General features: G+C 39.2%; 7 protein-coding genes and 4 long non-coding RNA genes across 12 annotated transcripts; 5 read left to right on the top strand and 6 right to left on the bottom strand.

Annotated features, from left to right (window-relative positions):
• Nucleotides 1-14,556: 14,556 nt before the first annotated feature.
• LOC110903367 lies at nt 14,557-18,094 on the bottom strand. Its single transcript, XR_002571874.1, has 6 exons — nt 17,967-18,094; nt 17,635-17,786; nt 17,278-17,465; nt 16,745-16,869; nt 15,661-15,728; nt 14,557-14,747 (listed from the first exon to the last, which is right to left on the bottom strand). It is a non-coding gene; the product is annotated as an uncharacterized LOC110903367 (long non-coding RNA).
• A 3,437-nt stretch (nt 18,095-21,531) lies between these two features.
• On the top strand, nt 21,532-24,273 carry LOC110901940. The gene is made up of 5 exons (XM_022148695.1): nt 21,532-21,774; nt 21,864-22,115; nt 22,603-23,379; nt 23,428-23,815; nt 23,924-24,273. Exons 1-5 carry the CDS (start codon nt 21,532-21,534, stop codon nt 24,271-24,273), a joined length of 2,010 nt encoding a protein of 669 aa, XP_022004387.1.
• A 2,499-nt stretch (nt 24,274-26,772) lies between these two features.
• On the top strand, nt 26,773-27,973 carry LOC110901939. Its single transcript, XM_022148694.1, has 2 exons — nt 26,773-27,318; nt 27,401-27,973. Exons 1-2 carry the CDS (start codon nt 26,773-26,775, stop codon nt 27,971-27,973), a joined length of 1,119 nt encoding a protein of 372 aa, XP_022004386.1.
• A 28,414-nt stretch (nt 27,974-56,387) lies between these two features.
• LOC110903366 lies at nt 56,388-57,497 on the bottom strand. Its single transcript, XR_002571873.2, has 2 exons — nt 56,805-57,497; nt 56,388-56,719 (listed from the first exon to the last, which is right to left on the bottom strand). It is a non-coding gene; the product is annotated as an uncharacterized LOC110903366 (long non-coding RNA).
• A 208-nt stretch (nt 57,498-57,705) lies between these two features.
• LOC110903365 lies at nt 57,706-60,557 on the bottom strand. 2 transcript variants are annotated; one of them, XR_004873965.1, is made up of 5 exons: nt 60,478-60,557; nt 58,354-58,433; nt 58,222-58,269; nt 57,854-57,926; nt 57,706-57,777 (listed from the first exon to the last, which is right to left on the bottom strand). It is a non-coding gene; the product is annotated as an uncharacterized LOC110903365 (long non-coding RNA). The 2 variants fall into 2 exon arrangements; XR_002571872.2 differs by lacking the exons at nt 57,706-57,777; nt 57,854-57,926 and having other exon boundaries at nt 57,933-58,269.
• A 6,509-nt stretch (nt 60,558-67,066) lies between these two features.
• On the bottom strand, nt 67,067-67,393 carry LOC110901937 (cyclin-dependent protein kinase inhibitor SMR6-like). Its single transcript, XM_022148693.1, has one exon. It carries the CDS (start codon nt 67,391-67,393, stop codon nt 67,067-67,069), a length of 327 nt encoding a protein of 108 aa, XP_022004385.1.
• An 849-nt stretch (nt 67,394-68,242) lies between these two features.
• On the bottom strand, nt 68,243-70,174 carry LOC118484687. Its single transcript, XM_035980511.1, has 3 exons — nt 69,776-70,174; nt 69,337-69,586; nt 68,243-69,250 (listed from the first exon to the last, which is right to left on the bottom strand). The coding sequence occupies exons 1-3, from the start codon at nt 70,146-70,148 to the stop codon at nt 68,500-68,502; spliced, it is 1,374 nt and encodes a 457-aa protein (XP_035836404.1). The 5' UTR covers nt 70,149-70,174; the 3' UTR covers nt 68,243-68,499.
• Nucleotides 70,175-72,124: 1,950 nt separating this feature from the next.
• LOC110899713 lies at nt 72,125-73,326 on the bottom strand. Its single transcript, XM_022146608.2, has 2 exons — nt 73,045-73,326; nt 72,125-72,956 (listed from the first exon to the last, which is right to left on the bottom strand). Exons 1-2 carry the CDS (start codon nt 73,235-73,237, stop codon nt 72,565-72,567), a joined length of 585 nt encoding a protein of 194 aa, XP_022002300.2. The 5' UTR covers nt 73,238-73,326; the 3' UTR covers nt 72,125-72,564.
• A 12,033-nt stretch (nt 73,327-85,359) lies between these two features.
• On the top strand, nt 85,360-85,988 carry LOC118479236 (formin-like protein 5). Its single transcript, XM_022146607.2, has 2 exons — nt 85,360-85,456; nt 85,551-85,988. Exons 1-2 carry the CDS (start codon nt 85,360-85,362, stop codon nt 85,889-85,891), a joined length of 438 nt encoding a protein of 145 aa, XP_022002299.1. The 3' UTR covers nt 85,892-85,988.
• Nucleotides 85,989-87,476: 1,488 nt separating this feature from the next.
• On the top strand, nt 87,477-88,108 carry LOC110899712 (wiskott-Aldrich syndrome protein family member 2). Its single transcript, XM_022146606.2, has 2 exons — nt 87,477-87,661; nt 87,749-88,108. Exons 1-2 carry the CDS (start codon nt 87,478-87,480, stop codon nt 88,000-88,002), a joined length of 438 nt encoding a protein of 145 aa, XP_022002298.2. The 5' UTR covers nt 87,477; the 3' UTR covers nt 88,003-88,108.
• A 7,311-nt stretch (nt 88,109-95,419) lies between these two features.
• On the top strand, nt 95,420-96,072 carry LOC118484686. Its single transcript, XR_004873964.1, has 3 exons — nt 95,420-95,575; nt 95,648-95,816; nt 95,982-96,072. It is a non-coding gene; the product is annotated as an uncharacterized LOC118484686 (long non-coding RNA).
• Nucleotides 96,073-144,179: the final 48,107 nt, after the last annotated feature.

The following is a 144,179-nucleotide window of genomic DNA, read 5'->3' as shown; positions in this document are numbered from 1 at the left end:
CATTACTAAGTCAACGGCCCTTTAACCGGAATTTCATGTGCCACAGTGTGAGGTCCAATTAAAATTTAACATCAGCCATTTACTACTAAATTGATTTGATCAAATAAATTAGTTACAAACATCACATGAAAACTCAAGGATTCGGTCCAATGGCAACAAAGGAATTCTTTTATCTATCAACCTATACTACTTCCCTACCTACCAACCATATAGCATTTGATCATACATCATCACATAGGATAATCATACAAATCTGTATATAATCAATCAAACATTTACATCAAAAATATCAACAAAGACTAAGAGCAGTTTCACTAACCAGAGGTCCTATCGAATGAACGGATGCTCGAAGGGGGAAAGGGGATAGCTACTGCCGATCAAACAATTGAGAGGGGGGGGGGTTTCTCCTGCTGCTGTATGTAGATTTGAGAGAAAGAGATAGGGAGTAGAGTTTGTTATGATTTTTAAACTAAGCAGGATTCGTTTTAGAGTATAATTCGTATGCCATATCTATAAGAATTAGGGTGTTGGGCTGATTAGTCCATCTAAACAAACAATGAAAGAGTTGGGCCGGTTAGCTAAACAATAAATATGTTGGGCCGATTACCTTTTAAACTAGACAACAAAGGTGTTGTTAATTATTAATCAATCAGTATTAAAACGAAATGGGTTTGGGCTCATTATTAGGAGTGGGCCAAGGGGAGGAGAGGCCCAAACGGCCATGAAATGCATAAACGGCATAAACGGTTTCGCGAGTGATTAAATGCACGAGAACATTTAAGGAGTCAACCTTGTAGATATGCGCTGAAGAGTTGTGAGAGTTACGTAATACTAACCTGAATATTCGGGTTGTCACATAGCAGCCTATATTTAGACTGCTTAGCTTACGGACCGTAAAGGGTTAGGCTTACGGTCCGTAAGGGAGTCCCAAAACTTGCTATAAATAGCCGACCTTGGCATTAGAACAGAGGTGTTAAAACGTTGCACAAACCTTCTGTGAACGTTGAGTTATTCCGAAATCAGTCTAAACACACACACACGATCACGAGGTGCTGCCGCAATCAGGGTAATAACTCGATCGCTATTACGATTCAACGTCCGATCGATTATGACTATCCAACGATTGTCCGAGTGCTGCTCAAATTGAGCTTGTACTTTGTTATTCATTGTGATTTCAACTTGAATGTTTGAGTGCTGTTCGAATTCAGACTATGCTTTGTCATTCGTTGTGAATCCATTGGATTGTTAAGTATCGCACTTGATAATAGCTGTGAGGGTTTAATCTCGTGAATTGACGTAACTGCTGAATTAGTTACTAATCCCGTTTGTGTGTGCATTGTTATTTAAATTAGGTTAGCAGGCTAATCAGTAAAGCTTATACTCTGCTCATAAATCTGCAATGTGAGTCATTCCTCTTTTATAAACTCTTTTCTCACAGTTTGTGAGTCATTCTCTTTTTATCAACTGTTTTACAAAGCTCCAAGTTATTTTCAAAGTTATAGTTACAGTGATTAAGTCTATGTAATCACCAAGTTACAGCCGGTATGTGGGGTTTTGTATACATTACTTATTTCCCGTCACACTTGGACAAACGGGTGGCCAAGGGGTGATCTGACCACAGTCACAGACACCATTGGACAAATGGGCTAGCCAATGGATGGTCGAGTGACAAATACTGTGGGTAGTTGGTTTGATATCAGAAACATTGTAATTCCCCTTAATACTGTAGATTATAACAAATGTGTCGTTTTCAGTAAACTGAATGATTCACTCAGTATTTCCCCGCTGACAAAACCTTTTTCAAACATGTTTCAGGTGATCTGGTATGAGCAAAGAAAAGTGCCGTGGAGCACTCCCAGCTTAGAAAAGTGGCTCAATGTAAATAAATAAATGAACATGTTTTGAAAATAAAGATTTCCCTGAGAAATCACAGTATTGTAAATTTTGGGAATTTATCCCTAAGTTATGAAACGAGCAGTTTAAATTATTAAAAAGATCCTGTTTTAAAAAGACTTCCGCTGTCGCCTAAATTAAATACCACGGGATTCCTGTCCCGCGGCTCCTGAAACGGGTCAAACCGGGTCAGGGGCCGTGACAGGAAAAGGTGGTATCAGAGCCACTGTTTTAAGCTTACTGATTAAGCTCATTATTTTAATTAGGAAAATTTTCTTTTTCATTCTGTGAATATATGTGTATCAACTGATTAATTGTTAAAATTACAGTATGGGTAAACAAAAGATTTCTGCTATCTACCGCAAATTAGATAGTACACCCAAAGAACAGGGAACCTCTTCTTCCAAAACTTCCGTCAATTTAGAAGAAGGAATCTTTGTCCGTAAGGCAAATTATGAAAACCCACTTACACCGGAGAAAAGGAATTCAATCCTTAGAAAAGGTCAAGAGAAAAAGAAACCCCGAACCAAAAGAGTGAGGTTTAACCCAGAAATTCAGGAAATTAGCAATTATCCACCAGGGGAAAATAACTTAGATGAAAAATGGGCAAATCTGTATCTGCTCGCTACTGTAGCAGAAAATGCAAATCTTTAAACTCTAAATCTAGAAATATTTACTTCCTAGTAAATAAATAAATAAATCTGAGTGTGTTCTGTTTGCTGTTATGTTGTACAAACTGGTGTGCAATAAAAATGTTTATTTGTTAAGCTTTGTTCCAAAGTTTTAACTTAACATTTTGTGCATTTTGCATATATGCCGTACAGCATGAATGAGATGTCGGAAGTATTTCAGAACCTCAACCTCTATCCTGTGCCAATTGAAGTCTCCCACAACTTCACTGGTTACATTGCTGACATAGAGGAACCGCTGGAATTCCAAGCTCCACCGCTGGAAAAAGCAAAACCTAAAAAGAAGAGAAGATATGTAGGGTGGCGAAAGGTGCGCCGAAGGAAACCTAGGAGAATCCCTAAAATAGAAAACCCTGTGAGTGTGAGCAAGGGAAAAGAAATAGAAACCGGAGAAAGTTCCAAGCCAGCAGAAATAGGGATAGACCTAAAGCAAAAAGGAATAGAGATCGGAGAAAGCTCTAAACAGTCTGAGGAAATCACATTCCAGGACGAAATAGACCGCCTACTGGATAATTGTGATATTCTAGAGCCTATTAACGATAATCTCTTTTCTTATCCTGCTACAGCCCAATTCCCAATAAACCTAGGACCAGCTATTCCAGACCCACTAGTTCACACTCGACCATTAGGCCAAATGGAAGAATGGTGGACCAATGACTGGCAATTCCAAAATATAGTTAATAGTCCCTATAGTTTTCTCCCACAGTTTGATCCAGAACCTATCCCTAATCCGCCAATGAGCTATGAAAATTTAGCTGAACTACGTCAGTTTGGTGAAGAACTGATAGGCACCGGGAATAGGATCCGGGAAATGGGGGAGCAAATCTCTTGGAAGTACGACGAGAGAGAGCGTCGTTACTGAAACTGCCAGTGAACCAAAAGATAGGAGGGGTTTGGAGAAGTTTGTTTGTATTATAACTAATATAGTAAAACTGACTTTGTAAAATGGGCAATAAAACAATGTAAGATAAAAGTGTGTATTGAAGCAGGTATAATATATAAAACAAAACAGAAGTCGAGGCATCGACAATTTTGGCTATGCTTGCATGTTATACTGATCTATGTGTTTATCTGTGATTTTGTTATCAATAATTAGGCACTAATAAATTCTATTAATACTAAATTAGCAGATGGAAAACGCTAATAGTGAACCAGTTAATGAAGTAAATCAGTCCGAACAAAATCAGGAAGATCAATATATAACTAGACAAGATATTGAACACTTTATTGCTCAAGGGATAGCCAATGCTATTCCAGAAATCGTGGCTGCTGTTCAGAAACCTGCCGAACCACAATTAATTCCTAGTAAACGTATTCCGGAAGATAACGGCAGTAACAGCATAAACGGAGGCGGCAATCATGACGATCATGATCCGCAACAGGCCCCACTCCCTAAGAGAATGAAAGCTGCAACGCCTGGTTGCACTTACAAAGAATTTCTTGCCTGTAAACCCGCAGAATTTGCAGGTAATGAAGGGGCAACTGCAACACTGCGTTGGTTAGAGAAAACCGAGGCAGTAATTGCAATAAGTAAATGTGCTGAAGAAGATCAAGTGATGTATGCATCAAACTTGTTCAAAGAAGGAGCGCTAGAATGGTGGAACACGGTGCTACAAGCAAAAGGAAGAAGGGTGGCCTATGCGATGAATTGGGAAGAATTTAAGAGTCTTGTCGAAAGAAAATTCTGTCCCGAATACGAGAAGGAACAAATGGCAAACAAGTTCCTGAGTCATCGTATGCTAGGTGTAGACTGTCGAGGATATACTTCAACATTCTTCGAATATGCGAGAGTGGTACCTTCCCTGGCTTCGCCAGAACCGGTACTTATTTCCCGTTATATTTGGGGATTAATTGGAGAAATCCGTAACATTGTTAAAGCTGCGAGACCACGCACAATTGATGATGCTGTGGAATTAGCTAATACCTTAACCGATGAACTAGTCCGCACCAAAGAGGAAGATCGCAAGAAGGAATTGGCTCAGAAGATTACCCAAGGATTTCGTATGGGTAATAGTAACAATAAGTTCAAAAAGAGGGGAACAGGGCAATCCTCATCACCTCCTTTCTGCAGAAATTGCAAAAAGAAACACTATGGACAGTGCAATATATTTTGCAACTTCTGCAAGGCGAAAGGACATCGGGAAGAAGACTGCAGAAGGAAAACAAGAGTCTGTTATAACTGCAGAGAAACGGGACACTTCCAATCTAAATGTCCTAAGTTAGCTAAACCAGCAGACAGTAGAGCTAAAACGACTGAAGGAACTACTAAGAAAAATGCGCGAGCATTCCAGCTGGCCACTCAAGAAGCCGAACTCATTCCAGACGTGATAGCGGGTACGTTCTTAGTGCATAACGTCTATGCAAAAGTATTATTTGATTCTGGTGCAAACCAAAGTTTCATTAATACTGCATTCTGTCAAGCTCTTAACTTACCTCTAAATACCCTTAGGCAGATCTTTACTGTTGAAACGGCAGATGGAAATTCTGTCAACATAGACAAGATTTTGCAAGAAGTAAAGATAGAATTGTTAGGTCATAAGTTTTCTGCAAACCTGTTACCTATGAATTTAGCCGGATTCGATGTAGTGTTAGGAATGGATTGGTTAATAGCCAACCATGCTTGAATCCTGTGTGATAAGAATTCCGTAGAAATCAATACCCCCACAGGAGAAGTAATTCTAATTACAGGAGATAGACCTCGAGAGCCACTGAAATTCATTTCAGTAATGAAATTGGCTAGTTATTCAAGGAAACAAGAAATGGTGTATATGATTTCTGTAATCATTAACACTAAAAGTAAGGAACTTCAGGACATCCCTATAGTTTCAGAATACCCAGGTGTTTTTCCAGAAGAATTACCTGGTTTACCACCTGATAGGGAAGTAGAGTTTAGAATTCATTTAATTCCAGGTACTGCACCAATAGCTAAAGCACCTTATCGATTAGCACCTACTGAAATGCTAGAATTGAAAAAGCAATTAGATGAATTACTAAGCAAAGGATTTATACAACCTAGTTCATCCCCTTGGGGTGCGCCAGTGTTGTTTGTGAAAAAGAAAGATGGATCGATGAGAATATGTATCGATTATAGGGAATTGAATAAAGTTACAATTAAGAACCGATACCCATTACCTAGGATTGATGATCTTTTTGATCAGTTGCAAGGAGCTAGGTATTTCTCTAAGATAGATTTAAGATCTGGATATCATCAATTGAAAGTACAAGAGGAGGACATACCTAAAACTGCTTTCAGAACTAGGTATGGTCATTATGAGTTTACAGTCATGCCCTTTGGATTAACAAATGCTCCAGCCGCATTTATGGACATGATGAATAGGATCTGTAAACCATACTTGGATAAATTTGTAATCGTGTTCATTGACGATATACTCATTTATTCCAGAAGTCAGGAGGAACATTGTGAGCACTTGCATGCACTCTTAACATTGTTAAGAAAGGAAAAGCTTTATGCCAAATTCTCGAAGTGCGAATTCTGGCTACAAGAAGTACAATTTTTAGGTCATATGGTGAATCACGAAGGAATTCACGTAGATCCTGCTAAAATAGAAGCAATCACGAATTGGAAAGCTCCACGAACGGCTATGGAAGTTAGAAGTTTTCTAGGATTAGCTGGATACTATAGACGATTTATTAAAGATTTCTCTAGGATAGCTATACCTTTAACTAAGCTAACCTGTAAAGCCGTTAAGTCTGAATGGGGATCTAGACAAGAGGAAGCCTTTAGGATTCTAAAGCACAAATTGACAAATGCTCCAATTTTAGCTTTACCCGAAGGAACCGATGATTTTGAAGTATACTGTGATGCTTCAAAATTAGGATATGGATGTGTGTTGATGCAACGAAAAAAGGTAATTGCGTATGCCTCTAGGCAATTGAAAAAGCACGAAGAAAATTATACGACTCATGACCTAGAACTAGGAGCTATAATTTTTGCTCTTAAAATTTGGAGACATTATCTGTATGGAAGTAAGTTTACTATCTATACGGACCATAAGAGTTTAAGGTATATATTTGGGCAAAAAGAGTTAAATATGAGGCAAAGAAGGTGGATGGAAATCTTAAGTGATTACGACTGTGATATTCAATATCACGAAGGAAAGGCAAACGTAGTCGCAGACGCCTTAAGTCGTAAGTACCATGAAAAGCAAAAGCGAGTCCATGCTCTTAGGTTAAATCTACAATTAGATTTAATGGAACAAATAAAGAAAATTCAAGGAACGGTAATCAAGGACGATGCCGAAGGAATGAAAGGTTACCTAAAGAAATTAGAACAAGGAAAAGATGGAATTTGGAGATTCCACAAGAAACGAATTTGGGTACCTAAGCAAGGAGAATTAAGAAATAAGATTTTAGAAGAATCTCATAAATCTAGATATACTGTACATCCAGGAAATAATAAGATGTACCAGGATTTAAGAAATAATTTTTGGTGGATAGGAATGAAAAAGGATATAGTCGAATACGTATCTAAGTGTCTAACCTGTTCACAAGTTAAAGCCGAACATCAGAAACCTTCAGGACTACTACAACAGTTAGAAATGCCTGTATGGAAATGGGAACTCATAACAATGGATTTTGTTACTAAGTTACCCAAAACCAGAAAAGGCAATGATGCTATTTGGGTAATTGTGGATCGATTGACCAAATCAGCTCATTTTCTACCAATGAAGGAAACCTTTAGAATGGAAAGGTTAGCCAAGTTGTATGTAGATGAAGTAGTATCCTTACATGGAGTCCCACTCTCCATTGTATCGGATAGAGATAGTCGTTTTACTTCCCGTTTCTGGACAAGTTTTCAAGAAGCAATGGGAACTCGACTCAATTTAACTACCGCATATCATCCTCAAACGGACGGACAAAGTGAAAGGACGATACAAACCCTGGAAGACATGCTCCGAGCATGTGTAATTGACTTTGGTGGTAATTGGGATAGCCATTTACCATTAATTGAATTCTCCTATAACAATAGTTATCATTCGAGCATCGAAGCTGCTCCATTCGAAGCACTGTATGGACGCAAGTGCAGAACTCCCGTTTGTTGGACAGAGATAGGAGAAAATCAATTATTAGGACCAGAGATTGTGCAAGAAACTACTGATAAGATATCGCAAATCAAGGAAAGACTGAAGACTGCTAGAGATCGTCAGAAGAGCTATGCAGATAGTCGCCGCAGGCCGTTAGAATTCCAAGTCGGAGACAAAGTACTATTAAAAGTATCTCCTTGGAAGGGAGTAGTACGATTCGGTAAGAAAGGAAAACTGAGTCCCAGATATGTTGGACCATTCCCAGTGATCCAACGAATAGGACCAGTAGCTTATCGGTTACAACTACCAGAAGAGTTATCTGGAGTACATGATGTGTTTCATGTATCCAATCTCAAGAAATGTTTATCAGATGAATCCCTGGTAGTACCTCTTCAAGATATAGAGGTAAATGAAAAACTGAAATTCGTAGAGAAACCTCTACAAATAGAAGATCGGAAAATCAAGTTTCTCAAACATAAACGACTAGTGCTAGTAAAAGTCAAATGGGAATCCAGGAGAGGACCAAAATACACTTGGGAACTGGAATCAGAAATGAAGCGAAAATACCCTCATCTATTTCAGTAAATCTCGAGGACGAGATTTTTCTTAAGGTGGGGAGGATGTAACAACTGCCATTAAAATCAATAGTTATGACAATAATTAGTCAATAAGAAAACCCTAATTGAGACACCCAAGTAATTCTGCACTAGCCCTAAAATTTTCAGAACAATCGGAATCAGGATCAGGGCCCCTAAAACTCGAGGGGGGCAAACCCTAGTTGATAATTATCTAAATTCAAACGTTGCAAACTTTTGATTGGCCAATTCCATTGATTCACCCAAGCTAGTCCCGAGCCTAGTGTCACGATCCGCCTAAATACAAAACTTTTTTCGCAAGTTCCGGAAGATTCTGGAACACTAAAGAGGTGTCTAGGGCTGCCCGGAAGTTTCCGGAATGGCCTACAAGTTGCTGGAACATCTTGGCGCCATCGGAAGACTCTAGATCAGCCAAGAATTCTCTAGAAACACCTTGAAAACACTTGATATTTTGCAAGAAGGCTCTAGAAATCAACTTATAAATATCCAAGATATTATGTAAAGAATTATCTAGATGGAGAATAATCTAGAACTAGGAAGGACTAGTATAAATAGGATAATGGGGTCTCATTTGGAGATCACCCAACATCTTAGCAAGTTATCACACTTGTACTTGTAAACTCTCCTTTGTAAACATCTTGTAATCAATACAAAGTTGTTTCTTTGTAAACAATACTTGTAACCATAACCCGATTCACTCAATACACTACATCGTTGGGGCACATAGCTTAACTTAGATAGATTCTAAGTCGCTACACGTGAGTTAGAAGTTTACTCCGTGACAAGTGGTATCAGAGCGGGACGATTCATTCGGGATGGCAACCGAAACAAAAGGCGATGAAAGACGCACAACTAAGAAAGAACGAGAGGCAACATATGATAAGCGCATTGGTGACACCGAGGTGGCGGTCACTGAATTGGGTGCGCAACTCGACCTTGCATTCCAACGAGTACAGGCGTTGGAAACTGATTTCGAAACTTTCAAAGACGACGTCAAGTCTCTCATGGGAGTTTGGCGTCACGAGCTTACGACATTGTTCAAGGAGGAATTGTCGAAGCTACGAAACGAGGTGGAGAATAGTATTCGAGATTGTCACCACAGCTTCTTGGACCTAGAAGCAAAAGTGAAGGAAAATAAACAACTAGTTGTGCATTCAGCCAACACCGATCTCTTCACTCCTAGAGTCGAGATCCCAAAGCCAACTCCATTCCTTGGCAAAAGAGAAGCACGAGCGGTTGACGACTTTGTTTGGGAGATGGAACAATACTTGGGAGGAGTGCAAATCAAGGACGATGCCACCAAAATCAAAACGGCCAGCATGTACCTAAAAGACACGGCAGCACTATGGTGGAGACGTCGATACACGGACATCACCAAAGGTACGTGCACTATTAACACTTGGGCTGAATTTGTCCAAGAACTAAAGAAACAATTTTACCCGGTCAATGCTGAGCACGAAGCTAGGAGCAAATTGAGAAAGCTCAAGCATACCGGAACCCTCAAGGACTATGTCAAAGAATTCACAACACTTGTCCTTGAAATCCCTGATCTATCGGAAAAGGATTCCCTTTTCTACTTCCTCGACGGATTACAATATTGGGCTAGAACAGAATTAGACCGTCGCAACGTTCAAGATTTAGCTACAGCAATCGCCATAGCTGAAAGCTTGATCGATCTTAAGGAAAAACGTCCAATTAAACCCGTTGTCGAAGAACCTGATGACGACATAGGTGGGGGAGCAAAACCAAGTTACACTCGAAGGACGGAAGGTCCAAAACCCCCAAGATATAACAACAACCAGTCCGCAAGGAGAGGATGCTTCATTTGCGAAGGGTCGCACGATGCACGCGATTGTCCAAAGAACTCTAAGTTAACAGCCCTCATTAGGACTGAAGATGATGAAGCCGAGGGTAGCGAGGAGGCTCGTCTAGGAGCAATGCAACTTCAAGTCCTCAATGCTTTAAGTTTAACCCAAAGGAAGCCGTTAAAAATGGTTCAGGACCCCTCGAGAAAAGCCAAGGTTAGTCATTCAAATGGAGAGCCAAAAGGTCTTCGGTTCGTAACTCTTGAGATTAACGGAGAACAAGCAAAAGCTCTAATCGATACCGGAGCCAGTCACAATTTCATTACCCGGGACGAGGCCAAAAGACTTGGTTTGCGGATCACTTCCAAAGAAGGACTAATGATGAAGGCTGTTGGCGGGGAACCTAAGTCAATCGAAGGCGTAACCTATGACGCCAAAGCCAAGATCAGGACATGGAAGGGCAAAATTACTTTCTCAGTCATTCCCATGGACGACTACAAAATTGTGCTCGGGTTGGCATTTTTCAATAGGTCCAACGCCATCCCCGATGCATTCCTCAACACCTTGTACCTCATCAAGGACAAGGAGGTTCACACGGCACCCATGGAGACGGATACAAGGCACCGAGGCAAAACCTTATCCGCTATGCAGATCGTGAGAACAAAGAAAAGACCACGTAAGCGACACGACGAGGGCGTCGTGAATTTAGGTGGGGGAGAATGTCACGATCCGCCTAAATACAAAACTTTTTTCGCAAGTTCCGGAAGATTCTGGAACACTAAAGAGGTGTCTAGGGCTGCCCGGAAGTTTCCGGAATGGCCTACAAGTTGCTGGAACATCTTGGCGCCATCGGAAGACTCTAGATCAGCCAAGAATTCTCTAGAAACACCTTGAAAACACTTGATATTTTGCAAGAAGGCTCTAGAAATCAACTTATAAATATCCAAGATATTATGTAAAGAATTATCTAGATGGAGAATAATCTAGAACTAGGAAGGACTAGTATAAATAGGATAATGGGGTCTCATTTGGAGATCACCCAACATCTTAGCAAGTTATCACACTTGTACTTGTAAACTCTCCTTTGTAAACATCTTGTAATCAATACAAAGTTGTTTCTTTGTAAACAATACTTGTAACCATAACCCGATTCACTCAATACACTACATCGTTGGGGCACATAGCTTAACTTAGATAGATTCTAAGTCGCTACACGTGAGTTAGAAGTTTACTCCGTGACACTAGGCAGCCTATATTTAGACTGCTTAGCTTACGGACCGTAAAGGGTTAGGCTTACGGTCCGTAAGGGAGTCCCAAAACTTGCTATAAATAGCCGACCTTGGCATTAGAACAGAGGTGTTAAAACGTTGCACAAACCTTCTGTGAACGTTGAGTTATTCTGAAATCAGTCTAAACACACACACACGATCACGAGGTGCTGCCGCAATCAGGGTAATAACTCGATCGCTATTACGATTCAACGTCCGATCGATTATGACTATCCAACGATTGTCCGAGTGCTGCTCAAATTGAGCTTGTACTTTGTTATTCATTGTGATTTCAACTTGAATGTTTGAGTGCTGTTCGAATTCGGACTATGCTCTATCATTCGTTGTGAATCCATTGGATTGTTAAGTATCGCACTTGATAATAGTTGTGAGGGTTTAATCTCGTGAATTGACGTAACTGCTGAATTAGTTACTAATCCCGTTTGTGTGTGCATTGTTATTTAAATTAGGTTAGCAGGCTAATCAGTAAAGCTTATACTCTGCTCATAAATCTGCAATGTGAGTCATTCCTCTTTTATAAACTCTTTTCTCACAGTTTGTGAGTCATTCTCTTTTTATCAACTGTTTTACAAAACTCCAAGTTATTTTCAAAGTTATAGTTACAGTGATTAAGTCTATGTAATCACCAAGTTACAGCCGGTATGTGGGGTTTTGTATACATTACTTATTTCCCGTCACACTTGGACAAACGGGTGGCCAAGGGGTGATCTGACCACAGTCACAGACACCATTGGACAAATGGGCTAGCCAATGGATGGTCGAGTGACAAATACTGTGGGTAGTTGGTTTGATATCAGAAACATTGTAATTCCCTTTAATACTGTAGATTATAACAAATGTGTCGTTTTCAGTAAACTGAATGATTCACTCAGTATTTCCCCGCTGACAAAACCTTTTTCAAACATGTTTCAGGTGATCTGGTATGAGCAAAGAAAAGTGCCGTGGAGCACTCCCAGCTTAGAAAAGTGGCTCAATGTAAATAAATAAATGAACATGTTTTGAAAATAAAGATTTCCCTGAGAAATCACAGTATTGTAAATTTTGGGAATTTATCCCTAAGTTATGAAACGAGCAGTTTAAATTATTAAAAAGATCCTGTTTTAAAAAGACTTCCGCTGTCGCCTAAATTAAATACCACGGGATTCCTGTCCCGCGGCTCCTGAAACGGGTCAAACCGGGTCAGGGGCCGTGACAATTCTTGTCCATTCTTAGGAATGTTGATAGTTATTGGCACCTAAGTCACGGTACACTAAATCCGTTAATCATTTATCCAATTAGATCAATTCAAAAACTTGTAGAAAACTAGGTTTGTAATTACCGAAACCGGGTGTGAACCCTTTTTCTCATTCTTGTTTAAGTTATCAATTGTGTTCTTGCATTTCTTAATTTCTAGTAGATAATCAATCCAATTAATTTAGTGAACCTTGTTCAACATCTTTTCAATAAACAAAAACCATAAAAACAATTTAGCAAGCCTCATAAAAGTGACAACTATTACAATTCATTCAAACTCTATTCGCAAACCACATAGTATTCGTGGTTCGACCCCTTACTACCACTAGCTAATTGTTAAGGGTAATTAGGTTTATAAATATTATCTTTGACCGGAGCGCGACACTCCGATCACCTAACCCAATACAAATACGATTGCCCAATCAACTCAATGATTTAAGAGTCAGAAACCCTAATCTGAATCAAGACTGTGTCTTTCTTGATTTCGAAACAAAACCCGCAACTTTTAGGATAAGATTATTTGTTAACTACTGTGTTCATCTAGGCAAATATGAGGACAAAAAATTACCCCATTCCATGTTGATAAACTGGTTAAAGTTAAGTTACAAAATTAACTAAAACAATTTCATTTTTATTAGTAGTTGATATTAGAAAGACCAAGGATACCATACCTGCTAAAGTCGCAGGAAGACCCGGCGTTTGATTACCGCATCAACTCATCTAAATATAAGGCATTGCTACCAATCATATTACCCCTGCAGCAACTGTGTCTTTATAAATAATCTATGTATAAGACTATGTTATTGATTTTAATCCTTGACAATATAAAAAGGTTATATTTAAGAACATTCTTTGTTACAGTTGTGTATTAACATTTAAACACCTCGTAATATAAGCAAAAGCTTTTTGCAAGATTCATGCTAATGGAAGTTTTATCATCAGCTATTGTACTTGTATACATTACTTACAACCACAGTGTACAACATCATTAAAAATGAGACATGATTAATAATTTAAAAATACCTGATCACCAGAATGAGAGGGCATGGATCCTTCTAAGCTTTCGTTTTCACCATGGTATCACTTCCTTTTATATTCATGAAAATCCACTAAAGAATGTTGAATATAGATAGTAGCCAAACCAAGAATGCGATTCAAAGGTCTCGAATAATAAAAAGCTTCAGATTCACTTGTCTTAATTGAGATTGATTAAATCAATGACCTAGAGTTAACTGATCCGGTCTTTAAGAAACCAAAACATTTAGGTTCAGAATCTAAAGGAACTATTTCAGCTTTAACCCAAATTATGAGTCGTTCCTATTCGTCTCCCATTCTCCTTAGCAATTGTCAGTTGGTCACACGTGTACGGTAAACGAATAAAACCCTCTATTTACAATTAACAACCTGGAAGTAGTGAATAAAACCCAAATTATGGACACGCTTTTGATTTACCCGTATCTTTCTTTTCATTCATCTTATCGTCTATTACTGATAAGAGTGTAGTTTGTAGTCTATCGATAAACTACGGTAGACTAGCTTCTAAGGCTTTTCCGACTTCCTCGGAAATGGTAGCTTTCATCTCCTTAGTTACACGATATGTTGATTCTTTTCCGGTTTCACCGGCCATTTCTTTAACTGAAATGTTCACAATAGTTAATCAAAACTATTTAATTTATTTCCACCTTATTACATGGAAATTTATATTACACATACTTAATCACAAGTAATGTGTGTTTCTTTTTAGGTTCGGTCAAGTACATATCTTGCCTTACCTTTCTTACTTAGTGTATTTCCCGGATTCGAGCATAATCATACACTCCTCCCATACACTTTTCATATGTTTTTCATCATCTAATTCTATAAATCTAGACTCCTTTATAAATAACTCTTACCGGATATCTTGATCAAGCTTTGAACACAACACGCTTTGTCTTAACGAGGCTCTGATTACCAACTTGTAAGACCCTTAAGACCATTTAATAATTTATATGATATAAATTGCTTTCAAAGTGTCGTTTTTACAAAACACTAACACAACAACAACTACATAGATTTTAAACCTTCAAACAATCCTTATTATAATTATTACACATAAGTTTCATAGCAAAAGAAACTATTTTATTAGCGGAAGCTTTATAAGTTGCGTGTTCGGTCCTTGTACTAGCTTGATCTTCATCCGACCTATTCCATGAGTTACCTAATCACCAAAACACTCAAATTCATTAGTTATGAATGCTAAAAAGTTGTATATATAAGTTTATATGAACAAAACAACAATCAGCAACTAAATTTCCGCACTGGTAACCCGTCGCGTGGCGCGACGGGATGAAGGCATAGGTGTCACGTGACACGACAAGCGTCGCGGCCCGTGACGGTCTTACCGTTTAGGGCACGACGAGCCATCCATTTCGACAGAAGGTGCAGTTTTGGAAACCTGCACATTCCCAGCTCAATACCATTTTACTAAAACAATCATAACTTGTTCGTTTCTAGTCCGATTTAGGTCACGTTTATTTCTACGCGACCGTAACAAGACCATCTACATCATGGAGTAAAAATCCAACATCTGGTTAAACAATTTTTCTTATTTTAAACACTGGGTTTATAGGGATTTTCCTAATTATTCAACCCGTTTACATTGACGAAGTATAAAATGTACTTATAAGCTTGAAACTGCTATAAGGGCTACACCTTCACATACTTTTACGTTACGACACATTATACTAAAAACTCAAGTGTCGATAACAAGGTACCTAAGTCCAAATTGTCTTGTTTAACTTAATTAGCGACCTTTATCATTTTAGTCTACCAAAGTTTAATATTTTGGTGATTTTGACCTGTTTGATTTTACTAGCGAAAACCATCGCCCTTTTTGAATCAAACATGTAGTTTTCGAGTTTAATTTGACTCGTTCAAACTTGTAACTGGAATCCACCACTTTCATCATCTCTATATTTTCGAATTTTCGAATTTTCTACTTATTCTTGTTTAGATACTACAAACGAAATCCTTCGTTTTAGTATTATCCAACCATATAATGAATTGATTATCATTCAATTATTAAACATAAAAGTGCTAACCAAGATATTACGAAGCGAATAGCCACGTACCTTTCAAAGCTTTCCTTTTAAGCGGTTATCCGATCTGCCTTGCCCACTCGATGATCCACCCAAATCACCTATATAATTCAATCCGAATATATTGTTTAGAACTCATGGTTCGATGTTCAACCTTTCATACTTTTAATTACTCGATTGAGCGATTACTTCATAATTTCCAAGTAATCCAATTCACTTAGACATTTTATCAAACATCTTAAAGGCATAATCATTATAATACCATTTTCATGTTCATGATTAACTACTTAACCATATCAAAACATCATTTATTTGCTAATATGATTAAAATACCAAAATTGACACTTGAACTTGCATCATAGCTATCATTTAACTTCAATATCACAAGAATTCAAGTAATCCCCACAAAACCCGTATCACACCTATATGACAATCATTGAAACAAATAGGGTATGGCATGAATTAATCAAAGTGTTGTATAAGACTTATTTCTAGACTTGTATCCATCCTAATTTAACCATAACATCCATCAATTCACCAATAATTTATGTTAGATGAATTCATGAATCATCAAAACATCTTCATCTCAAAAGTAAGAATACCTTTTGATATACTAAGGATGAAGATCACTTATTTAGCCTTGAATCACCTTCAATTTGGTTTTGATTCTTTGATTTTGAATGAAATTGTAGAATCTAGGGTTTTGAAAAGGATGGAGCTCGTCCCTGGGGTTTTGGTTCAATCAGGACACATACAAATGTGTGTTCTGATGTTTATCCAACAATTAATCAAAAGAACTTTCAAAATTTTCACCTTTAGCCCCTCTGGTTTCCAAGTTTTATAGAAAGGGTTAAATACTTTGATTTCCCATCTTTTCTGTTTAGATTTTTAACTAGGCTAATTATTCCTAGTTTCTATTCTCATTGTTTTATTATGAATTTTATAACCTACACATGTACACAAACATATATAGTTTAAAAATTTAGGGGTGTTACACCCCGTCACTTGGATTCTTGTTTACTGGGAGAGATTCACCTGTAAGAGCTGACTGCAAAACGTATCAAAAGTGAATAACCAATTCAACTATACGATTAAATAATTAAGTTGAAGTTATTACTTGATCAATATTTAAAGGATCTCCTTGAAGCAGACGTGCATCGACAAGAATAATGTCACCTAGCTTAATACTGATGATGTCTCGAGGTATGCATCCTCTTCATTCCATTTCCCATTGCACAAAACCTAGTGAGGCCAATTATATTATATCAAAACAACATTATTTAATGAATATAGAAACACATCAAGTGAGTTAAAATTATCTAAATCTATATAACTATACATAACCCTCTAAAACATTATTTACGTGTCAAAATGTTGGTATTACACGTTTAGAATCTTGCTAAACTCATGCCAGTTAATCTAGAGTCCACACACACCGGTGCGTGCGCACATATTCAAGCATACACAGACCACTATAAATGTTCACACAATCAAATTAAGAGTGCATTTGAGTCCCTTCACAGCAACGCAAGTCTACCTTCATGCTCCATCACATTTTCTCTGTACGATAACCTAATACAAATTAATATACAAAATGAAATCACATTCGGTAATTAAATTCTGTTAGGACTACAGTAAGCAGAATCAAACCTTCAAATCGGCAGAGAAGACTTTTCGTCACTGACCATCACGGACAACTCAAATTTGCTAAAAAACACTTTCTTGTATGGATTTTGCATATAAATTCTGATACTCTCTTGGCATATCAACATATAGGAGCTCCTCCAAGGTACCACTTTCATAGCCTCCGCATAACTTCCACAGTAGAGGAGTCACCTCTGATGTCACATTTACATGCATATATCATATCAGAATACAAACAAACAGACACTTAAATTTGCCTAAAAAAAGAAAATCATTTAAAAATAGTTAAGTCTTCATTGAATGAATTTTGAAAATAGGTCCGAAACAAAGTTCCATACATTACAAACCAGAAAAAAGTCATACCAAAGCCCCAGCCTGGCTTCTTATTGCTGGCTTCTTATTGTTGAACACCATTTGAAATAAACAACACTATGAGTATTACCCTCTGTTTGTCACCTAATCCAACACCTTTGCTGCCCAGTTGCATTAAATTTTCCTACTTTCGATCCAATTTCCTACGGTATAAACTCAAACCAAATTACAAAACATGAAAATCCAAGATATTCATCTTAATAAAAGAAGTAATAAAATAAAAAATCTTTAATAAAAAAGAAAAATCTAATGTCTAATCGTTCACATCACTAATTACACTTTGGGAATATGGTTAGAGATATAGAAAAACGAATTCTACTTACTATCTTAAAAGGAGGGGTGGGTATAAAGGACTCTTCAGTCCAACATATATCTTCGCTTACTTGTTGGTTCCCAAAATGAAAGAAATCCAAATCCCCTAGAGCGCGTTTTCTTTCATTGTCCCACATAACTCTTGCATGACCTACCAACATCCAAAAATACAATTAGTTAAAACAGTATATTTTATTTTCATCATATATAAAGTTGGAGAAACCACTATCTGACCTATCATCCCCAATTTGCTTCCTTCCAACTTAATATGCAACAGAGATTCAAAATCAAATTGAATTTCAATGAAAAAAACTTAAGATCACAAACATGCATTCAAGCAGACAATGAAAGAAAACGATTGAAGATAAACATCCAATAATTATGAAACCCTACCTGATCTGAGAAATTGAGAATTTAAACTCTAGCCCCGATTCAAACACCCACAAACCCTAAAAATGAGACTTGGTTGCGGATTAATGGCGATTGAACAACAAAACTGAAAAACGATTCCACGGCTTTTATAAAATATATCAATGATTAACATATTAAACACTGATTAAAGAGAAAGAATCAAAGGATTATCGGATTACATCATTAGACATAGAAGAAAACGTACCGAGAGTTCTTGTGTTTGAGATCTAGGGATTTCTGAAGCAGGTATGAGATCGCTATGTGTATTAGGGTTTCTGAAGTGGGTGCAAGAGAAAGATGGTTTTGATTATAAGCAATAATAATGGAAACGCATTCATAATTTTGTAGAAGAATTTCAACTGATTGATAATTGATTGGGTTTCCATGTGAAGATTCTTCATTAGGCGGTTTCACAAGTGAGGAGAAAGGAGGAAAAAGCATTTTGTCGCTCAAAACTCAATTATCAGCCCAAGTAGCAATGCCACATCATAGTTAAATAGTCAAAGTTATTTTGCTTTAATAATAGAGATAGATAATCTTTTTTCCTCTTACACGCCATGTCCCGCCCTCATGCTTTTTTTCCACGCCACAATGCTGACTTTGTTGGCACATGACGTTTCACACCCATTCTTCATGCCCTTCCACACCGTGTGGTCTAAGCCTAAGCTCAAATCTAAAAATAAGCTTATTAAATAAATTAGCATGAGCTTGAGCTTTATTTTAGAAGCTCAAGTTAACTTACCGTATAAATTAGACTAAAATTATAATATATAGTAATAAATTTTATACATATAAATTATGATAAATAAAACAATAGTTAATTTATATATTAATTTTATAACTAAAAATACATACAAAATATTAGAAATAATAAACTAACCAATAAATAATAACAAGCTAGTCGTGTCACTCCTATCGTAAACTTAAACTTAAACTTGAAAAATCACTCGCTAACCAAATTTAAGTTTTAAAAACAATATATTGAAACAAGCACAACCTAAAGCTAGCTAGGCTCAACTTTTCTTCGAATCCTAATCCAAACGATTCTTCCAGTTACTTGTTATTATAACCCCCAAATCCTACATTATAATCTTAGTAACTAGAAGTTTGGGATTTGATGAGGCTGAGTCTCCGGCCGAGTCGTCCCCGTTGGCGTCGTCGCCGGTGGTCAGGGTGCCGGACTTAGGGGATCGGAAAGAAGTGTTTGAAAATAGCGAGGGGTTGAACATTGGGACTGGTCAGTTGGGTGAAGACGAACTGGTTGGCTCGGCTGCCAAGGGTGATGGGATTTTTGGAATCTTAATTGGGAGAATTTTTACAGTCATAATCCCTCGGGATCGGGTACTGGTTGTGGTCCCACTGACAAAGGGGAGGTGAATAATGATTTTTTCTTTTTTAAGTCTGGGAAGAAATCTAAGAGGTTTAGGAGGAAAGAGGCTAAGGGGCAGGCTTCTGGGCCACGGGGTAGTCCAAGCTTTGATTTGGGCCAAGTGACAATGTGAGGCCCACTAAGAGGAATAGAACCCAAGAGGTAATGAACAGTGACCCATTCTCTTTGGATCGCTTGCTAGGTTTAATGAAGGACAAGATAGATAAGGGGGTCAGCAGTCATTTGCGTGTTCCAAGTAAGGTGGTCTCTCAGTCGTCCCCTTCGGGTGGAGCCCCTTTTAATCTCAATCACAAGGTTGTTTCCGATGCTTCCTCTCCCTCTCATATCCAGGAGTCGGCTGAATCAGACAATTCCGACGGAGGTGTTAACAGTAAGGGCTTGTCCGCTGATGAGGAGGCTTATGCGACTGTGAAGCTGGGTGTTCGTTTAGGCATGGATCTGGAAGAACGTGAAGGATTGGTGAAGAATGTTATCTTGGGCAAAGGTATTAATGCGTCTCTATCATGAATTTCTTATCTTTGAATGTTAGAGGGTTGGGGGGAGATGAGAAAGCTAGATGGATCAAAGGTATCAAGGTTAAATTCGGGATTAATTTTGTTGCGTTTCAAAGGACGAAATGTGTTCCTATGGACGTGTCGGTTGCTGCGAGATTGTGTCGGTTGAGTGGGTCAATTCGTCGGGTCAGTCGGGGGGCCTGCTTTATTTATGGGATAAAAACTAGTTTGAGTTCGGAAGGTCCATCAAGGATAGGAACTTTCTGGTCATCAGTGGTAAAATCAAAGGGTATGGGCATCGGTTCAATATCGTGAATGTTTATGCTCCGCAGGACATCAAGGCTAAGAAGGCTCTTTGGGATCGGTTGTTGAGTGTGGTTGATAACTCGGCTGGGTTGTCGATCTTGCTCGGTGATTTCAACGCGGTTCGGGCTCCGGAGGAAAGGCTCAATACTCGCTTTATCCCCTCATGTGCGAGTAATTTTAATTCGTTTATCTTTGATGCTAGGCTGTTGGAGTATGGCATGAAGGACCGTAAATTCACGAGATGGGCAAACAAGGGTAGGAAACTCAATAAGATCGACAGGATCCTCGTATGCTCTGGTTTCTTCAGGTTGTGGCCAAAGGCCGGCTTGAGAGCCCTTCCTAGGCATCTGTCGGATCACAGTCCTATTATTTTGATCACCAAAACTTTGGCCCCTAAACCGTTTAGAGTGTTCAATTCTTGGATTGGCCGCCCGGGATACGAAGAGACTGTTAGAGAAGCGGCTCATTCATTTGTGTGGGATGGGCCGGCCGACCTTTGCCTGCTTAATAAGTTTGAGTTTATTAGGCTTCGAGTGAAAAATGGAGGGACGACATGTTAAAAAAGGAAAGGGATTCAGAGGCTGTCGCTAGATCGGAAATTGAGGATATGGAGATTTTGCGGGAAGAAAGAGGGTTAAGTGAGGAGGAGAAATGGATTTTGTCGGAAAATACTAGGTTGGTTCAAGAAATCGAGGAAAATAGAACTAGAGATTTGCGGCAGAGGTCGAGGGTTAAGTGGGCTAAGGATGGCAATGAGAATTCTAAATTTTTCCACTCTATAATTAACAGTCGGAAGGCGACCAAAACTTTGGCCCCTAAACCGTTTAGAGTGTTCAATTCTTAGATTGGCCGCCCGGGATACGAAGAGACTGTTAGAGAAGCGGCTCGTTCATTTGTGTGGGATGGGCCGGCCGACCTTTGCCTGCTTAATAAGTTTGAGTTTATTAGGCTTCGAGTGAAAAATGGAGGGACGACATGTTAAAAAAGGAAAGGGATTCAGAGGCTGTCGCTAGATCGGAAATTGAGGATATGGAGATTTTACGGGAAGAAAGAGGGTTAAGTGAGGAGGAGAAATGGATTATGTCGGAAAATACTAGGTTGGTTCAAGAAATCGAGGAAAATAGAACTAGAGATTTGCGGCAGAGGTCGAGGGTTAAGTGGGCTAAGGATGGCGATGAGAATTCTAAATTTTTCCACTCTATAATTAACAGTCGGAAGGCGAGTAACAAGATTCACGGTTTGAATATCAATGGCTCATGGTACTCGAAACCGTCGATTATTAAAAGGAATGTAATGGATTTTTCCAGGATAAGTTTAAAGAGGAGTTGAGTTTTCGGCACGCAGTGATCTGCGATAATATTAAGAGGATTAATCCAGAGGAGGCCTCTAGTCTGGTGGCGGGTTTTAGTAGCGCTGAAATCAAAGCTGCGGTGTCGGACTATGGCAGCGATCGGGCCCCTGGCCCGGATGGTTTGAATTTCAAGTTCCTTAAGCACTTTTGGGATATTTTTTATTCGGATTTTGTCCAGGTCCTGAATGAGTTTCATTCTAGTGGTTCGGTTAGTAGAGGTGTGCTTCTTCTTTTATCACGCTTATCCCCAAAGTTCGTGACCCGACTTGTCTTAATGAGTATCGGCCGATCAGTTTGTTTGGAGCTATCATCAAGGTGATTTCCAAAGTTCTTGTGAATCGCCTCAAAAAGGTCCTGGGTTCAGTCATTTCGGACTGTCAATCAGCATTTTTGAAAGGGAACTTTATCATAGATGGGCCCCTAATCTTAAACGAGACCGCTAGCTGGTTAAAAAAGAACAAAAAAAAGGCGTTCATGCTAAAATTAGATTTCGAGAAAGCCTATGATAATGTTTTATCTCGGCTTTGTCTCAAATGGGTTTCCCTCCTTTGTGGTGCAAGTGGGTTCATGGTATTTTGTCTTCGGCTAGAGCTGCGGTTCTTGTCAATGGTTCCCCGACGTTCGATTTTCAGTGCCAGAAGGGAATGCGGTAGGGGGTTCCGTTATCCCCGTTTCTATTTCTTGTTGTGATGGAGGTTCTTTCGAGCCGCTTGATTAAGGTTTTCGAGATTGGTGCAGTCGCTGGTGTTCGGCTTCCGAATTCCGGCCCTTCTTTGTCTCATCTTCTCTTTGCGGACGATGCGCTTATTATCGGGGAATGGTCGGAGGAGAGTATCCTCAATGTGGTGAGGATCCTCAAAGGTTTTCATATCTGCTCGGGTCTCAGAATCAACCTAGCTAAGTCAAACATTTATTGTATAGGCGTTTCTATCTCCGAGTTGGATTCGATGGCGTCGATGGTTGGATGCAAGTCGGGCCAGCTTCCGTTGAAGTATCTTGAGCTTTTAGTAAGAGCTAACATGAAGCGTACTGCTAACTGGAGGTCGGTATTTGAGCTTTTTGAGTCCAGGCTTTCGTTGTGGAAGGTGGCGGTGCTTTCTATTGGGGAGAGAGTCACACTCATCAAGTCAGTTATAGAATGCTTACCTAATTACTTTCTCTCGTTGTATAAAGCGCCCGTGGGAGTTCTGAAGCAACTCGAGTCTATTATCAGGAGATTTCAATGGGGCGGAACGGGTAACTTAAATAAATTGAGTTGGGTTTCATGGGAGCGGGTGGCTTCTCTTATTGATTGTGGTGGGCTCGGCTCCATAAACACCTCGCTTCTTTTGAAATGGGCTTGGCGATTTAAAACTAATAAGGACAGTCTTTGGGTTAAGGTCATCTCGGCTATCCATGCGTCCAAAAGGAGCGGTGATTTTCTCCCGGTTAAGGTGTCGTTAGGAGGAGTGTGGGGTAACATCGTTAAATTGGTTTCTAGGTCGGTTTATGCTGACGTTCGATTTTGGAATTTGTTATAGGGGATCATTGGTGATGGGAAGGATGTGGCTTTCTACTTGGATCCATGGCTTGATAGGGGTCCTCTTAAATTTCGATATCTAAACCTTTACGAGCTAGAACTTGACAAGAACTGTGTTGTTCGTAATCGGATCATTAGACCGGTTTCAAACCCGGATGCTAGCTGGAAGTGGAAGAGACCCCCGGATAGCAGTGTGGAACTGGCTGAGTGGTCGGCCCTATGCTCCCAACTTCGTGATGTTGATCTGTCTGATGCTAGAGACAAGTGGCGGTGTGAGGGTGAAGAGTCAGGAGAGTTCAGTGTTGGGTCTGTCAAGCGGCTTTTGGCTTCCAATATCGATAGTAACGAGAGGTTTGTTTGTGAGTGGTGTAAATGGGTTCCGTTGAAATGTAATGTGTTTGCTTAGAAGGCAGAGATAGAGAGATTACCTACAAGGGTGGAGCTTAGGAAGCGGAATATTATGATTCCGGACATCGGTTGTCCGGTGTGTGATTCAGGGGAAGAGACGGCGATGCATTTGTTTACGTCGTGCAGTCTTGCGATGTCTATCCGGTCTAAGGTCAGCATATGGTGCAAGGTTCCTTTTTTGGTGGCCTTTTCGTTTAAGGACATCTTGGAGGCTCATTGGTTCAGCGGTTTGAAAGGAAAGGATCAAGCAGCTTATCAAGGCATTGTCATCATTGCTTGCTGGCTGATTTGGAAGGCTAGGAACAAGCGGGTGTTCAGCGTTAAAGTCCCGAAGGCCGATGAGATTTTCTGCTCGATCAAATTGCTCGGGTACCTTTGGTTTAGAGATAGGTCCAAGTGTATAGATGTTTCATGGGAAACTTTGTGTAATTTTGTATAGTTTGTAGCTGTTTTGGCCATCCGCTTTCTTGGACAGGCCGTTTTTTAATGAAGTTCTCCTTAAAAAAAAATAATAATCCTACTAAAAAAAAGGTCCTATTTTTACCCTCAAATTAAAACACACGCAACTCCCAATAAATTCCATCAAACCCACGTCATCAACTAAAAACCAAAGTACACTCCGTTCCTGTCTTCCTGATAACACAACCCACCCGTGACTCCACCACCAACTTCAATGGACTTCACCGCCGGCGAAGACCACCACCACAACCAACAACCCATCGACCACCTCCTCTCCATCCTACTCCTCCTGTCCGACCAAATCCGTCACGCCATCACCATCACCAACTCCAAATCCTACAAACTCGAGTGCACCGAAGTCGGTAAACTCATCGACCACCTCTCCAAGATGCTCCGCTCCTTCGTCCGGTTCACTGATGCGTACCGGATTCGAGATCGGCAACGAATCTCCAAGAATGTAAACAAAATACATAAACTTTAAATGCAAATTTTCTTCTCTGCCATTCTCAATTACAAACAACCTTTAAATACTAAAACAAATTGCATGGAAAGGAAACGTGCATGGAGAAACATGGGCCACGAACTACTAAATGCATGCATAACTAACAAATAACTAATCCCACTAAGTGGAAACATGGAAATATGAAATAAACGTGGGCAGAGGTAATCGTGGGTTTTCCGGGTCAAGTCGGGTAGACCGTATCAATACCCGCCCCTTTAACACGGGTCGTGTCCTCACGACCCACAGCAGTCCATGGCTGTTCCGTTGGTGGTTCGAACAACAAGAATTGAGGTGTTTTGCAACGATGGTCCGGCTGAAATTTTTCGTCACAGTGGAAGCATAGACCAGCGGCTTTCTTGGCTTGCATTTCTGCTTGAGTGAGGCGCTTGATTGGAAGAGATGATGTAGAGTGTGGGGACGAAACATATCCAACAGTGGACTCAATTACACCGGCAGTGAGCTTGTCTTCAATTAAACGAGCTAATCCGTAAGTTTGATGCAGCGTGTGAGGATGATGGATTGCTAGTTCGCTTTGAATGTCCGGTTTAAGTCCGGAGATGAAACAATTCTTTAATGTCTTGGGGGATAAACCGATGACCCGGTTAGCGAGTCATTCAAACTCAGTTTGATACATGGCAACGGTGGTTTTTTGCTGGAGTTTGAAAAGAGTCGCCTGGCGATTCTCATAGGAAGAAGGACCAAATCGGAGTTCCAAAGCTCTTGAAAGTTCCGGCCAAGTTACGAGTAACCTATTGTTCGAGAGATACTTGTACCAACTTAGTGCGTCACCGGTGAAATAGAACACCGCTAGGTAGAGACGTTGGTTCATTGGAATGTGGTAGTAGTTGAAGTAGTTATCGGCTTGAAGCCAATCTAACGGGTTAGAACCATCAAATGTAGGTAGCAGATTTTGGGAGGGTGGGGCTGGGTGTTACCGGGTGGGGGTGGTGGTGGTGGCGGTGGCGGTGGTTGATGACCGGGTGGTGGTGGAGGAGGAGGGGGTGGTGGTGGGTTGGACGAAGAACCGATCTCGAAAGAGGTCGTTTCCTTGTCCTTGACAAAGGCGGCTAGAAGATTGTTACTAACTTCCAACTGCTGGTTCATGGTTGCCTGCAGGGATTCAAACTGAGCCTTGGCCTGAGCAGAAGATTTGGCTACGGTGGTGGCATTAGTTGAAAGGAACTGATCGAACCTCTCAAGTAGATCCTGCAAGGGGTCGTCAATGGTGGTTGTTTCTTTGCGGGGAGGCATGACGGAGTCGAGGAATGAAAGCACCAAATGATGCGTACCGGATTCGAGATCGGCAGCGAATCTCCAAGAATGTAAACAAAATACGTAAACTTTAAATGCAAATTTTCTTCTCTGCCATTCTCAATTACAAACAACCTTTAAATACTAAAACAAATTGCATGGAAAGGAAACGTGCATGGAGAAACATGGGCCACTAACTACTAAATGCATGCATAACTAACAAATAACTAATCCCACTAAGTTGAAACATGGAAATATGAAATAAACGTGGGCAGAGGTAATCGTGGGTTTTCCGGGTCAAGTCGGGTAGACCGTATCATTCACCACCACCACCCCCTCCTTCTACGACCGCCCGGTCCGCCGCGTCTTCTCTGACCTCACCCGCAACCTCACCTGTGCCCTAACCCTTGTACGGAAATGCCGCCGGAGAAGCATCTTCCTCCGTGTCGTCACCATCTTAAGCACTAGCAAATTTAGAAAACTTTTTTCACTTCTTTACGCTTCCATAGGTGACTTAAAAAGTGGTTAATTAGTATATACGATGTTGGTACTGATAAATCTGATACTGGTGTTGTCTTATCTTTACCTCCAATTGCGAGTAATGATCCGATTATTGCTTGGGTTTGGTCTTATATATCTTCACTTTATTTAAGCCCGTTGAGTGTTAAAATTGAAGTAGCTAACGAACTCTGTTCCTTGGCTAATGATAACGATAGAAGTAAGAAAATGATAGCGGAAGAAGGCGGGATTCCGCCTTTGTTAAAGCTCTTGAAAGAGGAATCGAATTTCGAAGCGCAAATCGCGGCTACGGTTACCCTTTTTAATCTGGTTAATAACGAAGATAGAGCTAGGTTGGTTACTAGTGAAATCGGGGTTCCGGTTATAGTACAGTGTTTACATAAGGCACCGATTTGGGTACAAGTTTTGGTTGTGAAGTTGATTGCGAGAATGGCGGAGAACGATGAGGTTTCGCAAGAGGCGTTTGCTAGAGAGAATGTGATTAGACCGCTTGTTACGCTGTTGTCGTTTGACATGGCTGATAATTTGTATGAACGGCGGAGTATTCATTCGGTTTTTAAGATGAATAAGATTGGTTCGATGACGAGTTTGTCGTCTGCGACGACGACGTGGTCGATTAACAGGAAAGAGAGGGAAAACGAGCCGTCTGAGTTGAAACGTGAGTTGAAAACGTGTTGTGCGAGGGCGTTATGGATGCTTTCTAGAGGTAATCTTGCAAACAGCAAGTTGTTAACCGAGACAAAAGGGTTACTAGTTCTCGCTAAGCTTATAGAAACCGAAACCGGTGAACTACAGACCAGCTGTTTGATGAATGTCATGGAGATTGCAACCGCAGCGGAATCGAATCCCGAGCTCAGACGCTTTCAGGACTAATTCACCTGCCGCAAAAGCGGTCGTGTATCGGCTTTTAAGGTTGATCCAAGAATCCAAAATAGCTGGAATCAAGATTCCAGCTATTAAATCAATCGGGTCACTGGCCCGGACTTTCCCAGCTCGGGAAACGCGTGTGATCGGCCCGTTGGTCAAACAACTGAGTCACCAAAACCCTGATGTGGTAACAGAAGCCGCGATTGCTTTGGGGAAGTTCGCGTCCCCTGATAACTTTCTTTGTACGGAGCATTCGAAAACGATTATTGAATTCGATGGCGTGATTCCATTGATGAGATTGTTGAGAGGGAATGAAAGAACACAACATCATGCATTGGTGTTATTGTGTTATCTTGCAATGCATGCTGGAAACAATGAGGCACTTATGCAGGCAAGAGTATTGACAGCTTTAGCAGGGGCTGATAAGTCAATTGTTGGTCAACATTCTCAGTTGAGACAGTTGATTATGGAAGCAATTCATCAGCTTAATATGTATCATGCTGGTGTTATTCCTTCTCAAAGAGTGTCACACTCACCTTGAAGAATCTGAGGTAGTTATTATGGTTATGCTGTAAATGTTTAGTAATTATTAAAGTGTGTATTATGGTGGACAAATTGGTAATTTAACTGGAAACAAATCTAGTGAAGGTCTCAATATTATCCACTTTGACTTGTTAATAAGCTAGTATCAAGCATTAATCTTTGACACCTGTTGAGAAAAGTAACATTTCAGTTATAACCACTGATGAGTTCTGATTAAATAAGCAAACCATTGTTTGAGGTTAAACAAGACAAACAGCTGATGGAACTCTAAGCACTGCTTGTGATCAAACACTGATGGTGATTAACAGCTGAGAGTAACAACTGATGATGGTAAAACAGCTGCTGTTGAAATAAGCAGTAGATAGCGAATCAGTAGTTTGAACTGTTGTTGAGGAGTAGATCAGTGATTGAGGTATTGGAGAGCAGTTGTTTAGATACAAGGTCTGATACTTACATTCTTGTAAGTTCAGGGGGTGTTTGTGGAAATTCTTACAACGGATAGTTGTAACTGAATTTTGGGCGTTTAGTATAAATAGGGGTTTGAAGTAGTGTGTAGATACTTCATTACTTTCAATTTCTTTGTAATTCTTTTCTTGTAATTCAATTTCTGATTCAATAAGATTCAATCGTTAATCGTTGATTCAATTCTCTGGGTCAATTTCTGGGTTGTTTTTCTAACAAGTGATATCAGAGCCATTGGTGGCTCAATTAAAAGAAATTGATGTTTTATTCCGCAATCAGAGATCAAAGATGGTGTCAACGAACTTTGAATTGGAGTAATTTGATGGGAGGAATGATTTCAGTCTATGGCGTGTGAAGATGAGGGATCTTCTGGTTCATAATGGTGTGGTAGATGCGCTGAAAGGAGAAGATAAACTTCCTGAAGGCTTAACTGATAAAGAAAAGAAGAATATGCTCGAGAAGGCTCATAGTGCAATCATATTGAGTCTTGGTGATCGAGTTCTTCATGAAGTATCAAAGGAGACGTCTGCTGCGGGGATTTGGGCAAAGTTGGAGTCATTGTATATGACTAAATCTTTGGCAAATCGGTTGTATTTGAAGAAGAGGTTGTATACATTTCACATGACATCTGGAAAGAGTCTTGAAGATCATACAGATGAATTCAACAAGTTGATTTTGGATCTTGAAAATATAGAGGTGGCATTGGATGATGAAGATCAGGCCATAATATTTCTCACTTCTTTACCATCATCATATGAACACTTTGTGGATACATTGATGTATGGTAGAGATTCTCTATCTATGGAAGATGTATTGTCTGCCTTGAATTCAAAAGAATTGAAGAAGAGGTCAGATTCTAAAGAAGAAGGTGGAGATGGCTTGTATGTGAGAGGAAGGTCAGATCAAAGGAATTACAACAGTGGCAGCAGAAATTCCAGGTCAAAATCCAAGTCAAGATTCAAGAGGAGATGTTTTGTTTGTAATTCAGAAAAGCACTTCAAGAAAGACTGTCCAGAATTCAAGAAAAGAAAAGGTGAAGGCAGTTATTCAAGAGGTCAAAGTAGTAATTACTCAAAGGGGCAGAGTAGTCATGTAGATTCTGATGATCAGTCAGAAGGAGGTTATGACAGTGCTGATGTTCTTGTGGTCACAAGTGAATGTGCTCAAGAAAAATAGGTAATGGATTCAGGGTGTTCATTCCATATGACACCTCTGAAAGAAGCCTTCAAAGAATTGAAGATGGTGGACATGGGGTCTGTAAAGCTAGGAGATGACAGGCCTTGTCGGATTCTTGTCATTGGTACAGTGACAATGAAGACAGAATCTGGCATCACGTTTGATCTCAAAGATGTGAGGTATATCCCTGATCTTAAGAGAAGTTTTTTATCTCTTGGTACTTTAGAGAAAATGGGATATCATGTTAGTCTTAGAGACGGAAAGGCCAGGGTTATAAAAGGGTCTATGGTGGTGCTCAGTGGTACTATAATCAAGAACAACATTTACATGTTGGATTGTAAAGTTGTTGATGGAGTGGCTGCTATGGCAAGTGAAGAAGGTGATGATGAAGCCCTGAAGTGGCATAAAAGACTTGGTCATATAAGTCAACAAGGCCTGATTGAGTTGTCCAAACAACAAGTTCTTAGTGATCTAAAGAACTGTGATATAAGCTTTTGTGAAAGCTATGTTTTGGGCAAACAGAAAAGAGTAAAGTTCAGCAAAGGAAAACATAGTTCTAAGGGAGTCTTAGACTATGTTCACTCTGATCTGTGGGGGCCTGCAAGAACAGAAACCTTGGGAGGTGGTAGATACTTCTTGTCCATCATAGATGATTACTCAAGAAGAGTGTGGGTTTATGTGCTTAAAAACAAGAGTGATACTTTCAAAAAGTTTCAAGAATGGAAAGTATTGGTGGAGAATCAAACTGAGAAGAAAGTGAAGAAACTCAGAACAGATAATGGGCTGGAGTTTTGTAATCTTGAGTTTGATAAATTTTACAAAGAAAATGGTATAGCCAGACACTTAACCATTCCTGGTACTCCACAACAGAATGGTTTGGCTGAAAGAATGAACAGAACTTTATTAGAAAGAGTGAGGTGTATGTTGGCAACCTCAGGAATGCCAAAGAAGTTCTGGGGTGAAGCTGTATCCACTGCAGCTTATTTGATCAATAGATGTCCTTCATCAGCAATTCAGATGAAGACACCTATGGAGATGTGGTCAGGTACTAAACCTGAGTATGAAGATTTAAAAGTTTTTGGTTCTTTGGTGTATTCTCATGTGAGTGATGATAAGTTGGATCCAAGATCTCAAAAGTGTGTAATGCTGGGATATACTGAAGGTGTAAAGGGATACAGGCTTTGGAGGTTGCAAAATCCAAAGGTGATAGTGAGCAGAAATGTTCAGTGCAGGGAGAATGTCCTGTACAAAGATGTTATAGAGTCAATAAACAGAAGTGTATCCAAGAAAGATGATCTTCAGTTTGAGGTGGAGCCAGTGTTAAACAGCCAAAGGTGAATGTTGAAAGGTCTGGTGCAACACAGGGTGAAACAGGTCAAAGTGGAAATCCTGGTTCAAGTCAGGATGAGACAAGTCAAAGTGTACCAAATTTGGAGGATTATATTTTGGTGAGAGACAGGTCAAAAAGGAGAGTTGTGAAACCACTGAGGTACAGAGATCAAGAAGATATTTCTGCAGTTGCCTTTGTAGCCGCAGAGAATGAAAGCATCTATGAACCGCTAACTTTTGAAGAAGCTGTTAATTCAGAAGATAATCAAAAGTGGTATAAAGCAATGGATGAAGAGATGGATTCTCTATACAAGAATGGTACGTGGGAGTTGGTAAACAAGCCTAAAGACCAGAAGTTGGTGTCTTGCAAGTGGATCTACAAAATTAAAGAAGGTGTCAAACTAGGAGAAGGTCCAAGATACAAAGCAAGACTGGTGGCTAAGGGATTTACTCAAAAGGCAGGTGTTGATTACAATGAGATCTTTTCTCCTGTAGTCAAACATGTCTCAATTAGAGTTATCTTGTCCTTGGTTGCATCATTAGATCTGGAATTGGAACAAATGGATGTAAAAACTGCATTTTTTGCATGGTAATTTGGAGGAGAAGATCTATATGGCACAACCAAAGGGGTATGAGGTCAAAGGCCAAGAAGATAAGGCATGTTTACTGAAGAGGTCCTTGTATGGACTGAAGCAGTCTCCCAGACAGTGGTACAAAAGATTTGATGAATACATTGTGGGCAGTGGTTTCAGCAGAAGTCCTTATGACAGCTGTGTGTATCATAGGGAGTATGACAGGGGTAAATTTGTCTATTTACTCTTATATGTTGATGATATGCTAATAGCTTGTGAAAGCAAAAGCCAAATAGAAGAAACCAAACAACTGTTGATGAGAGAGTTTGAAATGAAGGATTTGGGGAAAGCCAGGAAGATACTTGGTATGGAAATCCACAGAAACAGGGCAGAAAAGGTGTTAACACTGTCTTAATCTTCTTATATTGAGAAAGTGTTGAAGAATTATGGAATGGGAGAATGTTGTCACACCCCAACCGATGGCGGAATCATCGGGGCGCGGCACTGAGCGAAACAGATTGTTCAGAAGTTTCCACAACAACTATCATACAATTCAGTTATATAACACGTCCCATACCGTGTCCCAAACAATAACAAGTTATCATAGAAATCAACTAAACAATATGGGAACTGTTCCGACAACTCAGATTCTTAATTATTACAGACCGAATTTAAATATTGTTTTAAGACTTCTAGACGGCTAACTGTAGATCTTACTGACTACAGGTGCCAGTACAAGATCTACAGATAATTATGGCCCTGGAGCAGGTATGTGGACACTGTCCTAAGGTCACAGGCTCCTAGAAGCTTATTATTGCCTCGCTTCCCTAGCACGCTAGTAGCTTAAACACCTGTCACATACGTTAAAATAAAAGTCAATACATATAATGTAAAGGTGAGTACACAAGTTTGATATAGCATAATAAGTTCGAAAAGTTTGCGCATAACCAAGCACGTACACAAGGGCAAACGATGCATGTAAATTATCAACATGGGACCATCGATACCAACGACTTCGGGTTGACTGTCCGAGACAGTTCGCAATACATGATTACCACTGTAATCCATGCAAGTAATTGTCCTTAGCAACCCCCGTGTGAACGGGTGCTGAGTCCAAACTATAGTACTACGTTGCTAAAGCAGGTAGATAGCACTCCACGTGTAAACATAATAAACAGCAATCATTTAGTCAAGTAATACATGCAAGTAGGTTAGCGTTCAAATAGTTTGTGTTGTTCGTGAATTTGATAGATTACGTATGTAACACCCAAAAGTGCTGAAAGCAAAAAGGGATCGAGTATACTCACAGTGGTTGATCGTGGATTGAGAGGAGCACTGAGAATAGATTAGCCTGAATAGTTCGATAACAATACAATGAGTAATGCGGGAAAAGTGAACAGTGGAAACTGGATCGGATAGACCATTCGATCGGACGGCTGTTCGATCGAGTGGGCTGTTCGATTGGGTTAAAGTCCGTTCGAACGTCCCGTTCGATCGGCCGGCTGGCTCGATCGGCTGGTTCCTTCAAGTGGATTGTTTCTTCCTTTGATGTGAAGGATGTGTTTGTGTATGATGGTTTGTACTACCTTTCAAGTTGGCCGATCGAGCAGCCCGTTCGATCGGTTGGTCCAACCGATCGGTTAGCAGCTGAGGTTTGGCAAAGTGTCACTCGATCGGGTGGCATGCTCGATCGGGTGACATTCCAATGTTTCGAAAAGGTTAAGTGTTGAAGTATAGTATCTCATGATTCGAGCAGTAATGTTCAATCGAGTGGCATAGTCGATCGAACAGTACCTCGTCAATACTACACTTTTGTGAGTTGGTGGGTCTAAGTGCTAGTCGATCGGTTAGCCCGGTCGATCGGCTGGTGTTGTTCGATCGGTTGGGCTGTTCGATCGAACAGCCTAGCCGTTCGGCCAGCTTCTCGATTCGGTTAACCTATCACTTAACACTTGGTTATTCCCGTTAATTGTTGATGTTTTAGAGATATTTTGACTACGAGTTGAACCACAAAGCTGAAGTCCCTACTTAGTCTACTGACTCGAGCAGGAATCACCCAAGCTCGGCCAGAGGCGGTTTGGAACTTAAGTTTAACGTTTAACCCGAAATCGGTATATCTCTCGGTAGAACCCGAATCTTGCACCATGTGTTTGTTTAGAATGGTTTATAAATCGGTTCAAGCTTCGTTTTCACCGGTTTGAGTGTAAAAGAGTTGAAAGATAGATGAAAACCCATCTTCCAATCCTTTCCCACCGTGAAATGTTAAGATCTTTGGTAGATTTTAGGTTATTTATGTGGAAATCGGTTAGATCTAAGCTATTCATGGTGGAATGATGTCAAAACTTAGTGTTCTTGAAGAACACTTGATGACATCACCCAAGAACACCTAGATCTTGGTGATTTCATGGATGAAATCCAAGTTTTGAAAGATAGAAAGATGGAGAATCGATTAATGAACAAAAACGTACAAGGATTAGAGCGAAATACTTACCGGTTTGAGAGAAATCTGAGATTTAGTGAGAAGAAGAGGCTGGTCGGTCAGAGCTTTTCCAAAAGTGGAAAGTTTGACAAGGACAGCCCTATTTATAGGCTTCCAAAAGAGGAAAGGGTCAGCTGATCGAACAGCATCCCTGATCGAGCGGCTGCCCGATCGAACAGCCTGTTCGATCGGCTAGCCTGTTCGATCAGGTTGCCCTGTTCGATCGGCTTGCCTGGTTTTGAGTGTTTCGCGACGATTTTTGATATTTCGAGTTCGATAGTTGAGGAGTAGAGTAGGATAGAGTTTCTATTCAATTACTTTCAGTAGTAGTCGGGACTATATTTAACATACCAGCATCCTTACAACCTATTTTCAGAGTCGGTTTCGATTGAGTTTGATTATCCTTCGATTCTTGATTGATTTGATTGATTCACCACACCCTTTAACATAAAGTAAGCATGCACAAGTAACACGTAAGGCACACACACACGTATAAAAGCATTAAAATTATCCACACTTGAGTTCGATGATTGATTTGATTAGCTTGATTATTGATTGACTAGCTTTATTGCATTGTTACTTCCTATCATTCACAGTCGGTCGTTGATTCACAGTTCGATTATCGGCCGATCAGTTTGATTATACAACACCTACTCCAAATAATATGAAAATCAAAATGAAACTAAAATGAAATTAATCTTTATTGATCTTTAATTCCAATAACAGTCAACCCTTGACTTTGACTTTGACTTTGGGAAAACACGGGGTGTTACAGTCTCCCCTCCTTTAGGGAATTTCGTCCCGAAATTAGGCCGAGAACCGTACATCGCCGTGTGATTTTACCAATTTGATGCTTCAGATCTATCTGAATAACTGCGGGTACTTGGCCTTCATGTCACTTTCGAGTTCCCAAGTGAACTCCGCGCCTCGTTTGCCTTCCCATCGTACTTTTACAATAGGAATGCGAGAGCGTCTGAGTTGCTTGGTCTGTCGGTCCATGATTTCGACAGGCTTTTCCACGAAGTGTAGCGTCTCATTGACCTGAAGATCGTCGAGTGGTATTATTGCGTCGTGGTCGGCTACGCATTTTCGAAGGTTTGAAATATGGAAGGTCGGGTGGACATTGCTGAGTTCCTCCGGTAATTCGAGTTTGTAGGCAACTTTACCGATCCTTTCCAGAATCTTAAAAGGTCCAACAAATCGAGGCGCAAGTTTCCCTCTTTTGCCGAATCGGACTACTCCCTTCCAAGGTGATACCTTTAGGAGCACGTAGTCGCCAACTGCAAATTCGCGGGGCCTGCGTCGTTTATCGGCGTACATCTTTTGTCTGTCCCGGGCCTTCACCAAGTTTTCCCTTATCTGGTGGATCTTGTCAGTCGTTTCTTGCAGAATCTCGGGCCCAGTCAATTGTGAATGACCGACCTCGTGCCATACAATAGGCGAGCGACATCTCCTACCATACAAGGCTTCGAAAGGTGCCATTTCGATGCTGGAGTGATAGCTATTATTGTACGAAAATTCGACCAACGGTAGGTGTTTGCTCCAACTACCACCAAAATCGATAACACACGCACGGAGCATGTCTTCAATAGTACGAATTGTTCTTTCAGTCTGCCCGTCGGTTTGCGGGTGGAATGCGGTACTCAAATTCAGCGTCGTACCAAGAGCTGCTTGAAAAGTTTCCCACAATCTCGATGTAAACCGAGCATCGCGATCAGAAATGATGTCTCGAGGCGTACCATGATTCTTAATGATCTCGTCGGTGTAGATTTGGGCTAACTTGGCCACCTTATAGTCTTCTCGTATTGGCAGAAAGTGGGCTGATTTGGTTAGACGGTCGACTATAACCCAAATACTGTCGTGACCTGATGGCGTGGTCGGAAGCTTAGTTATGAAATCCATAGCTATGCTTTCCCACTTCCATACGGGTATCGGCGGTTGTTCGAGTAAGCCTGAAGGTCTTTGGTGTTCAGCCTTGACTCTTGCACAAGTTAAACAGCTACCAACATATAGAGCAATATCCCTTTTCATCCCAGGCCACCAGTACTTGTAGCGAAGGTCCTGGTACATTTTATCCGCACCGGGATGAATGGAATATCGGGATTTGTGGGCTTCGTTCATGATGATCTTTCGCAAATCTGTCCTCCTCGGAACCCAGATTCGGTCCAGATAATAGAATATCCCGTTGGCTTTGCTCACGAGCTGAGTTCCATCGTGATAGATTCGTTCTTTCTTCAACGTACGCTCGTTAAAGCAAGCGTGTTGTGCTTCGCGGATGAGGGCTTCGAGGTTATACTGAGCCTGGATGTTTCGAACACTTATCACGTAATTCTTTCTGCTGAGGGCGTCTGCAACTACATTCGCCTTGCCTGGGTGATAACGGATCTCACAGTCGTAATCGTTGAGGAGTTCTACCCATCGGCGTTGACGCATATTGAGTTCTCTCTGGTTAAAGATATGTTGTAGGCTCTTGTGATCGGTGAAGATCGTACACCTTGTACCATACAGGTAGTGTCGCCAAATCTTTAAGGCAAAGACAACTGCGCCTAGCTCGAGGTCATGGGTTGTATAGTTCTTCTCGTGGACTTTGAGCTGTCGAGATGCGTAAGCTATAACCTTGTCTCGTTGCATGAGAACACAGCCAAGTCCAAGGTTTGAAGCATCACAATAGACAACGAAGTCATCGCTTCCGTCCGGCAGTGTAAGAACTGGTGCATGGCACAGCATGTGTTTGAGGGTTTGGAAAGCAGTCTCCTGCGCGGTTCCCCACACAAAAGGCTTGTCCTTATGAGTAAGGGAGGTAAGCGGTACAGCAATCTTTGAGAACCCTTCGATGAATCGCCGGTAGTAACCAGCTAATCCGAGAAAAGAGCGAACTTCTGACGGATTCTTTGGCGTAACCCATCCCTTGACTGCCTCAATCTTTGCAGGATCAACGTGTATACCCCGACTATTCACAATGTGACCCAGAAATTGAACTTCCTCCAACCAGAACTCACACTTGGAGAATTTGGCGTAGAGTTGGTTTCCCTAAAGCAACTCGAGAACCAATCGCAAATGCTGCGCATGTTCGGCCCTCGATCTGGAATAGATCAGGACATCGTCGATAAATACAATGACGAAACGGTCTAAGAACGGTTTACACACGCGATTCATCAGATCCATAAAGACCGCGGGTGCGTTGGTCAAACCAAAAGGCATGACAACAAATTCGTAGTGGCCGTATCGGGTTCGAAAAGCGGTTTTGGGTATGTCTTCCTCTTGAATCCGCAACTGATGGTAGCCTGAACGTAGATCAATCTTGGAGAAACACTGAGCACCTTGTAATTGGTCAAACAGATCATCGATTCTTGGTAAGGGGTATCGGTTCTTGATGGTCAGCTTGTTCAATTCCCGGTAATCGATGCACATTCGGAACGACCCGTCCTTCTTTTTGACGAAAAGGACTGGTGCGCCCCATGGAGAAGTGCTCGGGCGAATGAAGCCTTTTTCAAGTAACTCTTGGAGTTGGTTTGAGAGTTCTCGCATCTCAGATGGAGCGAGTCGATACGGAGCTTTGGCCACTGGGTTGGCTCCTGGAATAAGGTCGATTCGAAAGTCGATATCCCGACTTGGAGGTAATCCAGGAAGATCATCAGGGAATACCTGAGGAAATTCTCGGACAACGGGAACATCCTTGACTTCAACTTTCCTTTTCTTGTCCGTCTCTGCTACAACAATGTTGGCCAAGAAGGCTCGATATTCCTTGCGGAGATATTTGCGAGCTTGAAGACATGACATGAGCTTTAGATCTTTTGCAGTAGTTTCACCATAAACACATAGAATATCACCACTAGCTAGCACAAAACGAATCATCTTATCGGAACACACAACTTCAGCATGGTTTTCACGAAGAAAGTCCATGCCTACTATGACATCGAAACTTCCGAGCTGCATTGGAATGAGATTAATCGGGAATATATGATTGTTGAGCTCGAGAGTACAATCACGGAGCACAGAATTGACAGCAATGGTTCTTCCGGTAGCGACTTCTACTTCGAAGGGTGACGAAAGATAAGAGCGCTTACGTCTAAGAAGCTTCTCAAATTCAAATGACACAAAGCAGTTATCGGCTCCAGTATCAAACAAACATGATGCATATATACCATTCACAGGGAACGTACCATTGACCACGTTGTTATCAGCTTGGGCCTGGCGTGCGTTGATGTTGAAAGTTCTGGCGTGAGCGGCTTGTTGTTGGGGCTGCTGTTGTTGTTGCTGGGGTTGTTGGGCTTCTTGTTTCACCACTCTGTTCGGGCACCGGTTTGCGAAGTGGTTAGGGTCACCACATGCAAAGCAGGTCCGAACATTGTTTGCCGGGGCCTGTGCAGCTTGAGGAGCTTGAGGAGCTTGAGGAGCAGGTAGCAGGGCTTGGTTAACAGCGGCTTGAGCTTGCGTTTGACGAGGACCATAGCGGCAATTTGCAGTGAAATGCCCGTAAACGTTGCAGTGGGCACAGTAACGGCAGGCCACACCCACCGGGTGATGATAAGAGCATGTAGCACAGAGTGGGTGGGGGCCGGTGTACGCACGCTTAGCCGGCGGCGCATTGATCACTGGCGCAGTGCGCTGTGGTTGTTGCTGTTGTGGCGGTACTGACTGAAGAGGAGCAGCATTGGTTGCGGCGGCGCAACTCTTGTTCTTCTTTCTTCTTCTCGAGGACTTGGAGGCTTGAGCAGTAGGGTTGTCGGTTGATGCGGCAGTAACTTGATGCAACGACTTGGATGGCTTATCCCAGACACCAGCCTTAACTCGCTTGTCATTAATCTCGGCAGCGAGTAGGTAGGTTTCCTCGATTGATGCGGGTTTGGCGGCGAACACAAAATCTGCGACACAATCCGGAAGAGCACGGATGTATTTCTTGATGGTCATCTCGGGAGTCTTGACCTGGTCTGGACAGATAATGCTCAGTTGTTTGAAACGGGCGGTGAGACCAGCGTTGTCGCCCTCTTTCTGCTTGATGGTCCAGAACTCATCCTCCAACTTTTGGCGTTCGTGGGGAGGACAGAACTCGTCCAGCATGATAGCCTTCAGTTCCTCCACGTCAGCTCGTAGGCAGCGTCGTTCCCGCGCTTATTCCTTTCGGCTGTCCACCAGTCCAATGCCCGCGACTGGAAGACACCGGTAGCATTGAGAGTTCGAAGATGATCCGGGCATCCGCTTTGACGAAGGGTAACTTCCACAGAGTCAAAACCAGTGAAATAAGCCTGTAGGGCCCTCTTCACCGGTGAACTCCTTCGGTCCACATGCCTTAATTGCTTGAAACTGAACGGAGCTTTGCTGGATTCAGTGAGGGTTCGGGATTCTTCCGACGACTTGCTGGTGTTTTCGTACAACCTCACTGACAGCTTTTGCTACAGACCTTGAGATGAGCTTGGCGAGACGTCGGTCTCTCTTTTCCTGACGGGAAAGGTTTTGGCGAGTTTCTTGATGATGACGACATGGTCTGCAATAGACATCGCCATAGGGCTCACACAACGAATTCGAATCTCGCACGTCTTAGTTTACTAAAGCTTAGATCACGTCGCATCTCACGTCACGTAACACATATAAACACATAAGCACATAATCATAGGGCACATAAGCACAGAAGCAATTAGAGCAATAAGCATTAGCAAATAGAGCACTTAATTTCTAAACACGACGCACTTTATCACAGGGCTGTCAGAAAACAGAACCTAAAACACAAGTCGAGTGTCGTTGTTTGCATATCGGATAGCATCACATGTATCGTCTAACTAGTCGTATAGCGTAGCAAGCACACTGGTTTCGTTTAGATCACATCAACAGGGGTTTGAATCGAGATACAACAAGTCACGGCAGATTGATAACAATGGAGCATCAAGATCTTAAAACACAAAGGATTATAAACAAGAAGGATTTGGAAGGACTAACCATGCACAACTAAATGTTGTCGTCACTTTCGCCAGGGAACATGTTTTGAGATCTTGGCATTATGAAGCGCTCCCAGACAGTGGTCAGGTGTGAATCCAATTGGCTGGGATAAATAAGTCGAATATGCAAGGTTGGTTCATAGCTCAGATTTCCTTGTGACAGGAAATTTTCTATTACGGTTTAGCTTGATTGATATTTCCTTTGTTGAAGAAAAGCCAAATGATTGCAACAATTTGTAGAGGCAGAATTTTCACCTAATCGAAGACTTTGGGGAGCGGAAAGATAGTATGGGAACACAAAAACAGGCAATAACTGGTGTCTTTTAAACATGTCTAGGTCTTAAGACAGCGATGAAGATCGTTTACCTAATGCCAGATGTTGTCACGTCACCCCAACCGATGGCGGAATCATCGGGGCGCGGCACTGAGCGAAACAGATTGTTCAGAAGTTTCCACAACAACTATCATACAATTCAGTTATATAACACGTCCCATACCGTGTCCCAAACAATAACAAGTTATCATAGAAATCAACTAAACAATATGGGAACTGTTCCGACAACTCAGATTCTTAATTATTACAGACCGAATTTAAATATTGTTTTAAGACTTCTAGACGGCTAACTGTAGATCTTACTGACTACAGGTGCCAGTACAAGATCTACAGATAATTATGGCCCTGGAGCAGGTATGTGGACACTGTCCTAAGGTCACAGGCTCCTAGAAGCTTATTATTGCCTCGCTTCCCTAGCACGCTAGTAGCTTAAACACCTGTCACATACGTTAAAATAAAAGTCAATACATATAATGTAAAGGTGAGTACACAAGTTTGATATAGCATAATAAGTTCGAAAAGTTTGCGCATAACCAAGCACGTACACAAGGGCAAACGATGCATGTAAATTATCAACATGGGACCATCGATACCAACGACTTCGGGTTGACTGTCCGAGACAGTTCGCAATACATGATTACCACTGTAATCCATGCAAGTAATTGTCCTTAGCAACCCCCGTGTGAACGGGTGCTGAGTCCAAACTATAGTACTACGTTGCTAAAGCAGGTAGATAGCACTCCACGTGTAAACATAATAAACAGCAATCATTTAGTCAAGTAATACATGCAAGTAGGTTAGCGTTCAAATAGTTTGTGTTGTTCGTGAATTTGATAGATTACGTATGTAACACCCAAAAGTGCTGAAAGCAAAAAGGGATCGAGTATACTCACAGTGGTTGATCGTGGATTGAGAGGAGCACTGAGAATAGATTAGCCTGAATAGTTCGATAACAATACAATGAGTAATGCGGGAAAAGTGAACAGTGGAAACTGGATCGGATAGACCATTCGATCGGACGGCTGTTCGATCGAGTGGGCTGTTCGATTGGGTTAAAGTCCGTTCGAACGTCCCGTTCGATCGGCCGGCTGGCTCGATCGGCTGGTTCCTTCAAGTGGATTGTTTCTTCCTTTGATGTGAAGGATGTGTTTGTGTATGATGGTTTGTACTACCTTTCAAGTTGGCCGATCGAGCAGCCCGTTCGATCGGTTGGTCCAACCGATCGGTTAGCAGCTGAGGTTTGGCAAAGTGTCACTCGATCGGGTGGCATGCTCGATCGGGTGACATTCCAATGTTTCGAAAAGGTTAAGTGTTGAAGTATAGTATCTCATGATTCGAGCAGTAATGTTCAATCGAGTGGCATAGTCGATCGAACAGTACCTCGTCAATACTACACTTTTGTGAGTTGGTGGGTCTAAGTGCTAGTCGATCGGTTAGCCCGGTCGATCGGCTGGTGTTGTTCGATCGGTTGGGCTGTTCGATCGAACAGCCTAGCCGTTCGGCCAGCTTCTCGATTCGGTTAACCTATCACTTAACACTTGGTTATTCCCGTTAATTGTTGATGTTTTAGAGATATTTTGACTACGAGTTGAACCACAAAGCTGAAGTCCCTACTTAGTCTACTGACTCGAGCAGGAATCACCCAAGCTCGGCCAGAGGCGGTTTGGAACTTAAGTTTAACGTTTAACCCGAAATCGGTATATCTCTCGGTAGAACCCGAATCTTGCACCATGTGTTTGTTTAGAATGGTTTATAAATCGGTTCAAGCTTCGTTTTCACCGGTTTGAGTGTAAAAGAGTTGAAAGATAGATGAAAACCCATCTTCCAATCCTTTCCCACCGTGAAATGTTAAGATCTTTGGTAGATTTTAGGTTATTTATGTGGAAATCGGTTAGATCTAAGCTATTCATGGTGGAATGATGTCAAAACTTAGTGTTCTTGAAGAACACTTGATGACATCACCCAAGAACACCTAGATCTTGGTGATTTCATGGATGAAATCCAAGTTTTGAAAGATAGAAAGATGGAGAATCGATTAATGAACAAAAACGTACAAGGATTAGAGCGAAATACTTACCGGTTTGAGAGAAATCTGAGATTTAGTGAGAAGAAGAGGCTGGTCGGTCAGAGCTTTTCCAAAAGTGGAAAGTTTGACAAGGACAGCCCTATTTATAGGCTTCCAAAAGAGGAAAGGGTCAGCTGATCGAACAGCATCCCTGATCGAGCGGCTGCCCGATCGAACAGCCTGTTCGATCGGCTAGCCTGTTCGATCAGGTTGCCCTGTTCGATCGGCTTGCCTGGTTTTGAGTGTTTCGCGACGATTTTTGATATTTCGAGTTCGATAGTTGAGGAGTAGAGTAGGATAGAGTTTCTATTCAATTACTTTCAGTAGTAGTCGGGACTATATTTAACATACCAGCATCCTTACAACCTATTTTCAGAGTCGGTTTCGATTGAGTTTGATTATCCTTCGATTCTTGATTGATTTGATTGATTCACCACACCCTTTAACATAAAGTAAGCATGCACAAGTAACACGTAAGGCACACACACACGTATAAAAGCATTAAAATTATCCACACTTGAGTTCGATGATTGATTTGATTAGCTTGATTATTGATTGACTAGCTTTATTGCATTGTTACTTCCTATCATTCACAGTCGGTCGTTGATTCACAGTTCGATTATCGGCCGATCAGTTTGATTATACAACACCTACTCCAAATAATATGAAAATCAAAATGAAACTAAAATGAAATTAATCTTTATTGATCTTTAATTCCAATAACAGTCAACCCTTGACTTTGACTTTGACTTTGGGAAAACACGGGGTGTTACAGTCTCCCCTCCTTTAGGGAATTTCGTCCCGAAATTAGGCCGAGAACCGTACATCGCCGTGTGATTTTACCAATTTGATGCTTCAGATCTATCTGAATAACTGCGGGTACTTGGCCTTCATGTCACTTTCGAGTTCCCAAGTGAACTCCGCGCCTCGTTTGCCTTCCCATCGTACTTTTACAATAGGAATGCGAGAGCGTCTGAGTTGCTTGGTCTGTCGGTCCATGATTTCGACAGGCTTTTCCACGAAGTGTAGCGTCTCATTGACCTGAAGATCGTCGAGTGGTATTATTGCGTCGTGGTCGGCTACGCATTTTCGAAGGTTTGAAATATGGAAGGTCGGGTGGACATTGCTGAGTTCCTCCGGTAATTCGAGTTTGTAGGCAACTTTACCGATCCTTTCCAGAATCTTAAAAGGTCCAACAAATCGAGGCGCAAGTTTCCCTCTTTTGCCGAATCGGACTACTCCCTTCCAAGGTGATACCTTTAGGAGCACGTAGTCGCCAACTGCAAATTCGCGGGGCCTGCGTCGTTTATCGGCGTACATCTTTTGTCTGTCCCGGGCCTTCACCAAGTTTTCCCTTATCTGGTGGATCTTGTCAGTCGTTTCTTGCAGAATCTCGGGCCCAGTCAATTGTGAATGACCGACCTCGTGCCATACAATAGGCGAGCGACATCTCCTACCATACAAGGCTTCGAAAGGTGCCATTTCGATGCTGGAGTGATAGCTATTATTGTACGAAAATTCGACCAACGGTAGGTGTTTGCTCCAACTACCACCAAAATCGATAACACACGCACGGAGCATGTCTTCAATAGTACGAATTGTTCTTTCAGTCTGCCCGTCGGTTTGCGGGTGGAATGCGGTACTCAAATTCAGCGTCGTACCAAGAGCTGCTTGAAAAGTTTCCCACAATCTCGATGTAAACCGAGCATCGCGATCAGAAATGATGTCTCGAGGCGTACCATGATTCTTAATGATCTCGTCGGTGTAGATTTGGGCTAACTTGGCCACCTTATAGTCTTCTCGTATTGGCAGAAAGTGGGCTGATTTGGTTAGACGGTCGACTATAACCCAAATACTGTCGTGACCTGATGGCGTGGTCGGAAGCTTAGTTATGAAATCCATAGCTATGCTTTCCCACTTCCATACGGGTATCGGCGGTTGTTCGAGTAAGCCTGAAGGTCTTTGGTGTTCAGCCTTGACTCTTGCACAAGTTAAACAGCTACCAACATATAGAGCAATATCCCTTTTCATCCCAGGCCACCAGTACTTGTAGCGAAGGTCCTGGTACATTTTATCCGCACCGGGATGAATGGAATATCGGGATTTGTGGGCTTCGTTCATGATGATCTTTCGCAAATCTGTCCTCCTCGGAACCCAGATTCGGTCCAGATAATAGAATATCCCGTTGGCTTTGCTCACGAGCTGAGTTCCATCGTGATAGATTCGTTCTTTCTTCAACGTACGCTCGTTAAAGCAAGCGTGTTGTGCTTCGCGGATGAGGGCTTCGAGGTTATACTGAGCCTGGATGTTTCGAACACTTATCACGTAATTCTTTCTGCTGAGGGCGTCTGCAACTACATTCGCCTTGCCTGGGTGATAACGGATCTCACAGTCGTAATCGTTGAGGAGTTCTACCCATCGGCGTTGACGCATATTGAGTTCTCTCTGGTTAAAGATATGTTGTAGGCTCTTGTGATCGGTGAAGATCGTACACCTTGTACCATACAGGTAGTGTCGCCAAATCTTTAAGGCAAAGACAACTGCGCCTAGCTCGAGGTCATGGGTTGTATAGTTCTTCTCGTGGACTTTGAGCTGTCGAGATGCGTAAGCTATAACCTTGTCTCGTTGCATGAGAACACAGCCAAGTCCAAGGTTTGAAGCATCACAATAGACAACGAAGTCATCGCTTCCGTCCGGCAGTGTAAGAACTGGTGCATGGCACAGCATGTGTTTGAGGGTTTGGAAAGCAGTCTCCTGCGCGGTTCCCCACACAAAAGGCTTGTCCTTATGAGTAAGGGAGGTAAGCGGTACAGCAATCTTTGAGAACCCTTCGATGAATCGCCGGTAGTAACCAGCTAATCCGAGAAAAGAGCGAACTTCTGACGGATTCTTTGGCGTAACCCATCCCTTGACTGCCTCAATCTTTGCAGGATCAACGTGTATACCCCGACTATTCACAATGTGACCCAGAAATTGAACTTCCTCCAACCAGAACTCACACTTGGAGAATTTGGCGTAGAGTTGGTTTCCCTAAAGCAACTCGAGAACCAATCGCAAATGCTGCGCATGTTCGGCCCTCGATCTGGAATAGATCAGGACATCGTCGATAAATACAATGACGAAACGGTCTAAGAACGGTTTACACACGCGATTCATCAGATCCATAAAGACCGCGGGTGCGTTGGTCAAACCAAAAGGCATGACAACAAATTCGTAGTGGCCGTATCGGGTTCGAAAAGCGGTTTTGGGTATGTCTTCCTCTTGAATCCGCAACTGATGGTAGCCTGAACGTAGATCAATCTTGGAGAAACACTGAGCACCTTGTAATTGGTCAAACAGATCATCGATTCTTGGTAAGGGGTATCGGTTCTTGATGGTCAGCTTGTTCAATTCCCGGTAATCGATGCACATTCGGAACGACCCGTCCTTCTTTTTGACGAAAAGGACTGGTGCGCCCCATGGAGAAGTGCTCGGGCGAATGAAGCCTTTTTCAAGTAACTCTTGGAGTTGGTTTGAGAGTTCTCGCATCTCAGATGGAGCGAGTCGATACGGAGCTTTGGCCACTGGGTTGGCTCCTGGAATAAGGTCGATTCGAAAGTCGATATCCCGACTTGGAGGTAATCCAGGAAGATCATCAGGGAATACCTGAGGAAATTCTCGGACAACGGGAACATCCTTGACTTCAACTTTCCTTTTCTTGTCCGTCTCTGCTACAACAATGTTGGCCAAGAAGGCTCGATATTCCTTGCGGAGATATTTGCGAGCTTGAAGACATGACATGAGCTTTAGATCTTTTGCAGTAGTTTCACCATAAACACATAGAATATCACCACTAGCTAGCACAAAACGAATCATCTTATCGGAACACACAACTTCAGCATGGTTTTCACGAAGAAAGTCCATGCCTACTATGACATCGAAACTTCCGAGCTGCATTGGAATGAGATTAATCGGGAATATATGATTGTTGAGCTCGAGAGTACAATCACGGAGCACAGAATTGACAGCAATGGTTCTTCCGGTAGCGACTTCTACTTCGAAGGGTGACGAAAGATAAGAGCGCTTACGTCTAAGAAGCTTCTCAAATTCAAATGACACAAAGCAGTTATCGGCTCCAGTATCAAACAAACATGATGCATATATACCATTCACAGGGAACGTACCATTGACCACGTTGTTATCAGCTTGGGCCTGGCGTGCGTTGATGTTGAAAGTTCTGGCGTGAGCGGCTTGTTGTTGGGGCTGCTGTTGTTGTTGCTGGGGTTGTTGGGCTTCTTGTTTCACCACTCTGTTCGGGCACCGGTTTGCGAAGTGGTTAGGGTCACCACATGCAAAGCAGGTCCGAACATTGTTTGCCGGGGCCTGTGCAGCTTGAGGAGCTTGAGGAGCTTGAGGAGCAGGTAGCAGGGCTTGGTTAACAGCGGCTTGAGCTTGCGTTTGACGAGGACCATAGCGGCAATTTGCAGTGAAATGCCCGTAAACGTTGCAGTGGGCACAGTAACGGCAGGCCACACCCACCGGGTGATGATAAGAGCATGTAGCACAGAGTGGGTGGGGGCCGGTGTACGCACGCTTAGCCGGCGGCGCATTGATCACTGGCGCAGTGCGCTGTGGTTGTTGCTGTTGTGGCGGTACTGACTGAAGAGGAGCAGCATTGGTTGCGGCGGCGCAACTCTTGTTCTTCTTTCTTCTTCTCGAGGACTTGGAGGCTTGAGCAGTAGGGTTGTCGGTTGATGCGGCAGTAACTTGATGCAACGACTTGGATGGCTTATCCCAGACACCAGCCTTAACTCGCTTGTCATTAATCTCGGCAGCGAGTAGGTAGGTTTCCTCGATTGATGCGGGTTTGGCGGCGAACACAAAATCTGCGACACAATCCGGAAGAGCACGGATGTATTTCTTGATGGTCATCTCGGGAGTCTTGACCTGGTCTGGACAGATAATGCTCAGTTGTTTGAAACGGGCGGTGAGACCAGCGTTGTCGCCCTCTTTCTGCTTGATGGTCCAGAACTCATCCTCCAACTTTTGGCGTTCGTGGGGAGGACAGAACTCGTCCAGCATGATAGCCTTCAGTTCCTCCCACGTCAGCTCGTAGGCAGCGTCGTTCCCGCGCTTATTCCTTTCGGCTGTCCACCAGTCCAATGCCCGCGACTGGAAGACACCGGTAGCATTGAGAGTTCGAAGATGATCCGGGCATCCGCTTTGACGAAGGGTAACTTCCACAGAGTCAAACCAGTGAAATAAGCCTGTAGGGCCCTCTTCACCGGTGAACTCCTTCGGTCCACATGCCTTAAATTGCTTGAAACTGAACGGAGCTTTGCTGGATTCAGTGAGGGTTCGGGATTCTTCCGACGACTTGCTGGTGTTTTCGTACACCTCACTGACAGCTTTTGCTACAGACCTTGAGATGAGCTTGGCGAGACGTCGGTCTCTCTTTTCCTGACGGGAAAGGTTTTGGCGAGTTCTTGATGATGACGACATGGTCTGCAATAGACATCGCCATAGGGCTCAACACAACGAATTCGAATCTCGCACGTCTTAGTTTACTAAAGCTTAGAATCACGTCGCATCTCACGTCACGTAACACATATAAACACATAAGCACATAATCATAGAGGCACATAAGCACAGAAGCAATTAGAGCACATAAGCAATTAAGCAAATAGAGCACTTAATTTCCTAAACACGCACGCACTTTTATCACAGAGGCTGTCAGAAAACAGAAACCTATAACCACAAGTCGAGTGTCGTTCGTTTTGCATATCGGATAGCATCACATTGTATCGTCTAACTTAGTCGTATAGCGTAGCATAGCACACTGGTTTCGTTTAGATCACATCAACAGGGGTTTGAATCGAGATAGGATAGCAACAAAGTCACGCAGATTGATAACAAATGGAGCAATCAACGAATCTTAAAACACGTAAACAGGTAAATCATATAAAATCAACAAAGCAACACTCAAAATCGGAAAATGGTTTGTCTGCGGCTACTAGACTTTGACTAACCATGGCAACTTAACTATTCACAGTTGACTTGTCGTCACTTTCGACTCTAGGGGACATGTTTCTGCCTCGATTCTTGGGCATTATGCATGCGCATTCTAGGCCATACTCGTGAGTTCAGGTCGTTGGAGTCCGTCAATTGCCTTGGCGAGATAAAATAAAGTCGGAATAACTGCCAAGGTTAGGGTTTCACCCCTAGCTCAGCAATTTCTTCCTTGTTTTAAGAAAATCTTAGAGGAAAATTTTCATCAAATTACGGGTTTCAGCCTTGATTTGGTATAATTCTCCCCCCGTTTGTTGATAGAAAATCGCACAAAATGATTGGCAACAATTTGTAATTTAGGCAGGAATTCGCGGGTTTCACTCCTAATCCCGTCCAATACTACAAAATTTGGCTCGGAGTTCGGATGTAATGATAGAATAGAAGGAAACAACATAAAATAAGCACATAAACTTGGTCTCTTGGTTCCTAACTATAGTCTAGGTCTCTAAGACAGCGATCCGGACTAGATCGTGTCTAACCTAATTCCCTATAGTTATGGCTCTGATACCAATCTGTCACACCCCAACCGATGGCGGAATCATCGGGGCGCGGCACTGAGCGAAACAGATTGTTCAGAAGTTTCCACAACAACTATCATACAATTCAGTTATATAACACGTCCCATACCGTGTCCCAAACAATAACAAGTTATCATAGAAATCAACTAAACAATATGGGAACTGTTCCGACAACTCAGATTCTTAATTATTACAGACCGAATTTAAATATTGTTTTAAGACTTCTAGACGGCTAACTGTAGATCTTACTGACTACAGGTGCCAGTACAAGATCTACAGATAATTATGGCCCTGGAGCAGGTATGTGGACACTGTCCTAAGGTCACAGGCTCCTAGAAGCTTATTATTGCCTCGCTTCCCTAGCACGCTAGTAGCTTAAACACCTGTCACATACGTTAAAATAAAAGTCAATACATATAATGTAAAGGTGAGTACACAAGTTTGATATAGCATAATAAGTTCGAAAAGTTTACGCATAACCAAGCACGTACACAAGGGCAAACGATGCATGTAAATTATCAACATGGGACCATCGATACCAACGACTTCGGGTTGACTGTCCGAGACAGTTCGCAATACATGATTACCACTGTAATCCATGCAAGTAATTGTCCTTAGCAACCCCCGTGTGAACGGGTGCTGAGTCCAAACTATAGTACTACGTTGCTAAAGCAGGTAGATAGCACTCCACGTGTAAACATAATAAACAGCAATCATTTAGTCAAGTAATACATGCAAGTAGGTTAGCGTTCAAATAGTTTGTGTTGTTCGTGAATTTGATAGATTACGTATGTAACACCCAAAAGTGCTGAAAGCAAAAAGGGATCGAGTATACTCACAGTGGTTGATCGTGGATTGAGAGGAGCACTGAGAATAGATTAGCCTGAATAGTTCGATAACAATACAATGAGTAATGCGGGAAAAGTGAACAGTGGAAACAGGATCGGATAGACCATTCGATCGGACGGCTGTTCGATCGAGTGGGCTGTTCGATTGGGTTAAAGTCCGTTCGAACGTCCCGTTCGATCGGCCGGCTGGCTCGATCGGCTGGTTCCTTCAAGTGGATTGTTTCTTCCTTTGATGTGAAGGATGTGTTTGTGTATGATGGTTTGTACTACCTTTCAAGTTGGCCGATCGAGCAGCCCGTTCGATCGGTTGGTCCAACCGATCGGTTAGCAGCTGAGGTTTGGCAAAGTGTCACTCGATCGGGTGGCATGCTCGATCGGGTGACATTCCAATGTTTCGAAAAGGTTAAGTGTTGAAGTATAGTATCTCATGATTCGAGCAGTAATGTTCAATCGAGTGGCATAGTCGATCGAACAGTACCTCGTCAATACTACACTTTTGTGAGTTGGTGGGTCTAAGTGCTAGTCGATCGGTTAGCCCGGTCGATCGGCTGGTGTTGTTCGATCGGTTGGGCTGTTCGATCGAACAGCCTAGCCGTTCGGCCAGCTTCTCGATTCGGTTAACCTATCACTTAACACTTGGTTATTCCCGTTAATTGTTGATGTTTTAGAGATATTTTGACTACGAGTTGAACCACAAAGCTGAAGTCCCTACTTAGTCTACTGACTCGAGCAGGAATCACCCAAGCTCGGCCAGAGGCGGTTTGGAACTTAAGTTTAACGTTTAACCCGAAATCGGTATATCTCTCGGTAGAACCCGAATCTTGCACCATGTGTTTGTTTAGAATGGTTTATAAATCGGTTCAAGCTTCGTTTTCACCGGTTTGAGTGTAAAAGAGTTGAAAGATAGATGAAAACCCATCTTCCAATCCTTTCCCACCGTGAAATGTTAAGATCTTTGGTAGATTTTAGGTTATTTATGTGGAAATCGGTTAGATCTAAGCTATTCATGGTGGAATGATGTCAAAACTTAGTGTTCTTGAAGAACACTTGATGACATCACCCAAGAACACCTAGATCTTGGTGATTTCATGGATGAAATCCAAGTTTTGAAAGATAGAAAGATGGAGAATCGATTAATGAACAAAAACGTACAAGGATTAGAGCGAAATACTTACCGGTTTGAGAGAAATCTGAGATTTAGTGAGAAGAAGAGGCTGGTCGGTCAGAGCTTTTCCAAAAGTGGAAAGTTTGACAAGGACAGCCCTATTTATAGGCTTCCAAAAGAGGAAAGGGTCAGCTGATCGAACAGCATCCCTGATCGAGCGGCTGCCCGATCGAACAGCCTGTTCGATCGGCTAGCCTGTTCGATCAGGTTGCCCTGTTCGATCGGCTTGCCTGGTTTTGAGTGTTTCGCGACGATTTTTTATATTTCGAGTTCGATAGTTGAGGAGTAGAGTAGGATAGAGTTTCTATTCAATTACTTTCAGTAGTAGTCGGGACTATATTTAACATACCAGCATCCTTACAACCTATTTTCAGAGTCGGTTTCGATTGAGTTTGATTATCCTTCGATTCTTGATTGATTTGATTGATTCACCACACCCTTTAACATAAAGTAAGCATGCACAAGTAACACGTAAGGCACACACACACGTATAAAAGCATTAAAATTATCCACACTTGAGTTCGATGATTGATTTGATTAGCTTGATTATTGATTGACTAGCTTTATTGCATTGTTACTTCCTATCATTCACAGTCGGTCGTTGATTCACAGTTCGATTATCGGCCGATCAGTTTGATTATACAACACCTACTCCAAATAATATGAAAATCAAAATGAAACTAAAATGAAATTAATCTTTATTGATCTTTAATTCCAATAACAGTCAACCCTTGACTTTGACTTTGACTTTGGGAAAACACGGGGTGTTACAAATGTAAACCTGTTACAACTCCTCTTGCAACTCATTTTAATTTGTCAAAGAAAGATTGTCCTCAAACAGATGAAGAGGAAGAATACATGAGCAAAGTTCCATATGCAAACACTGTTGGGAGTCTGATGTATCTCATGGTCTGCACAAGACCTGATATTGCATATGCTGTTAGTGTGGTGAGCAGGTATATGGCTAATCCTGGTAAAAATCATTAGGCAGCAATGAAATGGATTCTCAGGTATTTGGCTGGTACAAAGAAACTTGGTTTAAAGTTTGAAAATCATGCTGAAAAGGAGAACATGGTCAGTGGTTATGTTGATTCAGATTATGCAAAAGACAAAGATAATGGCAGATCAATAACTGGTTATGTGTTCTCAGTCATGGGGAATGTGGTGAGCTGGAAGTCTCAGTTGCAGCATGTTGTGGCACTATCCACAACTGAGGCTGAATTCATATCTTTAACTGGAGGGGTAAAAGAGTCTTTATGGTTAAAGAGTATGGTTGCTGATTTGGGAATCAGGTTGGATGGTGTGGAGGTGAATTGTGATAATGAAGGTGCTGTTCAGTTGTTGAAGAACAGTGTTTTTCATGAGAGAACCAAACACATCAATGTGAAGATGTTTTGGATCAGAGATGTGGTAACTTCTAAAGACGTGGTGGTCAAGTGGGTTGGAACAGATGTTAACCCAGCTGATGTGATGACCAAGGCTTTGCCAGGTGCAAAGTTTACATTTTGCTTTAACTCATTAAGTTTAGGTTAAACTGAATTGTTACTTAGGTGGAGATTGTTGAGAAAAGTAACATTTCAGTTATAACCACTGATGAGTTCTGATTAAATAATCAAACCACTGTTTGAGGTTAAACAAGAAAAACAGCTGATGGAACTCTAAGCACTGCTTGTGATCAAACACGGATGGTGATTAACAGCTGAGAGTAACAACTGATGATGGTAAAACAGCTGCTGTTGAAATAAGCAGTAGATAGCGAATCAGTAGTTTGAACTGTTGTTGAGGAGTAGATCAGTGATTGAGGTATTGGAGAGCAGTTGTTTAGATACAAGATCTGATACTTACATTCTTGTAAGTTCAGGGGGTGTTTGTGGAAATTCTTACAACGGATAGTTGTAACTGAATTTTGGGCGTTTAGTATAAATAGGGGTTTGAAGTAGTGTGTAGATAGTTCATTACTTTCAAATTCTTTGTAATTCTTTTCTTGTAATTCAATTTCTGATTCAATAAGATTCAATCGTTAATCGTTGATTCAATTCTCTGGGTCAATTTCTGGGTTGTTTTTCTAACACCGACACAAAAACATATAATAAATCCGACACGAAATGGACCAGTTGAGACTGAGACTGATGCTAAATGGGTTAAAGTCGTATATGGGTGAACAAGACTACCATGTTTTATACACGGGTAGCATCTAAGTTGAGCTTCCTCAGACTATGTGTTATGGGGCGTTTTATAGAGGTTTCAAGAGGAAAAAAGGTTGTGCCACGTAAGCAACCATATCTCAGCTTCTTCGAATAGTGTCCCTATTCTGGTTACCATGCCCCTAATCCCCCGCCTCAAGTTCGCCTTCTTTACCATTTCACCTGGTCTTCAAATTGTATAACTTTTATTTTCTTTACATAATTTTACATATATCTTATTTATTTTGTTAATTTTTTATTTATTTATTCTATGTTATTCGAGACTACCTTATTTTTCGAATTCACAAAAACCAGCCCGATAAACACTCTTCGAGTCCTCATGACTTTAGCACCAAAATTGTACTTCATGTAGTTATTCTTATTATTCAAATATTTATGTAGTTGCCGATATTTTTTTCAAATGTTGAATCATATCCAATTTAAGAAGTTGAGATACTATTTGGCAAAAGTTTCAAAACCATTAATGATAACAGAACCAAACACTACCCAAACAGCCAGACTTGGAATCAAGATCTGTGATTACGCATGCGAACACAAACACACATAAGATCTAATAAAGAACTAGTTTAATACCCGTCCGTTGGACGGCTTACGCTAACAACGTAACAAACAAAGATAATGTATATTGAGTGTGTTCGGGAACACTTCTCCTTTTCTTCTTTACCATATCCTTTTTTGAAAAGGTTGCAACCATCTAAATTTTCTTTTTCTTCTTTTCAAACCACTAAAACTCATTCTCAAAACACATTATCCAAACACTACAAAGGGATAGGGCCTGTGAGATCTGTTGTGTGTAGATCAGCCCCTTTATCCATCGAAAATAGTATATATTCTAAGTTTAGAACATCAGAATGTGAAGAAAAGACTTCCACATCATCAGACAAAAGGGTGGGTGGTGGACTTGTATATGCACCATTTTAAGTTAGCATAGACTGGTATACCTTCAACAAACCCATTTATAAAAAGATTGATAAACAAAAGCCAAATCATCAGGATTTGAATTAGCTAGTTACATGTGGACACGAAATACAAGAAAATGTACAGTCCTTGAAGAACAACAAAGCGTGGAAGCGAGTCATCAATTTCTAAACCATTAGGAGGTGGTGGTTCTCCAGGTAGTGCGATCCATCTCTATCTAGCGGATTAGACAACTTTTTAAAGTAAAAAAAACATAGTAAGATATGGACAATCAACAGCATATGATCTTGCGATAGATGCTTTCAACAAAGATCAGAAAAGAGAGTGCATAGGGATTATAATATTAAACATTAAAACTAAACTACCTAGTGCTAACATATACTTATATATGATGTTTCCAATTGAGCTAATGTGCTGAATATATTATAGTTAGAGAAAAGATCCTTTAAACTTCAAGTACCTGGTTAGCCATCAATACCTCTGCATTGAAGGAAACAAAATAATTAAAGAAGAGAACAAAATCAAGATTTAAGGATAAAAAATAAAGTGGAGTACAAATATCAGTAATAGAATGTTCTAAAATAGGGGTGTGAATTTCTGACACGACCTGAATCAAACACAAAATTCGCGGGTTTGGGTTTAGTCTAAACGGGTTCGGGTCAATTTTAGGTTGAACCCGCCAACCCGTTTAGCTAAACGGGTAAGGTTCGGATCAACCCGGTCGGGTTGACGGGTTGACCCGTTTAACCCATTTCGATAATATTATATTTTTTACAATATCTTTTATGTTATAAACTAAATTTGGTGTGTATTATATGCTATACTTATAACTTAAAAATAGAAATTGACATAAGATTTTATGATTTTAATGTAATTTTATTATCTAATTTGTGTTTTTTTAGTAGATGTAAATTTTAATATATTCATTTTTGAAAAAAAAAATAAAAAATAAAAAAATTCGGGTTGAACGGGCCGGGTTCGGGTCAGCCTGCGAATATTCGGGTCAGGTTCGGTTTCATATGTATGAAACGATTTTCGGGTTCGGGTTCCTCTAAAATTTTCGGGTTCGGGTTGGGTTGAACCCGTGAACACGACCCGTTTAGCACCCCTATTCTGAAACAAAGACCCACATACCTTTTTTGTACCATACACTCTATAAAGATAAGCATATATCACGGTTAACCACAAGCCAGAAGTCTGCGACAATATTAAAAGGAACAAAAGTTATTACAAAATAACAATGTTCATGCAGAAAGCCCCCAATATACTCTGTAAAATCAGTAGGTCCTTGTCTTCTATGCAACTATGTATTGCGTTTCAAGAATGTGTGTGGCAATTATCTGTCCACCACAAGGCAACTTCGATTGCTTGTGTTTGCTTAAGAGCCTTAAAATCCTCAAAGAGAACATTAGTAGTAGAGATATTTGGGAGTGGGGTATTTGTAACAACTTTTCCGTTTGATTTAGCATATGGTTAAAAAATTTACAAAGAAAAGCAATCCTTGGGTTAACATGCTGTACTTTATTAAGGCAATCGGAGCAATCTCGAACAATATTCCTTGTTATATGTGTCAGCTTCATCCGCACCTGTACTGGTTTCAGTTGATCCGACAACCAAAAATAAAAAAATTTAAACTTTCGGTTAAAAAAATCAAAATTCAATGATACCTTCAATCAAATACGAACCAATCCAAGAAAAACTAAAAGAAAGAGCATAATAGCTATGATACTTTCAAATATGAACAAAAGCCGACCTGTGATCGGGAGGCTCAACGACGAGGATTGCAGGGATTTCTTTTATTCTTCAAGAATAATTCAATTGAAAATAGAAATTTTGTATGTGGCTTGTACATTATATAACAATACTGAAGTGATACCACTACCCAAGTTTGTAGGAGGATTAAGTTGAATTGTAGAGATCATGGGTAGGAAAAGGTGGAAGTAACCACCAGCTAAGCTAAGAAAACCGTAAATAACCGCCCTGAACCGCCATAAGAGCAGTTATTTTTGGGAGTTTAATACCCGTCCGGCGGACGGGTCACGTTGAACAACGTAACAAACAAAGATAATCAATATGAAGTGTACACAAATTTAAACAATTTTACACACAAAAGCACCATTCTCTTATTTATAAAAGGAAAACGAACGTCAACAACTTACAACCACAAATCCATAGAAAGTAAAAATGGTACTCTCAGTCTCAGCACTACATCAGTTATTTATGCAAAATCCCACGAAGTGTGAACTGTAGATAAGATACAAGAGTAAAGATCAAGAGATACTTTTAAGCTAGAGGGGACAATTTCGTCAAGGGGTTAAAGTTAAAAAGTACAACTAAAAAGGAACCGGACCAAAAGGGTCATAGATCGAACGGGTGATTACAACCTCTTAAGTTATTTTATTCGAAAAAGGTGATCATGATACAGCAATAGTTATGTAACTAATTCAGCAAAATAACTATTTACAAAATTAAATATATTTATAAAAAGTGTTGACTTTTCAACCCAACACAGATGCTAGTCAATCTTTAGAGCTTGTCTGCCGAATAGATGCTACTCATAGTCTTTTAAACCTACCGAATGAAAACACACACCTTGATGCGTCTTGGGGATCTTCAGTAGACCAAGAAAGCATGCCTTTGAACTCTTGCATAACTTTGTCAATCTCATCAAGACCACATTTCAATATACGAAACTGTATATTGCAAAAGATGACAACACAATATTAAAACTAAATTATAAACATCATATAAAAAGATAAATAACTTTAGCTATTATACATGAGAAAGGAGGACAATTGACTTCGCTTTCGTGTACTATCTTGACTGATAGGTCATACTGTCCCTTACTATTATTGCCACGAATCGCACTTCGTAAGTTGAATAAAGTACGAAACCTCCGAAGCATTCCTTGAACTAGCCTAATCTTTTCCACACCTCTAGTTAAAAAGTTTAAAGATGTTTTTCAAGTAGGGGTGCAAAGAACGATTAGCCATCGAAGAAACTCCTTGGATGGAACGACACACATATGAGGTCCCTGAGTCCCTTATCTTCCTGCAGCATGGCAAAGATTGCATACTTCCAAAAGATAATCATCTTCTTTCTGTTTAGAAAAAGAAGATATATTTACAGTTAACAAAGAAATGAATATAATATGCTTCTACGACTATAATAGACACTATAATTTGTATGTTGCTATATCATTATATCACGTTAGAGGAAATATAATGTTACATTCTAATCCCTCTAATATAATATAATAATAAACTATGTCTAATACTTGTTAAACAAATTGTGCTAATTTTAGAAGTCATGGCTCATATAGCAAGAAAAGAGTAACTGACTGCCTGGCTTAATTAGCATCACTTAACATTGATAGCTTAATAATTCAAGTAAAAAATGTTCCCAATATCAAAAAAAAAAAAAAAAAAAAAAACACTTTGTCACCAGGAAGTGGTTGCACATGTTCGTGACTTGGAGCATCATGCTAAAATAACTCCTCAGTAGCCAATGTCTTTACTAAAGCCTGCAAATGAGAAGAATAATCTGAATGTGTTACTTCTTAGAATTCTTGAAGATGAAATTTACACTTCTGGTTTGAAAATATAGCAGTTTTTCAACCATTTAAATTGGGTCGATTTGGGTTTATTTTTATTTCATATGCGCCAAATAAAAATACTTACCTAAGTGAATGGGTCAAACGAGCTGAATGTCATGTTGTATGCCCGAGACATCAACAATACATCTAAGTAACCTACATAAAATAAAAAAAGATCACACGAAGGTGTAAAACATTTAAAAAGATAGCTGCAATACAAGTAACCACTCACATTCCAGAAACTTGAAGATAGCATTTGGACCAATGCTAGACAAAGTTTTAGAAGTGTCAAGATTTTTAACTTCCTGTAATTGGAAAACCCCATTAGAAGTGTCAAGTCAGTGAATGAATGAACCAAACCATTATACTTAATTCAGACTGCAAAGCGTCATCGGCTTCGTGTCTACCATCAACATATGTCTTCGACATATAACTAAGCCAAAGAGTCCAGAGTATTAAGAGCACAAAGAAACTAAAAAGTAAGAAAAATCTGAATCTTAGACTTTTAGACGGACTTGGTTGCATAAAAAGTATACCCATGTGCGAGTCAACTACCCGTCCAGCTTAAATAAGGATATCATATAAGAACCAATCACTTACTCTTTCACCCAAATTACATGTACAAATCCAAATTAAATAGCCTTGTTCCTGCAACTCATCAAGTGACAATTAATGTGTAATTAGATAAAAAGTATAATGATGATATAAAAAAACAGCAAGATAAGAACATACTTGACACCGATTCTGTTCGGCTTCACGTTATAAGATCTAATGTAAGCCTTCTCTGATGTTCCACTCAATCTTATTGCAGTCTGCTGACCAAATAGCATTTGATCAAATAGTTATTACAAATATATAATCACTTTGATCCATGATTAAAGAGTGTCAATTATCAACCTTAGAATTGAAACACTAATATTATACTTGATGTGCATGAAGTGTGTTATATTTTTGATGTATATTTAAGCCCCTTTTACACTTTTAGCCAAGTTTTAAATTTATAAAACACGATATTTACTAACACTAAACACACATATGGGCAAGTGCACCCATCGTGGACGTAGTATAGTGTTGGTAAGATACCGAGGTCGTCCAAGGACACAAGAGCTTTTAATACCGGTTTATCCTCAACGTCTAATCAAATCAAAAAGTGAGAAAAATGTTTTTTAAACTAAGAAAATAAAAAGTAACTAAATGTTGAAAAATAAAATAAAATAAAAAAGATAGACAAGATGAATCACTTGGATCCGACACGTGTATTAGTATAACCTTTGATTATTTTCGCACTTTTGCACTTGTTTAAGAGATTATCTTAGTTATTGTAGTAGGCCCCTCTTTTGAAGGCGACGTTACCCTCAACCCAGTAGTTTGAGTCAGCAAGGATACAATCCTAAAGGGTCGGATTATTGAAAGATAATGAATTAAGTTATTAATGCAAATTGTGGTAGGCCCCGCTTTCGGCGGTGACGTTACCCTCGGCTAAGTAGTCTGAGTCAGCAGGGATACAGTCCTAAATAGCCGGGTTATAGTATTAATAGTAGTTAACTTATGAGGGGGTCAAAGAGTTTGGATCCCCGCCATCCAATACCTATGGGCATTGAAGGAGATCCTACTAAATTTGACCCAGGTCCCAAGCAGGACCTCTAAACGCTAAACAAGGGCAAGACCCTTACGAAACCGTTCCCTTAACCCCCGACCAGGTAGCCAACATACCTCCATATAGACCGTGGAGATATGAATGGTGAAAATCTTTTATTTTATATAGACAGTAAAATAATGCCAAGACACCACGGACAAACGATAAGGAAAGATCACCTTCAACATAAGCAACTAATTATTAAAGTCATTAATACAAAACCAAATAAAAAGTGCAAAAGATTGAAAATAAAAAGTATTATACTAAACACTTGTCTTCACCAAGTGATGTAAGAGACTTAGGCAAACATGGCCTTGATTGTCAAGAACTCTTACGATCAATCTTGGATCCCGAGACGACTCACACACTCTACGATGGACAATGGATGATGGTGGTGGGTGATGGTGTTATGGTGGTGGTGGGTGGTGGATGAAGTGTGAGAGAGGTGGTTTGCCAAGGGATGAGATGGAATGAAACCAAGCACTCCTATTTATAGGCTGAACAGAAGGCTGGGCACGGCCCCGTGTCCGCTGGACACACCCCCGTGTCCGTCTGACACTCTCTCTCCTCATTAATTGTAATTCGCAATTACAATTAATGCGCCTGCTGTACTTTCACCACGCCCCCGTGCCCGCTGGACACGGCCCCGTGGTGGGCAATGGAAGCTTCTATAAGTTTGTCTTTTATGCTGCTTCTTGGGCACGGCCCCGTGCTGGCTGAGCATGGGGCGTGTTCAGACTTCTGCTTTCTCTTCTTTGCTTTGGAGGATGCCGTTGAGGGTCCGGGCAGTCTACTTTTATTCCTTTTCTTGTATTTATGCTAGAATTAGTTGTCTTTTTGCTTCTTTTGTGAATTTGAGCTCATTTCATCCTGAAAATACAAAAGGAAGACAAAAACACTCTTTTTCCAACATTAGTACTTAAAAAGGGTTAGTTTTATGCCTTAATTGATGTGATTTATATGTTGCATTTTACACACATCAATACTCACGATTCCAATTACACAGATATTAGAAACAACAATTAACAAAAGAAATTGATTATGAATATAAACTTGCACGTTCATATTATCAGCAATCACTAGATACATTATCGATTTACAAATCTTCCCCATATTAGGAAACATTGAATAAATTAGGTCAGACAAAACACTGGTCAGTGAAGTGAAGTCGACTGTAAATGAAAATGATGCAACACGAGTGAAAATTAGGTTTAACTTACAATTTTGGCACTGGATGAATCGAATTGAAGATCAGTAATGTGACGGAGCTCAGCGGCACTACGAACGACTTGGTCCGATTTTAAAAGCCCTAGAAGCACAACAACGTGAAAGTTTCAAGAAACAACAAAACCCCTTTTATTTAATTAAAGCTCCAAATTAGATTTACCTTAAATCACGAGAGGGAGACGATGACTGATTAGGGATGAATCGCCAATTTCTAGAGTGGGTTGTGGGAAGCTTGGAAGAAGATCCAATGTTAGAATTTTGAAAGCCGATGATTGGATCTAGTGAGATGATCATCCAATTTGTGTACAGAGGAGAAAGAAAACCTGGCAATGGTGGGGGTGGAGGGTTATAATGGGTGGCTTAGGTGGTTGCGGAGGAGAAAGCGGGGCGTGGGGGATGGGGATTTATAATGGGTGGGGGGAGAGGTTGAAGAGAGAGTGGGGAGTGGGATGGAAACCTCTAATAACCTCTCAAAACTTACAAACTATTCTGCATAAAAATTAACCTCTATATAACCACCTACTTATTATGGTTAGGATTTAATCTTAGAAACAGCCGTCAAATTTGAACGGCTGAGATCATTACAAAAACGGTTATTATCCTCAATATGGCGGTTAACTCATCATGAACAATAGTATAATAATAATGGGCAGGAAATTTATGAGGTAACCCTTAAAGTTGTGGAGATAATGGGTAGGAAAAGGTGGAGGTAACCAATTGCTGGAGAAACCGCAAACAACCGCTCTAAACCGCCATGGGAGTGGTTATTTTTGGGAGTTTAAAGGGTCAAGATTTATTTTCAGCATGATCCAATGGACAAGAATGATTTGAGAAGTAACTTCCACTTAATGGGTTCCATATATATATATATAATTAGAAAAGAGACGGCGGTTGACTGGTGACGGTTTGATAAAGGTCGTGTAAAATCTCTTGCGGTAATATAAATATCTATAAACTATAAAAGAACGTATAGTGTAGGGGGATGTTAACTAATTCATCATAATCCACTCATCGAGTTTCAATCAAAATTAATTTTTACTGAGACGTCTCTCTAAGGTAGTGGAGCCGTGGAGGTCGTATTTACAACGTCTCACTAATAAGGTAACAATTATCTCTTTTTGTTTTACTAAAAATATTGGTAGTAATCACCAATACGGCAATACGTCCACTATGGATTATCACACAAATGAATGTTTACAAGTGTCTACAAAATTGCTTACAACCTCATTTCTTCTCTTAGAAACTTAATCTTTGATTCTTGAACATGAAATATATTCAAAAGTAAACATCATTTTTGAGAGTAAATGCTAGAAAAATTGTATCAAAGAAAAGATTGTATGCATCTTGCACATGATGTCACAATTGACCATGTATTTATTGTGCATCAACCGTCGAGTATCAAGTTCTGATTTGTTTGACTTTTTGTATTCAAATCCAATTCCGTGTTTCTTCCACTTGAAAATTAAAGTCATTCTTGACTTTGTCAACTTGAAAGCAATGTGAACTAGTTGACACCTTTTGGATAATTTAAAAAGTTAATTACACAAATGGGTCCTGTAGTTTATACATAATTTCGCCTTTGGGTACTAACTTTATTTTTTAACAGATTTAGGTTCTATGGTTTCAATTTTGTAACACCTTTGGGTACTAACACTAAAATTAGTTAATTAATGACTAAAATACCCTTGCATTTTTTTAAGTTTATCAATTTAACATATTTGGGTACTAACACCTAATTTTATTTAAGTTTAAATCAATTTTACAAAATCTATTTATTTTTTTATTTTCATTTTTTTATTATATCTCTTAATTAACATAAATTCTATTTATTTTTTTTATTTTCATATTTTTATTAAATTTCTTATTTAACATAAAATCTACTTGTTGCACCAGTATTTTTTTAAATAGATTTTTTAAATAAAATCTACTAGCCATATAGTTTTATGTAAATTAAATTTCTTACTAGTTTTAAATAATGTAAACCTTACTCGTTTTCAATTTTGGATATATATGATTGATAATAATAATAATAATAATAATAATAATAATAAATATCTTTCATGTAAAAAAAATTAAGCCATTTTTAACTAGTTTTTTTGTTCATTTACATTTTACTATTTTAGAAAGATATTTAATTTACATAAAATCTACTAGTTGCACCAGCAAAATCTACTAGCTATATAGTTTTATGTAAATTAAATATCTTTTTTACAAAAAAACGAGTTAAAAAAAGGCTTAATTTTTTTTAGTTTTATCTAAAATATCTAGCTATATGGTTTTATCTAAAATACCTAGCTATATAGTTTTATGTAAATTAAATATCTTTCTAAAATAGTAAAATGTAAATGAAAAAAAACGAGTTAAAAAAAAAGCTTAAATTTTTTTACATGAAAAATATTTATTATTATCAATCATTTCAATCCAAAATTGAAAACGAGTAAGGTTTACATTATTTAAAACGAGTAAGAAATTTAATTTAGATAAAACTATATAGCTAGTAGATTTTATTTAAAATATCTATTTAAAAAAATACTGGTGTAACAAATAGATTTTATGTTAAACAAGAAATTTAATAAAAATATGAAAATAAAAAAAATAAATAGAGTTTATGTTAATTAAGAGATATAAAAAAAGATGAAAATAAAAAAAATAAATAGATTTTTTAAAATTGATTTAAACTTAAATAAAATTAGGTGTTAGTACCCAAATGTGTTACATTGATAAACTTAAAAAAATGCAAGGGTATTTTAGTCATTAATTAACTAATTTTGGTGTTAGTACCCAAAGGTGTTACAAAATTGAAACCATAGAACCTAAACCTGTTAAAAAATAAAGTTAGTACCCAAAGGCGAAATTAGATATAAACCACAGGACCCATTTGTGTAATTAACTCTAATTTAAAAGAAAAATCTTAGAAGATTTATTCCTAAATTGCTTAGCTTTTACAAGAGAGATTGTAAGTCCGTGTTCTGTTATGATTATTGTTAGATATATTATACTTGTAGAAAATGCCCCTACTCATTTTTGTTTGACTACAACTTTATCAAAGTGACATTTTATATAATTTAAATTACTATGGTCACATTTGCAAAAAAAACAAAACAAAATATACATTTAAAAATGTATTTACTCAGAAATCGTTGTCCGTTTGCGTCGTCAAAAACCGGATCAACCATTGTGTGTGCTAGAAAAGGGGTGTTGGTGGTTGTAGACGATAGTATAATAGAAAAGGGGTTGAGCATTGTTATGTGCCCACTAACTCATTCCATGTTCCAGTAGTTGTCAAATTTATTTTAGTACCTAGCTTATTTATTAATTAAGCATGTTTTAAGTTATAGATAGTGGGTCAAGATGGTGGGATAGTGGTTAGTTATTTAGCTTAGTATTTATAATGTAAATCATTGGATGTTTTAGAGTTAAGAATGAAAAATATGAATTAGTCACTTCCAAAAATCTTCAAGTTCTCTCAAGTTTCTTATCTAATTTCTTTGGATCAATTGGTTAACGATTTGGTTCGTAACAATTGGTATCAGAGCTGTCGTGATCCCCCTGGACCCATGGCTACTCAAACTCTATCCGAAACCGAGTTCTACCAATGGATGAACGAATCCCTTGCGAAGCTCGAGTCTCAGCTGCAAACCCTTCTCAACGAGTTTCGATCGCTTCGAACCACGTGGGAAGCCCGATCTCCTACCTGTCCACCAACTTCTGCCACCACATCATCACAACCAACTCTAAAAATTGCCCCATCACCGGAACCAGCCCCGGAATGGGCACCACCACTTCCTACGCTTACACAACAACAACCACCGCAGGTTCTTGCATCCCCACCATTAGTTACTTCACCGACTCTTCATATATATCTTGGTGAATCAAAAAATCATGGGTGGGGCCTCTTTGCATGTTGGAGGATTTTAAAAGAAGAAATTGTGCTTTTATATCATGTTAGTAGCTTTGCAGAATTGAGGAAAACAATATACAAATGTGAAGGAAAAATTGTTATCTTTTTAAAGGTGAAGTTGAGCGACGCGAGTGGCATCCACCATGGCGCCCCATTGAGACGGCTTCTAATGCCACTAACCGAATCGAGTGGCGACCACCGTAGTCCTTATTTTTTGTCCTTGAGGACAAGGACGTTTTCAACCGGGCGGGAATGTTATGTGCCCACTAACTCATTCCATGTTCCAGTAGTTGTCAAATTTATTTTAGTACGTAGCTTATTTATTAATTAAGCATGTTTTAAGTTATAGATAGTGGGTCAAGATGGTGGGATAGTGGTTAGTTATTTAGCTTAGTATTTATAATGTAAATCATTGGATGTTTTAGAGTTATGAATGAAAAATATGAATTAGTCACTTCCAAAAATCTTCAAGTTCTCTCAAGTTTCTTATCTAATTTCTTTGGATCAATTGGTTAACGATTTGGTTCGTAACAAGCATGTGGTCATTGGCTAACAGAGAAGAGCTATCGGCATAAAGAAGATTGGATTTTCTTTAGATATAACTAAACAAATCAAATTATAAAATATCATTACTTTTGCTACCACAGAAGCAGCGAGGGTGATTTATTATAGTTAAACACGTATTTTAACGAGTTCGATAATATTTTAAAATAAAGTGACGTTTGGTACATGTTTATCGACATAAATAATTAAAATTATCCGTAGTTAATTAAAAAAGAATAGGCATAGGATTCTTGAGGCATTTGTGTTTGGCACATACATACTTTTGGCAGAGGAACCTTCCCCTAAATTCTAGATGCGTACGTGTGGGTTATCTCTTCGATAAATTAAGTTTTATAAACTACTTTTTTCCACACACAAAGTAGTATTTTATACATAGAGAGAGGGTGGGAAAGATTAATACTTTTTTTAAGTAGCGGCTTTTGAAAAATAATTTAAAATTATGGTATTTTTATTTATATGTCTAATGTATTTGTGATGATTTAGAACATTCAATTCACAATTTAATTGTATTTCTAGTGTATTTGTGATGACTTAGACCATTCAATTCACAATGTTTTTTTAAGGTGTTTTAAACCCATGCAACATTTTTGAGCGTCTCATTCTTGTTCCTCTAAAAAACGCCCGATGGCGCCATGGTTACTGTCCCAGGGGCGTTTTTTTTCAAAAAAATTGTCCCTGCATTTTATTTAAAACGCCAAAACCGCACGAGAATCAAGATTGGACCATTGCTTTCAACGGTAATTAAAAAAATTAATTTTTATTTAATTTCAATCAACTTTTTTACCTATAAAAACCCCACTTTACACTCTTTTTTATAAACTTTACCCTCCTCTCTTCAATAGTACTTCAAATTTTATAAAAAAATTACATCATGAATCCCTTCCGACCCTCTTTCGGTGTTCCATCTAGACCCGGTAACCAAACTTCATATTGCCCGAACACCATCCAACCGCAACCAAACTTCAATTTCCAAGAGATGGACCCGAGTATGTTGGCGTACGCACAAATATTAGGTATGGGCGGTTCGCAACCGTTCTTTCACAGTTCACCTGGCTTTGCATCCATGGGCGGTTCGCAGCCGTCTCAAGAAGAAACCGAATGCAACAGGTAATTTTCTTTGTAAATTTAAAATAAAATTAGAAAGACATATGATTGGAGTACGTGACCAATTAGGGATTGTCTCAATCGCATCATCTTTGTACATTGTACTCTTTTGCTTTAAGGCGAAAGATGAGGAATAAAAAAACATTTTTAGAAATATAAAGTAAAAAAAATGTAATTTCCCTTTTCTTTTTTACGTTCACTTTTGCATGTTTGTAGGGATGTTTATTTTGAAAAGTTTACAGAGTAAATTACTATACACATTTCAGGCATCATTTTATCTTTATACAATTATACTTGTTAAAAATGTGATGAAACATACTGTATAGGCGTTTAATAAAGTATATAGATGCATGACAAGTAAAAAAATAGAGACGAATTTGCACGATGGAAGACAAATGATAACCAACTTTGTTTCACTAATTATTTCATGAAAATAACTTATGAGTAAACTTAAAAAGTGCCATCTTTTTAATTTTCTTTAAGTTTATAGAGTAAATTACCACATATATACGTAAGATTTTACCTCTATACTCATTAGAATTAGAAATATATTAGAAAACATAAACTTCATCCTCTTTAAAAAACTATAAATGTACACGTAAAATAAGGTAAATACATGAAAAATGGATACGCCGAAAAACATATAGTTTTTATTTTTAATTATAAATGTACACGTAAAATAAGGTAAATACATGAAAATGGATACGCCGAAAAACATGTAGTTTTTATTTTTATTTTCTTAACGGCTAAAATCTCACTAAAATCTGCTCAAGGGTAGCAACACTTAAATCAAATGGCTTTACTAATTAGACACAACCCTCACGAGACAAATCTTTATGATTCAAGACATCTCAGATCATATAAAAACATAAGCTAATTACCTCGTATTTTACTGAAAATAACGTATAAATAGACTAAAAATGAGAATTACAAAAAATTATTAACTAGAATAATTAACACTAAAGTTAGAAGGTGGATGAAGATAGATAAATTTGGAAGACCATACTTATGAATTATGATCTTTCAACACAACGTATGAGTACACTTTCCAATTCCGGAGTCTTGAAATATTCTCTAACGCCATTACAATAACCTCTCGAAACCGCCTTTCTCTTCCTGGGTGCACCGGGGCAATTCAACACCGGAATCCTGGATTCCGGTGTTGTGGGAGTGGTGCAACATTCCCTTTCTTCTTCATCTTCTTCTTGGTGATGTTTTCTGATTCCTTTCTTTGTGTAAATTGGCTTCAATGGAGTCATGAATTGAATTCCGGAGATGACCCATGTCTTGGTTGCTGCTGATTCCGATTCCATTGCTTTTTCTGCAATTCTCATGCTCATATGTTAGGGGATTGAAAGGGTGGTTTTGGTTTGCAAGTAAATGATGATTGAGTTGATGAGAGGAAAAAGAAGGCAAGTGTGGATAAATTTATTAATGAGACTTGTTGGGGTGGTGGTGGTGGCTTTCAGTGTTTGACTTTGACATATAAACCCCACTACTTTGACTTTTTAACATACAACACCCTCAAGTTTTGTTACATTTAGTCTTATGATAACTTATATGAGATTATAACTTAATAGTTTAGTAGTATATACTTCCATGGAGCAGTGAGCTAGGGTCTTGTTAAACTCTATCTATCTTATGAATTAACACTTGAGATTTAAGAATATAGGAGGGATACTAATATCTTTATTATTGGGGGAAACTATCCGGACACCCACTGCGCCTAAATCCACACTTTTGCAAACCTAGACGCCTCGTATAGACCTATACGAGGCGTCCATGCACTGAATTCGATGGGTGTACAGAGGGTGTCAGGCACGTTGTTTAAGGAACCCTATACGCAGGGTATGGGGCTATACGAGGCGTCTCTGTTTGGTATTTTTTTTGGCTGAAATGAGGGGTGTTTTGGTGGGTTTTGGGTTGGTTTTTTGGATGGTTTTTGAAGATGTGTTTTTTTGATGAAATTTTTTTAGGTTTTAAAAAAAGTTTTTTTTTTCTTTTTTACACTATAAAAAGTTGTTGTTTTTTAAAAATTAACTATTTGCCTTTAAAAATCGTTTTTTTTTTTATTTTTAAAAAAGTTTTGTTTTTTTTTTGTTTTTTACACTATAAAAAGTTTAAAAAATTTTTTTGTTTCAGCGTCGATTAAATCAACTATTTTAAAAATCGGCTCTTTAAATATATTATATTGTTTTTAACATTTTACTTTTTTAAATATTATTCTTTCGATTAAAATTTTATTTCTTTCAAATATTGTTTCCGTATTATATTCAGGGGTTATATTGTTTCCGTATTATCTAAATTTAAGAGAACAATCATTGAGTAACCGAATAACTGAAAACAAACATAAATATGACATATATAAGATAACTGTTTACATCCATAACAAAAATATAGAAGATAAGTTTGTACATCCACAATAACAATAAAAACAACAACAGGTCTATGCATCCAAATCCGAATCTGAATCCTGATGCTGCTGCTGCGGCTGGTGCGGCTGCTGCGGCTGCTGCTGCTGATGTGGTGCTCGAACCGGTGGAAGCGGTATCGGGGGTAATCCCTCTCTCTCTCGTCTATCCTGCTCCGCCCGTACCAACCAACCTACCAAATCGTCGAGCCTGTCAAGCCTGGCTCGTACATCCGGATGTAGCGCAGCTCCTGGGGCACCACCTCGAATAACGTGACGTGGAAACTGAGGTGCCCCGGCAGGTGGCGGTGGCTGTGGCACCGCTGCACCGTCTAGATCCTCCGGAGGGTCCTCCACGGGCACTACATCAGCAGGATCTGCAGGAGGATGAACGTCCTCGAAATGCTCTGGTAGGGCCTCCTCTCTCCATACGCCCCCCTCGCGGTTTTTAAACCGCGGGCCAACCGGGAACCTCTTGATAACCCTCATCCCCCATAGCGACTGCATACCCATCCGCGTCGGCATGATGGCCGGCGTCCGTAGATGTGGGTCCTGATGTGGTACGAGGCCCAATGAACGGGCAATGACGGTCACGTACGCCCCGCCATACAAAAATCCGCGCTCCTGCCGGTGATGGCCGGAGGCGAAGTACTGGGCTAGACCGTGTGCTAGCGCGCACAGCCTCCTATACAACAAACAATATAGGAAAAAAAGATCTGTGGTCGTACACCACTCACGGCTGTAGCCGCGCGCTGATATAGAAGTGGCGAGCAAATGGTGCAGATACCTGCAGATAGTGTTAGCGAAATACAAAAACAGAGATTAATAAACAGTGCATATAATCACAATAATTGCAATAATAAACGTACATACCTGTATAGTGGGTCGCTAACAAACGACACCCTCCCCTTCGACTTGTCATGCTCCCAATGATCCGCCCCCGCAATCACCTGCCAAAACCCAACAAGAGTGGGTTTTTCAACCACCACTAGCCCCGCTGTGTAGATCTCAGTCTCGATCTCCTCCTGCATGTATAAACCACAGCGCACCGCAAACTCTGCTAGCGTCATCGAACGCTGAACGCCAGCAAGCCTGAAAGAAACCTCAGGCGGAGGGGGAGCACCTGGGTACGGAATCATAAATAAAACAATATAATAATAAATAATAAATAATAATAATAATAATATTAATAACAATAACAATAATTAATAATAATAATAATATAAAGAAATAAATAAAGAAATAAATAAATAAATAAATAAATAAATAAATAATATTAATAAATAAATAAATAAATATCAATAACATTCACCTGGGTACGGAATCGGCACTGGCTCCCCAGGAGGGTGAAATGTGAATGACGAAATGAACTCGACCAGCAGCTCCCTGTAGGTCGGCGTGTGCGCCAAATCAAAAAGACGATGCCACGGCGAATCGATAGGTATAAACCGACGCACTCTCGGCGTCTCAGCAATCTCCTCCATCGCATCCCAGTCGATCGATGCATGCGATCCAACGTGCATCCTCCTAAGCTTCTGGCAATGACGGGCGGCGTCAGTGCCGTCGGGAAACTCTAGATAGGGATGCCCCTGCAACGTATCCACAGGCGGTCGCTGTCTCCGTCGTGGACCCTGCTGAACCGGCTCTATGTGAATGTCATCGCCCGGCATCAGATCGTCCTCCATAATAAATACTGTATACGTATACAATAATAATAATATTAATAAATAATAAATAATAAATAATAAATAATAAATAATAATATTAATAACAATAACAATAATTAATAATAATAAATAATAAATAATAAATAATAATATTAATAACAATAACAATAATTAATAATAATAATAATATAAATAAATAAATAATAAATAATAAATAATAATATTAATAACAATAACAATAATTAATAATAATAATATAAATAAATAAATAAATAAATAAATAATAATATTAATAATAATGTTTTTAATAATAATAATTAATAAATAATAATAATAATAATAATATTTAATAATATAATTAATAAATAATAATAATATTTAATAATAATTAATAAATAATAATAATAATATAATTAATAAAAAAAAAAAACAGACCCTCGTATAGCCCTCGTATAGGGTTATACTCAGCGTCCTGTTCCACAAGTTCTTCATCATCATCAACATCAAACCCCCAAAACCCAACCAAATTCAACTTTTAGGGCAAACCTACGGTCTAAAGGCATAAACGAGACAAAAATACTTAACTACGGGATGAAATACGTACCGGTGATGCTTCGATTCTTCAAAAATACGGTTGAAATACGTACGAGGCGTATAGATCAGAATGCACCGTATATGTGTGTGTTTTTGTTTGTGTGTGTGATCTGTGTCGTCTAGGCCCCCCCCTGTGTTATACGAAGCCTAGACGCCTCGTATAGACCTATACGAGGCGTCTATGCTTTTTGCTAAATGACATTTTTGCCCCTGTTTTACCCTTAGTATAGCCTTTTATCAGGGGCAAAATGGTAATTAACCATTCCAAAAAGATATTTCTGGAATGGTTAATTACCATTTTGCCCCTGAAAAAAGGCTATACTAAGGGGTAAACAGGGGCATAATGGTAATTTAATAATACATTTTATTAATTAAAAAAAGAAATGGGAAAAAGTAACCGCCTCAACTGTACTCCTCGTACAGGTCTGTACGAGTCGTACAATTTTGAAATTACCTTTTAGCCCCTGCTAAGTGGCTATACTGGGGGCATATCAGGGGTAAAATAGTAATTAACTAAAAAGATTTTCAAAATTCAAATTCAAAATTCAAATTTAAACCGCTCAAAGAGACGCCCCGTACAGGTCTGTACGAAGCGTCTACTTTCAAAAAATTCAAATTTTGAATTTCAGAAATTCAAAAATTGAATTTTCAAAATCCCGCTCAAATAGACGCCCCGTACAGGTCTGTACGAGGCGTCTGGTTGGAGTAAAATTACCTTTGAGCCCCTGGAATAAGCCTATATTGGGGGCCTATCAGGGGCTAAATGGTCTTTTGTGCAATATTATACGAGGGGTCTAGTCCTATACGAAGCGTATAGTTTTTTTTTTGTAGAAAAATTTAAAAAAATACTATTAATTCCAAAAAAATATTATTAATTACAAAAAAAAATACTATTAATTACAAAGTTACACTATTAATTCCAAAAAAAATACTATTAATTACAAAAAAAATACTAATAATTACAAAAAAATACTAATAATTACAAAAAATTCTATTAATTACAAAAAATACTAATAATTACAAAAAAATTCTATTAATTCCAAAAAAATACTATTAATTACAAAAATCATTCTTCCGTGTAACTATCTATGTAATTAAGACTGGGGTTTGATCTTGGTCGAGGATTCATTATCGATGTATACCATTCTAGACGTGGCAAGTACATATCTTCCCATTGTTCTGTGTGGGGTCTTCGGTGGGTCAACCATAGCCCGTGTGCTGGTGGCATAGGATAATCCCCTTCCAGCTTAACATGTATGAAGTGGTTCTCGTTAACATGTGTAAGCGTTATGAATAATGGTTGTTGATTAGCCGGAGGACTTAGTATTGGGAAGTAAGTGGAACTCGCACCCATGGTTGTCGTTAACAGGTGCACCCCGATACCGTACGTTTATGCAATAAGAAGTCCTGCAAAGGGGAAGTCCATCCAGTGATTCTCCCCACAACCGGCCACTGAATCCCAAATTAGGCCCTGACGATGCGTGTAAAAATAACCTTCAGCCCATGCTTCAAATATTGGGAACCAGATCGATTCGTTCTGATCCATTTCTTGGACAAGGTCCCTTCTAATACGCCCCCATGAACTCTGATCCATCCCTAATCCCACAGCCACAGACCGAAACCCACAATGACCGTCCGGCATCACATCTCGTATGCACGAGACGTACGGATGGAACACTGGCGGAATGTCAGACTTAAACCGTTCGATGATTCCCACGTACTCGTCCCCAATGATTAAAGGAAAACCGTGATCATCTCGTGTCTCTTTCTTCTTAGAACTCTTTGAACGGCTTAGGGTCGCTTTGGGTTTTTGGGACCTTATAACCGACTGTTGTGAGGCTTAAGACGGAACGTACGAGCTGTGGCGAGGTTTATCGTACTTACTTTGTCGTGAACCTTCAAAGCACGTGTTTGCATCACCGAAGGAGCTTCTCCTCAATTCTTCATCTATACGAGAGGCCTCGTCCAACCTTTCTTGTACCTGCTTTGTTGTTGGTCGGCCACGAGTATTTTGTTGGACAACCGGTGGTTTCTTGGTAGATTTCGTTGGAGTCAACACCGCTTTAATCTTTGAAAGCAGGCTTTTTTGCTGAGCTGGAGGGTGCGACTGTAATTGTTGTCTAACAACATCTAGCTCTTCGACCACGTCAAGGGAGTCGTCTATCAATTTACAACTTTGGAAGTTAAGTTTCCGCCAGAAGACGTCTATGTCTTCGAGTTGAATCGGACGCTCTGCACGGTTAAAAACAATATTGTTTAGGTAAAATGAAGGAAAGGAAATATATCACACAAGTGTTGTACGACGTTCAACAATTATTACCTTCACGCATGTACTTTTCTATCCTACAAGCACAGGGCAACCCACAGCTCTGCCACATTTGGCAACCACATGATGAATTAAAGCGCTCCAAGACATCTAGCTTCCTAATTGCCTCTCCATGCAACAAGTCAAGGGCAGTGTGGGATACTTTTCCAAGTAGGTGTTGAAACATCGGGTGTTTGTGGTGTTTCATTGTTTTTTCGATGCTTTCTCGAAAAGTCTTCCTTATTTCACCGAACTGTGTCTCAACTATATCCCGGACACAACCAACTACACGGTCCAGCGAGGTCCTATCTTCGACGTATCTCTTTAAGTTGGCATGTTGGCTCTCAACTCTGTTTGTAGTACGATTACCAAAGTTGCGCCTCTTAGCAGTCCACGCAAAGACAAACATCTCCTTATAGTCTTTTAGCCAGTTATCGTACACGTATTTGAAGACTCCTAAAAAGTAAAAATAATTTAATAAAATTTGCATTGCTGAGTCGTATGTTATTAGAAAAACTTACTAGAGCGTTTGCACTCCACAAGTCGCTTTCGCATGTTGCGCAAGTGGTAGTCGTAGATGGGTATGGATGGAGACTCAATCAATGACCCCCAGAATGACAAAAATTTCTTCCAGTCGTCGTCTGTGAAGGCACCCTTGCAGTGCTTCATAACATTATGTTGTATGTGCCACCTACAAAGAAGCCTGGAGGCGTCTGGAAATACTTTAGCACACGCGCCCATAAGGGCTAGGTCTCTATCCGTTAAAATCACACGTGGCTGCATACATTCATCCAACATTGACTTAACCCTCTCAAGCACCCACACAAAGTTATCACCCCGTTCTTTACTAACAACGGCATGCGCGATAATAAACGATTTGTTGGTAGGCGTCATACCAACAATCTGGATAAAGGGCATATTGTATAAGTTTGTCTTGTACGTTGCATCGATCATCATGACGTGGGGGAATGCACGCCACATGACTCTCGAGTCCCGATGAAGAAAGAAGATCTCTGTTACGATCTCTGTTCCGGGTTCTTCCCGGATCTCGTAAATAAAGTCGTTCTTCATCAGCACATTTTCTAGTGACTGCATGGGAGTCAATCCTTGTCTTTGTTCGGCTCTAATCTTCGCTACAACGTTTTGAACGTCTTTCTGAACATGAAACCTGTCGGGGTCCTGCTTCCTTATCGTTTGAAATATTTTGCGCGGCTCCATGTTTTGAGCTGTCAGCTGCTCGATCAGTTTCATTTCGCTTGGAGTAAACCTTCGCACAAACGCGTGGGCCGACAGGTCCTCACAAAGTTCGTGGTTATGTTCAATTGTTCCGTCTTTTATCTCCCAGGTTTCATACGGGTGGTTTCGGACAGCCAGCAGGTAAAACGGGCAACCGGTTTTTTTGCTTCCAGCTTTTCTAAGTGTTGCTGTACTCTGGTGCTCACCACCACGATCACATTCAAGCCATACCCTCCCGGTTCTTCCCCCGATTTTCTTTGATCGACGGGTGACAATAACGAAACCATCCGCATTTGCTATTTCTTGTATCCGTTTCTTTAGTTCATCTAAGGAGTTGAAAACCTGTAACATCGACAATATTAATAATAATAATAATAATAATAATAATAATAATAATAATAATAATAATAATAATAATAATAATAATAATAATAATATAATAATAATAATAATATAATAAAAATAATAATAATAAAATTAATAATAATAAAATATTAATAATAAAATAGTAATTTATACCGTCTTTTTTAAGTACAGACTGTCCAGAATGGGAGGTGCTTCACCACCATATCTACCATATCCACCATAACCACCATATCCTCCAACGTCCGAATTGTTTTGATGAACATAAGGAGTGCCCGGGGAAATGAATTGCTGATGATCACCGTCTCCTCCGTATCCACCGTATCCCCCGTATCCACCGTATCCACCATATCCACCGTCCCCTCCGTATCCACCGTCTCCTCCGTATCCACCGTCTCCTCCGTATCCACGGTCTCCTCCGTATCCACCGTCTCCTCCGTATCCACCGTCTCCTCCGTATCCACGGTCTCCTCCGTATCCACCGTCTCCTCCGTATCCACCGTCTCCTCCGTATCCACCGTGTCCTCCGTATCCACCGTCTCCTCCGTATCCACCGTCTCCTCCGTATCCACTAGCAGGGTATGAGTCATCTACAGGGGCTGTTTCATCAACAGGAGGATGCTTGTTCAAATCTAGAAACGGGCTGTTTTGTTTTCCTTGTATACTAGACACAACCTCCTCTTGCTCATTAGAATCGGGAATGCCAGACTCCTCCAAAATAGACAACCGTATCATCATTAGTAAATAATAAACGAAAACAACAAGTAATTATAACATTTACGCTAATAACTGTTACCGGAACGCTTTCGTGCCCCCAGTTTTCGCTAGAATATTGCCCGAAGATATAGTTGCCGTCCCAATATGATGACATTTCAACACTCCGGGATGATAATAACGCAAACACAAATAAAAAAACAAACAGAATGTGAGTGTTTGTTTGTTGAAACCTCGGATGTGGACCAAGAACGCACTGTAGGTTGCATTTTATGGGAGCTAAAGACGCCTCGTATAGGTCTTTACTCCCCGTATGCCTTTAAGTCATGTCAGACATAGTCCCTTCATAGTCAAATCGGTCAGTCCAAGACGCCTCGTATAGGTCTATACGAGGCGTCTAAGGGCCTTCGTATTGGCCCCTCGTACAGGCCTAGACTCCCCGTATAAGTTGACTGATGTGACGTTGTACGAGGTGCAGAAGTTGGTCGGGAAAAGCAACCCTATACGCTTCGTATAGCCCTATACGAAGCGTATAGAAGGGTGTGGATTTAGGGAAAAAGGTGTCTGAATATGTACACCCTTATTATTAAGTAGTAATAGAGGTTGTAAATTCTTGACATGACATGCAATAACATGTAAAAAGATGTGCATTAAAAGTGGGGTAGCATCTTTGATGTAACTTACCACATTGTTTCTTTTAAATTGTTTGTCTGGTTTGATATTCGACTATTTGTTGGGCCACTATGATAATGAAATTGTGGCTTCGTACCCACTCAATCATGGCTCTAATTTTGATGACCACAATAGGACTATTGAGGTCTCCTTTCATTATACTTCTCTCTTGTAATCATGCTTAATTGCCAAGTTGTGATATGATCTACCATCTTTATGGCCCCTATGTCCGATAAGCATTGTATTTTTCTTATCCCAACATCTTGATCTCATTCCACAATGTTTTGTTTAAAGTGTTGCAAACATTATTTTTAACGATAATACATGTGTTTATATGCTGTAAACTCATTTATAATCATACAAGATTCAAATTTTAATATATCCATTCAAATACTTACAAACCTTCAAACAAAAATAAATTACACATAAAAAATGACTTTTTTATCTATACTACACGAGTGAAAGATATTAATATGGAAAACCACTTTCTATCCATGTTCTCGTTTTTACTATGTCTTAACACAGTTACGTTTTTGTTTTGTGGAAATAAATGCTTTTTGTCTAAATTAATAATTTCAATTCGAATCTAAAAGAGAAATGATATATATACTCTTATAGACTCTACTCAACAAATCTTCTTATTGGACCTATTTAATCAATATATTAACTTCTAGTATCTATTACAATAATATTTACCCTATAGTTTAAGAGTATCCATCATCATTCAAATGTAACAATAAAGATAAAAATAAATTGCTAAGGGCTTTACCTTAAGAAACTAATAAACGAAGGGCTAGTTGTGTGCGTATAATAAAAAATACATTGGATTGACAAAAAAATGGTACCCGAGGAAGTCATGAGCTAAGCAAAGACGTGGTAGATTAGAGTATGAGGTGTGAGGTATTGTTGGACTTGTGATAAGGCCATAAGGGTGAGATCCACAAGTTAGGGGTATTGTTTGATATGTGATGAGGGTAGGATTCTGTTACGTATCTTATTTATTTTAGTTTTATTACTATTGTTAAGTCAAGGGATTAGGATGTTATTTTGGTTTAGTTTGGGGGTGTCTTATGTAAGTTTCTTATCTATTTATTTGGATGTTACGTATGGAATGAAATCAAGCATAATTTGAGTCAAATATCTCTCTATCTCTTAGTTTTCTTCTTCCCCAAGGTTTTAACCCTATCAAGGGTAGCAGAGCCGTTCCGATCTCCGGTCGGAATTACTTTCGATTACCATGACTAACACTCGCAATCAAGAAATTGACAGCACTCTCAAGGAACTTGGCAAGGCAATCTCAAATCTCCAAGAAATCCTAGCCACCATGTTGAAACAACAAGAACAGTCGATGAAACAACAAGAAGAGATCTTACGAGCACTCAAGGAGCATTCAAGCGGTGGCAGTTTTAGCGGCGGCGGAGGCGGCCCTGATAAGGGCCTGTTTAGCGATGAATCGTGGACGGGTACTCGGCCTATGCGGGTCGGGAAGGTTGAGTTTCCTCGGTTTTCAGGTGAAGATGTGAAGGATGGGCTGCAACCCGAAGATGTCAAAATAAGACCTTCGGTTAACGCTTCAAAATTTCCGTTGCTTCCAGATCCAACAGGAGTCCCTGGGTCACCAGCTTATAAACCAGCAACTATTAACGCGAAGCGCTTGTCAGGTGAGGAACTAGAGTTAAAAAAGTCAAAAGGAGAATGCTTTTGGTGCACTGAAAAGTTCGTTCCAGGACACAAGTGCAAAAAGAAACAACTTTTTGTGATTAACGTGGAAGGCGATGAGGAAACTGAACAAGACGACAAGGGTTAAGGATTGAATTGAAGAGCTTACTTTTTGAGGGCAAAAAGTAGGTTAAGGGGGGAGTATTGTTACGTATCTTATTTATTTTAGTTTTATTACTATTGTTAAGTCAAGGGATTAGGATGTTATTTTGGTTTAGTTTGGGGGTGTCTTATGTAAGTTTCTTATCTATTTATTTGGATGTTACGTATGGAATGAAATCAAGCATAATTTGAGTCAAATATCTCTCTATCTCTTAGTTTTCTTCTTCCCCAAGGTTTTAACCCTATCAGATTCACAAGCTAAAACCAAAAAAAAAAAAAAATTAAGGATATGGTAGGGCGTCCCTTAGCTGAACGTGGCCAACCATATAGAAATTAAAAAGAAATTGTTTAAACTATTTAAAATTTCATTTAATAAAAAATAACACACTAATTAAATTAAAAGATTACATAGGATATTTTAAAAAAATACAATGAAAATAACACACCAACATCTTGCGGTTGAGTTTCAGGCACGGATTCGGGTTAGTATAGGCTAACTGGAATAGAGAGTCGTCGTATGGAAAGTTTGTGTATACACGGTTTCCTATATATGATGTGATTCCAGCTAGGTCAGGACACGGTGAGTATACTAAACCGTGTGGCGGTTGTTGTGGATGGCCGCGTGTAATGGGTATTTGGATCGGGTTTGGTGGCGGGCTAGGGTTCGGGTTTTCTTGGTATTCAAAGTGGTTGTTTAGGTCGTAGTCACGGTTAAAAGGATACAATGTAGGACGTTGTGGGTTGATTTTATAAAAAAATAAAGAGATATGGTAGAAGAAGTAGAGAAATGGTAAAAATTGTAAAAAGTTAGTGCGTATTTATAAAGGTTTAATATATAAATAATTTTTTTTATTTAAACTAGCTGTTTGGCAACGGCTACCCCCAACGGCTACATTGAACCAGTCAACCAAAGTTCACCATGTCACCCAGCCCCCCGACTCACGGCAGGCACAATCCCCACGCCAAGCGTACAACGTCATGCCCAACACTTGGCCGGTGTGGTGTAACCAGCGTTAAAGCCAATCTGCCACCCCAACCCTTAAACCACACCCCATAGTCTTAAAATCGTATTATGGTATTAAAATTATTAAAATACCTCGATGAAGGGTGCCCGTGAAATTTAGGCTGACCGCGGGCAGAACGCAGGAATTAGGGAATACCTCCCATTTGACTTTGGTTTTGGCGCCAAACCATGTTAATATTCCTTTTCGGCAGTGTATATCCAACTTTCTGCCCTCGTTTTTAGTGTCGTATTTTCATATTACTTGTACTATCGGTTTATATCATGTTGATGTGAGTTAATCTTGCCGTGGATTACTGGGTTAAATTGTTATGTTGTCTTTGCTCATGATAGTGTATACATCTTACTTTTTAATTCATATACATATAAAAAATACAACTGTATTAATAATATATAAGAGGTAAAATAGACCAAGTGTATTTTATGAAAGAACATGTTAAATGAAGTTAACATGTTTATACTCATCACTCATGGACAAAATTTGATTCTATTCACCCATACTATGCAATCATGTTATTCGATAGCGAAAAGATATTTGCATCATTTTATACAAACATGTTAGTACTTTCTTAGAATTCTACAATAATTAAACTATTTTTTTATAAATTTTAGTATCAAATATGCTCATTTAACAACGTATTTCGGCTTATAATTAACCTTTATATGTGTTGGTATAGTTTATCATATATATTTATTATTTTATAGACACATTACCCAAGAATTTTGTAATTTGAAAAAGTATTTTATGTTTAAAGTTTGCATCTCAAAAAAAATTAAAGAATCGTGTGTAAGTAGCATAAAAGACTCATTAAAGTACAAAATAATAAAATTTATAAGTTAAAAAACATGCAAAAAATATCCTTTTTTATCTCTATGTTTCGTAAAGAGGCTAAAAAGATAAATTCAATAAAGAAAATAAGTCTAATCATAAAAGGAAAAATAAAAGACAAGAACAAAAGAAAAAGAGAAAAGGAGAAAAGAATATTGAATATTGAATATTAATTATTCATCTTTATATTTCAAAGCCATTGAATATATTTTATTTTCCCCTGGTATTAGCTCAAATAAACAGGTTAAAGTAAAAGGTTGATACAATTTAACGATTTTAAAACTCAAAACGTACAACTTTATGTTTTTTTTGGGGAGGTTTTAATTAAAGCCATACCCGTCAAAACAGTTCAGCAAGCATTCAAATTTGATAGTTTTTAAACTCAAATGAAACTATGATTTAATCAAGAGACAATCATAGTTTTTTTAACATTTTCTTATTACATGGGTTAAATAAATAAAAAAATTTACGCAAGTTAAATATGATAAATATCATTTGATATTGGTGGTTTCTCTAATATGGACACCGCCCCCTCAAAGGCACAAAAAACTTTGGCGAATGCCCTATTTGACAAAATCGCTCGGAGTCTGGGAAAAGCATTTGATTTGTCTCCCCGCCAGAAGGCGGTGATTGAGTGCTTGAAAGGCCCCCATGCGCAAGACTTTTTGACTGTTATCCCGATCGAGGGGCTGGGGCAATGCATGTCGGCTGTTGAGTATAGGGCTATCCTCAAATACCGGCTGATGATCTCTATGTATCCAGAAGACAAACCTGCCCAATTTGCCATAAAGCCTGCATGGATAAATACGGGGAGCATGCTGTTCATTGTAAGGAGCTCCCTGGGTTCAAATATCGGCATGACTGGGTGAGGGATGTTTTAGGGGACATCTTGAGAAGAGCGGGGATTTCTGCCAAGAAGGAGGCCCCTGTGAATTTCCTTACAGATCCCATGGAAGGGAGATCTACATTGAGACCAGCAGATTTGCTCGTCTTTGGCTGGGCGGGAGGGAAACATGCTTGTGTGGATCTCACAGGAGTCTCCCCCTTAGCTGGTTTAAGGGAAAGCAGGTTTGTAGCAGGACAAGCTATAAGGAAAGCGGAATCAAAAAAGGTGGATAAACACGCTAAAGCTTGTGCTGATAACCAACATGCATTTGTCCCCTTCGCCTTCAACACCTTTGGCTCCCTAGCTCCAGAAGCTATCCGTTTGTTGACTAGGGTCCAAAAGGTTGTCCACAGCAGTTGCTCATCAACAGGGAGGCAGGGGTTTGTCTTTAATAGGCTAGGGTTTGCTATTCAGAAAGGGGTAGCGGCGCAGCTTGTTGCTCGCTTACCTGCGTTATTGATGTAACTCGGCCAGTTCATATATATAATTAGGATATTTATATTTAAAAAAAATATCATTCAAAATCGTTTAAAATAAACCACCCATAATTAAGAAAATATCAAACTTAGCTGTTGTTAATCTCCAAACTTAGCCGCCGTTGATTCTTGGTAGAAATCAGCCTCGATTGCTATGGTAATCAAAGACGATGATACGGCCTCCTCTAAGCCGTCGGCCCAACACCATGTCTACGCAGTTACCAACATTCAAAATAAGGTTTGTATCATCGACGACACCAAAGTCACGTATTCATCCTTGGTTAAGCTCTTTAAACTCCATGCACGTGATAACAAGGTTCTTAATCATATTGATGAAACTCCACCGCCAGCCAAAACCCATGAGACTTACGAGTTGCTAGTCATGAGACGAAATCGATAGCAGTGTTCTTCAATGGATATGTGGCACCTTTTCTGATGACTTATTGGTTCGGGTTCTTAGTATAGACACCACTGTACTGGCATGGATACTTTGATCAAGATTCTAGATATCATTCTCAACAACGAATGATATAAATTAATAATTTCTATGTAGCTAGCATATCTACAGTGAGAATTTTGATATATGTTTAAGAGTCCTTTGTCTATTTTATTAAAAAGGATAAATAAAAAATATGCATTAACCTAAATGAGGGTATATATTCTATATTTCTCCATTCCAAAAGGATATAGAAAAGGCCTCGAGACAATGATGTATGACATAGATGATTCTAATTTCCAACTGTTTGCAACTACCTAAAACGTCCCTTTAAATTTCAAATGTCAAACAAACTTCATTAAAAAACATAGTGTTGTAAATCTAATCTAAGGTCTTAGGCTAGAGGGTAGTGCATTGCCTCTTTATTAATGAAATGGAATTGGTAATCGCACATATGAGACTTCTTGTTCCTTCTTGCTTAACGTAAGGTGACATCTCATCCTTTGAGGACCATCCGCCACGTAGGCGCCACGTCAAAGTCCTCACAAGGATGGTCACTAGAGGGTATGGGAGGATGGTCCTACCCACCACTTTTTTTATTTTTTTTAATCTATGCCTATGTACAAGTATTGAAGCCTAATGTACAAGTCCCTAACACAAACAAACAAACAAACAAACAACAAAGGGGCCCACCATTGGAGACGTCGCCACCGTCGAAGTTCCGACGTTGAAGACGGGACGGGTTGGAGGACGAGGGGGGCGGGATGGGGCGGACGCCGGCGCCAGTGGAGGACGGCCCGTCCTTTTAGTCCATACGGTGCAGCCTTATATAATCAAAACTTCATAATCAAAACTTCATGTAAAAACATAGTGTTGTAAATCTAATCTAAGGTCTTATCTAATCATAATAATGATTAACTAATGTTGAATAAAAAATGATTACAATATATTCAAAGAAAAAAAATCAAACAATGTTTAAAATATATTCAAAGAAAAAAATAAATCAAATAATGATTAAAATTTAAAAGAAAAGAAAATGGTTAAATAATGGTGAATAAATACACTTCAAAGAAAAAAATAAATGAAATAATGATTAAAATTTCAAAGAAAAGAAAATGGTTAATTAATGGTGAATAATGATTAAAATTTCAAAGAAAAGAAAATAGTTAATTAATGGTGAATAAATACACTTCAAAGAAAAAAAATGAAATAATGATTAAAATTTCAAAAAAAAAAAAAAAGAAAATGGTACATTAATGGTGAACAACATATACACAAGGGTATACGAATTTAGCAAGAATTATATTTTAAGAACATATTATATTTTAAAATCAGATTATGATACTATTGCAGGTTTAATTGCTTTTAGAATTTAGAGGTAACTATAAGGCTAAGGGAATTGAGTTAACTAGTTACTAGGTTAAAATCGTCTAAACTCTCATCAAGTAGTTAGAATCACTTAAATGATTAACCTAAACACTTTCATTAATGACTAATTAACATATATTTCATAATAATAAAAACACTATTAAACATATTACACAATAAAAAATGAAAAGTCGAGTTTCGTTAAAGTTTGTTTCGTATACAATTCAGTTACTAGTTTTATTATCCTCCTAAATAAAAAATGAAAAGTCGAGTTTCGTTAAAGTTTGTTTCGTATACAATTCAGTTACTAGTTTTATTATCCTCCTAAATGTCGATCCAAGCATGTGCCAAAGCGGCTTACCAGACGAAAAAGTATTTGACTTTGAATGCTACTAGTTTTTTCCTGAAGATTTTTAACGAAAAAGTATTGGACTAGTAACACCGATAAAGAACACATCCTGTTTATTTTTTTTCTTAAAGGCTTCCACAATCTGGCCCAATGTTTTAAGTTTGGGTGGATATGGGCAGCTCATTCTAATGTAGCGGGTCAGACTTAGCGGGCTATTTTGTTGATAATCTTCTGTACGGGTTCTATTGGTGTATTAATTCTACCAATATTTGCTTGACATGCCTGCACGGCCTGGAGTTGGGCTACGGAGCCGTGTGAGTCGGATCTAGCCCTTTGCGTTTCTCATTTAGAATTGCAACACAACGAAATCCTGTTAGAAGGGGTAAAAAACCGGGTCTCGGGACCACCCTTCAACGGTCAGCTAGTAGAAATATATTTTCAAAGATATTTTACTATTAGTTTATTTTCATTAGTCAACTAAACCATTGTTACAACTTACATGTTCAAATTCAAAAGACTGAATGAGAAAAATATCCGGTGACAAATTCTGAAATCTCTATATCTACTCAATTTTTTTATAAAAAAAAAAAAAAATTCAATATCATTAGGTAGACTTATTATGATTAGGGACTTGAAAGTTCAAACCAATTGAAAACATATGATAGTATAGATGGATGTCAATTAACGAGATTGATGTTAGGTAGACTTATTTTGGTGAAATTGAAAGTAAAAGATTTATATTATTTTTAGTTAAAACAACATAGTTTTTTTTTTTTTTCCTATTAAATTCTCATCCAAGACTAAGACCAGTTGTCTAACATCAGTTTTTCTTTTCTCAACACTCATCTACATATATATTAAAACCTAAAAGACTTTCTTTATTTTTTTAAACTAAAATAATAAAAGTTGATTATCATAAAAATAAACCCAAAAACGAGTTATCAAATGTTCATCTCAAATGATTTTGCGGGTCAACACATTTTAAAGTCGTCTAATCCATAAAATAATGAAACATATTAACAACTATTTGATTCGTGATCTAACCATTCACAACTCTCCTTGAAGGTCGCCACCGCCACGGCCTTAGTTTTTAAATAAATAATAATAAGTTTTTAATAGTTAATAATTAAGGCAAGTTAAGGTTCAAGTAGACAACACAATGGGCTGTTTAGTGTTTACGAAAATAATCAAGCTTTGTCGTTTCCTACAATCATGTTGACTTTTGCAAATTTAGTGGTTTGTGCATGCATTGTAATAGAAAAGGTCAAATACACAGCTAGCTTAGAAAGAACATAACTTACAACTTACGTTGTTAATGAACAAAAACATCTCAATTTTAACAGTTTAGAAACGTTTCTACGGATCATGATAGATAAACGTGTAGACGGTTTTATTTTTACCAAAAATAATTTAAATTGTTTAGAGCTCAGATTTATCATTTAGAGCTCTAAATTCTAACTCGATAACTTTCTTTAGTTTTATCTTATTTAATTTGTTTCATTTTTATAATAAAGACACATGATAATTTTTTATATGCGTTTATTTAAACTGTCAATCTAATTCCTAGACTGTCAATTTCTGGTTATCAAAAATAATTTTCTTATAAAATTACTCATAATTCAATAATATGAACTTTTTATATCCATCAAGCTCATCAAGTGATATGTGACATTCAAGATTACTATATCCAGTTTGTGCTAAAAGAAGATGGTGATAAGGTATCTTCTCTTTATCCATGAGGTGAAGGGTTCAATAATAGCAAGGTGCGCATATAGAAGCATTTAAAAATATATTAGTTTTCGGTTAAAAAAAAACTAGATCCAACTCGAGGTTCCCTCTTATCACTATCAAGAACAACCGAACAAGTCGAATGTCGAAGATTCATGGCAAAGTGATTATAGTTTATTAAGATGAGATGAAAACTATTTAATTTATTATGTCAAATTAAAACTTTATAGTAAGCCTTAAGAACGATAAGTAATTTAAACGTACGATACACCATAATAATATCTAGCATAAACATTGTTGTTAAAATATTAATATGCAAGACAATACATTTTTATTAAACACAGTTGATTAAAATATCTAGGAATATGTGTCAGAATTCATATCCTATAGGCTATAAATGAATACAAGGTATTACATTTTAAGCTACCGCTATGAAGAAGACTTTTGACCCAAGAGGAGTTGCTCTATTATTGCTTGTGTTTTATCTAATCATTCATAATGTTTCTGCTTCAATCAAACCACATCAAGGTAAACTTAAGTTTAGTTTTGTTTTGTTTTATTCTGATGGTTTATATCAAATTGCAATGATGGTTAAGAAAATATATTCATTCTACATATATAGGAAGTGTATTTTCTGGTAGGAGTAGAATGCTTAGAAAGGTGTCGTCAGCGCCGCCGCCGCCAAAGCTAGGTAAAATTAAGAGTTATGTGTTTCTTCGTCCGCCTCCGCCGCCACTATCAACGCTACAAATCAGCGGCATAGATTCAAGTTTGCGTACGGTACGTAGGGGTTCACCCCCGGCACCAAAGCCAAGTCGACCACGGAATTTCTTTATATTTCCTTCACCACCACTTAGGACACCTCCACCACCTCCCCCACCGCCGCCACCACCACCAGCGCGGATGCATAAACGACCTTCAAAGTGCAACGTCCCTCCACCACCCCCACCGGAGAGTACTTAAAGATCATCAACATTGTAATCTCCTTGTATTTTGATTTTTCAATGTATTTGGACTTTTTTTATATTTAATATAGAAGATGTGGTAAATTACCGAACTATGATTTAGACTATTTTCTTTTCTTTCTTTTTTTCTTAGCATTCATTAGAACATATTTTAGAATTCAAGACCTTTGAAAAAGAATGTTTTCTGCATCAAACCGTTAGATGTTAGATGTGTAGTGTATATACCAGCTATCATTGTCATATAACTTGTAAAATATTTATGTTCTACTAGGTTTTTGGTTTTATTTAAAAGGCTTGTGATTTTGTACTTCAAAACCAAGTCTTGAAAGTTGAATCGAAGTTATTAGTTTGTAGATCTCCACCTCCTGCGAGCTCGTTACTCGTGTTTAAGCTTGTGATAGTTCGCTCCAAGCCGAGTGGTGTTCGTTTCATAGAATGTAATGGTATTGGAATTGGATTCTAAAGAATTCCTCTACAATCACTTAATGTGAACTGACGATTTAGATTGAATCCAGAAAGAAGTAGGTGAACTGACGATTTAGATTGACTCCAGAAAGAAGTAGGTGAACTGACGATTTAGATTGAATTCCAGATCCTTCTTTTGTTGAAATGAACAACTTAAAGAATGTAGACTACACTCCAATTCCATTCAAAATACATTCCATTTGGTAAGACGAACACTACCTTAATGTTTTTCACTTTGTGAACATTAAAAGTTATAGGATAATTTTAGTAAAGTATAGATTAATCATACAATTCTAGCAACTCACATGAACAATCTATGTAACGAATTCTTATTTCTATGTTGGATCCAGCCCAATACCTTGGCCCTACACACTACAACTCATAGCCTCGGCCCTCATAGGCTCCACAGTTGGTTTAGAAAGTAGAATAGAACAAAGTTAAGCACAGATCGTGCTAATTAGTAATTAGTAAACTCATTTTAAGGCCCGCCAAGCCCAACGAATTTGAATTTTACCTATTGTGGTAAATACAAAGTTGTAATAACTACCTACCTTGCCTTAAATTTTACCTATTGTGGTAAATACAAAGTTGTAATAACTACCTACCTGCCTTCAGGATTCAAAAAATTTTTCACTTCCTTTTGATAGATTCTTACTAGTTCTTACTATTTTTCCTCAAATTATACAATATATTCACTATTTTTTTTTTCCAAAATCGGTTCCTGAAAACCCACAAAACATGGCTAAATCCACAATTGCGTGGCTTTAACTTTTATACTGTTTTTAAAATCCCAATTAATCTCCGATTAAACATTAGGCGGTAATTGCGGTCTTATTCTGCCCAAATTTCGCCCACACCTTATAAATACTAAAAAATTACATATAAAAATGTTGGTGTATATATATAAAAATTCCGATCCGATTAATTTCGATTAATCCCTATTAATCACGATCAATCTCTAGTCGGTACCCCACCAACTGACTAGCGCCCATCGATTCCTAGATCAGTATTCTCAAAGTAAAGAATATTTTCATATATATTATTTTCAATATTAAATATATACTACACGACAATACATTTTATTTTATATAAATCTATCTTGCATTAAAATTTCTAGGTATGCGGGGAAGAATTTATTTCCCATATAAGGACCATTCAAAACAAAGGATTACATCCACAGCTACCGCTATGAAGACGAGTTTTGGCGCACAACAACAAGTTGCTATGTATCTATTGCTTGCAATTCTCATCATTCACAATGTTTTTCAAGCACATTCAGCTTCTTCACTCCAACCACATCAAGGCAAGCTTACGCTTAACCATATATGATAGTGTTTTCATGTATATATTTTAAGCTTAAATTGCAAAGGCTAAATTTATTTACTTGCAGGAACTGTATTTTCGGGTACGCTTAGAAGGCTACCGTCAACGCCACCACCGCCGCAGATAGGCCAACCACCGCATTATAGGTTACCTTGTCCGCCTCCACCACCGCCCCCCTTGGCGTTACAGATTGACCGCATAGCTTCTAGTTTTCGTACCGTAGGTAGGGGCTCACCACCCGCACCAAAGCCAAGTCGACCTCGGTATTTCCATATCTTTCTTTCGCCGCCACCACCGCCACCGCCGGAAAGTACTAAATGATCATTGTAGTCTCCTTATATTATGAATGTAACAAGATTCAGTATTTTAAACAGACAATGTCCTAAATTGCCCATCCATGATAATAGAGTAACACTATTTTATTTTATCTTTGTTTCTTTTTAACATTTATCAAACTAGTATTTAGAATCCATGCTTTGTAGTGGGCCGTTAAGCCGAACAAAAAGTAAACGTAAAAATGATGAATCACACACGTATGTTACGGTGTGTTAACTCGCAAAAGTTAGACCGAAAAAGTAAAACATAGCAAAGAAGAACTAAGTCGGCTTAGGACCCACGAGTTTCGGGGAGGAGTTAAACCGTAAAAAAATAGACGTGAAAACGTTGAACCACAAGCATGCTTTGCAGTGTGTTAACCCACAAAATCTATAAGGAATCATAAAACGACTAATTTGTAAAATATGTAAAGTACATGAGATCAAAGTTGAAAGTGGAAAAGTGTTGGAATTAAAAGTAGAAAATGTTTGTGACAACTTTTTAAAAGATGAAAACTATAGGGTTAAAAGTGTAAAAGATGAAAACTATGCGGGTTATGTACAAATGAAACTATTGGATTAAAAGCGTAAATTATAAAAATTTACTAGGTTTATCGGATTAAAAGCGTAAAATATAAAAAATAAAAAGGTTAAGGAAAGAAAAAGAAACAACATTTTCAATTTTTATAAGGAGAGAAATAAAAAATAAAAAGGTTCAAAAGGAAAGAAAATGAAATTGTTGTGAAACTAATCTACTAGCAAAACAATTCAAGAGAACAATAGGGAGGAAAAGATTGATATTATTGATTGAGTGTATATAATACAAGATATACAATGGTATATATAGGAGATGTAACTTGGAGAATAAGCCTAATCTATTTTAGGTGTTGATAACCATAATAAATAATAATATATTTATAACACTCCCCCTTGGTTATCAACTTCTTATGCTTGGAGATGCTATCTCGTTAAAAACCTTGCCAGGAAAACCCAGTGGGACAAAATCATAGCTAAGGGAAAAAGAGTGCAGCCTGTAATGCATATTTTCTCCCCCTGATGTTACTAGATCAGGTTTGTTGCCTCGTTAAAAACCTTACTAAGAAAACCCAAATGGGACAACTCTTAGTAAGGGAAAAAGAGTGCAACTTGCATAAGTCTCCCCCTCATTTTAACATGTCTCCTTTAAGTGACGTGTGTCCATCTTCCTTGAAAGTTGATCAAATCTTTTGTAGTCAATGATTTGTCGCTCAATCCCTTAATATGCAGTCATTTATGTTGAGCAATGATGTATAATCTTCTAACGAGACTTTAGGTGCCTCATTTCAAGAAATATCATATGTCCACAATTGTCTTTTGTTACATTCCCGCATCTACAAGACTAACCAAGCTTGTTTTGATGGGTTAGTAAAATATAATCAAATATCGTTTATACCTGAAACATTTCTTTGAACTCGTTCCAATGTCTCTTCGCTTGACAAAGGCTATATCATGACAATACGCTCAAGTGAAAGATATTATAACCATACATAGCTAGCAAAACATATTAATGCACATATCCATTTAACGATGGTACTTCTAGAATGAGAATCTCTACTTTGGTAGGAGATGATAATAGGCATTTCTTATAAAAAATATCTGAATAACCTTTAACATACTATAAGGTTGAGCTCTCTACATACTAAAATGACTCACCAACATCTTCTAGATGTAGTTTGATGAATAAAAGTATGATTACAAATATACTCGAACTGCAAGTCGAGTAATAATTAGACTGTGCTAGGGTCATTAAAAAAATCCCCTTCTAAAAGCTCGCCAGTTTCTCTTGATGATGCTCAGACTTCATCGCTGTAAATTGCGATTATAATGAACTTTTAAGAAAGAACATTTGATAAAGATGGATAATATTATCAAAATTATATTGCTCTTTATCAGAATATATCATAAGTTGTACAACACTTAACTTGACTATTTTAGTTCATACTATCTTTAACTTTATAAAGATACATTCTTGAGGACTTGAAATCAATGCTTCAGGCATTTGCAATCATATACATACTTCTTTCAACTTTGAAAAACAATGTATGTGCATTCACTCTTTAGGAGTTCTATTACATATACCTCCTCATTGATTTCTATATCATATACAAGGATGTCTTGAATATTTAATCCATATTGTACCATGCTTATACGTTGTACATTAAGATGCCATAATAACCAAGCACAAGTTTTCTATGTATAGTTATTGGTGCACAAGAATTACATCCTTAAGATATTTCAACTAACCTTATAAGCACTTAAATGCTTTACGATACTCATCAGGAGTTCCAATTATATTCAACATATTCAAATATAGATTTTGTATACAACGATCATATCGTTCTCGAGAACTCATTTTACATGATTTTTTATAATTCAAATCCTTAAGGGACTTTCATGTAAACTTTTAGTATCAAGTGATACATAATATTCATAAGACGCATATCAATTCTCTCTTTATATTACCAGACTAATAAAATATTGGAAAGTCATTACATCCACCACTAGAGAATATGTCTCATTATAATCAATCTTGGGTTTTTGCGAAAATCCTTGTGCATCATATTTGCCTTATCTCATTTACTTTGATTTTCACATGATTCGCATAAAAGCCCCATTAATATCCAACATACTTTACAAATTCGGTTGTATGGACTGTTGGTCCGAAAACTTTCCATTTCAGTAGAGAATTTAAATCTGCCGTACTTTGCGTCTTTCCATTTTGGCCAATCATTTATGTATTTTCATTCATAGGCAGATCTTAAATCTTGATCCTCGTCATTTCATCATTTCAAGCGCTATATTATATACAAAAGTATAACGACGTCGATTTTATTTCGATTCCATACATATCTTAGACATGATACAACTTATCGAGATCTCTTTAGTTTCAGGTACCTGAGGTTCTTCTTGAACCATCATGTCTACCGTCTCTTCAGGAGACCTTTTTAATATAACCCCGACTTGACCATCTTAATTAGTTGCTCCAACTGTCGAGGAATTTTATTATTGGAATCGACTAGTCTACCACGCTTCAGGTGTGCCGTAGACTTATTACCAATATATTGTCCTTCTGAGATAATTATCTTAATTGGAGCATTAGCAGTTGGCATATATTACTTAATAGACATTTTTTTAGGTCAGTGAATGCGTCTGGTAATTATTTTCCTAATCTTTGTGAATGAGTTGTCCTTTGAACTTCTAGTTCACATTGTTTAGTATGAGGATCAATGATAATTTATTCTAACTCATTTCTATTTCCAACTGCTTTTTATCTCCCCCTGATGTTGGGAATGTTAATCCATTAAGATGGAGATCAATTAATTGAGCCGTAAATAAATATCTCATGGAAGACTCTATTCTTTATCATATATTCCCAACCACCTTTTAAAGTCCCATCTTTGTGCGTAGTGGTGGATCAATACATATACCGCACAACCAAAATCTTAGAAGGGACATCTTTGGTTCTGGACCAAAAACCAACTATAATGGGGATGACGTATTATGACTTGTTGGCTTGATGTGAACTAGTGTTACTATATGAAAAATCACATGTATCAAAATACAAACATAAACTTTTGCTCTCATGATCATTGACTTTGCCAACATTTGTAGACATTCGTTTATTGTCTCAACAAAAACCACTTCAATGATTATATTAATAACTTGTGCATTATATTCACCGTTATAACCGAAACGAATATGCCAATATGGAATAATCTGCTTGTTATATCATTAGCTAAACCATAAATCACACAAACTTCAAGTTGTGAATTTAATAACCATTTAGACGATGCATCGATTTAAAAAAACAAACTAAATGGTATCATGAGAGGATACTTATATCCTTATTCCAATTCCATAATATATAGGAATTTACATCCTACCTTAGTTGGCAATTAACAATATCCAAATGAGAGCAAACACTAAATGGTAATTATCAATGAAGAATCTTCTAGTTCTTCAACACATTTAACATCATCATTGACTCGGTTTGATCTAACCGGTCATGCCAATCAAATATCATGATCCATAAACTTCTAGTTTATGATTGTAATGTATTACTTACACTTATGCACGAGACATAAGACATGTATATATATCTATCCTTTCCACATATTATTCTTATATAATCACTTTCTTTATCTGTCACTTGTGGTGGTCAGTCTCATTATTAACATAATCATTGTTGTATTTTTTGATGGTTGACCTCATTAATAGTATGACCATCATTACAATTTTCTCAATTATGTCCATGATAATGACATTTTCAATGATCATTATATAATCACATTTTGAACTTTTCATGTGATATTACTACTTCAGTAGCATATCTTCAAATGTGATAAATGGAAAACTTTATCTAGTTTTTCCTTAAAAAATAATATTTTTTTCTCATTATATAATTTGAGAAAAAGTTACATTACTGAGTCGTATAAACTTTATTGGTCAACCTCTTACGACCTTTTATAACTTGATAATGAGATTTAGAAAGCATGACATGTGTCATGTCTGAGCATATTTATACTCTTTCATCATAGTTGTGTTAAACGATAACTTTCGTTTAATGATTTTATTGAATGCTATATATATACATGAATGATAGCATATAAAATACATTACATACCATACACTCAGATTATATAATACATGACATTATATATATTTGCTTGTAAGTAAAGAAAATAGATATTTCATAATCTATCATGGTATAACCAATCACATGCATATCTTACAAGACATTGCTATATTACGTAGTTCACTTAACACACATGTTACAATAGTATCGGGTTCATGAATCAACAATCTTAAATAATTCACTTTGGTTTAACAAAACACATATTGGTATAGAATATGTTTTGTTAGTTTAATCATTCATATCATTTTAAGCGTAATGAAGTACAAACAGATTAAAAACAATTTTCATGTAGTAGTAAAATTGCATAAAGTAGCATATTAGAATCAATTTTCATGCAGTAGCCAAATTGCATAAAGTAGCATATTATAATCCATTTTCATACATTAATAACATAATTCAATCTATTTATCTAGTGAAAACTTAAACAAAAATAAAGGTACCATAATAATAATCAAATTTGAACCACACGGGAATCGATATGCATAACTTTTGCAGGTAAAGAATTAAAAATCTCATCTAGAGATACATAAGTTTTGCAAAATCCAAAATAATTTTAGTGATGGATTTCAAAATAAATGATTATGATAAATTAATAACTTGATTATATTAAAAAAAAACTCAAGTAGATCAAACGATTTTTATAATTTTGTAACGAAACAATTAAATATTGATATTTAAAGCATATATAATTTATATATGTATATCTATGTGGTATATGTATTTTTGGTAAATATTCTTTTTTTTATGACACCAATTGAACATACTTTAATTTAAATGTGTTTGCACATATAGACAAGAAAAACTAACAATCAATTGTTCTCCAACTCTAAATAAACTATTTTCTCAATTTAACTCAAGTATATTTACCATACACCTTTAAACCAACCACTCTAATAATATATTCGGTTATATAACTATGTATCTCCGCTTCAGAGGATGAAATACTATTAAAATCATCAAATAAACACATCTTGCTACAATATATTAATCTAGTAATGTATACGTAATTACAATAATTCATAGATCCAAATAATTTCAATATTTATCAATACATGCAGAGAAAAAACATATCAATCTAGAAACACAAATATTATAAAGACAATAGAAACACAAATATTTTAAAAACAAATACACAATCTCAGTGAATCGGATAAAATTTAAGTTATTCTTATTAAATTTATAAACCATTATTTAAATGGATCCACTGTTTATATACAAATTATTTACATCATTAAAATATAAAGTATTCTATATTACATCGCCTTAGTCAGATATCTTTCAGATAAGTACTATTCTTTAAAAAAATTAATCATTCAAACCATATTTTCTTAATTTAAATTCTGATGTAAAAAAAAACAATTGTTATTTCAAAGGGGAAAGTAGTAGTAACTAATATTTCATTACTAGATAGAATTTAATTAAGATAAACGAAAGGAAGCAACTCTGTTTCTTTTTTTTTTTGGTGGGTGACGTAACCTTTTCTTCCCACAATAAGGTTTAGGTTACCAAACCCCATCGCATAAATCAACCGCTATATAATCCTTTTTCAAACATTATTTATTCAAGTTCTAATAATATTCAAGTTCTAATGTTTGCAAAATCCAAACAATGGTTGGTAAATAATCAAAATACATACCTTAAAACGTAATCGCTAATCCATGATGATCAGCGACATCGAACTGCCGTTGTGGTGGGGTTTCTTACGTGAAACGTGACATATGATGGTTCTAGAAGAAACGGTGGAGATTCATAGCAGCCTTACAGTTGCGAAACGAACAATATAAATTGGGGTTGTGGTTATTGTTCACAAGAAACAACGGATTGGGATTAGGGTTTTGGTGAGAGCACACTCGTGCTGATAACGTGTTGTGAAACTAATCTACTAGCAAAACAATACAAGAAAACAATAGGGAGGAAAAGATTGATATTATTAATTGAGTGTATATAATACAAGATATACAATGGTATATATAGGAGATGTAACTTGGAGAATAAGCCTAATCTATTTTAGGTGTTGATAACCATAATAAATAATAATATATTTATAACAGAAATAGCATTTTCATAAGGAGAGAAATTTTTGTGAATTATATATATATATATATATATATATATGGTTCCCATTAAGTGTAATCAACTTTTAAATCAACCTTAATCATTGGATTTGGCTGAGATTAAATCTCAGCCACTTAAACTCACAAAAATAACTCCTGTAATGGCAGTTCAGGTCAGTTCCAGTCAGTTTCGCTTCCTCCATCTTTTCTTCCCATGTTCTCCGCAAATCAAGTTTCTAGTTGCAAAACTAGATCATGGGTTTAGAGTTCAATGCGGTTTATTCCCTTTGTCAGTTCACCCCCACTCTCCTAAACTTTTGCAACTACAACAACTTCTTATCCACTAACTCACTTTTGGATTGAAGAAGACATAAAGCTCCCCATGAAACGCACCAGAAGACCATGTACGTCCTCTTTCCCGATCCCTACATCAGATATACTAAAACTGTAGGTGATCCATCACATTTAATCTCTCCGGGTATATGCGTTTATGGGTTTTCTGAAGTAAATCACGAATTTGGGCAGTTTTTAGCAGTTTATTTTGATGGACTTAACAGGTAATGCCCGTTACTAATGTGGAAGTGGGATTTTAGGGTTCATATTTGGTTTATTATCTATTCTGGTCAATATTTTAGGGTTCATATTTGGTTTATTATCTGTTCTGGTCAATTACACTTTGTATCTTCTCAATGTGAACCCCACAAAACAGCGTTTGTGGAGGAACCTCCCCGTTTCTTTTGACCTCCGACGTCGGAAGTGATGATCACGATTCTCGGTTAGCCATGGCCGATCTCATAATTTTCCCCTCTCAACGGTTACGAGACCCAAAGATGTCCCTTTCTCATATGCAGGTACAGTTGTTAACATGAATTCATGCGTCTTGAAAACAAAGATTCTATTGACAGTTTATGTTTGTATTGAAGGTAGGCATATTATGATGGTGAGTGGTGGCAGGCATAGATTTGTGACTGGTTTTATTCAACATCTAAGAGTGTTCTGTTTTTGTTGCGCACCAGTTGTTCGACGAATTGTCTGATACTCTGATTCTCACGTTGGACTACTTGGAATTTTCACATGAACAAAAATTATTGGGTACGATTCTCCTTTCTTACAAATCATGGAAAGTTATTTGAAATTAAGGAAGCGAATAAAGGCTTTAATTGCTTTTCTTTCTGGAATATTTCAAGGTTGTGCAAAGCAAACAACTTATTACAAAGATTCAAATATATTCAATTAGATTTGTGAAAACGTATATAGGTCATCGGAGTCTTCATCATCAACTTCATCTACCTCCACTTTAGCTGTCAGGCATGCTTGAAGTATACTAAGCATTTGCAATGATAGTAAGTGATGTCTGTCGTTAAGGACATGCAAAAACCAACTAAACCAGTAGATAGGGTAAGTCGGATATCGAATCAGAGGAGGATTGTGGAAAGTGTATAATGCTCAGTTTTGACTAACTACTATTAAAAAGTAAAACTCAATTGTTGGATTTGATCGATTATCTAAAAATTACGAACTAAAAGTGAGATTTAAATCAATAGAAAGAACAATGGTTCCTCCAGATTTCAGATTTTGCAGCTAGATTCAGTTATGTGTTTAATCGAAACACTTACATAGACATAAGTGTTGAATTTAATTAACCAGTTGTGATAACCAACGACTAAGTACTTGTTATGGGTGAAATTCTGAGCCCATATCCTGAAAAATATCTTGATATATATCTTGTTTATATTGTATATGTTTACATCCGGGATGCTAGTTCAGGATATCGGTAACATCCTGAATGGTATCCTCGGGATTACTAATGGATTATGTGCAGGAACGTGGGTTAGAAGCTAGCAACGTTAACAAGACCTATTCCACGGAAGACTCGGTCCAAGTCGTTCAAGGGAAGACGTTGGAGCCGTATTACTCGGTTTATAACGTTCATAATGGAATATTCGGAGTAGCCTGTATTTGTAGGGATTATTGTTTGTAATTCGTTACTATAAATAGGTGGGTATATCAGATCAACTAGGACATCACAATCACACTCTCTACACTCTAACACTTGCTCTCTCGCAACTCTCACACAAATTCATTGTAACACTTAGCGATCTGATCTATATCCTGCACTGTATCCTGAAGTTTAAAGCAATAAGAAGAACAAGGCAGCTGCGATTGTCAGCTCCCGAGGTTTTGTGCCGGCGATCCAGATTGATCAAGGGCTTTCCTCGTACATCTCGTGTCATTTACTTTACCTTTTTGCTCATTGTTTGATCGTAGATACAGCTCAATATCCTGAGCCGTATCCTGAACACTGTTTTTCCAAAGAACATAACCAGCATATTTTCAACACATTTTTTAGCACACTACCTCACTTAACTAATTTGATCACTTAATTGCTTCGGTAATTTTTGACCAAAACAATTTGGCGCCCACCGTGGGTTAAGTGGTGCTCTCTTTACTAAAAATCTTTGTGAAATCATTAATCGGTTTTCTGTTTTCAAAACTTTTTGCCACATTGTTTACAATGGCCTCAAGATCAAACATGAGCTCTTCTACTGTGTCTGCTACAACTTCTGCAACAGTTGGTTTGGTGCTTCCACCACCTCCTCCAAGGATGCCAGCCTCTACACAATCTCAAGATGTTATCCCTACTCGGAGTGTCCAGGGATCTGCTCCTGTTTTAGCTTCTAACGATGAAATTCTAACCTTGTTTGGAAGTGTGCAGGAACAAATGAGGCAGCAACAGGAAACGAACCAAATGCTTTTAAGGGAAATACAACTCCTGAAGTCTGGCTCGAGCAGATCTGCTGAGGATAATGTCACTCCATTACACCCTAGAGCGTTGAAATTTAGATCAGCTGTGTATACTGAGGATAACAGGGGGAATATTGTGCCCAGCCTTCCTCAGAACCATACTCCTGAAATACCCTCCTCGGTCAGGATATCAACCATGAGGAGCTCAGGATATGCTTCAGGATATGGGCAAAATCCTCCAACGGGTAACGTATCAAATAATAATAATGCTATTACCACTAACAGTGTTGGATCTTTGCAGGATACAACTGTAACGTCAGAATTGTCCAGGGAGCTTCAGAAATTAAAGGATATGATATCCAGGGTACCTGGGGTGGTGCAGCCAATCCCTGAAGTATCCCAGGATAGCCACAGGATATCTCGGTTCGCGCGTCCTATATGTGATGCTGAAATCCCAAAAAGATTTCAGACTCCGAACATGAAGCTTTACGACGGAACCACGGATCCTGAAGAGCATATTGCCTAGTATAGGGAAAGGATGGAGATCAACCCTATCCCTCCAGATCTCAAGGAAACGTGCTTGTGCAAGGGTTTTGGTTCAACCTTGACAGGATCAGCTTTAAAATGGCTCCTGAATGTTCCTCCACATTCGATTACATCTTTTGCTCACTTAGTAAATTTATTTAATAGTCAGTTTTCTTGTAGTAGAAGTTTTGAAAAATTAACAAGTGATCTCTACAGGATAACACAAGGGCCTCAGGAATCCCTTAGGGATTAGGTGAACAAGTTCAGCCGGGAATCACTAGACATTCCCCATCTTGATGTAGCAACAGCTGTGCAAGCTTTCAAGATGGGACTGCAAAAGGATTGTCAATTTTATCAAGACCTTGTAATGAACCCATGCAGGAACCTGGATGAAGCCCGGAACAGGGCTCTAAGATATATTCGGTTGGAGGATGACAGAAAGATGCAAGAAAGGATGAATGCATCCTCAACATACGAGTCGACTAACAGGAAATCGGAATCCTCATATAAGCCATATCGCTCTAAGCCATATAGCAGAAATGATAACAAGAGAGTAAATGCTGTTGAAGACGAGGATCCTGAAGAATATCCTGAATTATCTGAATATTGTTTTTCTGTTAATATACCTGAACTAATGTATGCTATGCAGGGTTTGGGAGACAAGGCAAGATGGCCTAGAAAAAATCAACAAAAAGCAGATTGGAAAGACAAATCGAAATGGTGTGCTTTCCACGAAGATTTTGGACATATGACCGATGATTGCATTGCTCTGAGGAAAGAAATAAGCTATCTTCTGAGCAAGGGATATTTGAAAGATCTCTTAGGAAGAAAGAAGAATAAGGGTCAGGATACTGAGAAGGATCCTGAGCGAGCGGCATCACCTCCCGCCGATGCCAAGATAATCAACTTCATTTCAGGGGGATCCGACATTTGTGGAACTTCGTATTCGGCAGCAAAAAGACATGCAAAGGAAGCTAAAGCCGAGAGGGGAGACAAACCTGTCAGGATGACTACCCTCACAACTGACAAAGTGATCACTTTTGACGCAGATGACAGGGATACTGTCCAGGATCCTCACCATGATGCTCTGGTAATAACGTTATATGTGGCTAACCATTTTGTACGCAGGATACTGGTTGATAATGGCAGCTCCGTCAACATAATACAACTGGAGACTCTGAAGAGAATGAATGTGTCTCCGATGGATATCACTTCAAAGTCCAATGTGCTCGTTGGTTTCAGTGGAGAAGCTAGAAACACAGTGGGAGAGATAAAGCTGCCCGTATATGTCGAAGGAGTCAACAAGATGCAACGTTTCTGTGTGATGGATTCTCTATCCTGCTATAACATCATCCTAGGAAGACCATGGATCCACGATATGAAGGCCGTACCATCAACATATCATCAATGCATCAAGATCCCTACCCCTTGGGGGGTTGTCAAGATCGACAGTGACCAGCAGGAGGCAAAAGAATGCTACTCATCCTCGATGAAATCCTCAGCCAAACCTAGTGCAGCATAGCAATTAAAGACGCGGGCCCAGGATATCGTGGAGGATCCGGAGCAGGATGTGAAGAAAATTATCCTAGACCAGGATAATCCCGATATTTCGGTGCTTGTGGGAACCAATATCCCTCAGGATATTGAAGAACAATTAATTAACTTTTTGAAATGCAGGATGTCAACGTTTGCATGGAAGCATGAGGATATGACAGGTATATCTAAAGACATTATTACTCACAAGCTTGGAATTGACAGGTCATTCAAGCCTATACAACAAAAGAGAAGGAAATTCGCCCCTGAGCGGAATGCAATTATCCAAGAGGAAGTTAAAAGATTATTGAAGTCCAGGATGATTAGAGAAGTCAAATTCCCTAGATGGCTAGCAAATGTGGTAGTGGTTCAAAAGAAGAATGGGAAATGGAGAGTTTGTGTAGACTACACAGACTTGAACAAAGCCTGTCCTAAAGACCCGTTTCCTCTTCCCCACATTGATGCAATGGTAGATGCCACTGCCGGGCATGAAATGCTGACTTTCATGGACGCATCTTCAGGATTTCAACAGATCCAAATGGAGCCTTCTGACCAGGAGGATACTGCCTTCATGACACCAAAAGGTATTTATTGTTATACTGCTATGCCTTTCGGTTTAAAAAATGCAGGTGCAACGTACCAGAGATTGGTGAATATGATGTTTAAAGACAAACTGGGGGACACCATGGAGGTGTACATTGACGATATGGTGGTCAAATCCAAGAAAGCTGAGGATCATCTTCAGGATATTAAAGGAGCATCCGATATCCTGGACCAGTATAATATGAAACTTAATCCTGCAAAGTGTCATTTTGGAGTGGGGGCAGGAAAGTTTTTAGGATACATGGTGACAAAAAGAGGGATAGAGGCAAGCCCGGAGCAGATAAAAGCTATCTTGGATATAAAGTCACCCTCAAACATGAAGGATGTTCAACGGTTAACAGGACGAGTGGCAGCCTTAAATAGATTTATATCAAGATCCTCGGAAAAGTGTAAAGAATTCTATGATATCCTGAAAAAGAATAAAAAGTTTGAATGGGGTGAGAAGCATGAAGCAGCCCTGCAGGATTTGAAGCAGTATCTCTCAACTGCACCTCTATTGATGAAGCCTGAGGATGGTGAACCATTATCCTTGTATCTGGCAGTATCAGGGAATGCAGTAAGTGCAGTACTCGTAAAGGATCACGAAGGTCAGCAGTATCCTGTTTATTATGTTAGCAAGAGTTTGTTAAATGCTGAAACTAGATATTCTCACCTAGAAAAACTAATACTGGTTCTAGTAATGGCATCAACAAAGCTTAGACATTATTTTGAAACACATAGGATTCATGTTAAGACTAATTATCCTGTTAAGAATGTGCTTAGAAAACCGGAGATGTCGGGTAGAATGGCCAAGTGGTCAGTAAAATTAAGTGCCTATGATTTAATATATGAACCTAGAAATGCAATAAAGTCTCAGGCTCTAGCAGACTTTGTGGCTGATTTCAGTAGTGACATTCAAAATGAAGTAGACCTAGAAGTACAACAATTAGGAGAAAACTTAGAATCCTGGATACTATATACTGATGGTGGATCTAATGTAAGGGGTGTAGGCTTAGGTATACTACTAAAATCGCCACAGGGGGACATAATACCCCAGGCTATTAGATGTGAATTCCCTGCTACTAATAATGAGGCAGAATACGAAGCCTTAATCGCAGGATTAGAATTGGCTAAGAATATGAATATCAAGAATTTGCAAGTATATGTTGATTCCTTGTTAATTACTAATCATTTTAATGGATCCTATGCAGTCAAGGGTGAGAAACTAATGGAATACCTCGGTATTCTTAAAAAATTAGCAGGATATTTCGATGTTTTTACACTTGAACAGGTACCAAGAGAGGATAACGCTGAAGCAGACGCATTGGCAAATTTGGGATCATCAATCAGGATACCGGAAGGAATCCCAATACCGATATTACATATCCTGTATCCTGCAACGGATCCTCAGCATAAGGAAGTAGCGAGTATTCAAGATCCTGAAGTGGTGTATCCTGAAGAGGATCCTAAATCCTGGACAACTCCAATTATGAGATATCTCAAGGAAGGATATATCCCCGAAGATGAAAATCCTAAGGCATTTAGGATGAAGGTATCACGATTCACTATTATAAATAATATTTTATACAAGAAATCTCTTGCAGGACCATTCTTGAGATGCTTGGAGGATCCTGAAGCCAAAGAAGTACTTCAGGATATACATGAAGGGGATTGTGGTAACCATACCGGGGGCAGGTCATTATTTTCGAAAGTGCTAAGGACAGGTTATTATTGGCCAACAATGAGAAAAGATGCTGCAGAATATGCTCGAAGATGTGATGCATGTCAGAGGCATAGTAACATATTGCATCAACCAGCTGAACCACTATATCCTGTAGCATCCCCTTGGCCGTTGATGAAATGGGGGATGGATATAGTAGGGAAGTTACCAAAAGCTCCGGGAGGAAAAGTCTTTATGCTGGCAATGACGGATTATTTCTCTAAGTGGGTTGAAGCAGAAGCATTTGTGCAAGTTAGAGACCAAGAAGTAGTATCCTTCATAAAGAGGAATATCCTGACCAGGTTTGGAGTACCAGCTGAAATCATTTGTGATAATGGGTCCCAGTTTATAAGCAGAAGGACTACTGACTTTTGCAAGAATTGGGGAATCAAAATGATAACGTCTACTCCGGTGCATCCTCAAGCGAATGGACAAGCTGAATCTTCGAACAAGATAATAGTGAATAACTTGAAGAAGAGACTTGAAGCCAAAAAAGGAAGATGGGCAGAGGAATTACCCTTTGTGTTATGGGCTGACAGGACAACGGTAAAAAATGCAACCGGCCAAACCCTATTCTCCTTAGTATTCGGGGCAGAAGCAGTAATTCCAACGGAAATGGCGATACCTACTGCAAGATCTATCCTACAGAATCCTGAGCAGAATCCTGAAACCTTATGTCAAGATTTGGATACCATAGACGAAAAAAGAGACGCAGCAAGGCTAAGGATGGCAGCATATCAACAAAGAATATCCAGAGCATATAACAAGAACATAAGGACTAGGAGATTTCAAGTTGGTGATTGGGTGCTAAGAAAGGCTTTTCAGAATACTACTAATCCTGCCGATGGCAAGTTAGCTCCAAAATGGGAAGGACCATACGAAGTTGAATCAGAAGCAGGGAAAGGAGCATACGGACTCAAGGATATGGAAGGGGATATGCTACCAAGGTCTTGGAATGCTATACACTTAAAGCTCTATTTCAAGTAAGAATAGAATTTAATTTCTATCCCAGAATGGTATGTATTCTATCTCTTTTAAATATATTTGTTTATTATCTTGAACCCAATACTGACTTAGGCATCGGAGGGGTGTTAGCCAAGCTAACACCCACCTTAGTTTACAATTTTTTTGCAGCATATGCTCCAGGATATAGCTCCAGGATGTGTACTCAGGATAACTCGGAAGATTAGAGGATTGGCCCCCTCTCTCACGTTTAAGGGATACTGATCCCTTCACAGGTTTAAAGGTATTCACCTTTCTCCCGAATTGGGTTTAAACACCCCGCCTGGAGCGCAAGTTATTCAGGGATAGTTCAAGGTGGCGGGACCAGTCCATGTAAAAGTGGCTGACAATTTCGTTACTGTTGGCTATATCCTGAATTCTAAAGGTATATGAGGATTGATCACCCTCTCTCACGAAAGGGTATTTTCATACTCTCTAAGGTTTAAACGTTTTCACCTTTCTAAGTCTTGGAGTTTATACACTCCCGCCTGTAGCGCATGAAATTCGGGGTTTGTCCCCAGTATACTAAGGGTTCGTTTCAAGATATCAAGGGTTTTGCCCTGGGGTATTTGGAATTCATTCGAGTCAAAATATGAATACATTTGTGTTTCTATGTTGAGCACAGGGGACATACGTTATATTATTCAAAGAATGGATTCAAGTTTATAAGTATGCACTGGGGACAAGCTTATAATGGAGAATTGAAATTGATTCACTAAGAATCTCTGGTATGATCTCTCCTTTTTAGACAACTAATAGGTTGTGTTTTAATATCCTTATCAGAATATCTTTTAGGATATCTACCGAGATACGTTTGTAATATATTCTCAAAAATGTTCAAATAAAACAATTTTCACAAATAAAATTTATATATCAACGACAACAATAATAAAGCCAAAAAAAGGGTTATATTATTAACATAGCAAAAGATTATGCTCTTGGCTTCGTCTCAAACCGAGACCCATCCACCAAAAGCATAGTTGGTTTTCTAACATATTTACTTAACAAATGAAGGCTTCGTCTTGGAACCCAAGATACCTCCACCTTCACTTGTTAAAAACGTTCAAAATAAACCATACTAACTGATGACCAAGGGCTTCGTCCTGAAACTTAGGATCCCTCCACCTTTGGCCATCATATTGTCTGCGTGCAGGAAATTGAAATTGTTCAACAAACAAGAAAAGTAAATTGTTCAAGACATCAACCATTAAACCTAAAAAAGTGGGCTCCGGCCTAAGCATCAATATCCATCATCGCCCACTCAGCTGCCCTCACACAGCGGCATCCTCTCCTGCTTTCCCCGGCTTCTCAGCACCAGCATCCTCACCAGCATCCTCACCAGCATCCGCTCCAGCATCCTTCTTATCTCCAGCCTGATCCACCACCTCTGCTGACTTAGAGGACTCACCGGCTTCTACAGAGAGTGGCACAGCTTTTCCTCCAAGCTCCTTTAGCTTGGCCACCCAAGAGTCAACCGGCCAAGCTAGGCATACGAGGCCTGTCTCCTTGGCCTCATAGGCCATCTTGATGCGTGCTTGTAATAGGGAGACAATAGCAGAAGTCTTGATTCCCTCCCGGAAATTGATCATGGCCTGATCATGATCCATTTGAACGGTGGTAAGTTTGACCTCAGCTTCTTGGGTGACCTTCTTCAGCAGGCTTTCGTAGTGCCGGCTCTTCGCTTCAGCAATGGCACCTTGGTCAGCAACGGTGCTTTCAAGCTGTTTGATCCTGGCTTCATGGAGCGCAACAGTACCACATGCATCATTGTACAAGTGGAGCAAATGCTGGAGGCCCTGCGCATCAATAACAGGTACAAGTTAGAATATATGTATCTATAATGACTAAGATATCCTATCAGGATATCCTGTTAGGATATCCAGGCAGGATATATGTGCAGGATATATATGCAGGATATGCGTCAGGATATTACCTTGTTAAGGAAGGATGTCATTGGCTTTAAGGAATCAGTGAAGCTGAGATCGTCATAGGAGAACCCTTCTGAGCTTGGAGCACTGACTTTAAGGCCCTTCCTCTTTTTCGCTGTGGAAGCACGAGTCCTTGGGTTGGCCTTGGGAGCTGGGAGTGGCTTGGAGCTAGTGGCAGCAGGAGCCTCCTTCTTGACTATGGTTGGAGTTGGATAGCTGTCGAGTTCGTCAAGGTCTAGATAGACTGGAACTTTGCTGGAATCTGCACACAGGGAGTAAAATTCTAAACCTCTCCTAAAAATATCAAATAAAAACATGTATGTACAGGAGATCTTGCAGGATCCTTACTGTTTTGGTCAAAAATCACACAAGGATAATGTAACCAAACTTTATGTAAACGGGGTATGATGCTTGGTTAACTATAAAAGTAAAGGATCACTTCTATGAGAAATATGCAAAGACACAATGATTTATACGAGGAAAAAGCCCTTGATCAATGTATGATCTCCGGCATAAAAAACCTCGGGTGATGGCAACTACCGATCACCAACTTCAATATAAGAAAAAATATAGTTACAACTTCGGATGATAATGAGCTGAGTACAAGGATCACTATAGTTTTGAGTGTCTAAGCGTGTGAGAGTTGTGTTGTGTGTTCTTCCGAATGAGGAAGAGTGTTATATATACAAGTGTAGGTGACCTATTTTAGGTAAAAAGACTAATAATCAGCTCATTACCCCTTTAGAAATAAAAGACAATCTAGCCTAAATTGCCGCCCTTAAATCAAGCTAAGTTTCCATATCCTTTGCAACGTCTATCTTTGATTAAGCTCGTGCTATAATTGTGAAGACGCGTCCCTTGATTATGATGCTAAGAGCGTATCCTGCTAGATGTTCCTGCAAAATAATGTTGTATTACACGAAGGTAACTGTTAGCATGAGGATCCTTTCAATGGTCCATGATCCTGATCCTGAAGTCCTGCTGAAGATCACTGTCTGCCAAAGAAACAAGGATCACTGGTTAGGATCACGTATAAGGATCACGTATGATAAAAATCCAGCCCTAACAATTGCCCCCAAAATATAAGGAGTTTATTGTAAATAAATGAGTTATATTTTGCTTTGATCTTATCTGCAACGAATGACTCGGATAACTAGCCGTTAATATCGAACTAGCCGTTGCAACCCTTACGTCATAGATGTGACAATCCCTGCAAATCATGATTATAAATAGGAGATAGGGTTAGGATCACTCTGCATTTAAATTCGAGATATCTTCCCTTTATAATCGCTACCGAAGATCGATCAGGTATTCTCTTCCTTTCTTTCTTCCTTTTTCTGCTCTGTTTTTTCTGTTCTTGCTCTGTTTTTATTTTGCCGCAAATATGTTGCTCCGAAATTCTCCTCATAAGGATCCCAAAAAGAGTAGTCCGTTGAAAAGCCAAGGGATCATCAAGGATTCTCCTACCGAGAGATGCTGTTATACCGATGCTCTCATTGATAGGATCCGTCACTGTTTTCCGGCGGATACCGTTTTTAAATCTTTTTCTTCTACCGCTTTAAGTGATTTTATCTCCGACACCTGGGTGGCTTTCCCTGCAACTCCGTTCACCATAGGATATTCGTATCCTTTTCCAGCCTTCACCCAATCATTCTTTTCTTTAACCGGCATCTCTTTCATCCAAGCTATGCCGATGATCTGGAGAGTTCTGTATAGCTTCGAGAGGATCATCGAGCAGGAAGGGATTGACCTAGGGATGGCGGAGTTGGCTGAGCTTTATGATCTCACCACATTTGGTTCTCATCGATACTTGCTGAAACGGAAAGCTGGGGAGGATCACCCTGTCTTCAAGGTTACTAAGAATGACATAAACTGGAAGCGTCGCTTTTTCTTTGTTAGAAGGGATACTATCCCAGATGGGAAGGATCTGCCCAAGGAATGGGCCACTCATGGTAGGGTAGAGGATCCTGGAAGGATCACTATCAGACTTGTCTCATATGATGAGGATCACTAATGTCCTTTTTATTTTTTGTGTAGCTATATCCATTGCTCATCTTAAGTTAACCCCTGCTGCAAGAGAAAGAGTCTTAGCTTTTAAAAAGCTTGATCCTGAGGTTAGAAGTTTCCGAGTCACCGTCCAAGATTCACAAGAAGTATCCTCCGCATCTGCCACTATGTCAAGTAAGTATCCTTATAAAAAGTAAGTTATATGCTAGATTGTTTAATTAGTAAGGGAACTTATCTTGTTTTGATTGTGTAGGTGTTGGGAAGTCTGCCAAGTCTGCCTCCAAGTTTGGGATAGATGATCTCACCAACGTCAAGTCTTCGAGGAGGAAGACTTCTGCTGCCAGTCCCTCCGCTTCAGCCCCTAAAGCATCCATTAGGGGTAAGGGAAAGAAGAGGAAGACTTCTGAGGATCTCCAAGGATTTCCCCTGATCCGCCAACAGTTCCTTGACTATGTCAATGAGGTAGGGATCATTGCCCCTGTTGGTTATCCTTCTCTAATATCCTGCTTGTATATTCTGCCTTTTTTTTGAGGATCACTTGATCCTGAACTTACCTTTTTTCTCTTTTGCAGAAACTTGCTGAGATTGAGACCTACCTTGGCCACGTCGAGGATCAGGAGAGCCAAATCGCTGACCTCCAACAAATGGGCGTGTTAAAGGATCTCAAGATAGCCGATCTTGAGAAGGAACTCCGGGCTACAAAGGATGAGGCTGCTCAAAGGCTAAATAACATGGATGGCGAGAAGCAGGAGATCATCCAGGATGCCAAGGTCTCTGCCGCAACTGCTATGTACAAGATACAACTACAAATGGCTGCGGAGGCTCAGGATCCTGCCTTTGACAAGAGCTCATGGGACGTGGAGGGTTGGAAGGCAAGATTGGCAGAGCTGGAGGATGAGGATGAAGCAGAGGAGATCCCAATGCTGGAGGGCGGTGATGCTGACAAGGATCAGGGTGGAGAAGCTGGTGGTGATGGAGCAGCAAAGGTGTGAGCTGCTGGATTGGGCGATGATGGATATTTCGAGACTAGGCCGGAGCCCAATTTTTTGAGTTTGGTAGTGGTTTGTTTGTGGTTTGAAACAATTATGGTTTGTAATCTTTGAACAATAGTTTTTAGGGTTAAGGATCCTGGATCCTTTGGACAATAGGTAGGATTACGAAAGGTGGAGGGATCCTCTGTTTGGGGGATGAAGCCTTTGTGATCCTGCCGCTTTTAATTTCCTGCACATGCTAAGACCGCATAGACAATGGACACCCTTTGCCAACCCATGTGGACGGGCCACGTTTTGCTGGTAGAAATGTGGGTTGGCAATTTTGACAACTTTTGATGGGTTAATCCTTTCGTTAATAAATAAAATCATAAACTTTTGTTGCCTATCTTGTTTAATTTCAATTGTTTTGACACATGTTTGTTTGAGTAAGAAAAGTTGAGCAAATTATGTTTAAGAAATTTAGGATATGATCCTGGATCAAATATCCTATAATCGAAAATTTTCAAGGTGGTTTATTTTTAGGATCATAGGTTTAGTTGTCAAAGTGCAAGGGTTGTTTAGTATAATCAAAATAGTCAAGGATCATACCTGAGGATCCAAGTTAGGATCCTAACCTTTGATCAAGATAACTGTTAGGGCTGGATTTTTATCATACGTGATCCTTATACGTGATCCTAACCAGTGATCCTTGTTTCTTTGGCAGACAGTGATCTTCAGCAGGACTTCAGGATCAGGATCATGGACCATTGAAAGGATCCTCATGCTAACAGTTACCTTCGTGTAATACAACATTATTTTGCAGGAACATCTAGCAGGATACGCTCTTAGCATTATAATCAAGGGACGCGTCTTCACAATTATAGCACGAGCTTAATCAAAGATAGACGTTGCAAAGGATATGGAAACTTAGCTTGATTTAAGGGCGGCAATTTAGGCTAGATTGTCTTTTATTTCTAAAGGGGTAATGAGCTGATTATTAGTCCTTTTACCTAAAATAGGTCACCTACACTTGTATATATAACACTCTTCCTCATTCGGAAGAACACACAACACAACTCTCACACGCTTAGACACTCAAAACTATAGTGATCCTTGTACTCAGCTCATTATCATCCGAAGTTGTAACTATATTTTTTCTTATATTGAAGTTGGTGATCGGTAGTTGCCATCACCCGAGGTTTTTTATGCCGGAGATCATACATTGATCAAGGGCTTTTTCCTCGTATAAATCATTGTGTCTTTGCATATTTCTCATAGAAGTGATCCTTTACTTTTATAATTAACCAAGCATCGTAACCCGTTTACATAAAGTTTGGTTACATTATCCTTGTGTGATTTTTGACCAAAACAGTTTGGCGCCCACCGTGGGGCAATTGGTGCTTCATTCATAAGAAAACCTTTTGTTCGAAATTATTTCATAGAATTACATGGCTTCATCATTGAAAAACATGTCCACGGCAATGTCTGCAGTCACCTCGTCCCAGAACATTCTGCCTCCACCACCGGCAGGATCCCAGAAGAATGCTGAGAAGAGACAAACTCCTACTAATTCTAAAACTCCATCTCCTTCTACTATGAATTCTTACATTCCCAGTACAAGTGATGTATTTACTTTGATTTTGCAGATGAAGGATCGTATGCAGCGGCAGGATGAAACTAATGAAAGGATCCTCAGGGAAATTGGAGATCTCAAAAGACAGAAGAAAACGGCAGAGGATCATTCCCCACTGATGCCCAAGTCTTTGAGCTTTGATACTCCAATGATTACTTCTCAGCCATCAGGAATTCCAGACGTGCAAATTATGGGAGAATCAAGAGGATTGCACCTCGGATCGACAACAATGACTCAGGCATCTGGCTCACACTTTCAGCCGGCAGGATCCTATCCCCAGCATATGGGATCCCTCATGAATTCGGGAGCCTATCCGGGAGCACAGCAGTTTCAAGGATCCTACTTTGTTCCAGGATCATCCCACGGTCAAGGATCCTACTTTGTTCCAGGATCATCCCAGGGTCAAGGATCCTCCTTCGTTCCAGGATCCTTCCAGGTGCCAGGATCCCTAAAAAGTTTGCAAACAGGAAGTCTAGATGTCCATCAAGGGGACTTCATTCCAATGCAGACCATTGCTTCCACTGGTCCCTCCGTTGTTCCAGAATCCCAGCAATATGGATTCCCTAACTTGAACCCAATGGGAGGTAACACTTTAAATAATTATCCTACCACTAACCATGGATTCATGCAGGATACAGGTGTCAATCATGCTATGGCCAGGGAATTGCAGAAACTAAAAGATATGATCTCAAGTGTTCCAGGGGTAGTCAAGCCTATCCCAGAGATTGCAGACGGAAGCCATAAGGTATCTCGCTTTGCACCACCAATTTGTGATGCAGAGGTACCCAAAAGGTTCCATATCCCTACTATGAAGCTGTATGATGGTACAACGGATCCAGAAGAGCACATAGCACAATACAGGGAGAGGATGGAGATCAATCCTATCCCAGAAAAACTGAAAGAAGCATGCCTATGTAAAGGATTTGGATCCACTCTTACTGGATCAGCTCTTAAGTGGCTGCTAAGTCTTCCCCCCTACTCTATTACTTCATTTGCTAATTTAGTTAATTTATTCAATAACCAATTCTCTTGTAGTAGAAAATTTGAAAGATTAACTAGTGATTTGTACAGGATAACTCAAAATCATAATGAATCATTAAGGGATTATATAACTAAATTTAGTAAAGAATCCTTGGACATTCCCAACTTGGATATGGCTACGGCTGTTGAAGCCTTCAAAATGGGACTGCTTAAGGATTCATTATTCTATGATGATCTTGTTATGACACCATGCAGGAATCTAGATGAAGTAAGAACTCGAGCACTCAGGTTCATCCAACTAGAGGATGACAAGAGGATCCAGGAGAGACAAGTAGGATCCTCAAAACAGGAGAAGCAAGGATCCTCCTTCAAGAACAACAAATTCAAATCCTACCATAGAAATGAAAACCAGAATGTGCATGCTGTTGACCAAGAAGAGGATGATGAAGATTATCCTCCAATCTCAGAATATTGTTTTTCCGTTGATAATCATGAACTGATCCTTGCAATGCAGAATCTAGGTGAAAAAGCTAGGTGGCCCAGGAAGAATGATAAACCATCCGGGACTAAAGACAAGTCAAAATGGTGTGCATACCATGAGGATTTCGGGCATCTGACTGAAGAATGCATAGCTTTAAGAAAAGAGATTGGATATCTATTAAGCAAGGGGCACCTGAAAGAATTGTTGGGAAGAAAAAAGCAAAGGACTCAGGATCCTGAAAGGATCCCTGAAAAGGCTCCAGCACCTCCGGCAAATGCACAAGTGATCAACTTTATTTCCGGAGGATCAGACATCTGTGGTACATCCTTCTCGGCGGCCAAAAGACATGCAAAGGAGTCAAAAATGGATAATGGAGAAAGGCCTATTAGAACATCAAGTGTCTCAGAAGGGAAGATGATAACGTTTGATGAGGATGATCGCATTAACATTCAGGATCCTCATCATGATAGTTTAGTTATCACTCTCTTTATCTCTAACCATTTTGTCCGCAGGATCCTTATCGATGGAGGAAGCTCAGTGAACATTATCCAGCTTGATGTTCTGAAGAAAATGGGTATTCCAGAATCAGACATCACACCAAGATCCTCCGTGCTTGTAGGATTCAGTGGAGAAACGAAGAAAACTCTGGGGGACATCAAACTCCCAATCTACGTGGAAGGATTACATAATTATCAAAAATTTTGTGTTATTGACTGTTTATCTTGTTGCAATGTTATACTTGGCAGGCCCTGGATACATGATATGAAAGCAGTCCCATCCACCTATCATCAATGCGTGAAACTCCCTAGCCCATGGGGAATAATCAAGATCGACAGTGATCAGCAGGAGGCTAAGGATTGTTATACATCATCCATGAAGCCAACCTCGAAGCCAAGGGAGGAATAGCAATTACAGTATCCTCCGAGAAATGTCTTGGAGGCAAGGGAACAAGATGTGGACGAAATCCTCTTGGATCCTAGTGATCCTGAATCAAAAATCTATATCGGATCAGGGATCCTTGGCAGGATGAAAGAAGACTTAATATCCTTCCTCAAAAGAAGAAAATCTACCTTTGCTTGGAAACATGAAGATATGACAGGTATATCTAAGGATATTATTACTCACAAACTTGGCATTGACAGGTCTATCAAACCAATCCATCAAAAAAGGAGGAAGTTTGCACCAGAAAGGAATGCCATTATCCAAGAAGAAGTAGAGAGACTACTTCGAGCAGGTATGATCAGAGAGGTAAAGTATCCAAAATGGTTAGCCAATGTGGTCGTTGTCCAAAAGAAAAACGGAAAGTGGAGGGTATGTGTCGATTTCACTGATCTGAATAAGGCATGTCCCAAGGATCCTTTCCCATTACCCCACATTGACTCCATGGTGGATGCAACAGCGGGGCATGAACTGTTGACCTTTATGGATGCATCATCTGGATTCCAACAAATTCAGATGGAACCATCTGACCAAGAGGATACAGCCTTTATGACCCCAACAGGTTTGTATTGTTATATTGCCATGCCTTTTGGATTAAGAAATGCAGGTGCAACATATCAAAGGCTGGTGAATATGATGTTCAAAGATCAAATTGGACAAACTATGGAAGTGTACATAGATGATATGGTAGTCAAATCAAAGAAAGCTGAGGATCACCTAAGGGATTTGGAAGAAGCATTTGATATCCTTGATAAATATAACATGAAGCTTAATCCTTCAAAGTGCCACTTTGGTGTTAAGGCAGGTAAATTCCTAGGATATATGGTAACTCAGAGAGGCATTGAAGCAAGTCCGGAGCAAATTAAAGCACTAGTAAACATCAAGTCCCCTGCCAATGCTAAGGATGTGCAAAGGCTAACAGGCAGGATAGCAGCTCTGAACAGGTTCATATCAAAATCCTCAGAAAAATGTAAAGAATTTTACGATATCCTAAGGAAGAACAAGAAGTTTGAATGGACTGAGAAACATGAGAATGCTTTACAAGCCCTTAAAGAATATATGTCCTCAGCACCAGCATTATCAAAACCTGAAAAAGGAGAAGTGTTATCCTTATATTTGGCGGTATCTTCAACCGCTGTAAGTGCTGTCCTTGTTAAGGATCATGAAGGTACACAATATCCTATCTACTACGTAAGTAAGAGTTTACTTGATGCCGAATCCAGGTACTCACACCTCGAAAAGCTTACTTGCATTAATCATGGCATCAACTAAGTTAAGGCATTATTTTGAAACCCATACTATTGTTGTTAGAACTAACTTTCCAATTAAGAATGTCCTCAGGAAACCAGAGATGTCAGGAAGAATGGCTAAGTGGGCAGTAAAGCTTAGTGCCCATGATATAAGATACGAGCCAAGAACAACCATTAAATCCCAAGCATTAGCTGACTTTGTGGCTGATTTCAGTAGTGATCTACAAAAAGAAGCAGAATTGGAAGTCCAGCAGCTGGATGAAACCAAGGATCCTTGGATACTACACACCGATGGATCCTCAAATGTCAAGGGCACAGGGCTCGGGATACTACTAAAATCGCCACAGGGGGACATAATACCCCACTCCATAGCCTGTGAGTTCCAAGCAACTAACAATGAGGCTGAATATGAAGCCTTAATTGCTGGCTTGCAAATTGCTAAGGATATGGGGGTAAAATATCTTAAAGTATATGTAGACTCATTATTGATCACCAATCACTTTAATGGATCCTATGCTGTTAAAGGTGAAAAACTAACCAAATATTTAGAGATAGTCAAAGAATTGGCACTCTCTTTTGTTTCTTTCAGCTTAACACAGGTACCAAGGGAGGATAACACGGAAGCTGATGCATTGGCCAACTTAGGATCATCCTTGAAAATTCCAGAAGACATAAGTATCCCTATCATCCACATCCTGGCTCCTGCTATTGAAAATCAAGTGGCCATGAAAATAGAAGAGGATACTGCAGTAATCCCTAGTGAAGAGGCTCAATCTTATGCAGGATCATGGGTCTCACCAATCATGAAATACTTACAACACGGAGAGATTCCAATGGGAGAAAATCCTAGAGCTTTCAGGATCAAGGTATCTCAATTTACAATCTTAAATAATGTGCTATATAAACGATCCCTTGCAGGACCATATTTAAGATGTATTGAGGATCCTGAAATTGAAGAAGTATTGAGAGACTTCCATGAAGGAGATTGTGGAAACCACACTGGGGGCAGGGCATTATTCTCAAGGATCCTTAGAACAGGATACTACTGGCCAACCATGAAAAGGGATGCTGTAGAATATGCTAGGAAATGTGATCCTTGTCAAAGACACAGCAATATCCTTCATCAACCAGCTGAATTGCTACACCCCATACCATCCTCTTGGCCATTCATGAGATGGGGGATGGATATAGTTGGCAAGCTCCCTAAAGCACCTGGTGGAAAAGTATTTATGCTTGCCATGACTGACTACTTCTCTAAATGGATAGAAGCTGAAGCTTTTGCTCAAGTCAGAGAAAAAGAAGTTATATCCTTTATCAAAAGAAACATTATAACTAGATTTGGCATTCCCTCTGAAATTGTATGTGATAATGGTTCCCAATTTATTGGAAGCAGAACTACTAACTTTTGTGACAGTTGGGGAATCAAGATGATAACATCAACACCAGTTCATCCACAAGCCAATGGCCAAGCAGAATCATCCAACAAGATCATCATCAACAATCTGAAGAAGAAGCTGGGATCCAAGAAAGGAAAATGGGCAGAGGAGTTACCTTATGTGCTATGGGCTGATAGAACAACTCCCAAGAATGCCACTGGTCAAACACCCTTTTCTTTAGTATTTGGGGCAGAAGCAGTGATCCCAACAGAAATGGTGATCCCAACTGCTAGAAAAAGTGCACGTGATCCTGAAGAAAATACTACAATCCTGGCTCAGGATTTGGATACTATTGAGGAAATCAGGGATCTGGCTAGGATAAGGATGGCAAGCTACCAACAAAGAATGGCTGGTGCTTACAACAAAAATGTTAGGATAAGGAAGTTCCAAGTCGGAGATATGGTGTTGAGAAAAACATTCCAAAACACTATCAATCCTGCTGATGGGAAATTAGCACCAAAATGGGAAGGCCCTTACTTGATTGAAGCTGAAGCAGGAAAGGGGGCATACAGATTGCTAACTGTTAGGGCTGGATTTTTACTATAAGTGATCCTTATACGTGATCCTAACCAGTGATCCTTGTTTCTTTGGCAGGCAGTGATCCTCAGCCGGACTTCAGGATCAGGATCATGGGACGTTATGGTGATCCTTATACTAACGGTCACCTTCGCTTACTACAATATTGTTTTGCAGGACCATCTAGCAGGATATGCTCTAGATATCATGATCCAGGGACGCGTCTTCACAAATATGGCAAGAGCTTAATTGAAGAAGGACGTTGCACAGGATATGGAAACATGGCTTGATTCATGGGCAGCAATTTAGGCTAGATTGTCTTTATTTCTAAAGGGGTAATGAGCTGATAATTAGTCCTTTTACCTAAAATAAGTCACCTACACTTGTATAAATACCCCTCTTCCTCATTCGGAAGAACACACACGACATACGACACAATTCTCAAACACTTAGACACTCAGTGATCCTTGTACTCAGCTCATTACTATCCGAAGTTGTAACTACATTTTTATTATATTGAAGTTGGTGATCGGTAGTTGCCATCACCCGAGGTTTTTTATGCCGGAGATCATACATTGATCAAGGGCTTTTTCCTCGTATAAATCATCGTGTCTTTGCATCTTCATCACAGAAGTGATCCTTTACTTTCATAATAAACCAAGCATCATACCCCGTTTTCATATAGTTTGGTTACATTATCCTTGTGTGATTTTTGACCAAAACAGTTTGGCGCCCACCGTGGGGCAATTGGTGCTTCATTCATAAGAAAATCTTTTGTTCGAAATCATTTCAGAGAGTTACATGGCTTCATCATTGAAGAACACGTCCACGGCGATGTCTGCGGTCACTTCATCACAGATCACCTTGCCTCCTCCACCGGCAGGATCTCAGAGAAATACTGAGAAGAGATCAACTCCCACTTCCTCTAAACCTCTATCTTCTTCTGCTATGAATTCTTCTATTCCCAGTACTAGTGATGTATTTGCTTTAATTTTGCAGATGAAGGATCGTATGCAGCGGCAAGATGAAACTAACGAAAGGATCCTCAGGGAAATTGGAGATCTCAAAAGACAAAAGAAAGCGGCAGAGGATCATTCTCCACTGATGCCCAAATCCTTGAGCTTTGATACTCCAATGATCACTTCCCAGCCATCAGGGATCCCGGACGTGCAAATTATAGGGGAGTCAAGAGGATCACATCTCAACTCGGCAGCTATGACTCAGACATCAGGCTCACATTTTCAGCCCGTAGGATCCTATCCTTGTACATGGGACCCTTCAGGAATTCGGGAGCCTATCCGGAGACACAGCAGTTTCCAGGATCCTACTTTGTTCCAGGATCATCCCAGGTTCAAGGATCCTCCTTTGTTCCAGGATCATCCCAGGTTCAAGGATCCTCCTTTGTTCCAGGATCATCCCAGGTTCAAGGATCCTCCTTTGTTCCAGGATCATCCCAGGTTCAAGGATCCTCCTTCGTTCCAGGATTACCCCAGATACCAGGATCCTTACAGATGCCAGGATCCCTAAAAAATCTGCAAACGGGAAGTCTAGATGTCCATCAAGGAGACTTCATTCCAATGCAGACCATTGCTTCCACTGGTCCCTCCGTTGTTCCAGAACCCCAGCAATATGGATTCCCTAACTTGAACCCAATGGGAGGTAACACTTTAAACAATTATCCTACCACTAACCATGGATTCATGCAGGATACAGGTACCAATCATGCTATGGCCAGGGAGTTGCAGAAGCTAAAAGACATGATCTCAAGTGTTCCAGGGGTAGTCAAGCCTATCCCAGAGATTGCAGATGGAAGCCACAAGGTATCTCGCTTTGCACCACCAATTTGTGATGCAGAGGTACCCAAAAGGTTCCATATCCCTACTATGAAGCTGTATGATGGCACAACGGATCCAGAGGAGCATATAGCACAATACAGGGAAAGGATGGAAATCAATCCTATCCCAGAAAAGTTGAAGGAAGCATGCCTATGTAAAGGATTTGGATCCACTCTAACTGGATCAGCTCTTAAGTGGCTGCTAAGTCTTCCCCCCTACTCTATTACTTCATTTGCTAATTTAGTTAATTTATTCAATAACCAATTCTCTTGTAGTAGAAAATTTGAAAAATTAACTAGTGACTTGTACAGGATAACTCAAAATCATAATGAATCATTAAGGGATTATATAACTAAATTTAGTAAAGAATCCTTGGACATTCCCAACTTGGATATGGCTACGGCTGTTGAGGCCTTCAAAATGGGACTGCTTAAGGATTCATTATTCTATGATGATCTTGTTATGACACCATGCAGGAATTTAGATGAAGTAAGAACTCGAGCACTCAGGTTTATCCGGCTAGAGGACGACAAGAGGATCCAGGAAAGACAAGTAGGATCCTCAAAACAAGATAAGCAAGGATCCTCCTTCAAAAGCAACAAGTTCAAATCCTACCACAGAAACGAGAACAAGAACGTGCATGCTGTTGACCAAGAAGAGGATGATGAAGAATATCCTCCAATCTCAGAATATTGTTTTTCCGTTGATAATCATGAACTGATCCTTGCAATGCAGAATCTAGGTGAAAAAGCTAGGTGGCCCAGGAAGAATGGTAAACCGTCCGGGACTAAAGATAAGTCCAAATAGTGTGCATACCATGAGGATTTCGGGCATCTAACTGAAGATTGCATAGCCTTAAGAAAAGAAATTGGATACCTGCTAAGCAAGGGGCATCTAAAAGAATTATTGGGGGGAAAAAAGCAAAGGACCCAGGATCCTGAAAGGATCCCTGAAAAGGCTCCAGCACCTCCGGCAGACGCACAAGTGATTAACTTTATATCCGGAGGATCAGACATCTGTGGTACATCCTTCTCGGCGGCCAAAAGACATGCAAAGGAGTCAAAAATGGATAATGGAGAAAGGCCTATTAGAACATCAAGTGTCTCAGAAGGGAAGATGATAACGTTTGATGAGGATGATCGCATTAACATTCAGGATCCTCATCATGATAGTTTAGTTATCACTCTCTTTATCTCTAACCATTTTGTCCGCAGGATCCTTATTGACGGAGGGAGCTCAGTGAACATTATCCAGCTTGATGTCCTGAAGAAGATGGGAATCCCAGAATCAGACATCACACCAAGATCCTCCGTGCTTGTAGGATTCAGTGGAGAAACGAAGAAAACTCTGGGGGACATCAAACTCCCAATCTACGTGGAAGGATTACATAATTACCAAAAATTTTGCGTTATTGACTGTTTATCTTGTTGCAACGTTATCCTTGGCAGGCCTTGGATACATGACATGAAAGCAGTTCCATCTACCTACCATCAATGTGTGAAGCTCCCTAGCCCATGGGGGATAATCAAGATCGACAGTGATCAGCAAGAGGCTAAGGATTGCTATACCTCATCCATGAAGCCAACCTCGAAGCCAAGGGAGCAATAGCAATTACAGTATCCTCCGAGGAATGTCTTGGAGGCAAGGGAACAAGATGTAGATGAAATCCTCTTGGATCCTAGTGATCCTGAATCAAAAATCTATATCGGATCAGGGATCCTTGGCAAGATGAAAGAAGACATGATATCCTTCCTCAAAAGAAGAAAATCTACCTTTGCTTGGAAACATGAAGATATGACAGGTATATCTAAGGATATTATTACTCACAAACTTGGCATTGACAGGTCTATCAAGCCAATCCATCAAAAAAGGAGGAAGTTTGCACCAGAAAGGAATGCCATTATCCAAGAAGAAGTAGAGAGACTACTTCGAGCAGGTATGATCAGAGAGGTAAAGTATCCAAAATGGTTAGCCAATGTGGTTGTTGTCCAAAAGAAAAACGGAAAGTGGAGGGTATGTGTCGATTTCACTGATTTGAATAAGGCATGTCCCAAGGATCCTTTCCCATTACCCCACATTGACTCCATGGTGGATGCAACAGCGGGGCATGAACTGTTAACTTTTATGGATGCATCATCTGGATTCCAACAAATCCAGATGGAACCATTTGACCAAGAGGATACAGCCTTTATGACCCCAACCGGTTTATATTGTTATATTGCCATGCCTTTTGGACTAAGAAATGCAGGTGCAACATATCAAAGGCTGGTAAATATGATGTTCAAGGATCAAATTGGAAAAACTATGGAGGTGTACATAGATGATATGGTGGTCAAGTCAAAGAAAGCTGAGGATCACCTAAGGGACTTGGAAGAAGCATTCGATATCCTTGATAATTATAACATGAAACTTAATCCTTCAAAATGCCATTTTGGTGTTAAGGCAGGAAAGTTCTTAGGATACATGGTAACCCAGAGGGGCATTGAAGCAAGCCCGGAACAAATCAAAGCATTAATAAATATCAAATCTCCTGCCAATGCCAAGGATGTTCAAAGACTGACAGGCAGGATAGCAGCCTTGAACAGGTTCATATCGAAATCCTCAGAAAAATACAAAGAATTCTACGATATCCTAAGGAAGAATAAGAAGTTCGAATGGACTGAGAAGCATGAGAATGCTTTACAAGCCCTAAAAGAGTATATGTCCTCAGCACCAGCATTAGCAAAACCGGAAAAGGGAGATGTGTTATCCTTATATCTAGCGGTATCCTTAACCGCTGTAAGTGCTGTCCTTGTTAAGGATCACGAAGGTACACAATATCCTATCTACTATGTAAGTAAAAGTCTACTTGATGCCGAATCCAGGTACTCACACCTCGAAAAACTCATCCTTGCATTAATCATGGCATCCACTAAGTTAAGGCATTATTTTGAAACCCATACTATTGTTGTTAAAACTAATTTTCCAATTAAGAATGTCCTCAGGAAACCGGATATGTCAGGGAGAATGGCTAAGTGGGCAGTGAAGCTTAGTGCCCATGATATAAGATACGAACCAAGAACAGTCATTAAATCTCAAGCACTAGCTGACTTTGTGGCTGATTTCAGTAGTGATCTACAAAAGGAAGCAGAATTGGAGGTCCAGCAGCTGGATGAGACCAAGGATCCTTGGATACTACACACTGACGGATCCTCAAATATCAAAGGCACGGGGCTAGGGATCCTACTAAAATCGCCACAGGGGGACATAATACCCCACTCCATAGCCTGTGAGTTCCAAGCAACTAACAATGAGGCTGAATATGAAGCCTTAATTGCTGGCTTACAGATTGCTAAGGATATGGGGGTAAGATATCTCGAAGTATATGTAGATTCATTATTGATCACCAATCACTTTAATGGATCCTATGCTGTTAAAGGTGAAAAACTAACCAAATATTTAGAGATAGTCAAAGAATTGGCACTCTCTTTTGTTTCTTTTAGCTTAACACAGGTACCAAGGGAGGATAACACGGAAGCTGATGCATTGGCCAACCTAGGATCATCCTTAAAAATTCCAGAAGATATAAGTATCCCTATCATCCATATCCTGGCTCCTGCTATTGAAAATCAAGTAGCCATGGAAATAGAAGAGGATACTGCAGTAACCCCTAGTGAAGAAGCTCGATCTTATTCAGGATCATGGATCCCACCAATCATGAAATACTTGCAAAACGGAGAGATCCCAATGGGAGAAAATCCTAGAGCTTTCAGGATCAAGGTATCTCAATTTACAATCTTAAATAATATGCTATATAAACGATCCCTTGCAGGACCATATTTAAGATGTATTGAGGATCCTGAAATTGAAGAAGTGTTGAGAGACTTCCATGAAGGAGATTGTGGAAACCACACTGGGGGCAGGGCATTATTCTCAAGGATCCTTAGAACAGGATACTACTAGCCAACCATGAAAAGGGATGCTATAGAGTATGCTAAGAGGTGTGATCCTTGCCAAAGACATAGCAATATCCTTCACCAACCAGCTGAATTACTACACCCCATACCATCCTCTTGGCCATTCATGAGATGGGGAATGGATGTAGTTGGCAAGCTCCCTAAAGCACCTGGTGGAAAAGTATTTATGCTTGCCATGACTGACTATTTTTCCAAGTGGATAGAAGCTGAAGCCTTCGCTCAAGTCAGAGAAAAGGAAGTCATATCCTTCATTAAAAGAAACATTATAACTAGATTTGGCATTCCCTCTGAAATTGTATGTGATAATGGCTCCCAATTCATTGGAAGCAGAACCACTAACTTTTGTGACAGTTGGGGAATCAAGATGATCACATCAACACCAGTTCACCCACAAGCCAATGGTCAAGCAGAATCATCCAACAAGATCATCATCAACAATCTGAAGAAGAAGCTAGGATCCAAGAAAGGGAAATGGGCAGAAGAGTTACCTTATGTGCTATGGGCTGATAGGACAACTCCCAAGAATGCCACCGGTCAAACACCCTTCTCTTTAGTATTTGGGGCAGAAGCAGTGATCCCAGCAGAGATGGTAATCCCAACTGCTAGAACAAGTGCTCGTGATCCTGAAGAAAATGCTACAATCCTAGCTCAGGATTTGGATACTATTGAGGAAAACAGGGATCTAGCTAGGATAAGGATGGCAAGCTACCAACAAAGGATGGCTGGTGCCTACAACAAGAATGTCAGGATAAGGAAGTTCCAAGTCGGAGATATGGTGTTGAGAAAAGCATTTCAAAATACTATCAATCCTGCTGACGGGAAGCTAGCACCAAAATGGGAAGGTCCCTACTTGATTGAAGCTGAAGCAGGAAAGGGGGCATACAGGTTGCTAACCATGGAAGGAAACTTGTTACCAAGAGCCTGGAATGCTGTTCACTTAAAGATATATTTTATGTGAACATGATCCTTCCTGCATGTGATCCTTACATTGAAGTATCCTTGAAGGATCCTGGAGATATCGGTGATCCTTACTCTGGTAATATGCTTATCCTAAAACTATTGCATTTTCTTACTTTTTGCCTAAGGATAAGGATCATGTATCCTTCATCCTCTACTCACAAACCATTTGAGTTATGATAGTTCAGGTATCTTCAGCAAATCGTCAAAGATCTCCAAAAGCACCACAGATCCTTGGGTACAACCCCAGTTATCCTTGGGATTATCCCCAGTTTCCGCCAGCAGCGCACGATGATCCTGGTATAGTTCACGTCTTTGGGACCAGTACCCACTTTCGGGGCTGACAACCTCATCGTACTGGCTATATTTAGGATCCTACGTATAATGGTGGACGCACCATACATCCGTTCCTAAGGTTTCTAACGTTTTCACGTTAGCTAAGGTTTTGACATTTTCATGTCACTAAGTTTGGATAGTTGCCAGAAAGGGCCATACTCCAGTTTACATACGATCCTTTGGGCTTGTCCCCAGTTATCCTTTGGGCTTGTCCCCAGTTATCCTATGGGCTTGTCCCCAGTGATCCTCTGGGATCATTCTCAGTTATACTTTGGGCATGTCCCCAGTTACTAATTTATCTTTTACATTGGCTTAGTCCCAAGTTATATCTCACTTTTCAGGTTTTGGAAGTCTAAACATATAAGGGTCCTTAATCCTTATTAACTATCTATGATTGTCTTGATTGAAGGTTAGGATCCTAACGTGGATCCTCAGGTATGATCCTTGACTATTTTTGATTATACTCTTTATCCTAACCAACCCTTATACTTTGACAACCGAACCTATGATCCTTAAACTAAAACACTTTGAGAATTTTCAATATGAGGATATTTGATCCAGGATCATATCCTAAGTTTATTAAACACTTTGTCAACTCTTGTTATTTTAACAAATATAGCAATTGAGAAATAAGAGGATTATTGAAGGATAACAACACAAGATAAGCCAGAAAAGTTAAGTTATATTATTAAACAAAAGGATCATTAACCCTTTCAAAAAGTTGTCAAAATTGCCAACCCACATTTCTACCAGCAAAACGTGGCCCGTCCACATGGGTTGGCAAAGGGTGTCCATTGTCTATGCGGTCTTAGCATTTTGCAGGAAATAAAGGCGGCAGGATCACAAAGGCTTCATCCCCCAAACAGAGGATCCCTCCACCTTTTGTAATCCTACCTATTGTTCAAAGGATCCAGGATCCTTAACCCTAAGAAACTATTGTTCAGAGATTACAGACCATAATTGTTTCAAACATCAACAACCACAAAAAACCACTACCAATCCTAAAAAATTGGGCTCCGGCCTAGTCTCGAAATATCCATCATCGCCCAATCATGCAGCCTACACCTTCGCTGCTTCATCACCACCAGCATCTCCACCTTGATCCTTCTCAGCATCACCACCTTCCAGCATGGGGATCTCCTCAGCCTCATCCTCGTCCTCCAGGTCTGCCAGCCTTGCCTTCCAACCTTCAACATCCCACGAGCTTTTGTCAAAGGTAGGATCCTGAGCCTCCTCGGCCATCTGAAGTTGTATCTTATACATAGCAATTGCCGCGGAGACCTTAGCATCTTGGGTGATCTCCTGCTTCTCGTTATCCATATCAATCAACCTCTGAGCAGCCTCAGCCTTCATGACCCGGTGTAACACCTCGAAAAATTTCATCCAATAATGTCTTGACACGTGTCATAAGGTTCCGTTATGTGAAAACATACTTTAGAGGGACTAAAAGTGACAAACAGTGAAAACTATGGAACGTAAGGGTCCAAAGTGTCAACAATGGATAAATAGGCTCTATGATAACCCTACATAATGTTTATAACCTTAAACGGATGGTTCATGGATCATACGACGCGGAAATTGCACAAAAGTGAAGTATTTCAAACTATAGGGGCCAAAAGTGTCAACATGTTTAATTTATACCTCTGAGTTAACTTTTGGCAGACCCGAAGCTTTGTATAGCTAAAATATACTCACTAGAATATGTGGTTAAAATTTCATGAAGTTTCGTCAACGTATGAGAAAGTTATGGCCAAAACCGTACTTAAGGGACTAAAAGCGTCAACGTCGAATTTCAGGGCTTTTCGGTTGAGCGCAAAGTTATCCGAGGGCATTACCATGTTGGTAAAAGTCCTAAGGTTCTTAAAAACCAAGTTTGGGGGTTTACGGGTCGAGAAAAGTAGCCGAAACATCGCGTACAAGTTCGGGGGTCATTTCTGTCAATGTTTAAAAGTTGTTTGGCTGAACCAGGGGTCAGGCGACCCGCCTGGGAAAGCCCAAGCGGGCCGCGTGGGTTGCCCAGCGACAGAAACTTCAAAAATGGGTTATTTGAGTCCGATTTTGGGTGCCTAACAGCTGGTTTCGCCTCCAAATGCACCAATAACATGCCTTGCATGCCTACTACTACAGGAACCTCGAAAATTCTGGTTTAAATCAGATCATCACCTCATTTTTGATCATTTGCAATTGAAGAACAAGAAGCTCTCTACCAAGAACTTTCAAGCAAGCTTTCTGGAGGAAATCTGATCAACAAGGCCGACTCCTAGTGTTCACTAAACACCTATAGGACTCTTGTAAGCCTTCAATTCGTTCTCTAATCCGTTCTTGTTGTGTTTATTGATAAAAGTCAAACTGGGTGTTCATAACCTTTGACTTTCTGATTAAACGGATTCCTATCAGTCATTTCTCGAATTGAAACTTGTTATAGATTGGTATTTATGTGGGAAACAAACCCTCTAAAGGGTACTATCTGATTCCCACTACATGCATGCTAAATGTCGAGTCAAACCTATTTCTAAAAAGTCAACAGAATTGATTTTCGCAAAAATAAGCTTGAATGTTAATACATTTGACATGCAATCTGATTGATCATTATAAATAACTTGTAACACCTATAAGAATATGTTTTAATCATCATCAACTCGACAATCTATAGTATAGCCACGAATCGGAACCGAAAGTCTTATAAAACGATTATTTCGTAGACTATCGATTCGGATTCGTACATGCATGTTCGAGATCTGTATTGGAAAGTATTTTTGACTATTTTTATTTTAGTTAAACTTTCTGGAATTTTCCTTGATTGAGTCTATGCTTAGCCTATTCGAATGCATGTTTCCGGTTTATGCATAAAGTTGACTATTTTGCCCTTTTCGATTTAAAACGGGATTTTTGGAAAACTGAAAGGATAGAAATCTTTATTTCTAATATATGAACTTGCACCGAAAGTTTCGGATCAGTTGGTGGTCCAGATTGTGAGTTATGGCCATTAGCGTAAAACTATATTATAAATTTACATAAACGGTCCTTTTCGCATAGAACCCGTTTCTGGCCACGTTTTGGTACAAAACTTTTTACCAACAGAAGTAATATAATATTCTGGGAATTTTGATGATTTTTAATTAATTTTTGGCTGAACGGATCCTAGATCGCCTAGTCATTTCGGCTTATGTCGGTTTTGACCGTTTTAGCCATAAAATGAGTTTTACACATCCTTTTGACCCGAAACCTTTTTCTACTGATTTTATATGATGAATAAATTATTTTAAGTATTCTGGAAATATAAAAATCTCAGATTTAATTTGAAAACCCGAAAACGCCCTTAAATCGCATATTTAGCGTTTTACGCGCATAGTGAGCGTTATACTTGTTTTAAACATATAAGACCTATACCTACTGATGTGTTTAGCATATTTTCATATAAAAACAGTAAGTATAAGTATATGAACTCAGATTTCCAGTTTTGGCATTTTAGCCCCTGTGAAATTACTAAATTGCCCCTACGGTGCATAGTTTGGTTTTAAATGATAAATTTGATATATGGGTCATACCCTACTGATATAATATGTTATATTAAGTATATTTACTGTATGAACCAGACCCGAAACTCAGATTTCTAATTTTACTCTTTTATTATCTTTTAAAAAGACCAAAATGCCCTTCTAAGGCATAAATTGAGTTTAAAATTATTCCGGGCAATATAGAACATAACTTACTGATATTATATCATATTTAAAGCATATTACCTCAGGAAACTTGCATTTGACTCTTTTGACTACCCTTAACGCCCTTTTTGCGTTCGGTTCGGTTTACGTAACTAGTTTGCGTAAATTGACCGAAACGGGTCAAACGTTATCATTTTTGGCTCAAAATCCAGAATGTATTTTGTATACCCATATTATACAAGTATTCAAACTTGTTGGGTCTAAATCACGTTCTATCCGGTCTTCGCTTAATCGTGCGCTTGAACCGTATATTTCCTTAAAATTAACCGGTCTAAGCTTATGCTTAATTAAAGACCCGTTAGTATTCTAATTGGTTATTTATACCATCGTTCCAGACTAGAGCCTTCCGGTAAATTGTACCTACGCTTACTTAAGTGAATACGGCTGAGTTATTATAATTCTTGCTATTTAAGACAGGAGCTAGCTCAGGTAAATACTCTTAACTTATTTTCCCTATTACGGGCTTGGGATACGGTAATATAAATACCGCATGGTCAGGTATGGGATTCGAAGACCAATGTGTCGGGAAATTCAAATAACCTGTTTTAATTCGTATTGCTTGACTGAAACATTGGGGGTTAATGCGACCGTGTCCTGGATATCCTTGACTCATTAATTGCAAATGGCCACGACCTAAGCACGGGGTGTAGGCATACACCTGACAGATGCTTTATGCTTATTATTTGATTATACCCAATATGGGATTCCCAATAAGGGAATAGTGGTGTGTCGGTTAATCTTGAACCGGCATAGGACCGGGCCCCGTATGTAGAGCAAGTTATGTAAAACTGATAACATGAGATATAGTTTGTCCCAAGTATAAAAGATTAATATTGCCTTGTGCATTTTAATCAAGTGTCAAAATAGTTTTGTGCCTTGTGCGCCTAAACCAATTTTCATAAACTCTTTTCAAATGAGTCAGTTGAGTGTATTTACCAGTGAAAACTGACGTATTTTCCAAAGTCTAAGTGACAGGTACTAGTACGTAATAGGCTGGAAGCTGCTCAGGGCGTTAGTAAGGAATCTTGCAAGTTCTAGGCGTCTAAAGTCTGTTGAACATTTATCTTATTTTATTTGATCCGCCTGTGGATCCGTTTCAACTACTTGTGATATTAAATAATACGTTTATATAAAGTTGAAATGAATCTATTTCTGCTTCCGCTGTGCATTTATATATTGTGTTGTTTGACTATGATGTTATCAACTACGTCACGTTACCCCCACCGGGCCCACCGGTGACACGTGGAAATTCGGGGTGTGACAGGTTGGTATCAGAGCCAACATTGAGTGAATTAAACACTAGCCCTTAGTGTTTAATCTCAATGACACAATAGCACATTCTGTAACCTTCTGAGTCTAGACTTAACATAGGAATACTCCCGATTCTAATCCGGAATTTACTGCTTCCAAATATTTTTATATTGGATACGTCGCCAAGCGAAGAGGCCGTAATAGGAGTTCTCCACACCCGGAGTCCCGAGATGCTGAGCTTCGTACCACGGCTAAAGTGAAATGAATATCCAAGGAGAAAGCATTCAGAAATAAAATGAAGAAGAAGCTCCTTTTACTGAAGATCGTTTCCTTATTAGTCCTTATAAGGACATATTTATCTTTCTGTCCCTGCGAGGACAACATTATTCCTTTCAAGTCCCGCTTAGGGCAACTTTATACTTTTACTTTTATATAATGGAATGATTATGTTTGGACTTCCATTCTAAATAAGGAATATTAAATAAATGGAAAATATCAATTTTTATTTGATTTGCCATTTAACAAGAATCTTAGTAAGGTAAAACCTAGCTTGAATGTCTTAATAAAAGGCCTGGCCAATATGGTAAAACCTGGTTGAAAAGATTCAAATCTCTGTTAACATATGTAAACATGTTAACACCCCTGGCTAAGCGTGACCTGTAAAATCACACAAGCCACTCTTTTTTTTATAAATTATCTACAGATTATATCTGTATACAAGTCTGATAATGACTTGATGCCTACGGGTAATAAATTTGAAAATTGGGATTTATTTAAAATTCCCTGCAAGTAAAATAGCCATCCTTTAAGGATGAAGTGCCTACGGGTAATAAATTTGAAAATTGGGATTTGTTTAAAATTCCCTGCAAGTAAAATAGCCATCCTTTAAGGATGAAGTGCCTACGGGTAATAAATTTGAAAATTGGGATTTGTTTAAAATTCCCTGCAAGTAAAATAGCCATCCATTAGTGATGTAGTGCCACGAGCTATAATACACTGCCCGATTGCGACATCGACAGTTGTGAATCTTTGGAGATTCCCCGTCCTAAGGGGGTGAGCTATGCTCAAAAGCCCTCTAGACGATAATCTGGTCGTCATGTCAATATTATGACCGCTGAACGACAATTGATTCAAATTAAAGTACTATTCCTGTCGTTATGTCATTATTATGACCGCTGAATGACAGATGATTTAAATTAAGTGCTAATCCTGCCGTCATGTCATCATTATGACCACTGAACGACAGTTGATTAAATTAATGACACAGATCATGGCGTCATGTCATTACTTTGACCGCTGAACGTATCATCAGTACAATGACTATATGTCTTAACATCTTACGAGATGTTAATTGATAGGCCCACGGGCCAGAAATTTTAATAAAGACAGTCGTAACCTATGACTCCCTGTCAAGAAAAAGGTAATGAACTAGGTTCAAACCTCAAGGCTTTGATTCTCTGAAATCCTAGCTTATAATTTATAAATGTCCTTGTGACTAGGCCTTGGTGCCACCCCAATATCCGTAATGTTTTATAACTAGGATAAATTGTAATGCCTCGATTCTCAGAAATCATGGGTTATAAATTAAACTTGCCTACGTGACTAGGCTTTTATGCCAAAGTTATATTTTCAATAAATTTGGGATAATTATAATCCTGAATAAAATAAATATCATTTCTTTCCTGCCAGTATTTATATTAAAAAGAGTCTCAAAGGGGTATAACCTAGCTTGAATGTCGTTAGGGACCTGGCTATGATGGTAAGACCTGTTTAGAAGAGATTCAGATCCTGATTAACACTTGAAAACGTGTTAGCACTCCCGACAACAGTGATGCGATAAAATCACGATGGTCACCTCTATATTAGGAACTTCCAAATTCCTTAATTAGCCTATACGATCGATAGGAATCATGGCTAATAAACGTCGAACATGATATACTCATCTAAACATCCACCTGGGATGTATACCTACGGGCAAAGATGCATACATGAAAACGATAGTTTTATTTCATAACTTCTTGTCAAGACAATGAATTATGAAATTTTCCGATCCAAGGGAATCATTGATTATGTTTTAAAATTTCCCTAGTGACAAGGCATCTGGGCCATCGAAAAGTCCTATGGGACAAGACGTTGTGCTATATAAGATGTCGCTATGACATTGACAGTCGTGACTTATGTCCCCTGTCTAGTAAGTATAAAGGATTTATTCCATTTAAACGCCAAAGATGGTTTATTTAAAATCTAGGCAAAACATGATCAAGTAAACTAAATACTATCTATTGGCCTATATGGTTTGTTTGCACCATGGCTATTTAAATTATCAAGTTCGACAATTCCCTATAATTAAGTAAGCTATTTCTTCATGGTTAGTTGGCCTTCAAGGCTTCACCATGGCTGCCCCCTCTAGGGCTCACAATTATCTAGTTAGTCAGAATGATGTACATTGACTAGCCTTTGTGGCAAATAAATTATCTTCCACAAGATGACGGTTGTAGTCTCTGACTCTCTGTCCAAAGGTGAAGAACTATGTTCGAACCTTAAGATCTCTGATCCAATAGGATTGCAGCTTATATATTAATGCCTTAAGTGCCATATTTTGTATGTCCCTTGTGACAAGGCCTTCGGGCCTATGATTATCAATGTCCTTCATGACAAGCCTTCCAACTATCTAAAGATCGTCGTTATGACAAAGACAGTTGTGACATTGTGACCCCCAGTCAAAAGGTAATGGACTCGGTCCAAACCATGAACGCAATTGATGGTCCTTTTTGACCTAGGCTAAATATAATTGACATACTTTCTAGTAGCATACTATAAGGAAGTTATAAACCAAACAGCCATTATGGCTTAGCAATACCATGACTTTATAAATCATCCATTACGATGATCTCATAATAACTTGCATCTAAGCATACGTTATTTTTGGTGTTAGTACCAAGGCTCCAGAATGGAGGTTTCCGACGAAGCGCACAGCAGTGCAGCGGCTAAAAACAAGAATGCAAGTATAAATATAAATGTTAATGGCACTACTCTTCAGGCCTTGATTAGCGCAGCAATTAGTGAAGTTGTGGAAAAGGTCCTTGAGAACAAAAAGGAACCGAGTGTCACTCACTCAAAGATCCATACGGAAACAAATACATCAGCTCGAAAGGAGAGCTTCGTTCACTCTTCAGATGAAAAGAGCGAACCTCAGGAGTTAGTACTCTATGATAAGCCCCGTTCAACTGAGGGCGGGTGTACCTACAAATATTTCATCTCATGCAAACCCAGAGATTTCGATGGCGAAAAAGGAGCAATTGATGCTATGGAATGGCTTGAGGAAATGGAAACGGTTGTGGACATCAGCGTTTGTGCTGATAAGGACATAGTAAAATTCGTTTCACAATCTTTTAAAGGAGAGGCTCTAGTATGGTGGAAGACCATGATGCAGTCCACGGGGAAAATTCCCCTATACCTTATGGGATGGTCCAAGTTTGCGGACCTTATCAAAGAGAACTACTGTCCACAGCACGAAGTGGAAAAGGTGGAGACAGATTTTCTAAATCTCACAATGAAAAACCTAAATTGTCGGCAATATGTTACCGACTTCAACTCCCTGTCTAGACTAGTACCCTATTTAATCACCCCGGAACCAAAACGCATTGCGCGTTTCATCGGTGGTTTGGCACCAGAAATAAAAGGGGATGTTAAGGCTTCAAGGCCAACCAACTATAGATCGGCAGTAGATCTATCCTTGTCTCTCACTCTAGATGTAGTGAGACAAAAGTCGTGCATAAATGAAACTAATGACAAAAGACAAAGGGAGGAGGATAGCTCTCAGAATTCTAAGAAGAGCAAATCCAAGTTCAACAATCACCAACAGGATTCCAACAAAAAGCCTACATGCAAAACCTGTAAAAGAAGACATTGGGGGCAGTGTCGATTAAGCCAAAAGATAAAGCAATGTGGCATCTGTAAAAGAACTGGCCACCAATCCCACGAATGTAGGGACATGAATGATGCAAACTGTTTCAGCTGTGGTGAAAAGGGGCACATCAGTACTAATTGCCCTAAGGCTGCCAAGAAAGGAGCAGCTAGGTATGGAAAGGATAAGAAAGGAACCGCCTAGACTACCGGTTGAATACCTGAGACAGTGCACATCGATAATAGCAATAGGTACGTCCTATACCATTTAGCATTGATAATGACTGCTCAGTATTTTTGCATTGATACAAGGGATAATAAATCTTTAGCAAACCATAAGCTTAGCAAACTCTGGATTACATTCATAAGGACTTCATATACTAAATATGAGGTATAATTTACCAATGGAATCTTTAATGACCTCTCTCCCATCCTCGGAGATAATCCTTTCATAAGAATCTGGAGTACTCTTCCCCAGAAGGAGTACGACAATATATACTAATTATTTTATTTTATTATTTTTCCTCATTGTTTTCTATCGTCTGCGAATGCCAAACTATGTTTGATAAGAGTACCATATGAGGATTTGCGTATCCTAGTGTGTCCCATAGATTGCTTCCATGCCTGATCAGTATGGAGGTTTAATGCATGGGATCCCCGAAGATATTCCAATGGTCATATTGTACTAAAGTCGACTAGTAGTATTCAAAGGAGATATCCAATATAAAAATGTCCTTATAAGTATCTCTACTTAGGGCATCCTTGTAACGGTAAAGGGAATATGTCACTTATCTGACACCGAAAGCGATAGATGAGCCAAAGCCTGAGAATGCAGAAATCTCTGACACCTCTATGTGTCATAAATAGCTTCTTTGTAAGAATTACCATGTTTACCTTCTGAGAGGCAAGAGGGTGTTAGGACAAACATCCCGCTTAGGGCTGCAGTTATTGTAAGAATCTTATATCTGTTATTACCAGCGAAACAGGAAGAACTAAGAGCCAAATCCATAAGTTTTGGATAAGTTTTCGTAAAGCCAAAATTCAAGGTTCTAAGAACTCCGATTTCTTTTTCGTAAATAAGAAAGACGGTTCATTTTGCTTATGCATGAAATACCGCAACCCAAAATAGGCAACAATTAAGAATTTCCATCAGCTGCCCAGGATCGTCGATTATTCGACTAAGTGTGAGAATTAACTATCCCCTAAGATTAGTTTAAGCGGTGATTGGAATAACCATCTCACCTTAAGATCAACTTTTCTATAATAGTTGTTATATAAGTATCAAGGTTGCTCCTTGGGAGACCTTGTATAGATAAGATGTTAAACATCTATTGCTAGACAGAAAATTGGTAAGTCCAATTATCGGGGTCTATAAGTTGCCAGTATTCGGCACAGAATCAAGGATTCATGGAAATAGCAAACCTCCTAAGTTCTTGTTAAAGAGATAAGGTTCAACAAAAGATATCACCCTGGAAAGGTGTGCCAATCTGTTAATTGTCAGGCTAGTAAGCTCTGAATATATGAAATCATTCGAGGTAATCGAATATATCAAGGTCAAATAACTTATGAGCTAAAACCTATTTAAGGAGCTTGGTGGAGCTCGCAATGTATTACATCCTAAGGATTTAAGGATATGTTCCGCCAATAAGTCAATGAGCATTATCACATAACGGTTGGCAGACGGACGGACAGAGTAAGCGTACCATCCAAACATTGGAAGACATGCTTCGAGCATGTGTGATTAGTTTAGGTGGCAGTTGGGATAACCACCTACCCTTGATAGAATTCTCCTATAAAAATATCTACCATACTAGTATTAGGGCCGCGCCTTTTGAAGCCCTATACGGTAGAAAGTGTAGATCGCCCATCTGTTGGGCAGAAGTTGGAGATGTCCAATGTCTGGACCAGATATCGTTTTTGAGACGACGGACTAGATCGTGCAGATACGCGATCGATTGAAAGCTGCCAGGGATAGGCAGAAAAGTTATGCGGATCCTAAGCGCAAGGATTTTCACTTCGATATAGGTGAAAAAGTGTTGCTTAAGGTATCACCTTGGAAAGGTGTGATACGGTTTGGAAAGAAAGGCAAGCTAAGCCCGAGATATATAGGACCTTTCGAGATCATCGAACGTGTCGGGGCAGTTGCTTATAAGTTAAACTTGCCTGAAGAACTTAGCGCTATTCATAATGTGTTCCATATCTGTAATTTGAAGAAGTGTTTCGCTGACGATTCACTGGTTATACCGCATACGGATATACACATAGACGAGAGTCTAAAGTTTGTTGAAAAACCTTGTCGATTGAGGATCGACAGGTAAAGAAACTTCGAAGGAAGCACGTGCCTATTGTAAAGGCCAAATGGGATGCCCGTGGAGGACCCGAGTATACGTGGGAAGTGGAATCCATGATGAAGGAAAAATATCCCCATTTGTTTGAATAAATCTCGGGGTCGAGATTTCTTTTAAGGGGGTGAGGATGTAACACCTCGAAAAATTTCATCCAATAATGTCTTGACACGTGTCATAAGGTTCCGTTATGTGAAAACATACTTTAGAGGGACTAAAAGTGACAAACAGTGAAAACTATGGAACGTAAGGGTCCAAAGTGTCAACAATGGATAAATAGGCTCTATGATAACCCTACATAATGTTTATAACCTTAAACGGATGGTTCATGGATCATACGACGCGGAAATTGCACAAAAGTGAAGTATTTCAAACTATAGGGGCCAAAAGTGTCAACATGTTTAATTTATACCTCTGAGTTAACTTTTGGCAGACCCGAAGCTTTGTATAGCTAAAATATACTCACTAGAATATGTGGTTAAAATTTCATGAAGTTTCGTCAACGTATGAGAAAGTTATGGCCAAAACCGTACTTAAGGGACTAAAAGCGTCAACGTCGAATTTCAGGGCTTTTCGGTTGAGCGCAAAGTTATCCGAGGGCATTACCATGTTGGTAAAAGTCCTAAGGTTCTTAAAAACCAAGTTTGGGGGTTTACGGGTCGAGAAAAGTAGCCGAAACATCGCGTACAAGTTCGGGGGTCATTTCTGTCAATGTTTAAAAGTTGTTTGGCTGAACCAGGGGTCAGGCGACCCGCCTGGGAAAGCCCAAGCGGGCCGCGTGGGTTGCCCAGCGACAGAAACTTCAAAAATGGGTTATTTGAGTCCGATTTTGGGTGCCTAACAGCTGGTTTCGCCTCCAAATGCACCAATAACATGCCTTGCATGCCTACTACTACAGGAACCTCGAAAATTCTGGTTTAAATCAGATCATCACCTCATTTTTGATCATTTGCAATTGAAGAACAAGAAGCTCTCTACCAAGAACTTTCAAGCAAGCTTTCTGGAGGAAATCTGATCAACAAGGCCGACTCCTAGTGTTCACTAAACACCTATAGGACTCTTGTAAGCCTTCAATTCGTTCTCTAATCCGTTCTTGTTGTGTTTATTGATAAAAGTCAAACTGGGTGTTCATAACCTTTGACTTTCTGATTAAACGGATTCCTATCAGTCATTTCTCGAATTGAAACTTGTTATAGATTGGTATTTATGTGGGAAACAAACCCTCTAAAGGGTACTATCTGATTCCCACTACATGCATGCTAAATGTCGAGTCAAACCTATTTCTAAAAAGTCAACAGAATTGATTTTCGCAAAAATAAGCTTGAATGTTAATACATTTGACATGCAATCTGATTGATCATTATAAATAACTTGTAACACCTATAAGAATATGTTTTAATCATCATCAACTCGACAATCTATAGTATAGCCACGAATCGGAACCGAAAGTCTTATAAAACGATTATTTCGTAGACTATCGATTCGGATTCGTACATGCATGTTCGAGATCTGTATTGGAAAGTATTTTTGACTATTTTTATTTTAGTTAAACTTTCTGGAATTTTCCTTGATTGAGTCTATGCTTAGCCTATTCGAATGCATGTTTCCGGTTTATGCATAAAGTTGACTATTTTGCCCTTTTCGATTTAAAACGGGATTTTTGGAAAACTGAAAGGATAGAAATCTTTATTTCTAATATATGAACTTGCACCGAAAGTTTCGGATCAGTTGGTGGTCCAGATTGTGAGTTATGGCCATTAGCGTAAAACTATATTATAAATTTACATAAACGGTCCTTTTCGCATAGAACCCGTTTCTGGCCACGTTTTGGTACAAAACTTTTTACCAACAGAAGTAATATAATATTCTGGGAATTTTGATGATTTTTAATTAATTTTTGGCTGAACGGATCCTAGATCGCCTAGTCATTTCGGCTTATGTCGGTTTTGACCGTTTTAGCCATAAAATGAGTTTTACACATCCTTTTGACCCGAAACCTTTTTCTACTGATTTTATATGATGAATAAATTATTTTAAGTATTCTGGAAATATAAAAATCTCAGATTTAATTTGAAAACCCGAAAACGCCCTTAAATCGCATATTTAGCGTTTTACGCGCATAGTGAGCGTTATACTTGTTTTAAACATATAAGACCTATACCTACTGATGTGTTTAGCATATTTTCATATAAAAACAGTAAGTATAAGTATATGAACTCAGATTTCCAGTTTTGGCATTTTAGCCCCTGTGAAATTACTAAATTGCCCCTACGGTGCATAGTTTGGTTTTAAATGATAAATTTGATATATGGGTCATACCCTACTGATATAATATGTTATATTAAGTATATTTACTGTATGAACCAGACCCGAAACTCAGATTTCTAATTTTACTCTTTTATTATCTTTTAAAAAGACCAAAATGCCCTTCTAAGGCATAAATTGAGTTTAAAATTATTCCGGGCAATATAGAACATAACTTACTGATATTATATCATATTTAAAGCATATTACCTCAGGAAACTTGCATTTGACTCTTTTGACTACCCTTAACGCCCTTTTTGCGTTCGGTTCGGTTTACGTAACTAGTTTGCGTAAATTGACCGAAACGGGTCAAACGTTATCATTTTTGGCTCAAAATCCAGAATGTATTTTGTATACCCATATTATACAAGTATTCAAACTTGTCGGGTCTAAATCACGTTCTATCCGGTCTTCGCTTAATCGTGCGCTTGAACCGTATATTTCCTTAAAATTAACCGGTCTAAGCTTATGCTTAATTAAAGACCCGTTAGTATTCTAATTGGTTATTTATACCATCGTTCCAGACTAGAGCCTTCCGGTAAATTGTACCTACGCTTACTTAAGTGAATACGGCTGAGTTATTATAATTCTTGCTATTTAAGACAGGAGCTAGCTCAGGTAAATACTCTTAACTTATTTTCCCTATTACGGGCTTGGGATACGGTAATATAAATACCGCATGGTCAGGTATGGGATTCGAAGACCAATGTGTCGGGAAATTCAAATAACCTGTTTTAATTCGTATTGCTTGACTGAAACATTGGGGGTTAATGCGACCGTGTCCTGGATATCCTTGACTCATTAATTGCAAATGGCCACGACCTAAGCACGGGGTGTAGGCATACACCTGACAGATGCTTTATGCTTATTATTTGATTATACCCAATATGGGATTCCCAATAAGGGAATAGTGGTGTGTCGGTTAATCTTGAACCGGCATAGGACCGGGCCCCGTATGTAGAGCAAGTTATGTAAAACTGATAACATGAGATATAGTTTGTCCCAAGTATAAAAGATTAATATTGCCTTGTGCATTTTAATCAAGTGTCAAAATAGTTTTGTGCCTTGTGCGCCTAAACCAATTTTCATAAACTCTTTTCAAATGAGTCAGTTGAGTGTATTTACCAGTGAAAACTGACGTATTTTCCAAAGTCTAAGTGACAGGTACTAGTACGTAATAGGCTGGAAGCTGCTCAGGGCGTTAGTAAGGAATCTTGCAAGTTCTAGGCGTCTAAAGTCTGTTGAACATTTATCTTATTTTATTTGATCCGCCTGTGGATCCGTTTCAACTACTTGTGATATTAAATAATACGTTTATATAAAGTTGAAATGAATCTATTTCTGCTTCCGCTGTGCATTTATATATTGTGTTGTTTGACTATGATGTTATCAACTACGTCACGTTACCCCCACCGGGCCCACCGGTGACACGTGGAAATTCGGGGTGTGACACCCGGAGTTCCTTCTCAAGATCTCCTATCTTGAGATCCTTAAGCACGCCCATTTGTTGAAGGTCAGCAATCTGACTCTCTTGGTCCTCAACATGGCCAAGATAGGTCTCAATCTCGGCAAGTTTCTGCAACAGGAGAAGAAAAAGATAAGCATAGGATCAGATGATCCTCAAGAAAAGCAGAATATGCTAGGCGGATAACCTACAGGGGCAGTGATCCTTACCTCATTCACATAGTCAAGGAATTGCTGACGGAGGAGGGGAAATCCTTGTAGATCTTCAGTAGTCTTCCTCTTCTTCCCCTTGCCCCGGATAGACGCTTTGGGAGCTGATGCTGAAGGACTGGCAGCAGGAGCCTTCTTCTTTGAAGACGTAACATTGGCAAGATCACTTAACCCAAATTTAGAAGCTGATTTGACAGATTTGGCAGACTTAGCGGATTTCCCAGCACCTACGCAATCAAAACAAGATAAGTCTCCTAACTAATTTAATATTTTACTTTTTGGTAAGGATACTTACTTGACATTGTGACAGACGCGGAAGATACTTCTTGTGAATCTCGGATGGTGACTTGAAAACTTCTGGCCTCAGGGTTTAGCCTTTTAAAAGCTAAAACTCTTTCTCTTGCAGCAGGGGTTAACTTGAGATGAGCAATGGAAATAGCTGCAAAGGAAAAGAGATATTAGTGATCTTCGTCAAATAAGACAGGGCTGATAGTGATCCTTCGAGGATCCTCTACCCTACCATGAGTAGCCCACTCCTTGGGCAGATCATTCCCACCAGGGAGGGAATCCCTTCTCACGAAGAAGAAACGACGCTTCCAATTTGTGTCATTTTTGGTAACTTTCAAAACAGGATGATCCTCCCCGGCCTTCCGTTTCAACAAATATCGATGAGAACCAAACGTGGTAAGATCATAAAGTGCGGCCAGCTCTGCCATCCCTAAATCAATCCCCTCCTGCTCGATGATCCTCTCGAAAGTATACAAAACCCTCCAGATCATCGGCATAGCTTGGATATAAGATATGCCGGTCAGAGAAAAGAAAGATTGGGTGAAGGCCGGAAAAGGATACGAATATCCTATGATAAATGGAGTTGCAGGAAAGATCACCCAGGTATCTGAAGTAAAATCACTCAAGGCAGTGGATGTGAAGGATTTGAAAACGGCATCCGCCGGAAAGCAATGACGAATCCTATCTACATGAGCATCGGTAAAGCAACATCTCTCCGTAGGAGAATCCTTAATGATCCCTTGGCTTTTCAGGGGACTATCCTTCTTGGAATCCTTGTGTGGAGAATTCCGGAGCAACATGTTTGTGACGGAATAGAAACAAAGACGGAGTAGAAAAAACAGAGCAAAGAGAAGGAAGAAGGGAAAGAGAGAAGAAGAGGATACCTGATCAGTCTTCGGTAGCGATTATAAAGGGAAGATATCTCGAATTTAAATGCAGAATGATCCTAACCCTATCCCCTATTTATAATGATGATTTGCAGGGATTGTCATATCTATGACGTATTGATCACAACGGCTAGTCCATGTGTAACGGCTAGTTATTCGGAATCGCCCGTTAGAGATAAGATCAAAACAAAATATAACTCGTCTATTTACAATTAACTCCTTATATTTTGGGGGCAATTGTTAGGGCTGGATTTTTACTATAAGTGATCCTTATACGTGATCCTAACCAGTGATCCTTGTTTCTTTGGCAGGCAGTGATCCTCAGCCGGACTTCAGGATCAGGATCATGGGACGTTATGGTGATCCTTATACTAACGGTCACCTTCGCTTACTACAATATTGTTTTGCAGGACCATCTAGCAGGATATGCTCTAGATATCATGATCCAGGGACGCGTCTTCACAAATATGGCAAGAGCTTAATTGAAGAAGGACGTTGCACAGGATATGGAAACATGGCTTGATTCATGGGCAGCAATTTAGGCTAGATTGTCTTTATTTCTAAAGGGGTAATGAGCTGATAATTAGTCCTTTTACCTAAAATAAGTCACCTACACTTGTATAAATACCCCTCTTCCTCATTCGGAAGAACACACACGACATACGACACAATTCTCAAACACTTAGACACTCAGTGATCCTTGTACTCAGCTCATTACTATCCGAAGTTGTAACTACATTTTTATTATATTGAAGTTGGTGATCGGTAGTTGCCATCACCCGAGGTTTTTTATGCCGGAGATCATACATTGATCAAGGGCTTTTTCCTCGTATAAATCATCGTGTCTTTGCATCTTCATCACAGAAGTGATCCTTTACTTTCATAATAAACCAAGCATCATACCCCGTTTTCATATAGTTTGGTTACATTATCCTTGTGTGATTTTTGACCAAAACACTAACTATGGAAGGAAACTTATTACCAAGAGCCTGGAATGCTGTTCACTTAAAGAGATACTTTATGTGAACATGATCCTGCAAGCATGCGATCCTTACATTAAAGTATCCTCAAAGAACCCCGGTGATGTCAGTGATCCTTACTCTGGTAATGTCCTTATCTTAAAACTGTTACATTTCCTTACTCTTTACCAAAGGATAAGGATCCCGTATCCTTCATCCTCTTCTCACGAACCATTTGAGTTATGATAGTTCAGGTATCCACAGCATATCATCGAAGATCTTCAAAAGCAATGCAGATCCTTGGGTCTAACCCCAGTTATCCTTGGGATTATCCCCAGTTTCCGCCAGCAGCGCACGATGATCCTGATATAGTTCACGTCTTTGGGACCAGTACCCACTTCCGGGGCTGACAACCTCATCGTACTGGCTATACCCAGGATCCTCCGTATAATGGTAGACGTACCATACATCCGTTCCTAAGGTTTCTAACGTTTTCACGTTAGCTAAGGTTTTGACATTTTCATGTCACTAAGTTTGGATAGTCGCCAGTAAGGGCCATACTCCAGTTTACACACGATCCTTTGGGCTTGTCCCCAGTTATCCTTTGGGCTTGTCCCCAGTGATCCTTTGGGATCATCCTCAGTGATCCTATGGGCTTGTCCCCAGTTATCCTTTGGGCTTGTCCCCAGTTACTAATTTATCTTTTACATTGGCTTAGTCCCAAGTTATGTTCCATTTTTCAGGTTCTCAAAGCTAAACGAATAAGGATCCTTAATCCTTGTTATACTTTAAAATTTTACTTATGGTTATCTTGATCAAAGGTTAGGATCCTAACTTGGATCCTCAGGTATGATCCTTGACTATTTTGATTATACTAAACAACCCTTGCACTTTGACAACTAAACCTATGATCCTAAAAATAAACCACCTTGAAAATTTTCGATTATAGGATATTTGATCCAGGATCATATCCTAAATTTCTTAAACATAATTTGCTCAACTTTTCTTACTCAAACAAACATGTGTCAAAACAATTGAAATTAAACAAGATATGCAACAAAAGTTTATGATTTTATTTATTAACGAAAGGATTAACCCATCAAAAGTTGTCAAAATTGCCAACCCACATTTCTACCAGCAAAATGTGGCCCGTCCACATGGGTTGGCAAAGGGTGTCCATTGTCTATGCGGTCTTAGCATGTGCAGGAAATTAAAAGCGGCAGGATCACAAAGGCTTCATCCCCCAAACAGAGGATCCCTCCACCTTTCGTAATCCTACCTATTGTCCAAAGGATCCAGGATCCTTAACCCTAAAAACTATTGTTCAAAGATTACAAACCATAATTGTTTCAAACCACAAACAAACCACTACCAAACTCAAAAAATTGGGCTCCGGCCTAGTCTCGAAATATCCATCATCGCCCAATCTAGCAGCTCACACCTTTGCTGCTCCATCACCACCAGCTTCTCCACCCTGATCCTTGTCAGCATCACCGCCCTCCAGCATTGGGATCTCCTCTGCTTCATCCTCATCCTCCAGCTCTGCCAATCTTGCCTTCCAACCCTCCACGTCCAATGAGCTCTTGTCAAAGGCAGGATCCTGAGCCTCCGCAGCCATTTGTAGTTGTATCTTGTACATAGCAGTTGCGGCAGAGACCTTGGCATCCTGGATGATCTCCTGCTTCTCGCCATCCATGTCATTTAGCCTTTGAGCAGCCTCATCCTTTGTAGCCCGGAGTTCCTTCTCAAGATCGGCTATCTTGAGATCCTTTAACACGCCCATTTGTTGGAGGTCGGCGATTTGGCTCTCCTGATCCTCGACGTGGCCAAGGTAGGTCTCAATCTAAGCAAGTTTCTGCAAAAGAGAAAAAAGGTAAGTTCAGGATCAAGTGATCCTCAAAAAAAAGGCAGAATATACAAGCAGGATATTAGAGAAGGATAACCAACAGGGGCAATGATCCCTACCTCATTGACATAGTCAAGGAACTGTTGGCGGATCAGGGGAAATCCTTGGAGATCCTCAGAAGTCTTCCTCTTCTTTCCCTTACCCCTAATGGATGCTTTAGGGGCTGAAGCGGAGGGACTGGCAGCAGAAGTCTTCCTCCTCGAAGACTTGACGTTGGTGAGATCATCTATCCCAAACTTGGAGGCAGACTTGGCAGACTTCCCAACACCTACACAATCAAAACAAGATAAGTTCCCTTACTAATTAAACAATCTAGCATATAACTTACTTTTTATAAGGATACTTACCTGACATAGTGGCAGATGCGGAGGATACTTCTTGTGAATCTTGGACGGTGACTCGGAAACTTCTAACCTCAGGATCAAGCTTTTTAAAAGCTAAGACTCTTTCTCTTGCAGCAGGGGTTAACTTAAGATGAGCAATGGATATAGCTGCACAAAAAATAAAAAGGACATTAGTGATCCTCATCATATGAGACAAGTCTGATAGGGATCCTTCCAGGATCCTCTACCCTACCATGAGTGGCCCATTCCTTGGGCAGATCCTTCCCATCTGGGATAGTATCCCTTCTAACAAAGAAAAAGCAACGCTTCCAGTTTGTGTCATTCTTAGTAACCTTGAAGACAGGGTGATCCTCCCCAGCTTTCCGTTTCAGCAAGTATCGATGAGAACCAAATGTGGTGAGATCATAAAGCTCAGCCAACTCCGCCATCCCTAGGTCAATCCCTTCCTGCTCGATGATCCTCTCGAAGCTATACAGAACTCTCCAGATCATCGGCATAGCTTGGATGAAAGAGATGCCGGTTAAAGAAAAGAATGATTGGGTGAAGGCTGGAAAAGGATACGAATATCCTATGGTGAACGGAGTTGCAGGGAAAGCCACCCAGGTGTCGGAGATAAAATCACTTAAAGCGGTAGAAGAAAAAGATTTAAAAACGGTATCCGCCGGAAAACAGTGACGGATCCTATCAATGAGAGCATCGGTATAACAGCATCTCTCGGTAGGAGAATCCTTGATGATCCCTTGGCTTTTCAACGGACTACTCTTTTTGGGATCCTTATGAGGAGAATTTCGGAGCAACATATTTGCAGCAAAATAAAAACAGAGCAAGAACAGAAAAAACAGAGCAGAAAAAGGAAGAAAGAAAGGAAGAGAATACCTGATCGATCTTCGGTAGCGATTATAAAGGGAAGATATCTCGAATTTAAATGCAGAGTGATCCTAACCCTATCTCCTATTTATAATCATGATTTGCAGGGATTGTCACATCTATGACGTAAGGGTTGCAACGGCTAGTTCGATATTAACGGCTAGTTACCGAGTCATTCGTTGCAGATAAGATCAAAGCAAAATATAACTCATTTATTTACAATAAACTCCTTATATTTTGGGGGCAATTGTTAGGGCTGGATTTTTATCATACGTGATCCTTATACGTGATCCTAACCAGTGATCCTTGTTTCTTTGGCAGACAGTGATCTTCAGCAGGACTTCAGGATCAGGATCATGGACCATTGAAAGGATCCTCATGCTAACAGTTACCTTCGTGTAATACAACATTATTTTGCAGGAACATCTAGCAGGATACGCTCTTAGCATTATAATCAAGGGACGCGTCTTCACAATTATAGCACGAGCTTAATCAAAGATAGACGTTGCAAAGGATATGGAAACTTAGCTTGATTTAAGGGCGGCAATTTAGGCTAGATTGTCTTTTATTTCTAAAGGGGTAATGAGCTGATTATTAGTCTTTTTACCTAAAATAGGTCACCTACACTTGTATATATAACACTCTTCCTCATTCGGAAGAACACACAACACAACTCTCACACGCTTAGACACTCAAAACTATAGTGATCCTTGTACTCAGCTCATTATCATCCGAAGTTGTAACTATATTTTTTCTTATATTGAAGTTGGTGATCGGTAGTTGCCATCACCCGAGGTTTTTTATGCCGGAGATCATACATTGATCAAGGGTTTTTACCTCGTATAAATCATTGTGTCTTTGCATATTTCTCATAGAAGTGATCCTTTACTTTTATAATTAACCAAGCATCGTACCCCGTTTACATAAAGTTTGGTTACATTATCCTTGTGTGATTTTTGACCAAAACAATAACCATAAGTAAAATTTTAACGGATAACAAGGATTAAGGATCCTTATTCGTTTAGCTTTGAGAACCTGAAAAATGGAACATAACTTGGGACTAAGCCAATGTAAAAGATAAATTAGTAACTGGGGACAAGCCCAAAGGATAACTGGGGACAAGCCCATAGGATCACTGAGGATGATCCCAAAGGATCACTGGGGACAAGCCCAAAGGATAACTAGGGACAAGCCCAAAGGATCGTGTGTAAACTGGAGTATGGCCCTTACTGGCGACTATCCAAACTTAGTGACATGAAAATGTCAAAACCTTAGCTAACGTGAAAACGTTAGAAACCTTAGGAACGGATGTATGGTACGTCTACCATTATACGGAGGATCCTGGGTATAGCCAGTACGATGAGGTTGTCAGCCCCGGAAGTGGGTACTGGTCCCAAAGACGTGAACTATATCAGGATCATCGTGCGCTGCTGGCGGAAACTGGGGATAATCCCAAGGATAACTGGGGTTAGACCCAAGGATCTGCATTGCTTTTGAAGATCTTCGATGATATGCTGTGGATACCTGAACTATCATAACTCAAATGGTTCGTGAGAAGAGGATGAAGGATACGGGATCCTTATCCTTTGGTAAAGAGTAAGGAAATGTAACAGTTTTAAGATAAGGACATTACCAGAGTAAGGATCACTGACATCACCGGGGTTCTTTG

Source organism: Helianthus annuus, chromosome 12, assembly GCF_002127325.2.
Source record: "Helianthus annuus cultivar XRQ/B chromosome 12, HanXRQr2.0-SUNRISE, whole genome shotgun sequence".
NCBI classification, from domain to species: Eukaryota; Viridiplantae; Streptophyta; class Magnoliopsida; order Asterales; family Asteraceae; genus Helianthus; species Helianthus annuus.
The sequence above is the reverse complement of the archived record's forward strand: the minus strand, read 5'-3'. Positions and strand labels throughout refer to the sequence as shown.

Coding starts and splice junctions, on each gene's coding strand:
- LOC110899713 (XM_022146608.2), bottom strand. CDS start 73,237: ATGAAACACCACAAACACCCGATGTTTCAACACCTACTTGGAAAAGTA. Junction 72,957..73,044: donor AGAAAAGTACATGCGTGAAG/GTAATAATTGTT, acceptor TTAACCGTGCAG/AGCGTCCGATTCAACTCGAA.
- LOC110899712 (XM_022146606.2), top strand. CDS start 87,478: ATGCGGGGAAGAATTTATTTCCCATATAAGGACCATTCAAAACAAAGG. Junction 87,662..87,748: donor TTCACTCCAACCACATCAAG/GCAAGCTTACGC, acceptor ATTTACTTGCAG/GAACTGTATTTTCGGGTACG.
- LOC110901937 (XM_022148693.1), bottom strand. CDS start 67,393: ATGAGCATGAGAATTGCAGAAAAAGCAATGGAATCGGAATCAGCAGCA.
- LOC110901939 (XM_022148694.1), top strand. CDS start 26,773: ATGATAGCGGAAGAAGGCGGGATTCCGCCTTTGTTAAAGCTCTTGAAA. Junction 27,319..27,400: donor CCGAGACAAAAGGGTTACTA/GTTCTCGCTAAG, acceptor TTGCAACCGCAG/CGGAATCGAATCCCGAGCTC.
- LOC118484687 (XM_035980511.1), bottom strand. CDS start 70,148: ATGGAGGACGATCTGATGCCGGGCGATGACATTCACATAGAGCCGGTT. Junction 69,587..69,775: donor AGTGCCGATTCCGTACCCAG/GTGAATGTTATT, acceptor TTCCGTACCCAG/GTGCTCCCCCTCCGCCTGAG. Junction 69,251..69,336: donor GTTAGCGACCCACTATACAG/GTATGTACGTTT, acceptor CACTATCTGCAG/GTATCTGCACCATTTGCTCG.
- LOC118479236 (XM_022146607.2), top strand. CDS start 85,360: ATGAAGAAGACTTTTGACCCAAGAGGAGTTGCTCTATTATTGCTTGTG. Junction 85,457..85,550: donor TTCAATCAAACCACATCAAG/GTAAACTTAAGT, acceptor CTACATATATAG/GAAGTGTATTTTCTGGTAGG.
- LOC110901940 (XM_022148695.1), top strand. CDS start 21,532: ATGTTAAAAAAGGAAAGGGATTCAGAGGCTGTCGCTAGATCGGAAATT. Junction 23,380..23,427: donor GGGGTAACATCGTTAAATTG/GTTTCTAGGTCG, acceptor AATTTGTTATAG/GGGATCATTGGTGATGGGAA. Junction 23,816..23,923: donor TAAATGGGTTCCGTTGAAAT/GTAATGTGTTTG, acceptor TGTGTGATTCAG/GGGAAGAGACGGCGATGCAT.